This window comes from Sminthopsis crassicaudata, chromosome 4 (assembly GCF_048593235.1).
Source record: "Sminthopsis crassicaudata isolate SCR6 chromosome 4, ASM4859323v1, whole genome shotgun sequence".
Taxonomy (NCBI): domain Eukaryota; kingdom Metazoa; phylum Chordata; class Mammalia; order Dasyuromorphia; family Dasyuridae; genus Sminthopsis; species Sminthopsis crassicaudata.
This window is the reverse complement of record NC_133620.1, coordinates 457,957,475-458,101,653: the sequence shown is the minus strand read 5'-3', so window position 1 is coordinate 458,101,653 and position 144,179 is coordinate 457,957,475. Positions and strand designations below refer to the sequence as shown.

Sequence of the window (144,179 nt, the reverse complement as noted above, 5' to 3'; positions counted from 1 at the left end):
CAGGGAGTTGGGTGGCTGATACGGTAATGCTGGAGAAGGACGGATAGGGAGGGAGCAGGGGAGAGGCAGTCACATGTGCTTGGAGAAAAGCCAGAATAGGTGACTGCATAGCACTGAGGATGGTCCTTGAGTCATGTATGACCCTAGGCATGTCATTTTATACTTGCCTTAATTTCCTCATCTGTAAAATGGAGATATTAATAGCATCTATCTCCCAGGATTGTTGTGAAAATCAATTTGTAAAATGTTTTGCAAACCCCAGAACACTATGTAATTATCTGTTATTATTATTAATTATCATTATTTTTGTTATATTATAATAGTAACAAATATATTATTATAATAAATTATAAAACATTATTTCATTATAAATAATAATAATATTATTATTATTAATAAGAAAACAGGCCTTATCTGGAGCAGAGATGGGAAGACTTAGGGCAAGCATTACTAGCACTCACCTGGGCTCTTAACAAGATCATTGAGCCACTGAGTGGGCCCTTTGCAAAAGTGAGGAGCTATGGATGGCAAATGTTGCATATACCTTCAGAAATAATAGACACATTGATTGACGTTTCCAGAATTGCTTTTTTTCTTTTAAAAATATTTGTTACGTGGGATAGTGACAGATGGGGTAGGGAAGTGTATATTCAGAAATGACCCTGATGTAAAAACAAAAGACATGAACAAAAATAAGATTTTTTAATTAAAAAGGAAATTATATGTTCTTATCTATGTATAGGTTGTAAAATGCAAGCTCATCGAGGGGAGGGATTGGTTTTTTTTTTTTTTTGTTTTTTTTTTTTTGTTTGTTTGTTTGTTGCTTAATAAAATCTTAATAAATCCTTAATTAATTAATAAATTAATAAATGCAGGCCGAGATGCTAATACTGAGCTCTCCTCCCTTTCCCCTCAGTGCCTAGCACAGTGCTGTGCCACATGGTAAGTGCTCAGGAAGTTGTTTATGATGAGTCAGACAGACCCAGTTAGGGCTGCAGCCAGTGACCAGGACAGAAAGAGCCAACTGGCCCTGGTTGAAAATGACCTGGAGAACTCAGTCATTTGTAACTGGCCTCTGACCTAGCTGGGGACTTGGTCATTGGGTGATAAATGGGTTTGTCAGACCTCTGATTTTCTCGAGAAAAGAAGTACACAAAGGTGGGCCCTGCTACGTTTTTGGTGTTCTGGGATGGGTCCAAAGCCCGATCACATCCTGCCTCTGAAACTGCAGCTGGGCTCACTGGCCTCCAAACAGGGAAAGAAAGGGCTGGCCAAGAAACACTTGGCTGCTTTTCTGCCCCCGTTATCTCCCCCCTCCGGAAGAACTCCAAGAGGCTTTTCCTTTGGGGGGTACCATGGCACCTCAGGATGACCACCCTAACCAGGGCAGGCTCTGCTCCCTTGGGGGTGCCCAGATTTGCTCCAGGACTGCTGATGGGCAAGAAGGGGTGGAAAGAACGAAGACAGAGATACTTCTTGGAAAGCATCTCGGCCTGCATTTTTTTGTGAGCCGGAGAGTTAATGATTAAAATATATCCACATGTGGCTAATCCCCCAAAGGGCAGCAAACTCTGAGGATCTTTTAACTCATCCATTAAGCCCGCTTCAAGTCACTGTCCTCAGCTTTCATTTTTGAACCCCCTTTTTTTCCTCCCAGGGCCCTCTCTAGGAGAACGGCCAAGCACTCAGAAGACCCTTGTCAAGTCCTATTAGAATCCTAGGCTTGCAGATTTCCAGCTCTTAAAAGTCATAGGATAATACACTGAAAACTGCAAGGGACTTTATAGGTCAGCCCAGCCCATCCAATGCCCTTGTTTTACAGATGGGAAGACTGAGGCTCAGTAAGTTATCCAGGGTCATGTAGTATCAGAGGATGGAACCTTTTTCCTCATAGTCTTCTACACTAAACTCTTCTGCCTTTTACAGAGAAGCGATGACTCTCCTAAGGTCACAGGATTAGTAGATGACCAGAGGAAGGTCTTTGGCAGGTCCTCTGTCGGCAAATCCAGCCGACCATTTGCTACGCGGATTTCTGCTTAGATCAATTAATTAGAGATGGATCTCAGACTTGCTCATTCAATAACCCAGGGATCTCCTATATCCAGAACGTAGCTGAAGGGGGTGGGATGGGGGGAACCAACCACATTAGGGACCTGGGGAGGGAGCACAAAGTTAACACCATAAAACCCAGCAGTCCCTCTCATCCACACATTACCTCTTATTCTATTGACAATGAACCAGACCAGCTTAATGCTCCCTTTTTGCCCAAGTGGTCTCATGCCCAGAATGCTCTTTCACTTACTCCCCTCTCCTACTTCCTTCAACACTTCCTTTTTTTGGTGAGAAACATTTCATCATTCCCCTAGTTGTTGAGCTGTCCAGTCATTTCAGACTTTTGTCTGAAAAAACCCATTTAGATTTTTCTTGGTAAAAAATACTATAGTCATTTCCTCCTTCAGTTTTTTGACAGATGAGGAAACTGAGGCAAACAGAGTGAAGTGACTTGCCCAGAGTCACACCGTTATTAAGTGTCTGATAGACCTTCCTAACTCCGGGTCCTGCACTAACTGGCCCCTGTAGGAGGTTTTTAGCCTGGGGTCCATCAACTTGTTTAAAAAATATTTTTTGTAATAACATTTCAGTGTAATTGGTTTCCTTTGCAATCCTGAATATTTTATTTTGTTTGTTTAAATCCATGATTTCTAGCGTAAATTTCGCTAGATTGCTAAAGGGGCCCATGACACACATGAGTGAGTCACACCATTAGCAGTTGACTTGGTAGTTAATGCTCTTTGGCTCCTCTAGTAAACTCACCAACACTTGACTATTTCAAGGAGGTAATCCTTAGTAGGAGGCAAGCTCCTCCAGGGCAGAGACCATTTTTTATTTGTTTTCATTATATTTTCTAGACTTAGTCCCAAACACAGAACCTTGCACACAGTAGGTATTTAATAAATGTTTGTGGAATTGAATCAAATTGTTGGCTTCTGATCTCTGCCGAAGCAACAAATTAAAAGAGAGGAAAGGAGTTGCTGTACATACACTAGCAAGGGTAGAGAGGAGGGGAGGAGAAAGGGAAAGAAAAGGAGGAGAGAAATAGGAAAACATTTTAAAGGGACTAAAAAGTTTAAAAGGGTGCTTGGAATTGTTTAATATAGGGGTAAACAAACTCAAGGTCATCCCTCTCTAAAAGTCTAGTATAGAAACTAAAGCTCATATGGACAGTCCTAAATTATCAAGAAAAGATGAAATTATGTTCAATTTACTGTTCTTAAGAAGGCAGGGAAGTGATTTGTTTTTTTTTGTTTTGTTTTTTTTTTGTTTGTTTGTTTTTTTTGTTTTTTCATTCAAAAGGGTTAACAAATTAAACAACAAAGTTTTGATGGCAAATTCTCAGCTATCTGCAAATCTAAGCTCCTCTGAGCAACTTGTGGAAAGTTAAGATTTTACTGGATGGGATGATGGGGCAAGACAAAGAGGCGGTGGGGAGGTTGTTCCTGCTTTGGGAATTTCCCAGACTGATGGAAACCGAATCGGCTGATGGAATAGGCGTGAAGCATCCACCAGAACCCAGCGGCCTGGTAGTAACTGACTGCAGCTGTAGGGAACTACAGGGCCTGAGTGACCACCCAGCTGGGGATGTTCTCCGGCGGGATGCACACGGCTGAGCTTCCTGTTTCTCCTGGAGAGCTCTTTCCCCCATATGTTTGAACAGGAAAGCTTTCCTCCTTCTTCAGCTGTTTCAAAAATCTCTACACAGGCAGCCTCTGGAAAGGCAGTATGGTCTAATGGAAAGGGCCCTGAACTGTCAGTTCACAAACACTTCATAAGATCATAGATTTAAAACTAAAAGGATCTTAAAGGAAACCAATTCATTTGCTAGATGGAGGTGCTGCCGGCTTTGGTGGAGAGAATCGCCTCACTTGGGTACGTCCCTATTCATCTCCATATATGGCGGCACCCTGGGAGGTGCCCGGGATGCAGGAGTTAAAGGAGAGCCTGGAACCCTAAGAAGTTTCCATTTAACCAGGAGAGCCACCCACAAATACATACAGATACTTGCAAGGTGATTTCAGGAGACGGGTATGGGATTATGGGGAAAGGCGCCATGTGAAAGCACATTGGAGAGGTCCCCAGTGGGCTCCGTTCAGAGGATGACCCTGTTCCCGTGAGCTCTGGGGGTCTGAGAAGGTTGATGGAGGAGCCGGTGGTGAAACTGCACTGGCTTAAAAGGAGAGCTAAGATTGAATGGGCAGGGCTGGCAGAAAGAAGCCTCCCGGTGGGAGGTAGAGGATGGTCAAAGATGTAGGGGTGAGCGCCATGTTTAGGGAATTCGGGATCTCAAAGGATGCTACAGGAAGGGGAGAAGTGAGAAAGTTCAAAGGGCAGAACAGGCTTCAGGTCACAAAGGGCCTTGAATGCCAGGTCAAGCAATGTGGGCTTTATTTAGCATAAGGAGTCAAAGAATCTGAGTGCCGGGTGGACAGGATGAGAGCTGTGAAGGTGAAAGGGGAAGTGAAGGCCAGGAGACCAGCCCAAGAGATTATTGTTTAGGAGAGTGGTGCCCAGAGTTTGAGCCCTGGCTGTGACACGGTGAGATTTTGGACTGATTTTGGACTAAAGCGACAGGGTCATAAATAGTTTGTTTTGTAAAGACTGAGCATTTAGGGCGTAGGTTCAGGTCCAAGTCTATTCAACAAACACTAATTAGACACTCACTCTGGGTAGACCCTGAACAAGGCATTCATCCTGCTTGCCTCAGTTTCCTCAGCTGTAAAATGAGCCAAAGAGGGAAATGCAAACTGCTCTCGGATCTTTGCCAAGAAAGCCCCAAACAGGGAGTCAGTGACGATGTGTTCTGTGTTCCAAGTTTAGAGAAGATAAAGAGTTCTTGCTCTCGTGGAGTTTACTGTCCAGGAAGAGAAAAGCTATTAGTGCAAATGCAGTTACAAAGTAGCACTGGGAAAGCCTAGGGAAGTGGGGACCCGAGGACTTGGGATTAATCCCAGCCCTAAGCACTCTTGTTACTTTTGGAACCCTTTAACTTCCTGGGCCTCAGTTTCCCCATCTGCACGATGAGTGGGATGGCTTCTGAGACCCTTCCAGCCTGAGGCCCCTCTGCTCCTCTGATTTGGGGCTTCCTGAGGAGGACGTTCTTGAGTTGGATGTAAAGGTACTTAGCAGGACATGGTGGGGGGGAAATCCCCAGGATGGAAAATGCGGAGCCTGCAGGGAAGCAGGCTCTAGGAAGTGAAGTGATTTATTCAGCGGCCATGGGCAGGAGAGAGGGGACTGGAACCTTAGTGGATTCCTACAAAAGGGTTCTGACCCAATTGTGTTTCTCTGAGGGGGTGTGTTATCTGGAGGCAGAATTTTTTTTTTTTTTTTTTTTTGGCTGAGACAATTGGGGTTAAGTGACTTGCCCAGGGTCACACAGCCAGGAAGTGTTAAGTGTCTGAGGTAAGATTCGAACTCTGGTCCTCCTGACTTCAGGGCTGGTGCTCTGTCCACCGCGCCACCTGGCCGCCCCGGCCCGCTTCATATGTTTGTCCATGACTTGCATTTCTGCATGTACCAATGACGGCGCACATCTGTGCGTTTAGATGCCCCCGTCTCCGTCCGCGGCCCTGCCTCTGCACGTGGGTGTGTGAGGCTTCCGCAGGTTTGAGGTTTTCCGCGGACGGGCCGGACCCCTCTGGGAGTTTTGCGGAGCTTTTTCTGGAGGGGCTGCGGGGAGGGAGCGGGTCAGGTACGTTCCAGGCGGGGGAGGGGAAGGGGGAGCGCGTCTGTGCACCCGGGCGGGCGCGGGCGCTGCCACGTTTGTCTCCTGGCAGCCGCCGGAGGAATTCACATGATCCCCTTTTTCCCCTGACTCGGCAGCAGTCGCAGGATCCGCGAGGACGCGCGCGGCCCAGGAGGGGGGCGGGGGCGGGGACAGCGCGGAGAGGAAGCAGCTGCGGCCCGCGAGGCCTCCCCCCTCTCTGAGCGCGGGCCTGGGGCCGGGCCTGCCGGAAAAGGCCCTTCAAAGCCACGTGGTTCAGAGCGGCCCTCCCGTTACCCACCAAGCCGGGCCGAGAACTAGGACGGAACCGTCGGGCGGGACCCGGCTTCAGCCCGCGCCCGACAGGGGCCGCAGCCCGCGCCCGAAGTTAGCTAGCGTGGGCGCCCGCTGCCCCCCTCCCCCCTCTGACGTTCCTTTAAAGGGTCGGCAGTTATTTCTGATGGGAGTTTGAATTTGAACTCAGGATTTCCCGAGTCCAGGCCCTTATAACAATTGCTTGGGGGCACTGGGGGGGGACGGGTGGGGAGGGGAGCAGCTAGGTGGCGAAGTGGATAAAGCACCAGCCCGAAAGTCAGGAGGACCTGAATTCAAATCTTACCTCAGACACTTAACACTTCCTGGCTGTGTGACCCTGGACAAGTCACTTAATTGCCTCAGGGGAAAAAAAAGCAAAAAACAGAGTTGCTTCCAAGAATAGATGTGAGAGAGGGATTGGACAAGACTTGAACGCTGCTTGGTGCTGGGGGGTGAGTGAGAGTCAGTGTTGAGGACTACTTCTAGCTGCAAACCTGGGGACTGTTAAGGATGGCAGAGCCTTTGTGTGAAGTAAGGAAATTGAAAGGGCAGGTAGCTCTTCTTTCTTTCTTTCTTTCTTTTTTATTTTTTATTTTTTTTATTTTAGATACTATTTCCCCTCCCAAATACATGTAAAGAAAGTTTTCAACATTCATATTTGTAAGACTTTATTTTTCAAAAATTTCTCCCTCCCTTCCTTATCTCTCCCTCCCCCAGACAGCAAGTAATCTGATAGAGGTTAAACATGTACAATTCTTTTTTAAAAAATTATTTATTTATTTTAATACATTTTAATAATTATTTTATTAATAATTAAATTTTATTTTAATTTTATTTAATTTTATTTTAATAATCATGTTGAGAAAGAAAAATCAGAACAGAAGGAAAAAAAACATGGGAGAGGGAAAAAAAGACAGAAAAAAAGAAGTGAACACAGCATGTGTTTCATTCTTTCTCTGGATGCAGATGGCATTTTCCGTCCAAAGTCTATTGGGATTGCTTTGGATCATTCAACCCTGAGAAGAACCAAGCCTTTCATAGATGGTCATCACACCCTCTTGTTATAGTGTACAATGTGTTCCTGGTTCTGCTTATTTCACTCAGCATCAGTTTATGTAAATCTTTCCAGACTTTTCTAAAATCAGCTTGTTTATCTTTTTTTCCCCCCTCAGGCAATTGGTAACCCCAATCACTTAACCAGTGATTTGCCCAAGATCACACCCCCAGGAAGTGTTAAGATTTGAACTCAGGTCCTCCTGACTTTGGGGCTGGTACTCTAGTCATGCACCACCCAGCTGCTCCTTGTTCATCATTTTTTATAGAACAGTAATATTCCATTACCTTCATGTACCACAACTTGTTCAGCCATTCCCCAGTTGATGGGCATCTACTCATTTTCCAGTTCTTTGCTACCACAAAAAGAGCTGCTACAAACATGTGCAATCCTTTTAAACATATTTCCATTTTTTTTATACTGTACAAGAAAAATCAGAACAAAAAGGAAAAGACCAAAGAAAGAAAAAAGAACAAATAAATGAAAAAGGTGAAAATACTATGATTCAATCTACATTTGATCCACATTTGGCTGCAATTGCCATTTTCCATTGCAAGTCTATTGGAATTGCCTTGAATCATCACATTGTTGAGAAAAGCCAAGTCCACCATCATCACAAAATCTTGTTGCCATGGACAACGCTCTCCCGGTTCTGTTCATTCACTCAGTATCAGTTCATGTAAGTCTCTCCAGGGTTTTCTGAAATCAGCTTGCTCATCATTTCTTATAGAACAATCATACTTCATTATATTTAGTTTCTTCTTTCTATCCCCAGGCTTTCACAATGTCTAGACTTCGATAGTTACTTCATAAATTATTTGCTTGGTGGATGAATATTAAATGAAAGCATTGTAGTCATGAGTCTTTTTTACTGACCCATCATCAGTAGGATTTATTATAGTTCTTGTAACTAGATCATCAGAGAAATTTGTACTTTATTTTAGAGGCAATTAAGTGCCATTCAAACTTCATAAGTAAGGAGTGACCTGGTCAGATGTGTACTTTAAGAATATTTGAGATGTGGAGGAAAGATTGGAGAAGGGGGGAGGTTATTGCAAGAGTCCAGATAAGAAGTGATTAGTATCTGGACTAGGGAGCAACCTTGCTCATCTGTAAAATGGAGACAATAATAATACTCACCTCCCAAGATAGTTGTGAGGATTAAATGAAATGATCTGTATAAGGTGCTTTACAAAGCTTAAATCATTCTATAAATGCAATAACAATAAGTAATTGTTAGTATTTTAAATACTTTGGCATCTGATCAATTTCTTCATCCCCTTGTTAATGTTTATTCCTTGAGCTCTCATCCCTTGATTTTCTTGTTTCCTACCCTCTCTATATGAACTCACACTCTTTGAATCTCTGCTCCCTTCCCACTAAATCCCATAAGCTAAGAAAGTCTCTTGGAGTCTTAGAATGTGTGAGGAAGAAAGTGGTAGTCCCACTGGTTCTACTTTGGTCAGCTTACACCCAGAGCACATAGTTCAGTTCTGGGTGATGTATTTTAGGATGGACATTGAACAATCAATCAATCAATACTGTCAGCATATCTTTTAAAAAACTCTTTTGTGTTATTCCGAATTTGACAAATATCAACAATAGGAAGATTTCCATCTGCAAAGAAAAAAGATTGCACATGAAATGAAAATCTCACCCATGTACCTACAGTTTGTTGAAGCATGTATTTAATTCAATATCTTAGTTCCAAAGCTATCTATATTGCCTTCTAAATCTCCTTCCAATTATTTTTTTGAATTTTTCTTTAAATGCTTTAATGATGCTTTATTCTTAAATTCTTTTTCATTTTTTCCCTCTCTTCACAAGACTCCTCTCACCTATGCTTCCCCCTCAACCCACCCTCCAACTATTTCTCTTTCTCATTCCTATCCTTTCCCACCCCTTGTGAAGGCAAGAAATGTGATATCAGTTATACATATGAAATCATAAAAAATATATTTCCATATTAGCCATGTTGCAAAAATCCAAGAAAAACAAAGTGAAAAAATTATGCTTCCGTCTGCATTTAGACTCCATTAGATCTAGAAGTATATAGCATTCTTCATCATAAATCCTTTGGAATTGTCTTAGATTATTTAAGTGTTTTTCTTGTGAATGAATATTCTTGAACTTTGCTTTCTAATCCAATCTGCTACCCTTCTCCATTTTATCATTGAATTAATCCCATTCACCTTTACAGTTATAATCATCAGTTGTGTGTTTCCCTCTATCACAGACTCTTATACTTTTCCCTCCCCCCTTTCTTTGGCCCATGTCCCACTTTACAAAGAAGGAAAGGAGGGTGAAAGAAAAGGAATGCATTTAATGGTCATGATCTGTAAAGTGATTTGATTCTACTTCATTGTTCTTCCTCTTTTCCTCTTACCTAAATGCCAATTACTATCTAATACACTTTCTTTCTTTTTATCACTTCCTTTGTGATTTACCCTCTTAAATTCAAGTTTATTTTGTTTATGAGTATTTCATCCCATTCTCTATCTTTCCTTTAAAATCCTTCTCTTTTCTCCACCTCCATTCCTCCTTGTTTCTCTATTAAGTTTAATGTGTTACTACACCAAACTCTTTGGGTGTATATGTATGTATATATGTTCAACGCTTCTTTGTCTAGTTCAGATAAAAATGAAGCTCATATGATGCCCATTCCCCCACAAACCATTCTTCCATATATATATGTCTTTATTAAATACCATAATTGTGAAACATTGTAATTCTACCCCCTTCTTCCTCACTTCTTCCCAAGTGTATGCTTTTCCCCCTCTTTTTCCTCTCTTATGAACATCAAAATCAAACCAGACCACCCTAGCCTCTTTTCTTCCTTCTAAAAACATAAGGAATTTGAAGTGTTATTTATCTCTTCCCCCTCTATTAGAAGGTAAATTCTTCATCACTGTTAAGCCCCTTCTAATCGCTCTAATGTATTTACTTTTCTAGGTTTCTCTTCATTCCTGTGTTTGCCACTGATTCAGTCACCTGAGAGCCTGTTCATGGTTTGTTGGGGCCAAAGCTATGCTGGAACTGCCTGCACTGGACTGCATGCAACTCTCATGCTGGTATGACAGACTTTTCCTGCTGACCCTCCAAGCTGTTCTGGGCTTGAAAATTGTTTTTCTCCATCTTTTTGTAGGTGCTGCTGCCCTAGAATTTGTTTAGAATCTTTCTTTAAAGATATTTGGAGGGGTTTGGGGGAAAAGCTCAGGCAAATCCCTGCCTTTACGCCACCATCTTAACCCTATTTGACTCCTGTATTTGCAATTCTCCTCAATTTTGGTCTTTTCATGAAGAATATTTGAAAGTCTTCTTTTTCTTTAAGGATCCAGTCATACCTCGATAGGATTATTCTCAGCCTTGCAGGGTGAATTACTGTTTGTTGTAAACCTTTCTTTTGTTTTTTTGGAAGATCATATTTCAAAATTTTCATTCTTTTAATTCATGAGATCATAGATTTGGAGATCTCAAAGACCTTACAGGAATCTGGTCCAAGCTCCTCATTTTATAGATGAGGAAATGAGGAATTAGCCAGATGAGGATTAGAGAGATTAAAAAAAAAATCTGCCTAAAGACGCACAGGTCATAAACAGCAAAGGTAGAATTTGAACCCAAGTCCTCTATTCCAAATCCAGAATACTTTCTATTATACCATGGCAAAGGCTTGTGTGATAGTGATTGTGTGTCCTTGGCAGTTGAATTCGTTCTTTCTGGCTGCTAGTAATCTTCATAAAAAAATAATAATAATTTATTTTATTTGAAAAACAGAATGAGAAAAAACACACAGAAAAGGAATATAAAACAAAATAAAGCCAAACAAAAGAGAACATTGTCATGTGCTCAAAAGAACATCAGGAAGGATTCAAAATATCTAACAACAAATTACCACATCAAGAAAGTATATATATTAGTAGAAGTGCTGGTAATAATCTTTGTTTGACCTAGAAGTTCTAGATGTTTCCCTCCTGAAGATTTTCAGTTGGGTATTTTGTTTTTATTTTATTTAGAAGGTAATCAGTGGATTCTTTTTTATATTCATTTGACTTTCTAGCACTAGTAGAACTGGATAATTTTCATTCACTAGTTCTTCAAAAATAATACTCAATTTTTAAAATTTTGGAAATTATTTGTAGAGGGTCTGATGATTATTGAATTGTCTCTCCTTGACCTATTGGTTATTTTTAATACTAGGTAATTTACGTTTTCTTCTATTTTTCAATCTTTTAATTTTGACCTAATATTTCTTGATGTCTCAATAAGCCATTAAGGGCTCTTCGGTCTATTCTAACTTTCAGGGAGTCTTTATTTGAGGAAGATTCTCTAACTTCTGGTCTAAATTATTTATTTACCATGTAGTTTCTTCCTTTAGCACTCATTTCATTTATAATTCCATTTAAAAAATCTCTTGATTTATATTTTCCAGTTATTCTTGTAGTCTTTATATAGGTAACCTATTTCCCCCCCTCATTTGTTCTGGTTTGGACTTAAGTTATTCTTGATTTATATTGTTTCTTCATACCTTTCATTATCTTCTTCTGTTTATTCCTATATCCAGCCTCAGTTCCTGATTTGAATTCTTCTGACAAAGCCAGGTTCTTCTCTTTCTTACACTCTAGTATGATGATAATGATCAAGCCCTATTGGTCTAACCTTGATTTCCTAGGTTTCTGCCACTGGCTTCTGATGCACTTATGCTTTTTTGTTGTTTAGTTAAATTCCCGTTCCATCTGACTTTTTGTGACCTCCATTTGGGATTACCTTCTTTAAAAATTATTATTTATTTTTTTTATTAAAACTTATTTTCAAAATATATGCATGGCTAATTCTTAACATTAACCTTATGTCCAATTTTCCCTCCTCTTCACTCCACCCTCTCCCCTACATGGCAAGTAATCCAATATATGTTAAACATGGTAGAAATATATGTTAAATCCAATATATGCATACATATTTATATAATTATCTTGCTGCATCAGAAAAATCAAATCAAACCAGAAAAATGAGAAAGAAAACAAAATATAAATAAACAACAAAATGAGTGAAAATGCTGTGTTGTGATCCACCCTCAGTTCCCACAGTCCTCTCTTTCTGGGTATATATGGCTCTCTCCATCAGAAGACCATTGGAACTACCCTGAATCATCTCATTGTTGAAAAGCTCTATGTCCATCAGAATTGATTGTCGTAGAGTCCTGTTAATTGTTGTGTACAGTGATCTCCTGGTCCTGCTCATTTCAGTCAGCATCAGTTCCTGTAAGTCTCTTCAGGTCTCTGCAATCATCCTGCTGATTATTTCTTACAGAACAATAATATTCCATAACATTCATACATCATAATATATTCAGCCATTCTCCAATTGACGGGCAACCACTCAGTTTCCAGTTTCTGGCTACTACAAAAAAGGCTACCTCAAACATTTTTGCACATATGGGTCCTTTCTCTCCTTTAAGATCTCTTTGGGATATAAGCCCAGTAGAAACACTGCTGTATCAAAGCATTTGGGATTATTTTAGCAAAGCTACTGAAGTGGTTTGTGATTTCCTTCTCCAGACCATTTTACATATGAGGAAACTGAGGCAAACAGAGTTAAGTGACTTGCTTATGGTCTCACAGCTAATAAGTGTGAAATTCAGGTTCTACTAACTTCAGAACTGGCTCTCTATTCATTGTGTTGCTTAGCTACCACTATATTTATACTTAGAGAGCTGGCAGTTCCCCAGTAAGCATCTTTGGGCTTCTATTTCCCCTACATATCCCATGGGGACCTTCCTTGTCCTGGTACTGCTCTATCCAGGTAGCTGAACTCCTGGTGGCTTTCCTGGTGGGCTGCTCCATCCAATTTTGGGTGATTTTTTTGTGCAAACTTGGCTTGGATAAAGAATCCTACCACTTTTTCCTTTTGGACTACTTGATCATTATTTGATTTGATGACTTTTGTAGATTATTGCTGGAGTATATGTGGGAGAGCCAAGCCTCTCGGTGACCTTCCACATCACCATCTTAATTAAAAATCTTTCAACAATTGTTTTATTAAATGCCTACTCTGTGTCAGATACAGTGCAGGGTGATGGGGCCAGAAACAAAAGAGAAACAAGAGGACGCTGCGCTCAGGTTATTCACATTCTATTTAAGGAAGAAAACATCTACATTAACAGTTACACATGAGAGATATAAGCCAATGAGACAGGGGGAGCATTATCGTCTGGGACGATCATGTATAAAGTTGTACCTGACCTGAGTCTTGAAGGAAACTGGGAATTCTAAGAGGTGGAAGTGAGAAAGGAGTGTGTTCTAGGATTGTAGAGTATACAAAGTCTAGTGTGTGGTCAGACTGGAGAAGGTCAAGGTCAGATTGTGAAGACCTTTAAATGTCTATATTGTATCCCAAGAGTCATAGGGAGCCCCTGGAACTTACTGAGCAGGGGAGCAGCTTGGTCAAAGTGTTTTAGAAAAAAATCACTTCAGCAGCTGTAATATTATTGTTTTTATTGCCGATCAAGTTCCTTTCCTCTTGAGCTGGAGAAAAGCCCGTGTTCCTAAGAGCCCCCAACATGAGGGGGGGGGTCATGCTGGAGAGAGCAGTGACTGACCTTATTGCAGTAGGGATTAGTCTGGAGCTCTCTGCAGGGCAGGCAGGTGGCAGTCAGTGCCCAGGTCTCGGGGAAGCCGCTCCGTGGCAGTCTAGCCTGGGCTCACGGCCCTGCCTGGCAGGAGCAGCACTTAGATAGGTATTTTTAGAAGGTGCAGGAATTCTGCAACCCTGCTGGAAAATGCCCTCTCCCTTGCCGGGGCTGGATTCTCATTTAAAGGGATGACGTGGCTGAGGGGCCTCAGCCTAGCCAGGTCTTGAGATCCAGGGGTGGAGAGGGTGGAGATGTAACTCATTTTTTTTTCCTTTCTTAAAACTGAGTCATCTTTTTCCTCCTTTTTCTTTCCTCAAAAGCGCCTTCAGTCCAACATGCTCCAAGAGAGCTGCAAGGTGTCTCTTCCAGCCTTCTCTGCCCCATCTGGAGTTTGCAGGTAAGTGAGCCTTGTGATGCTCTGCTGGGAGCTGGGCCCCTTGGGCTCCTCAGAGTGACCTGCAGGTGTTTCCCAAGCACTGGAGAAAGTAGTTCGATGTAGATGGCGCTTCTTGGACCAAAACTTGAGGGACAAGGATGGGGGCTCCCTTCTATTCCCCACCCTGCCCACTTCCATCACTTTCCTTACTCAGTCATAGCTTGGGAGGGACAGAGAGGCAGGAGGGAATGTAAGGAGAGACACTTGAGGCATCTGGGAGTCAGCATGGGGGCTGGAGAGGCAGAGGTCCTTAATTCAAATTCTGCCTCTAACAAGTTCTCACTGTTGCCGAACCTGTGAATCTCAGTTTCTTCCTCTATAAAAAAAGGTGGGAGGAAATGATCCTGGGAGGGCAGCCATGACCAGCAGCTCAACTCTAGAGAGAGGGAGCTTATTTTTTGGTTCCCTGGGGGAATTGAAACCAAAGTTCCTCCTGGCATATTTCATGATCCAGGTGAGCAGTTAAAGGATCCTGTGTCCAAATCCTCTTTCTAATATTTGACTAATGGGGGTTTTATGTGAATATGTGTCAGTCTGTCTATTCTTGGTAAGTCACCTCACCTCTCTGAGATTGTTCCTTCTCCTGTAATGTGAAAATGAAAGGGAGTGTAGTACAATGCTTAGAGAATTTTTAGCATCAGGAAGACTAGTTTTGCCTCTGAGCCATACTGGCTGTGTGACCCTGGGTAAGTCACTTAACCCCTCACTGCCTCTGGCAAGTTTTTCAGATTACAAGATGGAAAGTGGGTATTTATTTTTGTATTCATTCTTTTTATATTAATTCTGTGTGTACTCCTAGATGTACTTGTCTCCCTGATTAGAGTTTCTCCTTGAGAGTAGACATCAATTCATTCTGTTTGGACTCCTGGATCTTAGCATTGTGCCTGGCACATAGTAGGGCTTTAAATGATTGTTCTGCGTTAGTAGAGAAAATTTCCTCATTGGGAATTTTCCACACTACCACACTGATGAAATCATGTGTCTAGTCTCTCCAAAAGCATAAGGAAATAAGCAGTTGGGAAGTGCCTACTATGTGCCAGATACTGTGCTAGGCACTTTTTAAAAAACAAATATTATCTCATTTGAACCTCACAACCCCACAAGGTATTATTATTATTCCTATTTTACAGGTAAAGAAACCAAGTCAGAGATTAACTGACTTGCTCAGGGTCTCACAGCCAGTAAATGTCTGAGGCTGGATTTGAACTCAGATTTTCCTGACTCGAGGCTTAAAGTCATTGGATGCCACCAGGAGATAAAGGGAATATTAAATATACCAGTATTACTGACTTCTGGGAGTTGTTTGGAAATGAGATAAGGGGATGAAGATAAAGTGCTTTGAGTCAGTTCTTTTTCTGATGATCCTGTTGCCCCTTTACTTTCTTGGGGAGGAAGCTGAGAAGTGTATGGTGACCATGCAGTTTTTCTCTTGTCCTTCTGACTCCGGAGGAAACCTCTAGAATGTGCCCTGGGAAACATGCAAGACCAGTATTCTGGTCTAGTGTTTCTGGGACCTACCTTCTGGACTTAAAATGCTCTACTAGCCCAACCTCCTGCAATCTCCTCTCCCCCTCTCCAAAATAATCTTTTATTTTAATTTATTGACGTGTTCAATAGAAACACAAGTAAATAGAATATGCCATGAACACAGGATTCTGCAAAGAACCCAGGACTTGTTCCTCTATTTAGGACCAACAACCTTTCTTCCCTCTTTGACTTTCACTGAACTTGGCACATAGTAGGCATTTAAGAAATGCTTGTTGAATGTCTACTACGGGTCTATTTTTGATAGCATCATCAATCAATCATTTAACAAGCTTTTATTCTTCACCTACTATGTGTCAGGCATTGTGCTAAGCACTGGAGGATACAAAAACAAAAATAAAATAATACTTGCCTTCAAGGAGCTTACATTCTAAGGGACATACGTAAGCCATTTTACTAGCTAAGGAAGAATATTACCTGATATTTATGGAGAATTCAGAGCTTCATTTAATCTGTATTCTACCATCCAGTTCTTCCACAGATCTAACCAAATTCTCAATAGCTATTGTTTTCCCACCATCACTCCTTACTTCTCATTAAATTCTTTGAAGAAATGGGCAACAATCTGTTAGTGTAAAGAGATAACCTTTCACACACCAACTTCTCCAGATGTCTGTCTCTCTCTTCCCCTACGAGGGCCTTCTGGGCCTTTGGACAAATGACAGCTTTGTAAGGCTGGATCAGGGATCATATCTAACTCTCTTATTTTATAGATGAAGGAATTGAGCCAAGGGAAATCAAAGTTGGAAGGTGCCTTTGGAACACAGAATATCAGATGTAGGAGGAGTTTTTGAACATAGAAAGTCAGAGCTGAGCAAAGCTTTTGAACCTAGAATGTCAGACCAAAGGAGTACCCAGGAAATTCCCTCCCTCATTTTTCATCGGAGGATGGCAAAAGACTTTGGTTTTCTTTACAGTTGTTGATTTTTTTATAACCTCATTTAATTTAATAGAAATTTATTAAATAATCATTAATTGATGGCTTATCCCTATTAACTAATCATTGATTGATGGATGACTCCTATTAAATAATCATTGATTGATAGATGATCCTTGCCTGGAGGCATTGAACTGGACCAGATAACCTTTATGAATCCTTTCTAGATTTTGAATTATAAATTTTATCCTCAGTATGAATGGGCAAAAGTGTGAGACAGAGTGAGAGAGATGGGTGCAAGTGGGATCTGTCAAAATCCTGGACTTCCAGGGCAGGATCACGTCATCACAGAGGTGGGAGCCAGAATCCTCTGTGTCCAGAGAATGTCATAATGTTTAATTAGGAAACACAGCCCCATTCTCACTCAGGCTGATCACTGAGGAAAGGGGAAGGGCCAGCTTCATGTGGGCTCAAACTTGGTTTCCTTCCTTTTCTTCAGGTATACATCCCCCCCCCCCCTTAGTCTACCTCCTCCACCAAAAGTGAGTACATTATTGGCTGTCCTAAGAAGGAAGCTGTTTTGCTAAGGAGGTTAAAGCTAAAGTGAGTCTAAAGATAGGAATCTGGATGTTAGTTATTCAAGAACCATAAGGAACTCCCATCAGCCAAAGAACAATCTCTAGCTGGAGCTGGACTCTGAGAACCAGAGCCCTTCAGAAGCAGCCTCTAGTGTAATTAAAATATTCTTTCTGAACTCCCTTCCTTGTCTAGGCCCTGACCTTAGCTTAGGCCTGCTTGGAGAAGCCTCCAGGGACCCCACAAGGCATCCAGCTGCAAGTTGTAAAACTTCTCCCCTGGGAGGGTTGAGTATGTTTGGAAGAGGAAAGGTTCAGTTCAGGGAGAGTCTGCAGCCCCCTGGGTCCAATATATGGGTCCCCTAGCATTCTGTAACAGACTGAACTTACATCTTCCTGAGGTTTTTGGCAAAAGATTTGGAGCCTGGGATTGGGAGGAGGAAGGTAATAGAAGAGCTCATTTCAGTTGTGACCTAGAGATTTGACAAATCCAGGGTACCTTGGATTTGTCTGAGATGATGATAGATTTAAAATATTCCCTGTAACATCTTTGCTACTTTTTATTCTTCCTGAGATTTCCCAAATGTCCTGCTTTGGGGTGGGGGGAGCTTATAGTATTAAATCAATCAATCAGCATTTATTAAGCATTTGCTATGAACCAAGCACTGTACTAGATACTGGGGATACTAGACAAGAATTAAGCAGTCCCTGACTTCAAGGAGCTTAAATCATACTGGAGAGACATAACCATACATCAAAAGTAAATACAAAATGAATACATCATAGGTATAAGATAATTTCTTGCAGTGGATGGGAGGGAAAAGCACTAGCTAAGAGGTATATCAGTTAAAGCTTCATTCATATAGTGATATTTGGAGGTAATGAGGTAGTGCAAGATCATGGACTCAGCAGATGAAGTCTTGTGCGAGGAATGAATGAATTAAAAAAGCATGTTTTAAGGCCTTGTTGCATGCAAGACATGGTGCTAGGGATAAGTAGGTTGGTTTGGCTGGAACATAAAGTATAGGAAGGGGAGTAAAGTATAATGGGCCAAAAAAGGTAGATTTGAGCTAGATCATGAAGGGTCTTCAAAGCCCAAATAGAGGAGTTTGTATTAGAACCTTTTTGACTGAGGAGTGAGATGGACAGGCGATGATATGGAGAACAGATGAACAAGATGTGAGGTGGGACAACAAGTTAGAAGTCTAAGGAATAAGCTACGACAGCCTAGAGGATTAGAATAAGTGAGACTTGGCAACTGATTGGCTATGAGAGCGAGGGATGAAGGTGATGAAACTGAGTAATTAGAAAAATAGTCCTTTACAGCAAAAGAGAACTTAAGGAGAAGGGTGAGAATACCATGAGTCCTTTTTTGGGCTGAGTTTGAGATGCTTTTAGGACATCCGAATAGGCTGGTACGATGCTTGAGCTCAGCAATGGGACTAGGGCAGAATATTAAGTTCCAGGATTTATCTGCCTAGAGATGATACTTGATCCCATGAGAATTAATGAGGTTAGTAAAAATGAAGAGAAAGAAGGAAATCCTTAACTAAGGGAGAAGGAGACATGGAGAATAGTCACAGAGACTGAGAAGGAGCAGTTATTGTTTATACTTTATTTTTGAAGGGGTCCATGACATTAGGGAGCTAATGCCATGATATGTGAGTGCATTGGATTTAAATGAGGGTGGCCTGTGCAAAATCACCAGCCTCACTTTCCCCTCTAGAGCCATCTGGGTCCAATGGTCAGATATAGACTGGAGATGGCCCTGGATGCCTGGGAGATCTTGGTCTTATTTAGCTAAGGTCTTCAGCAGGTCTTAATTTGACTGAGGCAACTCCCAATTGGTGACTAAGGCTAGGTAAGAAATAAGTCAGAGAATGGCTTCTTTTAGCTAATTAAAAATATATATAATGTGTGTATGTGTGTAATACATATATATTTATAACATATATGTAGATATAAAACTTCAAATATATACGCACATATATTTACAAAAGTATAATTATATATGTAATACACACACACACACACACACACACACACACATATAGAAGGTTAAGGTCCTCAGGTTTCCTACCAAAACAAAAACAATTCCAAATTCTGGCATTTCTGGATTCAGAAGACATAAGGTGCTGGAGGCTGATTAGAGTGAATAATCTTGGGGATCTCCTTGGAGGGCAGGTGAAAGCTTTTAGAGTCCAAGCTGTTAACCATCCTTATAGTTCTCAATTTGGTGATTCTGTAAACTTGATTTCAATTCCTAGGAAGATTCTTGAACACCAGAGAACCTCAGTGTTGTCAGAATCCATAGCCACCCTCTTGTCTAACCCATATCTTGAAAAATTTACAACTTTACAACATAACAAAAATGGTCATCCAGTCATCCAACATGTGTTTGAAGATGGACGGTGAAGGGAACCTCTTAGCAGACCTCAGAACATATTAATCCAAGCTGCACATTTTACAGATGAGAAACTGAGGCCTCAGTAATGTTAAGTGACTTAGAATCCTAGATTCAGTTAGCGAAGGGACCTCAGAATCCATTTAGTCCAGTTTCCTTCTTTTACAAATGAAATCAGAGCCTACTAGAAACTAAATAGCTTGCCCAAAGTCACAGAGATTGGACATGATTCAAATCCAAATTCTTTTGGATTTTTCTTTTTCTAAATATATACCATATTTTCAACATTCATAACTGGGTCTCTTTTCCCTGGGTCATACTGTTTCTTGGAAGCTCAGAGGGTTTAGATCCCTATCTAACATTTACTGCCTTTGTGATTTTGAGAAAGTCACTTAATTTCTGTAATCCCAAATTTCTTTATTTGTAAAATGGGTAGAGGTTGATCTAGGTGATAAAACAGTTGAAAGAACATAAGCTTTGATGTTAGAGCACAGGGGATCAAATCTTATCTTGTATACTTATTGCTTGGGTGACTTTCAGCAAATCACTTGCTGAGTCTCAATTTCCTTATCTATAAAAGGATGAGATTGAGCTAAATGGATTTTGGGGTCCCTTCTCTATCTAAATCTATGATCAGATGTTCCCAAGTCACTTCTTTTTTTTTCCCCCTGAGGCTGGGGTTAAGTGACTTGCCCAGGGTCACACAGCTAGGAAGTGTTAAGTGTCTGAGACTAGATTTGAACTCGGGTCCTTCTGAATTCAGGGCTGGTGCTCTATCCATTGTGCCACCTAGCTGCCCCCCAAGTCACTTCTTAAGCCTCGGTTTCCTTATTTGTAAAATGAGAAATTTCAGTGGATGGTGGGTTCTTTGTACAAAAACTTTTTAAACTTCATATAATCAAAATTATCCATTTTGTATTCAATAATATACTCTAGGTCTTCTTTGGCCACAGATTCTTCTTCACACATCCAAGAGGTAGACTATCCCTTGTTCTTCTAATTTGCTTATAGTATTACTCTTTATTTATGTCTAAATCATGAGCTCATTTTGACCTTATCTTGGTATAGGATGTTAGATGTGGGTCAATACCTAGTTTCTGCCATACTAGTTTCCAATCTTTCCAGCAATTTTTGTCAAACAGTGAATTCTTATCCAAGAAACTGGGGTCTTTGATTATATCAAACACTAGATTACCATAGTCATTAACTAGTGTGTCTTGTGAACCTAATCTATTCAATTGATCGACTTTTATGTCTTAGCCAGAACCAAATGGTTTTGATGACTGCTGCTTTTTAAAATATAGCTTTAAGTCTGATACAGCTAGGCCACCTTAATTTGCATTTTTTTTCATTAATTCTATCAGGGGCTCTTAACATTTTTATATCATGGATCCCTTTGGTGATCTGGCAAAGTCTATAGATTATTCTCAGATTAATATTTTTAAATAATTGAAGGAAATGTTAAATTCAGCTAGAGATTTGTGAAAATAAAGATACACACATATATATTTTCCCTCTGAAAGATATACTTCCCCCTCCCCCTCTAGCCATATACCCAGGAGTATGTTGGAATCAGCTTAAAATGCATTGATACCTTTGAAATCAGCAAAAGCCATTAGTCAGAGCTTGATTTATTGCTTTGTTGACTGTCTAGACTTAAGAAAGTCATGGGGGAAATGTAGAATGCATTTTAAGCTCAAAAATGCATTGAGGATACAATTTATTTTGGGGGGAGAGTCAGTTACACACTTACCAGCAACCCCCTTGCTCCAACTCCCTTGGGGGGTGTGAGAACCCTTGTATTAGATGGATTCTGGGGTCCCTTCATCTTGAAATTTATAATCTATGATTCCCCAAATCACTTTATTTTGCTGTGTTTCCTTTTGCTTATTTGTGAAGTGAAGGGTTTGGACTAATGGATCCTGAGGTCCCTTCTCTTTCTTAATTCTAAAGCCTTTTCTCTGTTGATTATCTCATTTTCTCCAGACTCCAATTTATCTGGAGTCCTTTGCATGTTGTCTCTTTCATTAGACTGTGAGCTATTTTAAAAATTTTAAAATAAAATTTAAATTTGAGAACAGAGATGTTCATTTCCCTTTCCTTATATTCCCAGGGCTTAGCAAAAAGCTTAATGACATTTGTTGACTAATGAAATCTATGAGTCTGTGATTTTAAGTTATTTAACCTCCTTGGGCCTCAGTTTCCTTAGCTGTATTCAATTTAATAAGGAGTTGGACTAGATGGATTTGTGATGATTCTTGGAACCAATCCCATCTTTCTTTTTTCTTCCAAGTACAAAAAGTGTTTAAATCTATGTTGGAAGGATGCCAGTCTTTCAGAGAACTAAGAAAGTGTTCTTTCTTTGCTATTTCTCTCTCTCTCTCTCTCTCTCTCTCTCTCTCTCTCTCTCTCTCTCTCTCTCTCTCTCTCTCTCTCTCTCTCTCTGTCTCTCTCTCTCTCTCTCTCTCTCTCCTTCTCTCTCTCTCTCTCTCCTCTTTTCTCTCTCTCTATTTCTCTGTCTCTCTCTCCTTTTTTTCTCTCTTCTCTCCTCTTTTCTCTCTCTCTCGCTCTTCTCTTCTCTTTTCTTCTCTCTCCCCTTCTTTTCTCTTCTCTTCTCTTCCTCTCTCTTACTCTCTGTCTCTCTCCTCTTTTCTCTCTCTCTCCCTCTTTTCTTCTCTTCTCTCTTTTCTCTTCTCTCTCTGTCTCTCTGTCTCTCTCTGTCTCTCTCTCTGTCTCTCTCTGTCTCTCTCTCTGTCTCTCTGTCTCTCTCTCTGTCTCTCTCTGTCTCTCTCTTTCTCTCTCTCTCTCTCTCTCTCTCTCTCTCTCTCTCTCTCTCTCTCTCTCTCTCTCTCTCTCTCTCTCTCTCTCTCTCTCTCTCTCTCTCTCTCTCTCCACTATTCCCTTTTCCTTTCTTTTGTCTCCTCCTCCCTCTCTTTCTTTTGCTTTCTCTCCTTTCTCTTCTCATTCTTTCTTTCTCTCCTTTGCCCTTGCCTTCTCTGTCTTTCTCTCCCCTTTCTCTCTCTCTTCTTCTCTGTCATTGTCTCCCTGTCTCTATCTCTCTCCTCTCTTTCTGTGTCTCTGTTTCTATCTGTCATATATACACACACAAACAGACATTGTCTTTTCTTTCTTTTTTGGAAAAAAAAAAGCACACTCAATTAATTACTCTGGAATGATTTATAAGAAATATTTCTTTGGACGTGTGTGCGTGTGTGCGTGTATGTGTATGTGTGCGTATGCGCATATGCATGTGTATGTGTGTGAATTAATAGATTATAATAATTTATAATAATTTATAACATTTTTTTACCGCTAGCCCCCCCTACCCCCCTTACTAAATTTTATCGCTTCCGTCAAATCCCAAAACTGGATGATAGGCCTCTAGTATGGTACAAAATACCGTGGAGAAATAGGTTTAAATCCATATATAATAGTAGCTACTTACCCTAAACCCATTTAAACTACTATTAGATACTACTAGTATAAATTATTACAGAACATTACAGAACATTACAGAATGTTAAAGCATCATAAAATATTAAAAAGTACTACAAAATATGAATACACTAAAAATATAAGTTTACTATTACAAATATTATTTTACTACACAAACTATATTAAATAAGCTATATTTCACTTTAAAAGCAAAACCTTGGTTTCCTTTTTTTTTTTTTAGGTTTTTCAAATGTATTAAAAAAATTAATACTGACATAGCATACAAATTTAAATTTTTGTAAAAAAAAATTTTTTTTTCTTTTTATTAGTTTGTGTAGCTTAACCAAAGCATAGCACTGAAAATGCTCAGATGGACTTTAATCAGTTCCACAAGCACAAAGGTTTGGTCCTGGCCTTACTGTTAATTTTTATTAGACCTACACATGCAAGTCTCCACAATCCGGTGAGTATGCCCTTAAAGTGTACCTTTTTCCTAACCCAAAGCCAAAGGAAGAGCACCTTTAGAGCATCCCTTTCAAAGGCAAAATGGGACTGAGCCAGCCTACTGCACTTGGCTTCTGAAGACCTGGAATGGAGTTCTAGTTGCATCTTTTTCTGGCTGGATTACCCAGGGCAGCTCAATTGCTTTGGAACTCAGTTTACACAACTGCTGAATGAGAATTTCAGTATCTACCCTGCCTGCCTGCTTTCCGGGGGGTGTGGATTCCAAAGAAAACTTCCTGCCCCCCCATATATGAAAGCACTTTTTAGACACTGAAGAGTTATGTTAATTCAAGGTGGAACTATCCTTTGTTTGGCCCAGATCTGTTTTCATCCAGCAGGGAGTTCCCCCTGACTGGACCTCCTTTACTAAAGCTGTGGGGACCTCCTTTACAATGTAGAGTCTTACCAAAGTTTCTGGCCACCAAAAGGACAGAGGTGCCTAAGATCACAGAGCCAGTTTATGTCAGAGTAAAGACTTGAATCTGGATCTTTTTGCTCCTAAGGCCATCTGTCCACCCAGTATAACACACTGCCTCTCTTGAAACCTAGAACACAAGTCAAGATGGACCTAGAACAAAAAACTGGGAGTGATTTAGAACACAAAGGCAGGGAAACCTAGAACACAGAACTGGGGGTGATCCAGAGTTAAACAGTGGACCTAGAACACAGCACCAGCAGACCTGGAATGCAAAGACAGGGAAAAACAGCAAACCTACAATAAAAGAAAGGGAATGCAGAGCCAGGGTTAATCTAGAACACAAAGACAATCCAGAATGCAAAGACAGAGAACACAAAGACAGGAAAACAGCTGATCTAGAATACAAAGACAGGAACATAGAGTCAGGGTCGATCTAGAACGCAAAGACAGGGAATGTGGATGATCTACAAAATAAATACAGGAAAAATAGCTGATCTAGAATACAAAGACAGGGAACATGAAGCCAGACAGGATCTGGGATGATCTAGAATGCAAAGAAGGGAACATGGAACACAAGTGATCTGAAACACCAAGACAGGGGATTTAGGTGAGCTAGAATGCAAAGACAAAGACAAGGAAAACAGCTAATCCAGAATGCAAAAAAAACAGGGAACAGGATGATCTAGAACACGGTAATGCAGGTCCTGGCTGATCTAGAACACAAAGACAGGGGGAAAGTTGATCTAGAATGCAAAGACAGAGAAAAGTCTCTCCCAAGCTGGGCCCTATGTTGTTCTAGGTCACCCTCCTCTATGTGCTAGGTCACCCACCTCCGTGTTTTAGACTTTCTTGTCTTCGTGTTCTAGGTCCTTCTAAGCTTGGTCTCCTATGTCTCTCCCAGCTTTGTGCTCCCTGTCCTTCCTAGATCTTTGTTCTAGGTCCCTCCCAGTTCTATGTAAGTAATTTTTTCTTCTCGGGCCTCAGTTTCCCTCTCTGTAAAAGACCAGGTTGGTCACTAAAGGGTTCCTAGGGTCCCTTTGTACTCTAAGGCTATGCTCTTAAGATCTCTAAACTATGACACTCCGACTTGAGATGGGGACTGTGCCCGGGGAGAGCATCCACAGCGGAAGACTCGTAGCCCTCTCCCCCCCTCCCGCCCCCAGCTGTTGGTTTAGCCCTCCCCGCCTTATCCCTCAGCATCTCTTCACCCCCCTCCCTCCTCTTGTCCCACTTGGTCCAGTTAGACTCCGGGCTGGGCTGCCTGAGGCCACGCCCCCTCCGGCGGGGCCAGCCAACCGGCGCCCGCGAATCAGCGCGGCCGAGACATCTCGGGGGCGGGGCGCAGCCAATCAGGGCGCGCCTGTGATTTCCATGGCAGCCGGGGCGGGCGGTAGCGGCGGCGGCGCGAGCTGCGGGCCGGAGTCGCTGCTGAGGCGGCGGCGAACGCGGAAGGGCTTGTGTGCGCTGCGGCGGGCGGGCGGGCCGGGCTCGACTGCGCTGAGCGGTGTCGGGCCGGGCCGGCGGCGGCGGTGGCGGGCCGGGGGCCCCGAGTGCGGCGGCCGCTCGGCGGGCGGAGAGGAGGCGAGCGCGAAGCGCACGATGCAGATGCCGGCGCCAGGGGGCGGCCGCTCCGCGTCCAGCCCAGGTGAGGGGGCGGCGGCCCGCTCTGTCCGCGTCCGGCCCCCCGGCCCCAGCTTGTTCTCCCTCTTCCGTGCTCCGGGGTCCCGGCCCCCCTGCGCAGCCCTGCCTCCGTTTGCGTCCTTGCACCCCGCCCCCAGCCTTGTCTCTCCCCCCCCCCCAATTCATCTGTGCTCCGGGATCCCCCGTCTCTGTGCCTGTTTCCCCCCAGCCTTCTCCGTCTCCCCCATTCATCTGTGTTTCGAGGTCCCCATTTCGGTCTCTGCGCCCCTGGACCTCACCCCCAGCCTTGTTTTCCAGCATATCTGTGCTCCGGGGTCCCCCTGCCCCTCTTCCCCAGCCCTGTCTCTGTTTGCGTCCCTGCACCCCGCCCCCAGCCTTGTCTTCCTCATCTGTGCTCCGGGGTCCCCCTGCCCCTCTTCCCCACCCGCATCTCAGTCGCTGCGCCCAGTCTCAGCCTTTTCCTGCCTGTCTCTCGTCCCCAATAGTCTGTGCTCCGGAATCCCCCTGTTGCGTCCCTACACCCCGCCCCCAGCCTCGTCCACGGACTTCTCCCTTCACTCCCTCTGTGCCCCCCCCCCCGCCTGTCACCCCTGCTTCTGCTAGTGCCCCTGCACTTTCCACCAGCCTGGTCCCCCCATCTCCTCCTCTTCTCCGCCCCCTACTCTGTGCTACGGAGTTCCTCGTTCTCGGTTTGGGGTCTCCTTGCAGCCCCTGTATTCTCGCCCTCCTTCCCCCAGGTCTGTGCTCCGGGGTTCCCCTGCCTTCATCCAGTCCCCAGGCCTGTTCCTTATTTCCTCCCCTGTCAGCGCCTGTGGGGCTCTCTGCTCAGGGCAGATTTGGGGAGGGTTGAGTTCTGCCATCCCCTTCTCGGAGCCATGTTGCCCCCAAGCCTGCCCACTTTCTGAACGTCCCCTTTCTCCCCTCACCTCCTTATCCACTAGGACCCTTGGGATGGGAAGCGCATCCCCAGTCCAGTCCCGGACCTACTCCTTCCTGAGCTGCTCCCCAGGTTCTTTTCCCCCTTCCCCTTCAGGCCGGGCTTTCATTACATCTGTGCCCTGTTACCCTCCCTGGTTCTTTCCAGCTTCCCCACCAGTGTCCTCCAAGCCATCCTCCAAACCAGCCTCCATCTGGTAGGCTCCTCTACCCCCTTGCCCCATCCTTGAACGTGCCAGGGATATGCCCGTTATCCATTTCTATCCCTTGTTCCTCTTCCCTGCCTCTGTCTCTGGTGCCTTGTCACCTTCCATCTTCTATCCTGGCCTGTGCCCTGCGCCCTTCCCCTTCCACCCCTGAACATGCCATAGTGCCATCCTCACACCTCTGGGGCCTCAGGCCTTGCTCCAAGATTCCTTTCCTGTTCTGAGATCCAATCCCCACTCCCCTCTCTAGCTCTGTCCAAGATCCCCTTGTCCTTTATCTCCCAGCTCTGGCCCTCATTTCTCTCTGGTCCCCCACTTATTGGTTCCTGAACCCCTTGGATCTCTCCTTTGCCCTGCCCTGTATCACAGGCTCTTCCCCAGGTCATACCCCTTCCATCCTAGTTTGTGCCTGGCATCCCTTCTGACCTCTGGCTCAGTTCTTATCCCCAGATCTCTTTCCACCCTAGCAGGTTTCCTTTCAGGCACTAGGTCCTGACCCCTGTCTCCCTACTATAATTCTACTCCCCCACCTCTGCTCAGTATTCCTGTCCCCTCCTGCCCTCACAGCTGGGCCTGGTTTCAACCCCTGGTGCAGGTGGTACCTTCTATTTCCTCCCCTCCCACTCTGTACCCTCCTTCCCAGGCTCTGTCCATCCCTCACTCTCTTCCTCCACAGTCGGTAGCCCTTCTCCAATTCAGGCTTCTCTTTCTCAGACATTTCTGCCCCTTGACACCTTTATAGCATATCCCATTCTGCCTGCCAGGCTTTGCCCTCCATCCTCCCTCCCATCTGGCCTGGAGTTATATAAAACCATCCTTCTTTCACATATCCTTGTTTCTATCTCTTCCCTTTCTCAAGTTTTAGTTCCCATTTCCCTTCCTCTGCCTAACATCCCTTTCCTTCCTTCCCAAGGCTGTGTTCTCTTTTATTGTCCCTCTGACCCCTGCCCTCCTTCTGGTATTGGCTCCATAATTCTATCCATGATTCTAATTTGTGCCTACCTTTCCTTTCTCTGGGCCCTAGCAGCCCCTTTTCTCCCTCTATCCCAGGGTCTGCCTTCCGTTTTCCTGGCTTCAAGGCTCTATCTAGCATCTTCTTCATCCTAGGCTATAACCTAGATCCCACTTCCCCTTACACATTATTCCTCTTCCATTCTAGACTCTATCCCAAATCCTTTTCCCCTCTCCTGAGTTCTGTATCTGCCCTCCCTATCCTGACTGTTTATAATCCTGCCCATCCCCTAGCCCTGCTTGTCTTCTTGCCCTTTCTTCCTTATTGTGTTGGGCATTCCATCCCCTTCATATGGGAATATGCTTCTAATCCTCTTAAGTTTCCTTCCTTCCTGAGTTCTGCTTCCATTCTCCCTCCCACTATAAGCTCTGGCCTGTATCTCTCCCTCTCCCAGTTTTGTTCTTCACTCCTGGGCAGATATTTCATCTCTTTCCCACTGTTGGCTGATCTCTTTCCTTGCCTCTGAATGTTTGCCTTTTCCCATAAACTCTGAATCTTCCCTTTTCTTCCCCACCCCCTCCCCATCCCAGAATAGAGCCATCATTTTCTGATAACTGCCCCATCTTCCCATCTTCTCCATCCCTTTAGCTTCCCCTAAATAGGGTTTTTTTTTCTCCCTCCAGAGCTGATCTCTAGTATTCTTTGTCCAGAGGAGCTCCTCTCTTATTCCCATCTGCCTCTCATTGACTTCTCTGTTGCTGTTATTCTTCCATCCTTTCTCCAACCTTTTCTATTTGAAATCAGGGTTTCTTTTTCCGTCTAGTAATCTTAGTTCTTTTCCTCAGATACGCCTCTAACCTTCTCATCCCATCACATTTGCCTCTTATAAGGTCTAGGCTGCTTTGCCTCCAGACTCCTTCCATTTCATCAGCTTCCTTTGGCATGGATTGATTTGAGATATTTCCTATTTGCAGCTCAGATTGATGGTGGATAAAACTGACCATTAAATGTTTTAATAAATGAATGACACTAAAATAGGCAAGAGGATTTGATGATGATCAAAGAGTTAATTTCGAACTGTGTTGGAGGAGAGTTTGTGCTGAGGTCTTTGACATTGCTACATGTACTGTCTCATGCTTGTTGCTCTTCCAGTGCTTGCTACTTTGTAAAGGACCATGGGATACTGTTACTGCTTTCAGGAAAGTTGGTGTTGTAACCACCATGTTCATTTCATTTGCCCAGAGTATTCATTGAATTTTGGGAAAGAAAATTCCCATGAAACCCCCTTATCCCTCAGATGAGCTATCTAGTTAAGATACCACTAAATGTATGAAGTACCTTTTAGACTTTTTACCTAGACAGAAAAGAGAGCATAAGGCTCCGCTCACACCTCTGGGCCCCCAGAAATCAAGAGCAGCTAAGTCTGGAGGCATTCTATAACAGTTGTTGGCAAAAGCATTAAGCCTGCTTAATGGCCATGCTTTGGAGGTACTAACATTTCCTCCTCTAAGCCAATGGTCATAGTGACGGAAGAATAGTGTTTGCCATCTCCCATCTCTCTCCACTCCTGGCATCTCCCATTCTTTCCTAGAAGGTGGAAAACAGATACGGTATTGGATTAGTTAAAGTTAGTTGGGAAAAATCCAAGCTAAACGGTCTGTAAGTTTGCTTTCCAGCATTCTAGAAATTTAATATTTATAAAGAGTGTGTTATCATTTAGTAAATATTGTAAAACATCTCTTGAATTCACAGCTCTGGAGGCTGATCAGCTGCTCCTTTCTGGGCTGCTTTGCAGGTCAGTATTCATACTTGTTACTGTCAGTCTTGTTTTTAAAACCTGCTCAAACATTTTATGAAACAGCAAAGACTTTTAAAAAATTAAGATTATTTGGCACAGTACAAGTGCTGATTGATTTAAGGTTAAGGCTCTTACAATTCTAGGATTGACTTTATTTAGGCCTTTTCTTGTTAAAAATAAGTTGTTCTTTGATTTTCGACATTTGGGATTGGATACTGTTTCCTTTTGCCTGTTAAAAGAATGAGCTCTTATGTTAGATTGTTAGGATTAGAAATTTAAATATGGTGTCTGTAACCAGTTGAAAAGTTCATTGCAAAAAAAAAATAAGAGTTGGCAAATATTGTAAACGAAGAGAGAGGCATGATGTAATTATTTCTTCCAAACCAGGAGATAAGTTGAAAAAGTGTTCATGAAATATGAACAAAGCAATAGAATTTCATCCATCTCACCAGAGCAGGCTGGTGGTGATTCAGGGACACTAGTTCTGAAATTCTATTATTATCATCTCAAAGAATATGTATAATTTCTCTTGCTCTTGTTGTCATTGATGTAAAAACTTCTTAATCTCCCAAGGCTTTGATAGAAAAGATATTTTCTGTGGGGGTTCTCTTTCTTCCTGTCTGCCTTTCTCAGCGTGATCTCATAAGCTATTTCTCCCTTCAGTGGAGAAAAAAAGGCAGCTATAAGCATCTCAGGCTTTTGGGGTGCTGGAAGAGTAAAGGTGTAAGAAACACTGCCAAATATTTGGTGTGACCGTTGGGTGCCTTTAATTTTAACCAGTAAATATTTATGAGCATCTGCTTTGGGCTTGGCACTTCACTAGGCACTGTGGGATATGGATGTAAAGAAGACTTTCCAAAGATTGAAATACTGTACAAATGGAAAATATGGTAATTTGCTTCAGTCAAGTCAAAGTGATGTTTATCAGATATGATTTTCCCATAAAAACAATTTTATAGCAGGAGGTTATATTGCTCACCAAGGATTTGATGCCCAACTTTTTATAGGAATGATTGTCAGCAAACATCAGTAAACTCAACATGTCCAAAAGAGAATTCATTATCACCCCCTCCCTCTAAGCCTTTCCCTCTTCTGCACTTTCCTATTCAGTCAAAGATCCCACAATCCTTCTGGCATCCCAGGTCCATGACTTCAGCATTATCTTTGACACTTCAATTTCTTTTACCCCTTTATCCATTCAGTGACCAAATCTTTTCCTTTCTCCCTCCACAGTATTCATTGTATTTGTCTTCTCTCCAATCCTTCAGCTACCATCTTAGATCAGACTTAGATTTCTGTAATAACTATCTAATTGGTTTTTCAGCCTTGGGTCTCTCCACTCCAATCCATCTTCTGCTCAGTGATTTTCCTAAGCATGTAGTCTGACTATTTACTCCCCTACTCAGTTGATTTATATGACTTATTAATTTTAGGATAGACTGGAATAGCATTTATTAAGCCTTTACTGTGTGCTAAGCATTGTGGATAAAAATAGAAAAACAAGATGGTTTCTTCTCTTAAGGTGTTCACAATTTAATTGGAGAGGTAATACATAAGAAGTACTCCATAGCAGATGAACAGGTTATACTTAAGGTCCTCTTAAGGTTCAGAGGTCAAAGCAACAGAGAAGCTGGAAAAACTCCATGGACTTTGGGGATCAATAGACAGGCAGCTGGTTTCTGATCAGTGATGGTTAGGAAGGGGATAATGAGCCCAAGGAAAAGAGTAGAGTGCATCTCTGGCCCACTTTAGGCTAAGGTAAAGAAGGGTGGTTCAGCATCCAGCCAAGAGTGAACGTACCTGAGCAAACCAGCCAGTGCTATTTGGGATGGGGAAGGGGAAGCCCATTCCTGCTGCTTTGTTGGGCACCTGTTGGTGGGTGTGGATGGCAGGATCTGGAAAGGAAAGGAAGCTCCCTGGCACCTGTGGAATCAGCTACCTCCTGGCAGAATCAAGTATATTTTTTCTGTGTGGCCTTTAAAGGTCTTCCCAGCCTGGCCCAGGCTTTTCCTGCTTGGTTATACATATTCCTCTTCTCACATTCTCTGGTAGTCAAATTTAACCTTCTTCCTAGACTTTTGTACTGGATGCCTCCATTTCTGGAATATCCTTCATCCTCACTTAGCATCCCTTGTTTACTTCTACACTCAACTCAACCACAATTGTTTAGGTAAGCCTTTTTTGACCTCCCCTGCCCAACTAATACCATCCTCCAATTACTCTGTGTGTGTGTGTGTGTGTGTGTGTGTGTGTGTGTGTGTGTTGCATATTCTTACAAGTACATGTTGTTTTCTCTCATTAGAAGATAAGCACTTTGAGGGTTGAGACTTCTACTTTGTCTCTCCAACCCTTACCATATTGTTTGACTCAATTATAAGTGTTTAATAAATGCTTATAGAATGCCTGGCCAACTGTTCTGCAGCTGTAAGATGTATGTTGACATGCTGTACGAGATACTAGTTTCTATGGTGTTTCTAAACAGGGTAAAGCAGTAATGTCCCATTGTACTTAATACGATAGCCCTTTTCTCACTTCTGCCTTGGGGATGTTCTATTTATTGTTATTATTGCAACAGAAGGTGAATCAGCACTTCCATCTATTCAGAAAGAGTTCTCGGAGGAGATTTTGACAAGCATAATTAAAGAGACTTTGGGGGAAAACTAGGGTTCCATGATCAATAGTTGAAGTGTTGGATCTGGAGTCAGGAAGGCCTTAATTCAACTCCTGCCTCAGAAATCTACTAGCTGGATAGCCCTCAGCAAGTCATTTAACTTCTCATCCTCAGCTTCCTTATCTGTAAAATAACTCACAAGAGTTGTGAGAATCAAAGGAGATGACATGTAAAATGCTTTGTGAACCTTAGAAGTACCATACTAATGTTATCTCTTATTTTTTGGCTTTTTAAGAAACAGATCCAGGGATGTCTGTCTAGTCTTCTTTTTCTTTTCCTTGAAGTAAGCACAAGCATTTATGATGCAAGTTGTTGGTTTTTCTGCAATTTGAAGGCAGGAATTTGTTCTGCTTTTTTGAATTGCTCTTTCAGAAACTCTGCTAACTTTACTTTTTCTCTAAGGTCCCCCATATTGTTTCATCAAAATAAGAAGCCTGAAAACTTTCTCTGAATAGGGCCAGATGTGGAAGCATACCTAGAGTTGAATCTTATTATAGTTCATGACCCAGTGATGATTTATTGAGGGTCTATTTTGATCCTGAAGCCACCTGATGAACCATTGTCTTTCCTGGTCAGCCACAAATCCTGAGTAGCAATTTCTAACACTGGACCGAAGCCATCACTCAACTAGGGTGCTGATTGTTTCTTCTGTCAGTTATATATTCTGTAAGACCTTATTTGAATCCAAGGCAAGATAGCATAAAGAAGGGAAAGGGAAAGGAAGGGAACAGGAATCTATTAAGCACATAAATGTGTCAGGCACTGTACTCAGCACTGTATAAATATTATTTTATTTGGTCCTTGCAACAACCTTGGGAAGTAGGTGCTATTTTTATTCCCATTTTACTGTTAGGTGGAAACACAGGCTGATTTAATGTCTGATTTAAACATAAACAATAACAACAACAACAACAAAAATAGATCATAATTTTTATAAATATGTGTCATTTCCCTTGAAGTTTTTCTAACAGGAGGCCATCTAGTTTTAGAATTTAGGCTTCTTTGGGGTATTGCCTTCAGCATCCTAGGTTAGGAACTAGATGAGGAAGTCAGTCTCCATCTTTGTAGACACAGGATGCTCTCTTTGGTCCATTGGCTTTGCCCATCTCCCTTCCTTTTCCATCTGCCCCTATTCCCTTTGCATAGAATGACTCTGCCCCTTTTGACCTCCTTCCACACAACTCCAGGGATCCTGAATAAGATTGTTCAGGTGAGAGCAGGCTGAGGTGTGACTTGCTAGTTTGCTCCAAGTTTTGCCAGTTGTGTTGTCAACTATTAGGAGCCTCCCCTGACAATCACATATATGTGTCAATCTCCTTATTCTTTCTGCTAGAGTTGTCATTACTTTATTATGGACAAAGACTTGTGAGAATCAAGAGACTAGACTGAGGATAGGAGTAGGAAGGAGGGAGTTTTTTTAAATTTTTTTTAACAATAGCTTTTTATTTTCAAAATACATGTAAAGATAAGTTTTCAACATTCACACTTGCAAAACCTTAGGTTCCAATTTTTTCTCCCTTCCTTTCTCCCATTCCCCTCCCCTAAACAGCAAGTAATCCAGTATAGATTAAACATGTGCAATTATTCTGAACACATTTCCACATTTATCATGCTGCACAAGAAAAATCAGACCAAAAAGGAAAAATAATAAGAAAAAAGCAAGCAAATAACAAAAAGGTGAAAATACTATGTTGTGATTCACATTCAGTCCCTACATCCTTTATTGAAACTTCCCTGAATCTCCTTATGGTTGAAAAGAACCAAGTCCTTCACAGTTGATCATCACATAATCTTGTTGCTGCGTACAATGTTCTCTTGGTTCTACTCACTTCATGTAGAATCAGTTCCTGTAAGTCTCTCCAGGCCTCTCTGAAATCTTCCTGCAGAATGTTTCTTATAGAACAATAATATTCCATAACATTCATATATCTTAACTTATTCAGCCATTTTCCAACTGATGGGCATCCACTCAGTTTCCAGCTCCTTGTCACTACAAAAAGGGCTGCCACAAATATTTTTGCACATGTTGTCCATTTACCTTTTTTTAAAAAATCATCTCTTTGGGATATAGGCCCGGTAGAGACACTGCAGGGTCAAAGGGTATGGCACAGTTTGATAGCCCTTTGAGCATAGTTCTAAATTGCTCTCCAGAGTGGTCGGATCCCATTCACAACTCCACCAACAAGGTATTCGTGAGCCAGTTTTCCCACATCTCCTCCAACATTCTTCATTATCTTTTCCTGCCATCTTAGCCAATCTGAGAGGTGTGTAGTGGTGCCTCAGATTTGTCTTAATTTACGTTTGTCTAATCAATGATGATTCAGAGCATTTTTTTTTCATACGATTAGAAATGGCTTTAAATTCTTTGTCTGAAAACTTTCTGCTTATATCCTTTGATCATTTATCAATTGGAAAATGGCTTCTATTTGAGTCAATTCTCTACATATTTTAGAAATGAGGCCTTTTCAGAACCCTTGTCAAAATTTCCTCCCAGTTTTCTGCTTCCCTTCCAACCTTGGCTGCATTGGTTTTGTTTGTACAAAATCTTTTTAATTTAATTAATTTAATCTAATCAATTTAATGTAATCTAATCAAAATTATCCATTTTGCATTTCATAATGTTCTCTAGTCTTCTTTGGCCACAAATTCTTTTCTTCTCCATAGATCTGAGAGATGTATTATCCTTCTTTCTCCTAATTTACTTATAGGATCACCCTTTATTTCTAAACCGTGAACCCATTTTGATCTTATCTTAGTATATATAGGGTGTTAGGTGTTGGTCAGTGCCTAATTTCTGCCAGCAGTTTTTGTCAAAGAATAAGTTATCAGAAAGGGAGAGTCTTGAGAAGTAGACTAGCTGGATTTGGACATTATTATCAGTTCTGCTTCTTTGCTTTCTATCATATAGTTGTGATCCCAAGTGAAAATGACTAGAAGTTGAATGAGGCAAGTAGAAGAATATCTCTATGATTCATAATATTCAATTTCACAAGCATATATTAAGCACCTACTATGTGTAAGGCAACAGTTGTATGGTGTAGTACATGGAAAGCTATTTTTTGAATCAAAATTCAAGTACTTCCTAATACTAACCAGCTTCTTAGCACCCTAGGACAACCTTGGTTCACAGAACAGTTACAAATCTGTTTTGTTAGAGGACATTTTCTCTCTAGTAGTTCCTAACATCACTGAAATCACAGATTCTATTTTAAAAAAATATGTAAGACATTACATTAGGTCCCAGAGATAGGACAGAAATTAAATAATTTCCGTGCTCAATGAACTTAGATTCCTCTACAACACACAACGTGGATAAACATAAAGCATGTGTAATAATTTGAAAGAGTGAGAAAATGCCAATAACGGGGAGGAGGGAAGGAGAGAAAGACCCTTTGTTTGAACTGTGCTTTGCAGGAAGCTGGGGATGGTCAAGATGAGAAGAGAGTACAAAAATGGAGGCCATTTCTGCAAAGGCCCAGAGAGGAGGTGGGATTCCTTGTACAAGGAATATCTAACAGTTTGGCTAGATTGGTGTGTGAAGATAGGAAGTGTGTCTAGAGAAGTAGGAGGAGGCCACATTTTGGAGGGTTTTAAATGTCAGGCAGAGGATTTTATATTTTATTCTAGATACAAGTGAGAGCCATTGGTGATTTCTTTGACAAGGTCAGATCTCTCTTTTAAGAATATTTATTTGGGAGCTGTGTGGAGAATTGGTTGGGGAGAGAAAAAATTAGAGGCAAAGCCACAGGTTAATAGATTATTGCAGTAATCAAGGCAACAGCTGATGAGGTTTTTTGATCCAGAGCCAGGTTGTGGGAATAGAAAGAAATAGATGCATATGAAATGTTATGGAAGAAGGCTTGACAGAACTAGGAAACAATGGATATTAAAGTTGAGTGAAAGGGATGAATCATGGTTGACCAAAATTATGAATCTGAATAACCCAGGGGTTAGGTGTTGCTGTGAGACAGAAATATGGGAAAGAAATGGGATTGAAAAAAACATTTTCATTTTGCTATGTAGAGGACATCCAGTTGGATGTACCTCTGGAGTTCAAGATTGAGATTAGGTTCCCAGTAGATCATATAGATCATAAAATTATGGGAGTTCAGAAGAAGAAGTAATCTGAAATTGAATTAAGCCTTGAATGATGAATAAGTCCTAAGAGGGGAGATGGCTTTCCAACCAATTAGCAAAGTTTTGCAATTGAGTGGCATATACTTGCAGAGAACTATACTAGGTAAATAAAGAGCATTAAAAATAAGTCACTCAGACCATTCTATTAAATCTCAAATATTCTGTAAACTGGAAGGTACCAGAGAATAATTACAGAGTAAAATATGTCAAATAATACAGTATAAGAACAGAAATATTGGAGGATACAGACAAAATTCTGATTTGAATTGGGATAACTGAAGTAGATGAACATTACCTAGTCTGGAAGGGGAAGGGGAAGGAATGTATGTTCCAGGTGAAAGGATTTCCTGAAAAAAAGCCACTGGGATATATGAATTTGTAATGATTATGAAAACCACTGGGAGTATGGAAAATGAATTTCAAATTGTCACATAAGTAACATATCAATACATGGTTATTGAATTGAGCTGAATATGGATTTTGAGTTTAAGTTATGAAATTATAGCCATTTCCAACTTAATTGGAAAGGTAGGGAAAACTTAATACCTCTTCTCACTTGATTCCTTAAATTTCCTGCACACAAATAAAAGATGTGCATGTTTATATGCTTTTTGTAAATCCCTGAAAAATTCGCCCTAAAATTGTGATCCCATTTGCGTTTTTTTGGCCAAAAATAATGGTTTGCCATTCCCTTCTCCAGTTCATTTTATAGATGAGGAAACTGAGGCAGACAGGGTTAAGTGACTTTCCCACAATCAGTTTGTAACTGTCTAAAGCCAGATTTGAACTCATGAAGATGTTTTTCTGAGTTCAGAGTGCTATTCATTGAGCCACTTCACTGCCTATGGGCAAATAATTATACACAATAACCCATGTCTTTTTTTTTTTTCCACTGCAAAAGTTTTGAAAACATTTCTTTCAATTAAAACATAGATGTTTTATTCATTTTATTGTTTCCTTTTTGCTTTCATTTTCATTTGTTTTGCTAGCAACAGGATATTGGATTCTTATTTGATGAAAGCCAAATTTGGGAGTGAAATGTTATTTGGACCAATATAGTGAAAGACAGCATTAAGTGCCATTCTGCTTTTTTTAGTCATTACCACCCACTAAGTCATTAACTGGCATTATGAAAACAATATCAAGTGAAAGACAATATTTCTATAAAATTGGGAGTCCCTGTGCTCGGAGATCATTATTCAGATGCAGAGCTGCTCTGTTGAGATCAAAACTCCCCTTGATTCCTGAACATCACCAGCAGAATTGTGAGAACTGGAGAGAAGCTCTATCCACTTCCTGTTTTAGTATTGGCCAAGGTGAAAGTTTAAGAAAATGTTGGTCACTTGGACATTTCAATGTCTTAGGGAAATGAGAAGCTCTGTTGGGACTGGGCTCATGGACCTGTGGGAATCTGGCGACTTGTCCAAAGTTACTCTGAGCTGAGCAGTGATTCTGCTTAGGGAGGAATGGGGTGTGTGTGTGTGTGTGAATTCAGGACAAGGATGCAAGAAGACATGGTTTGTGTATGGAGATTCCTGATGATCCAACTCAGTTGACATTTGAAGATAAGAATAGCATTCATGTAACAGGAAACCTGTGTGTGTGTGTGTGTGTGTGTGTGTGTGTGTGTGTGTGTGTGTGTGTGAGAGAGAGAGAGACAGAAGAAAGACTCAAACAGAGGCAGAGAGATTGAGTGCTGAAGCTTAACAAGGATGTATACAGAGGGAATAGAGAAATATATGATTCTCAAAAAAGTTACAATCTAGAAATTTATATAGTGAACTCGTAGCACTTATTGTCACAGTGAATCAGAAACTACTTTTAAGTCAACACATTTTTTGTAGTTTAAGGTATTGTAAGACTGAGGTTATAAAGGCCAAATGAAACAACCCCTGTCCTACAGGAGCTTATACAATCTCTGCCCTCAAGAACCTTATGTTCTAGACAGGTAACTATAATACAGAGTTGGGTGTTAAGAGCACAAGGAGAGATCTCTGCAGCACTCCAGGAAAATTTGGGGGAAACTCTTCTGGAAGAATTACAGAAATTGTTTTGAATGTAACTGGGGCGAAAAATTAAATAAATAGATAAACTTTAAAAAAAGAATTAGGGAAATTTTCACAAAAGGGTTCAGCCACTGCATTATCTCGGACAAATTATTTAAGCCAGTTTCTCCTCCCAGAGTGCCATTCCATTTAATAAATACTTTTTGATTTTAAGAGAAAAAAAGCTGGATCAACACATTAAAATCCAAAAATACATGCAATGTATCTTATCCATGGACTTCTAGTCTCTGTAAAGGAATGGTGTGGTGATATCCTCTATGTCTTTTCTTTGGAGCCTTGCTTCTTTTTTGCTAAATACACAACATTCATTATTAATTATCTTGTATTTGTTGTTTTGATTCACACTATTGGAGTCACTGTGTATATTTTTTTTTGGCTCTTTATTCCCTGTTTATTGTGACTAATCTTTTCATTTTTTTTTTTTTTTTGTATTTACATTTGTCATTTTTAAAAGCACAGTGATATTCCACTGCATTCATGTACCACATTGTGTTTATATCCGAATTGTTGGCATCTGCTTTTTTCCCCCCAATTCTTTGCTATTGCAACATGTGATGCTAGAAAAATTTTGGTGTATATATAGGAACTTTCTTCTTATCAATGACTTCCTTGAGATATAAGCCCAGTATCAAAGAGTAGGGACATTTTATTTCTTTATTTTTTGCTCAGGCAATTGGGTGTTAAGTGACTTGCCTGGGTTCACACAGCTAGGAATTAAGTACCTGAGGATAAATTTGAACTCAGGTCCTCCTGATTCCAGGGCTGGTGCACTATCTAGTTATGCCAAGAGAGGCATTTTAGACACTTTAATTGCCTACTTTTAAATTGCCTTCCAGAATGGTTATAGTAAATTAGAACTCTACCAACAATGCACTAGTGTACTGATCTTCTCAGTACTCCTTCCCCCCAAACACTGACTCTTCCCTCTCTTTTTTCTTCTTTGAAAATTGACAGGGCACAAGGTGAAATCTCAGGGTTGGTTTGATTCGCTACCCATTTATCTATATGTATGCAAATATATACATGTACAAATATATGTATGTAGAAAGCTACATATACATCAAAGGCCACATATCTAACCTATATCTATTTGTATGCACATACACTGATGATCATTGTTTATATGTCTTCTATGTCTAGCCCTTATCAGAGAAATTAGATAGCAAGACTTTTTTTCTTTTATCACCTGACTATTTTTCTTCTCATCCTAGGTGCATTAATTTTGTTTTTCAAGAAGCCTTTTAGATACATGTAATCAATTTTCCTATTATATTTCATAATTGCTTCTGTCTCTTGTTTGGTTAAGTATACATATAAGCTGTGAAAAGTATATCTATCTATATATAATCTGCTTTTATTTTTTTAATGTTAAGATCTTTAGTCATATCCATTTAGAACTTCTTATAGTTGAGTATAAGATATGGTTCTAATCTTGATTTCTGCTAGACTGTTTTCCAGTTTTCATAGCAGTTTTTTTTTTTTTTAAAAGGGAATTATATCCAAAGGAAGTTGTGTTTGCCATTAAAAAACAAAACAAAACAGTGGATCATTTAGTTCCATTGTTTCTGACTTTCCCTTGTCTAGTCTGCTCTACTGAGATACTTATTTTTTTTTTTTATTTTGATGACTGCTACATTAGAATATAGATTACATTTGTTTCTCCAAATGAATTTTGCATTATTCTGAATTCTTTATGTATTTTTTATAGTTTGATTGTTATAGAATTAAATTTGTAAATTAATTTTTATAGTATTAGAATTTTTATTATATTGCTTTGACTCAGCCATGAGCACTGAATGTTCTATTAGCTGTTTAGTTTAGGTTTAAAAATATATATATATTTATATGTGTGTATATATATATTTATATATATATATATATACACACACATATATTTTTCCTTAATTACACATTAAAATAATTTAAAGACTTTTTAAAAAGTTTTTATTTTCAAATTCTATACCTCCATTCCTCCCCCCACCTGCCCCTGAGATGGTAAGCAATCAGATATAGGTTATACATGCATAATTCTGGAAATCATTTCCATATTAGTAATTTTCTAGAAGACTCAAATAAAAGAAAAAAGAATGAAAGTGAAAAATAGTATGTTTCAGTCTTTATTCAAATAATATCAGTTCTTTCTCTAGAAGTGGATAATATGCTTCATTACTGGTCCTTTGAGATTGTCTTAGGTCATTGCTTTACTGAGAGTAGCTAAATCATTCACAATTCTTCATTGAACAACATTTTTGTTACTGAGTACAATGTTCTCCTGGTTCTTTTCACTTCACTATGCATCAGTTCATGTAAGTCTTTCCAAGTTTTTATGAAAGTATCCTGCTTGTTATTTCTTATAAAACAATAATATTCCATTACAATCATATACCACACTTGTTTAGCCATTTCCCAATTGATGGGCATCCCTTTGATTTCCAGTTCTTAGCCACTAGAAAAATATCTGCTCTAAATATTTTTATACAAATTGGTGTCTTCCATTTTTTTGGATGTCTTTGAGATATACATCCAGCAATTGTATTGCTGTATTAAAGAGTACATAGTTTTATAACCTGTTGCTCATAGTTTCAAATTGTTCTCCAGAATGGTTGGATAAGTTTGGATCAGTTCACAATTCCACCAACAGTGCATTAGTGTCCCAGTTTTCTCACATTCTTTCCAATATCCAACTTATCCCTTTTTTTTTTTTTTTTTGGTCACATTAGCTAGTTTGATAAGTGTGAGGTAGTACCTCAGAGTTGTTTTAATTTGCACTAGCTAATCAATAGTGATTTAGAACATTTTGATATAATTATAAATAGCTCAAATTTTGTTGAAAATTGCCTGTTTGTATTCTTTGTCTTTTGAAGAATGATTTGTATTTTTATAAATTGATTCAGTTCTATATATAGTTGAGAAATGAAGCTGTATGATTTACATGGACTGATGCTGAGCAAGACCAAGTAGAACCAAGAATACTTTGTACAATCAACTATAAATAATTGGTTCTTCTCAGTGGTTCAGTGATTCAAAGCAATCCCAATAGATTTGGACAGAAAATACCATCTGCATCCAGAAGAAAACTAAGGAGACGGAATGTAAATCAACACATACTATGTTCACTTCTTTTTCTGGGTTTTTTTTTTTTGTTTGTTTTGTTTTTGTTTTTTTAATCTCTCCCATGGTTTTTCCCTTTTGCTCTGATTTTTCTTTCCCAGCATGATTTATAAAGCATTGTGTGTTAAATCAAACAAACAAAAGAAATGAGGCTCTATCAGAGATACTTGTTGCAGAATCTTCCCCCACCCCGTTTTCTGCTTTCCTTTTAATTTTAGTTGCATTGGTTTTGTTTGTGCAAAACCTTTTAAATGTTATCCAATTAAAATGATCTATTTTACATTTTGTTATGCTCTCTATATTTTCTTTAGTTCTAAATTCTTCTCTTGTCTATAAGTTTGAAAGATAAATTATTCTATGCTCTTTTAATTTGTTTATGATGCCACCCTTTATTTACCTTTATGTGTAAATCATATACTCATTGTGACATTACCTTGGTAAACTCTGTGAGATCTTGGTCTTCTCTACTTAGTTTCTCCCATACTGTGTTCAAATTTTCCCAGGAGTTTGTGTCACATAATGAGTTTTTGTTTAAAAAAAATCTTTGGCTTTATCGTATACTAGATCACTATAGTCATTTGCTATAATGCAATTTGTGCTTAATTGACTCCACTGATCCACATTCTGTTTCTTAGCCAGTATCAAGTTGTTTGGTTAATTACTGCTTTATAATACAGTTTGAGATCTGATATGGCTAGATCACCTCTTTTGCATTTTTTTTTTTTCATTGCTTCTCTTGATATCCTTGATCTTTTGATCTTCCAGAAGAATTTTGTTGCTGTTTTCCCTAGCTCTATAAAATATTTTTTGGTTGATATGGTACTGAATAGATTAATTTAGGTATGATTGTCATTTTTATTATCTTGGTTTACCATGAGAAATGTATATTTTTCCAGTTATTTAGATACTTTGTCTGAAAAATATTTTATGCTTGTGTTCTTAGCTTTGTAAGGAGATAGATTCCCATGTATTATGTATTGTCAAGTTTTTTTTTAAATGGAATTTCTCTTTCTTTTTCTTCCTGCTGGAGTTTGTTGGTTAATATACAGAAATGCTGATGATTTATGTGGATTTATTTTGTATACTGCGACTTTGCTAAAGTTGTTAACATTTTCAATTAGTTTAGTTGATTCTCTAGGATTTTCTAATTATAACATTATCATCTGCAGAGAGTGATAGTTTTGTTTCTTCATTGCCTATTTTAATTCCTTTAATTTTGTTTTCTTCTCTTATTGCTATAGCTAACATTTCTAGTACAATATTAAATAATAGAAGTAACAACAGGCATGTTTGCTTCACCTTTGATTGTACTGAGATTACTTTTAACTTATCTGTATTACCTATAATGTTTGCTAATAATGGCTTTAGCTAAATATTACTTATTATTTTAAGGTAAGCTCCATTTATTTCTGTGCTCTCTAATGTTTTTAATAGGATTGGGTACTATATGTTGTCAAAAGCTTTTTCTGCGTCTATTGAGATATGATTTCTGTTAATTTTGTTATTTATATCAGTTATGCTGATTGATAGTTTTTCTAATATAATATTGAGCCAGTTCTGCATTCCTGGTATAAATTTCACCTGATTATGGCATATAAACATTGTGATATATTGCTATAATCTCTTTGCTAGTATTTAATTTTTTTGCATCAATATTCAATAAGGAAATTGGTCTATAATTTTCTTTCTCCCTTTTGACTCTTTCTGGTTTGGATATCAGCATCATTTTTGTGTCACAAAAAGAATTTGATTGGACTTTTTTGCCTCTTTTTTCAAACAAATTATATAATGTTGAAATTAATTGTTCTTTAAATGTTTGATGGCTGTGGATTCATTTGGCTCTGGGGATTTATTCTTAGGAAGTTCATTGATGGCTTGTTCAATTTATTTTTCTAAGGTTGGGTTATTAAGTATTTTATTTCTTCTTTTAATCTAGGTAATTTATATTTTTATTTAGATTGCCAAATTTATAGACATATGATTGTGCAAAAGAGCTCCTAACAAGTACCTTAATTTCCTTTTCATTGATGGTGAATTCAACTCTTTCATTTTTGATAGTAATTTGATTTTCTTCTTTTCTATTTTTAAGTCAAATTAACCAATAGTTTATCTTTTTTATTGTTCCCTCCCATAAAATTAGCTTTTAGTTTTATTTTTATTCAGTAGTTTTCTTTCAATTTTATTAATTTCTCCTTTGATTTTCAGGATTTTCAATTTGGTGTTTAATTGGGAATTTTTAATTTCTTCTTTTTCTATGTTTTTGTATTGTATGCTCAATTGTTAATCTGCCATTTCTCTATTTTATTGATGTAAGCAATTAGAGATAGAAAATTTCCCCTAAGAATTGCTTTGGCTGCATCTCATAAATTTTGATATGCCATCTTATTATTGTTATGTTCTTTAATGAAATTATAATTCTATGATTTATTCTTTGACCCACTTATTTTATGATTAGATTATTTAATTTCTAATTTTTTTTTATTCTCTTTTTCCATTGTCCATTATTGAATGTAATTTTTCTTGCATTTTGATCTTAAAAGAATACATTTACCATTTCTGCTTTTCTGCATCTGGTTGGAAGGTTTTTATGTTCTAATACATAAGTCAGTTTTTGTGTAGTATATGAAACCATATACTGCTCAGAAAAAGGTATATCCCTTTCTATTCCCATTCAGTTTTCTCTAGAGATCTATCATAGCTAACTTTTCCAGAATTTTATTCACTTCATTTTCTTTCTTATTTATTTTTAGTTAGATGATCTATCTCTGAGAGGGGAAAAGTTGAGGTGCCCCTTACTAATATAAGTTTATTATCTCTTTCCTTCTCTAACTCATTCAACTACTCCTTCAAGAATGTAGATAGTATACCATTGGATGCATATATTTTTAGCATTAATATGACTTCATTGTCTGTTTTACCTTTTAGGAAGATATAGTTTTCATTCCTTATCTTTTTAAAATTAGATCTATTTTTGCTTTTGCTTTATCTGAGAACATGTTTGCTACCTCTGCTTTCTTTGCTTCAGCTGAAGCATAATATCTGCTTCAGCCCTCTACTTTTACCCTGTGTGTATTTCTCTGTTTCAAGTGTGTTTAATGTAAACAACATAATGTAGGATTCTGGTTTTTAATACATTCTGCTATCTAGTTCTGTTTTATGGGGTCAGTTTATCTCATTCATATTTCTAGTTATGATAACTCACCATATTTCCCTCCATGCTAAAACTTACCTCCTCAACCCTTTCCCTCCTCAGAAGTGTTTTATTTCTTCTCCAGTTTACCTCCCATTTGTTATTCTTACCTCCCCCTTCTATTATCTTTGCCCCTTTTTATGTCCTTATAGGACATAAAAGATAGATTTCTCCATCCAATTGAATGTCCATGTTATTCCCTTTGCCAGTCATCCTCCCCCACTTTCCCTTTTATTATAATAGTTCGTTCATCCCTCTTTTATATGAGATAATTTATTCCATTCATTCATTACCCTCTCTTTCTTCTTCCAGTATAATTTTCTTTCTCATCCCTTTTTAAATTAAATTAAAATTTTTTGCTATCATCCCAGCAATCATCCTATATCTACCTCTTCTATCTATCTATATATATAGAGAGAGACTGCTACATTAGAATATAGATTACATTTGTTTCTCCAAATGAATTTTGCATTATTCTGAGTTCAAGTATTTTTGATAGTTTGTTATAGAATTAAATTTGTAAATTAATTTTGATAGTATTAGAATTTTTATTATATTGCTATGATTCACCCATGAACATTGAATATTCTACTACCTGTTTAGTTTGGGTGTAAATACATACATACATACATACATATATATATACATACATATATATATATATATATATAATTTCTCTTAAGTCTTGTATTTGGAAATCAAATTGTTTTTACTCAATTTTGGCCTTTTAATCAGGAATGCTTGAAAGTCTTTTATTTCTTTAAACGTTCATTCCCCCCCCCCAAAAAAAAGAATATCTTCAATTTTGCTAGGTAAGTGGTTCCTTGGTTATAATCCAAACTCCTTTTGCCTTTCAGTATATCATATTCTAGGTCCTCTGGTTCTTTAATTGGAAACTGTGTAATCCTGCATAATCTTGACTTTAGCTCCACAATCTTTGAATTATTTCTTTTTGTCTTCTTGAAGTACTTTCTCCTTGATTTGTGAGCTTTGGAATTTGAGTATGATGTTCTTTGGAGTTTTCATTTTGGATCTCTTTCAGTCAGTGATTAGCTCTTTCCAATTTCTGTTTTGTCCTTTGGTTCTAGTATATCAGGGCAGTTTTCTTTGGTAATTTCTTGAAAGATGTTGCCTAGACTTTAATTTTCTTTTTTATTATGACTTTCATGTAGACTGACAATTCTATTATCTCTTCTGAATCTATTTTCTAGGGCAATTATTTTTCCAATGAAAAATTTCACATTTTCTTCTATTTTGTACTTTTAAAATTTTGTTTTATCATATCTTGATGTCTATTCATAGAGTCATTAGCTTCCACTTGCTCAATTCTAATTTTTAAGGAATGATTTTCCATTTGGCCAATTCTATTTTTCTAGGAATTATTTTCTTTGGTAGATTTTTGTATATCTTTTCCCATGCTATTGACTCTTTTTTCATGATTCTCTTGCATTACTCTAATTTATTTTCCCAATTTTTCTTTTACTTCTCTGATTTGTTTTTTTAAAATCCCTTTTAAGTTTTTCCAGGAATTCTTTTGGGGCCTGAGAACAAATTACATTTTTTTTTGGAGACTTCACATGTAGCCATTTTGACACCGTCCTCTTCTGAATTTATGCCTTGATCCTCTCTGTCACCATAGTAATTTTCTATAGACAAGTTCCTTTTTTTTTTTTTTTTTTTTTTTGCTCAATTTTCTGCCTTTTTTGGTGACTTTATGTTAGAATTGGGCTCTGGCCCTGCATTGTCCCAAGGTTTTTGTGCTGGGGCTCAGATTCTTACTGCTAACTTTTACTAGGCTTCAGGTTTCCTTGCTTACTTTCACTAGAGAATAGGCTTCCCATCCTACTTGTTCTGGGGGGTTGTGAGAAACTACTGTTGGTCTCACCTGGATGTGAGGTTTAGCTGCTCACCTGGATGTGAGGTTTCTTTAGCTGGCTGTCATTGCTACTGGGTTGCTATGGAAACAAGGCCTCTTTGCTGGAAGGCCCCAAGGTTGGGTCTTGCTGTTGGCCAGCTCTGGAGTGAAGTTTCAGTCCTGGTCAGCAATGGAGTCAAGACTTCTCTGATGGTTTGTACTAGGGATGGGGTTGCTGGGGAGGAGCCTTGCTGCTCTGCCCTGCCTGCTCACTTGGGGTGTGTTGGTTTGTAAGTGTGTGTGTGTGTGTGTGTGTGTGTGTGTGTGTGTGTGTGTGTGTTCAGATTTCCCTATAGTTGTGGCGTTTTGGATGCCTTTGTGGTTAACATGACTAATTATATTGATGATTTTTTTAATGTTTAGCCATTTCTACATTCTTGATATGGTTCCAATTTGGCCATAATAAAGATTTCTTAAGTGAATAATTGTAGTCTGTTTGACAGAATTTTATCTAAGATATTCTCTATATAATCCTTCTTTGGTTTAGAAATCAGGAACTTTGTTAAAATACTTTCTATTAAAATTTTTATAATAATCTCTATTGTATTGATAATAATTCTTCTTTAACAGATTAATAAAATTCTCCTATGAATCCAAATTTTTGTGTGTGTGATTGTTAGATTGGATTACTCAAGATTTCTATTTGGTCTTTGTTCATTTGGATGATTTTCATATGCTTAAGAGTAGTGCTTTTCATTTATCCCCTTTTACTTCACCTCTTTACTCACCACTGTAGCCAAATCAGTTGCCACATCGTAATGATTTACTTCCCCAGCATCCCTCAAATGTGTCTCTTCTCCACTTAGACCATTTGCACTCTAGTTCTAGCCCTTAATATTTTTTGCTCGTGTTGCCACAGTAGCCTTGTATCTGGTTTCTCCCCTCTAGCCTATCCTCCAGGTAGCTACCAAATTGCTATTTCCAAAGTTCAACTCTGATCTGTTACTGCTCTGCTCAAGAAACCTTAGTGGCTCCCCATTGCCTTTAGCCCAAAGTACAAACTCCTCTGGCATTGAACATCTTTCTCAATCTGGCTCCTGCCCGACTTTCCAGGTTGATATTCCTCCTCCCGCCTCTTTGTGCAAAACCTGTGCATGCCTGAAATGTTCTCTCTTGTCCCCTTGCCTCTTAAGATCCCTCACTCCCTTCAAAGCTCATCTCACCTGCTCCTTTCAAGAATTGACGATCAGTTGCTGTTAGTCAACAGAAATTCCTAATGAATGGCCCGAGTGAGTATGAGATTGTGATTTCCTCCCTTCTGTTCAGCAGTACATGAGTAGCAATGAAGGAGATGAGAGTGGGAGTAGTCCATATGGACCTCAAGGGAAGGGAAGTAGTTTGACAAGGAGAGGTGAGGCCCTTATAATTCTGGGAGCAAGAGGTGAAATTGGTTGTGATAGAAGCATCCAGGTGGGGACCATAATTCTGGCCTGGTCTCAGGAAGCCCTGAACTCAGTACTAATTGGGTAACCCTGGGAAAATCACTTCATCTCTGCTTGCCTCAGTTTCCTCAACTATAAAATGAGATAACATTTACCTCACAGATTTGCTGTGAGTCTCAGATGACATGATATTTGAAAAGCAAAGTACCTGGCACACAGTAGGGCTTATATAAATACTTATTCCCTTTTCTTCTCCCCATTCCCCTACATATAATACTTTTTGCTTTATGTTTAAGAATTTAATTTTGTCCTGTATTTTTCTCTTATTTCTTTTAATTAGATAAACTTTTAAAAGCAAGACCTTTATTTCATATTTATGCATTCGGTATAGCAAGCTCTTTCACAGATATTATTGATTTTCAAACAGTACTCTGCTGATTTTGTTATTTGCTGTATTGTTACTATTAACTTTTGGGTAGTGGAGGTGGAGGAAGAAGCCAGTGATGTGGCAGTAGTGATTGCCACATCCTGGGAGTTATTAACCCTGGTTATTTCCCAATCCCAGCTCTCCTGTAGTCAGATCAAAGATTGCAATTCTCTGCTAAAATCTGCTCCGCTGTCTTCATTTTCAGAGTGACGGCTTCCTGTGACTGGGGTTGAAACTGAGAATTGGAGGGAGGTAGAAGCTGAGATGGGAGAAATGGGACACAGGTTGGTGAAGAGAAAAAAAGGACTTTTTTGTTAATCAATGTTTGTCTCAGATTGGTGGCTAGGAGATTCTCATTAAGCCCTCATTCTAGTCTGGTGGGGAGTTTTCAGGGGCATTTCCTCTTTGTTCAGTTACCCTTCCAGCCCAGTCCCCTGCTCAGGCTCCTGCCTCCAGAAAGCCCTGGATTGAAAATAGTTTTGAAAGCAATGATTTCATTGCTTCTAGGAATTCCAGGGGTGAGGTGGGGCAATGACTAGAAGGTCTTAGACAATCTGAGCATTATCAGTTTAATTCTTAGGGCATCAGGTCCTTCTTCTTTTAAGTACATTCCTTATGGCATTTCAGTGGATTTCAGAGTGGAAAGAAACAAAAATCCCACAGTTCTTTAAAGGCCAATGGAAGAAAACCCCAGTGTTTTGTCAGTTTAAACACGTGTACTATACCCAGAAATAAAAGGTAGAGCCAAGGACAGATGCTGAGCATGTACCCTTAGGAAGCCAGGCTTTTATCCTTTAAACAAATGTGGGGGCGAGGAGGAGGACAGTGCTATTTAACTGACCCAGGAGCTAACCTATGCAACTTTAAAGAGAGAACCCTGCTAAAGAGTTATGAGGGGAGGAGTCAAATTTTCTCTTTGAAAAAAAGAATATAAGGAATAGAAAATACTTTTGTTATTTGAATGAAAAGTAAAAATGATAATTTCTTAAGATTAGAAAGACTACATCGAAAGAGGCTATTTTAAGCCCTGTTCCTCACATCATTCCTTGTATTAGGTTGTTCTTTCTAGATTTGCTTGTATCTTTTACTAAGTAAAACAATCTAAAGTTCCTGAGGCAGGCCAGCTTTGACTGATTGGCTATATAAATAAGAGTAATTCATTTCCAGCCCATTTCTAGGAAGGTTGCTGGAAGCTCATTCTTCTATATACTTATCATATTTTTTTCTTTGGTATTAATAAATATTTATTTGAAAAAAGGAACCAGTAGGATTTGCTTCATGGTCTTTAACCAGTCAAATTACTTTTTGAGAATAAAGGTTTTGGATTCTCACCATGAGCTACAGTTGGCAAGTCTGTTTTATCCACAAACTCACCTCTATCCTTGACCTTTTAGATGAATAATCCTTGTCACTTTCTTTGACACCAGTGATATTTTTGGCCAAGAGAAGAGGTGACCATACTTCTTGTTCCCTACTTCTTCTTTCAAACGATTTGTCCTTCTCCTTACCTCTTCCTCTTTGAGGTTCATGCAGTCCATTTATGTGGCCGTCTCCGTCCTGGAGTTACTTAGCTTCCAGCCTGCAGGTATCTAACTTTCCTAATGACTGGCTCATGCTCTTTCTCCCAATTTCTCTCTTTCCTCCGTCACCAATACTTAGGAGCTGTGATGTTCATATTTGTGACACCTCTACCAACCAAACAAAAGTTTGAGTTTCTCAAACAAAGGAGTATCTGCTTTTTCTATCCTGCTTTATTCACATGCTGCCTAGGTCACATTTTAGGTTGCAATGTCTTATCTCATAGATAAGACATTAGAGGCTATCTCTTGAAACTTTGAAATGCTGCTCTCTGACTATAGCCTTTTCTTCTCTGACCTCTCCTTTTGGCTCTGTAAATCTACTCTTTGCTTCTAGTGTGAACTCTAGCTTTTTGATCCATCCCTTTCCTCCTGTCTATTTGCTTTTTGCCCATGAACTGCTCCTTTAGTGTTTCATTAGCTTCTCCCCTGGGACCTTTTGTCCCTTTTTGATCCTTGCTGACCTGCAAATTCTTACCTGTGAGCTCTTATCCTCTTGTTCCAGGATTCCCAGACATGGCTTATGGATCACGGCTTGTGATGTTCTGTTCTCTAAATTGTAATCATTCTCTGTGAGCAGGCTTCTTGGGGAGCTTCTGGAAGCAGCCTTAGTTTCAGTTCAGTTCAATAGTCCCAAATGCAGCCAGGAGTTAAAGTCCAAATCTTTATTGTTTCTTATAAAAATCTTATCTCCTTCACTTGGGGCTCGGCTAGTTTTCTGGAGGCCTTCCTCTTCCTTGGTTCCTGAGAGCTCTTGTCCACATGTCTCTAGCCAGCACAACATGGAAGTGGTAATGAAACTTGACTCTGAATCTCCTCAAGCTTCCGTGGCCCACTCCCAAAGTTCTCTGAAGTTCTCTCTTGAAGTTCTGAGAGCTCCTCCCTTATATGTCCCACACTGAGTGCACACCCATCATTATATCAGGAGGAAACCATTATTTGTTGTAGGATTAAATCAGTGCTAAATTAGATTTAACTATTGTCTCCTCAATTCCACTCAGTACCTTGTTTCAAGTTCTGGCCCATAACATCTCCTTGTAGGATCAGACATTGTTTTATTATCATATTACTTCTCTGGAGACCTGCTCATTTTGACTTCACTTCTGTTATGGTACTACTATTAACATAATGTCAAAGAAAAAAAAAAAACAATGTTTTGAATGTAATCTTTCTTCTCTTTCTTCTTTTTTTCTCCTTTCCTTTCCTTTTTTCCCTGAAGTTATCTTTCTCCCTTACTTCTTATTCAATTAATCATAGCCTCTTGTGATTCCATCTTTTAAGATCCATATCTTTCACATTTGTTTTCTTCTTTATTCCCACTGCAACCATACTATTATAGACATTCATTTCTACCTGCCCAGACTGTTACAATAACTTCCTAACAGGCCTTCCTGTCTCCATTTGGGGTCTTTTGGGTTGTTGTGTGTGTTGTTGAAGAAATCGATTTTGAGTGATGCAGAACCAGAAGCAAAAAAAGCCTAAAAAGCCAAGCTGAAAAAAAAAAAAAAACCCCTTTGGGCCTACTGGTGTGAAATGGTTAGGTAATTTGTAATTTGATAGCAGTACATGAAAATGTAATTTTTAATATATTATACCTAAATATAAGTGGCTTATTTTTCACTACCTTTGGACCAATGATGTTTTTGTCTAATAATCTTTTTCCTCTTAAAGATATAGTTGTAGCATTTAATAGAGTAATAAAAGCAAATTCTTCAGTGTTTTTTTTCTTGGCAATTGGTTTGATCTGGCTGGCTGGAAAGTCCTATTAATAGTGAAATTTTTGGCATGCCTTGCAGATATGTTTATCACAGTATACCAGTCCTCCCTTCCTCCACTCTTTTTTCCCCTTTTTTTGTTCCAAGGGTAAAAACAAAAGGTGACTGACTTGAACTCCCTAGAACTCTCTGTACTTTGACTCAGATCAGCAAAGGCCCAGCTTCAAACAGGTATTGGTACTCCTTGTTAGCACCTGCTATGAAAAGACAAAAAGAAAAGCCCCACTGTATTTAAAATGATAGAAAGTGATCCAGCTTTTGTTACATTGGAATCATAAAGTTGAGGACATAGTCATATTGAGCCTTTCTCTGTTTGTCGATATGGGGAACACAAAAACATTAGCTATGTCTCTGCTCTTGGGGAGCTTTCAGTCATCACAGGGAGGAAGAGGCCTAGAATTACAAGCCTCATCTTATTGCATTCAAATATGGTCTCAGACATTTACTAGCTGTATGAATTTGGGCAAATCACTTAGCCCTGTTGGCCTCAGTTTCCCCATCTGTAAAATGATCTGGAGAAGGTAATGGCAAGAAAATCCCAAATGGGGTCACAGAGTGTTAGACAGAGTGAAATGACTGAACCACCACCACAGCAAAAAAAAAAAGTCATACAAGACAAAGTAGAAGAGATGCTATAGGGCAACATATGATTAAATAATAAATGAGAGATACAGACAAAGAAGAGTTATAGGAGTTCTGAGAGAGGAGACATTGCTGTAAGTGGGCTCATTGAAGGAATTGGGAAAGATAGAATGAAGAAGCAGGCTACTGGGGAAGAAATTAGAAGTAAATTTAAGAAATGTCCTCAGATAACTTAAAGTAGGCTCCCCAAACTGAAGCAAAAGTGGCTAAGACCTCTGGAGGAGCGCAAGTTCCTTGCTGATTCTTGTGCTCTTCTTTGTGAGGTGCTTGATTTCTCTCCTACTTCTCTTGTTCTCAAAGCATCCAGAATATATAAAGTGTCTGTCAAGATTTCCCCGCATCCCTGTGTGAACCTGAGCATCTTCCAGCCCCCTTGCATCCTACCTGACTTGATTCCTGAGAGCCAGACCAGGAATTTACTTCCCTTTCCCTCTTCCATTCTATGAAGATGTATGGAAACCCAGATCACTAAGTAGTTGAACTAAAGGCACTTTAAAAAAAAACATGGATAATTTTCAACATTCACCCTTACAAAACCTTGTGTTTCAAAATTTCCCCCCACTTTTCCCTCACCCCTTCTCCTACTTTGCAAATAACCTAATGTATGTTAAACATGTGCAATTCTTCTGTATATATTTCCATAAACATCATGCTGCATAAGAAAAATCAGATCAAAAAGGGAAAAAATGAGAAAGAAAAGAAAATGCAAGCAAATAACAGAAAGAGTGAAAATACTATGCTATGATCCATATTCAGTTCCCACAGTCCTCTCTCTGGGTGCAGATGTCTCTTTTCATCACAAGATCATTGGAACTGGCATGAATCATCTCATTATGGAAAAGAGCCACATCCATCAGAATAGATCATCATATAATCTTGTTGGTGTGTATAATGATATCCTGGTTCTGCTCATTTCACTTAGCATCAGTTCATGTAAGTCTTAGAGAGACATTGTTTGCAATAAAAAAGGGGATACAACCAACAGACACAAGTATGAAGAACAACTCAATGTTGGTGTGAGGGTCTAAAATTTAAATTCCCCACTCACCATTACCTAGGTCTGTCCTCTTGGGCAAGTTAGAGCCAATGTGATATCATTAGAACATTGATTTGGGAATACAGCTTTGTATTAACTTGAGCAAGTCTTTTAACATATCTGGGCTCATTTTCTTTATTGGTGAAATAAGGGGACTGGACTGGATCTTCTTTAATGTTTCCCACCTTGCCATCTAAAGTTGCCATGAATGTATCTTGTATATATCCATGTGTCCTTGTCTCTGCTATTAGTGTTAGCTCCCTGAGGACAGGGACTTTGTTTTCACTTTTGTATCTCCATTGATTAGCATAGGCCTTCGCACAGGTAAGTGCTTCCTAATTTCTTATTGGTAGCAAGTGCTTAATAAATGCTTGATGATGTCAGAATTCATGATGGTTTACTTTTCAAGAACACATATTATAAAATTGCAGCATTTCTACCTGAGTAACTATGTACCACAGAAGTAGGTGCCATAAGCCCTTAGACCATTTAGTAACTGTACAGAAATCATAAATTTAAGGATGTTGATTTCTTGACCTGACACTTCTGTCTGTAGTAGAGGAATCTCTGAACCATTACAACTGGACCAGTGAGTCATGTCTACTTTTGATGTCTATTTATACCATGGGCTTTTGTAGGAAAATTACCAGAAGAAACCAATGGTACACATTTCTTTTCACAGCCGTTGCCCTGAGAGTCAGGACATCAGGGTTCCGGTCCAGTTCCTGCCTCTCCCTTAGCTGTGCAACATTGGACATGTCTCTCTTCTCTCTGGCCATTAAGTTTCCTTCTCTCCAAAATGAGATGATTGTACCAAATGGTGCCAGAAGTCCTGTCCAGCATTAACAGTCTGTAATTCTTGATTTCATCACTGTTGGCTTAGTCTTAGCAGTTGGCTACACTTGATAGTTGGGGTGGACAGGGTTTGGATCATGACAGAAAGTGAAAATGACAAGTTACCATGAGAGTCAACTGAGTCCCTACAGCTGGGCCAGTGAATAAGACTTTTCTTAATCGTATTTTTACCAAATGCTGACCAAAAGGCAGGACAGGATAGGCTATTGCCTTTTATAGCTGCAGCCAAAAATGTGACAAGAGAGTCATGGTGCTCGCATTCGTTATTCACTCCAGACGAACCATTAATCCAAAGCATCTAGAACGCTCATTACCCCTTTGTCATTAGCTCTAGCTCAGGGAACATTTTTGTCGCTTGAGCTCTGTGCATAAGGAAGATTTCAAAGAAGTAATTCCTTTGTTTTTGTGACATGGGTCTTCAAATGACTCTTTGTTCCTAAGGTGGTTATTAGTCTTGTTAAGAGTGGGTTAATTTGTCATCTGGGAAATGAGCATTTAAAATGAACATTTTACCAGAAATGGTGTCATTTATGTAGGATGTTAAAATTTTATTCTGAATATGGAGAGAACCAAATTCCTGCAAAAAGCTTTTGTGTTTTGGGGTGATTTCTCTATGTGTGGATGTTAGTGATTATTCCCATTCCTCCTAGAACATGTATTATGCAACCTCAAACACAAATGGTACATGCTGACGGAATCATCACCATGTAATTATCTAAAATGAAATCAGATCTTACTTGGAGCAAGTGAATTCCAAATGCATTTTTCTTTTCTAAGCTTAAGTAATTTTGTTTGGCTAGCTTCTATACTAAAGGCTTTTAATTGTCTTATTTCTTTATAAAAAAAGAGGGGAGGAGGGAAGACTAGTTTGCTTTTAAGAAATACATTATGTTTCCTAGCTCTTTGCCATCTACCACTAAATGGATCATCAACCAACCTCAATCGATACTTCCACTGCCCCAGAACCCCTCACTGCTGAGCTTTTTTGATAAACTCCCTCTTCTAGGAAATTCAGTTTTCTGAATTTCACTTGTTCTGCCTTCCCCAACTCTTGCAGTTCTTTCCATGGTGCTCCTCTCAGGATATTATTACATCGAGTTGCTTGTCTTTCTGAGAAAGGGATTTCCAGCTGTAGATCTTGAAGCCTTTCCCTGGTTGAAACATGACCCAAAGCCACCCGGATCCTTTTATACTCTCAGCAACCCTCCCCCCTTACTGTTTTCAGAATATCAACTCAGAGAAGCCTTAGCCTGTATTTCTTTCTCTCTTCACTTTGAATGACTTTTTCTGCCCCCCTTCTATTAAAATTAGAGTTCCTGTTTCCTTGTTCTATCATGTGCCTATTCCCTACCTTTCCCACAAGACTTTGTTAAAACAACTTCCCACTAACCTTCTAACCCAATCTCATCACTAACAGCTCCAATTGTTCTCATCTTTGAAATGCTGCCCTTGAGAGCATTTGACCACAAGTAGAATGTATGACATTGTAGGAAAGCTACACTTGGACTTTTAAGGGTTTGTAAACTGCTTCCTATGCTTAAGGAGCTCTCAAAACAAAGCATTTTAATTCTTCTAATTGGAGATTATTTGTTTTTGAGTAGCAGATTGGCTAGTAGATAAAGGGACTTAGCGTTGGGCCTGGGAAGAGCTGGAGTCCAGGTCTGCCTCTGACACATACTGATTGGGCATTGAACCTTTCTAAGACCATAGGGCAGTGCTCTAAGACAATACGTTGCTGATAAATTGCTCTCATCTACATCAGTGGAAGGAATTTCCACATTGGGGGATTCTCATAGCAATGAAATCACAAGTTCAGATTTCCCTCCCCACTCTTTAATAAAAATTCATTGATTGATGTGTGTGTGTGTGTGTGTGTGTGTGTGTGTGTGTGTGTGTGTGTGTGTACTTTTATATGCATAGTAAGGGAAATATCACTGGTAAAGGGCAAAAAGTATTATACTTTAGAATCAAAGAATGTCCTTTAAACATTCTTTCCCCTTTGCAAGGGCAGCCAAAGTTAGCATTCCAGATTGGGCTGTTGTCTTAACGAGTGCTCTGAAAGGAGGAAAAAAAATCCTATCTTATTTTGAATTCCTGAAGTCTCTGACTCTCCAGCATGATTTATTAGTTTTCCCACGTGCTACTACCTACAGAACAGCAGGCATGCAAGGTAGAGGGTAGAGATTCTGGGTATCAGCTTAAGTTTCCTTCTCTCTTTGTCTCTGTCTCTCTGTCTCCTCCTCCTCCTCCTCCTTTTTCTCTCTCTGTTCCCTCTCCTGTCCCCTTTCTCTTCTTCTTCTTCTCTCTCTCTCTCTCTCTCTCTCTCTGTCTCTCTCTGTCTCTCTCTTTCTCTGTCTCTGTCTCTCTCTCTCTGTCTCTCTGTCTCTCTGTCTGTCTCTCTCTCCTCTCTCATTCTGTATCTCCTTTCTATCTCTTTCTCTTTTCCTTTCTTCTTTCTTCCCTCCCTCCCTTTCTCCCCAGCTTTGTTACAAAAAAGTAAAATAATTCACCAGTACTGTTTTCTTTAAGTTTTAAATAAAAAAATTTGGTGTTCATGGTCTGGGGACCCAAATTTGAAAAGTTCTTTAGTCATAGAAAGATAGAATAAGCTGCTGCTGGGTTATTTCAAAAATCATCCTTTGCAGAATAATTATTCAGCACTGTCACTTTTAGCCTCTCCAGTGCTGGCTCTGTCTTCCATTTTGCAATTTAATATCTTGGCTTGTGGAGAAGAGATTTAGATTTGAGAGCTGCCAGAGAAGGGGTCTTAATTTATTGTGGGTTGCTCTGTGACTTTGAGAAAGGAAAAAGTTGGTTTTGGTAGAAGTTAAAAACAGAATAGTTGAATCAAAAGGAGATTTGATACTTGGTAATTTGTCAGTGGAGAAGAGCTTTCACACTTGGTAATGTTAAGGGTTAGTGAGAGTAAGTAGAATTGCTCAATGTCATGTAGGTATATTAGGTGTGGGATTTCAAGGCCTCATAGACAAAGCCAGACCTGCCTTGAGCTTATAAAAGGGTTTATTGAATAGTGTACAAACCATGTAGTTGTATACATCGAAGAAGACATGTATACCTCATATTCCGGCCTCCTTGGGCCTACATGGCCTCATTCGGGGAAGTGAAGCTAAATATATATGTGATTAAATCTCAGGCAGCCAGGTTGACTTAAGTTCTCTGTGGGTCCAGAAATATCAGGGGGCTGTAAGATTTTATAATGAGAAAACTGAATGCTCCCAATGTCAGATGAGCAAATCCTCATCCTTTTGGGAGCACTCTGATTATGGGTAGTTCAAATAAATCTAAAACCAGGGGTTAGAATTCTTTTGGGCCTGTCCTCATGGATATTCATCAATCACTCTAGTGACCATTCCCTTCTTCTTTCTGGGCGAAGAGGCCTGCATCCACATGCATCCACAACAGAAACAACAAAGCATTTATTAAGTAACTATATGATAGCTGCTTCAAATTAAAAAAAACCCAAAACTAAAACCCCACAAAATCCAAATTTTTTCTGTCATTTCCAAAATTAGGAAGGAAAATTAAACACAAAATGCATACAAAGTAGATATAAAGCAATTTTTGAAGATACCAAACTAGCAACTGAAAAGGAGGTTTCCTGTAGGCGGTGGCAAATTCACTCAGATTTGTGAGTGTTGTTAGGGAAGATTTTCTTTTAAATGAGCAAATATTAGTGAATGAAAAAAAACAACATTTATACTCCCATAGCACTTTTTAGTTGTTTTAAGTGTTCTCTCAACCACAAATCTCCTCTACATTTGCTTCTTAATGCCTATATGAATATGATCAAATCCTTTCACCTCTCTGGGTTCCAGGTTCCAGATGAGGGAATTAGACTAGATACCCTGGATCTGGAGGCAGAAAAGCAAGACTCAGATTTCAGTTCTGCTCTTTACTAACTATGTGCTACAAGCATCTGTTTTCACCTCTCTATGCTTGTTTCCTCATCTGTAAAATGAGAATAATGAAGCTTGTACTACTCACCACACAGAGTCATTATGAGGCAAAAAAACACTCTGTAAACTTCAAAACAACCTTCATTACAATGGATACTGTTACTCGAAGCTTTCTGTACAACAAAGCTAAAAACTATTCTCATGTCTCCAGATACTCTGTGGGAAAACTTCTTTGTCATTGCTTTATTATTAAATTTTATACATTAAACAATCCTGTATGACTATGCTTTCTCTGGCCTTTGTTTGAGTGCTTAATAGTTAACTCTACACAGTGAAAAAAACTTTATTTTTTAATCTGCCAATTAGCATTTATTAAGCATTTACTGTGTGCCTGGTGTGGTATTAAGCTCTGGAGTTACAAAGAAAGGCCAAAAAAGAAAAGAAAAGAAATGAAACTCAGTTTGTTCTCTCAAGGAGCCCACATTGTACTGGGAGAGACATCATGCCTTTGCTTGGTAAAAGGGAGAGAGGCAGTTGCTCTGTGCTACAGCTGAATTATTTATTCTCCTTTTGTCATATTTCCAAGAAGCAATTACCATCGAATTCCCTTTCCCTTTTTTCTTTAACACTCTGGCCACTGAAATCTCATGCTCCCCAAAAAGGCAGTACCTGACTTGTAAGAAAGCATGAGTTCATGTCATGGTTCTGCCAGCTGTGTGACTGCAAAGAAATTCATCTCTCTGGAACTTGTTTTTCTTACGCATGAAATGAGGGGACTGATGATTTCTAAGATCCTTCTCACTATGAGTCTGAGCTCAAAATATGGTGGTCAAGCAAGAGAAGCAGAAGGCTGGCTATCAGCATTGTTTCTGGCTGCATGCTATAGGCTAAGAATATGATTTCTGTCAAAAAATTTAAACAAAATTCTGGCGAAATAATTACCACATCCTATAGAGTTCATTTTTAAGGAATTTTGACTAGATTTAATTTTTAAAATATTGATGAGTCCTTTGTTTTTTTATATTCCCTTTCATTTCCTAAAATATCCATTCCCCCAAACCTAGAAATTATTCCTTTTAACAAAGAATAAAAAAGGAAGAGGGGGAAAAAGACAATTTAGCAAAACAAACCAATCCATCACCAAATCTAATAATATATTCAGCATTCCTCACCCATTGTCCCTCACTCTGCATAGAGAGGGGAATATGTTCTCATATCTCTTTTTTTGGAGTCAACCTCAATAATTTTTATATCAATAATTGATAGAACAATTGACTCCATATAGCGGTTCTTTCCACTTATTTATGTTGTTGTAGTCCTTTAGGATGTTGTTTTCCTGATTCTTAACTTTGCATCAGTTCATATAAAACTTTGCATGCTTCTTTTAGAATTTGTTTCAGTGTCTTTAGAAAAAAGAGGCTTATAGTGATATGATTCTTATTTATCTTTGACTGTGGCTATATTGAGGATGTTTTAGTGTGGAAGGAAGTGTGCTATTTTATAATTAAAACCTTTCCTGGCCTCTTTAGTTCCATTCCAAGGAAGAATTGTGCTTTAAGCTAGCGATAGTATCTGGCACACAATAGGTAGTTATTCAGTGTTGGAATGGGTAAGTGAGCACTATTTAGTTCAGAGCTTGGGAAGGGTTGTATATTTCAGGTTGGTTTTTTTTATCTGCATATAGAAAATTGTTCTGTTAGGGGAGGAGAGCCTCAGGAAATGACTCTTTGGAACTTGAATTAGTTACAGTATTTAACAGTAAAATCCTTGGAGCAACTTAAGAAAAAGAAAAGTACAATTGCTTTAGGGCTAAGAGAAAAACTTCAGAAAAAGAATTCCAAAGACTGGATTCTGTACCTCCCTTCCAAAACAACCTTCCCTACTGTTTTCTGCACTCTCCTGTCTCTACATAGGGTTGGGAGGGAAATGAATTATAAATGTAGTTTATTGCTAAAAGAAAAATGGAGGAATAAGGAGAAAAGCATGAGAAGAAAGCTAATTACCCTCTTCTTCCAAATGGACAACAGGTACCTGGTGAAACATACCCTCATTGATGTTCTTTCCAAGGCTTTCTTGCATTAAAGTACTTCATTTTTTGTTATTTCTTTTTAGAGGAAACAAAACTATGGTGCAGTAAATTGTTGAATCATAAAAAAATTTTTAAATTAATTTTATTTTTACTATTCAGAATTTGACAAACAGCATTTAACAATAAAGAAAAATAGAAATGTGAGGGACCTTAGACATCATGGAGTCTGGGAAAGAAGAATGAGCAGAAGAACTTAAGCTGAAGAAGAAAATGGAATTGTGAAGGAGGCTGGGAAGGTTTGGGATTTGTGAAGGAAGGGAAAAACTGACTCTGGTTAAAGGAAATGTTGAAGGATTTGAGAAGCTGAAGAAAGAAGAGAAAGAGAAGGGGAGAAGAAGAAAAAGAGGAAGATTGAGTTAAAAAGGGGATGGTTTGAGATAGAGGAAAAAGATTCTAGCTGAAGAGAGGAATATACTGATATTACAAGGCAAGTGGGAAGCTAGTTAAACAAGGGAAGAGTGAGGACAAGGGACAGAAGTCCCATACTTGAAAATCTCCAGAAGATAAATTTTTGTATTGGATTTTATTTTATTTTTTTATTTTCTCAATGGGAAATGGAAAGGGAGAAGGGAGGGAGAGAATTTGGAACTAAAAAGAAATTTAGATTAAAAATTTTAAAAGAAAAAAAAAGGAAAATTTTCATAGGAAATTTGTGATAAAATTTCTCCTGGGAATCTGCTAATAAGGACCACACTTTCAGGGAGAGTGGTGAATTTTGCAGCAATCCACATAGAGTAGGTAATGTTTATATTTCTTCCATGACCAAATGACCTCTCAAATGGAGGATAATCTCCCTCTTAGAGAAGAAAAGGTAAAGGGACTCAGGGAATCCTTCTCTACTTTCCAAGTTTCCAGGGAACATAAAGAGTTTTTGAAGTACACACTTAAACAAACCAGGAGGGTCTCAGTGCTAAAACAAAGAAGGATCAGAAGAGGCAAAGTGGAGTCCTGACCTTGATTAGGAGATGAGGTGATAGCAAAATACAACCAAGAGCCACTGAACATTTGGAGCCACGAGACAGATAGGAGACTCTTCTCATTGGGGTTGGAGGGAGGGCAATGGGGAAAATCTGTGCCCTTGGAGGAAAAAAAATTCTCCAAGGAATGCTGATGGGGATCGTTCCAAAGATCCTCCAAAGTGAAAAGTCCTCCAGTGGTGGTTGGAGATTGAAAGAAATTCAGGGCAGTGGTTGGTGAGTCCCTGCTGAGAGGTTCTGGAACAGTTTTTTTGTTGATAATAATACTAGAGAGATCTGCTAGCTTCCCAGGATGTTTGTGTGCCCTCTCAGGAATTGCCAAACTAGTTAACTTACCATTCTCTATTTCTGGTTATTTGTGTGGGCACAAAAGATACTGCTACAAAGCATTGTTAAAGATCACCAAGTCTTGGGCAGGAAACTTCAGACCACAATCACTGTTGGTGATCAAGGCAAGGGCTTCAGAAGAGAGACTAGAAGATGATATTTGAGAACAAGGTTTAGGTTTCTGAATTGTAGCTTAAATGGAACAAATGGGTGAAAGCTCACGTGTGCTAGGAATTGTGCCAGGTATGGGAATGAGAACAAAAAGTGAAACACTTCCTCCTCTCAAGGAACTTCTATCCTGAAAGGAAAAGACAGCACATATTGGGGGAGGCTACCAGGAAGGGAGTTTGTCCAGGGGAGTTTCAGAGATTCTGAGTGGATGTGTAAGATGGGGTCAATTCCCATACCTTCTCTAGAAGCAATAGATGGTTCAGTGGCTGGAGCACTGGACATGGACTCAGGAAGAGCTGATTTCAGATCCAGCCTCAAGAACTGACTAGTTGTGTGATCTTGGGCAAGTCTGCTTCACTTTTCTCATCTTTAAAATGGATGTAATACCACTTACTTCCCAAGGTTGTTGTGAAGGTCAAGTGAGATAATATTTGTGAAATGCTTAGCACAGTGCTGGGCATGTAGAAGGTGCTTAATGTTTGTTTCTTTTATTCTTTCCTGTTGATTTGATTGTGTCCAGAGCAAGATGTAGAAAATCTAGTGTTTAGAATGGGAATATGAAGAATGGCCTGGGATTAAGCTAAATCTAGTAGGCTAAGTAGGCTTGTTGTATTCAATCCAATCAAGATGGCAGGACCCAAATTTTGTTTAGGAGCAGAGTATACTTAATAAAGACTGGTAAGAATGTAATTTGCCTGGAGTATCTGAAATCTGAACAAAGGGGCTCTAAACTAAAAAAGATAGGAAAGAGAGAAAACTGCCTACATATATCTCCCAAACTAGATATGACATAGAAAAATTACAGCATTTGAAGAACACTAGTAGAAACATCCACAGATTCATGGGAGAAATAATTCCATGGAAAGAGCTAGCAGCACAACCCATGGCTTCACACATCTGCACACACATGGTACAAAGTGTGGGTTTTAAGCAAGATGTGCTAGATAAACCTAATGCACAGAGCAAACTGGACCATGTAGATATTCAAGAGACATGAGGTGATGAGATTCATATGGAAATATAACTCTGAAAAGAATATATGTTGTTTAAAAGGAGTAAAATAGATGAGAATTGTGTGTTTTAAGGGCAGGACGGTTTGAAGGGAACAGGGTAACATTGTTAAGAAGATGGGTTCATGTAAGGAAATCCAAGGATTAGAGAAGAGAAACATAGTTTAAAGTATTTGGATGAAGAGGAATGTAGGGAGAAACAGAAGCAATATTTTCATTGGAGTCTACTGCAGACTTCTTGGATGGAGAGAACTATGGGATTTGAAAACAGATCACATGCCTGAACACGGAGGTGTGCTATGGTAGTGATGGGGAATTTCAAATGCCTTGACATCTACCAGAGTTGTTTTTCTATCCCAAGTGGAGCAATAAAAAATTTCTTTATTAGCTTAATAAGTTCATCCTTTTAAAAAATGGAGTAGACAGCAAAGGAAACTTCCTTCTGTAGCCAATTTTCATCAGCAAAAGAGAATTGGAAAGTAGAGAGGTAATGGTGGGAAATGTGAGGATAAAGTAGAAATTCCCTCTTAAGATTTGTTATTGAGAAAATGAAAGCCAGATATAACCTTAAATATAGCTCAGATATCAGGATAGCAGATTTTATATGGTTCTTAGAAAGGATAAATTGGATTCCTTGGACAAAAATTCTGCTGGAGAAATCAGCTTAGGAGCAATATTCTTTTTTTTTTTTTAATTATAGCTTTTTATTTACAAGTTATATCCATGGGTAATTTTACAGCATTGACAATTGCCTTCTTCTATAGGCACTCCTTCCTCCCACCCCCTCCCCCAGATGGCAGGTTGACCAATACACTTTAAATATGTTAAAGTATAACTTAAATACAATACATGTATACATGTCCAAACAGTTATTTTGCTGTTCAAAAAGTCGGACTTTGAAATAGTGTACAATTAGCCTGTGAAGGAAATCAGAAATGCAGGTGGACAAAAATAGAGGGATTGGGAATTCTATGTAGTGGTTCATAGTCATTTCCCAGAATTCTTTTGCTGAGTGTAGCTGGTTCAGTTCATTACTGCTCCAATAGAATATTCTTAAGAGGGAAATTTGAAGATAGAAAGGAAGATAACTCTCTTGAGGAAGAAAAAGGAGTATCATCTAAGGAGACTTCTGTGGACGAATAGGGTACTTATCAACCAATACAGATTGTAAAAGAAACAAAAACACACCACACACACACACACACACATACACACACACACAATGTACAACAAGAAAGCAAGGACTTTTTCATTAATAAATTTATGATATCTTTCCATTGTCCACTCTAATATTAAGCACCTGCTATATGCCAGGCAAATTACAAGTGATAAAAAGACAGTTCTTGCTCTGAAGGATTTCTCCCTTCCTTCCTTCCTTCCTTCCTTCCTTCCTTCCTTCCTTCCTTCCTTCCTTCCTTCCTTCCTTCCTTCCTTCCTTCCTTCCTTCCTTCCTTCCTTCCTTCCTTCCTTCCTTCCTTCCTTCCTTCCTTCCTTCCTTCCTTCCCTCCCTCCCTCCCTCCCTCCCCTCTCTTTCTTTCTTTCTATGTATATATATATATATATATGTATATATACACATATATGTATATATATACATATATATATATATATATATAATTTTTTTCCTCAAGGAATTTATAATCTAAAGAGGAAATAATGCACAGGAAGGCAGGGGGAGATGATACAAGGATGTTCCCAGAGCATGGGCATCTTGTGCTGTGGAGTTAAAACCAGACTGAGCTGCAAATGCAAAGAAGAGTAAGCTGAGTCTAGGAAGGCTATGAGAGAAGTTTGGTATTCCACCCTCCAGATCTCTAATGAGAAGGCAGAGCTCTGAGGTAGGTAGGAGGCGGGAATCAATCAAGGCTTGAGTTAGCATCTTGTTATTAGCTTTCTAAATGATGATTGTCCTGTCTGGGAAGGGACATCATCTTATTCCGTGGAATTAGAACCAGGCAGGTCAGCATATGCAAAGTTAATTAACTTGAGGCTGTACCACACTCCAATTCATTAAATATTAATTAATGAACTAGAGAAATTCTCTTTTCGCATTGGTGATTATTCTTCTCTTTAATTAAATATTAAAATTTTTGGATATATAATAAAACATAATTGATAATCAACATAAAGATATTTATAGTGTTTTGGCTAGGACCAATGTCACTGCCAGCTACCTCACATCCTCAAAATGTCAGTAGATGATTGACTTGCTATAGATAATGGTTAGATTCTCTTAAAGTCTCTATTTGTCTATAATATTAGCCCTTTCTTTTAGTCTTTTCTTCAATAAACACAAAAAACAATCTTTCCCCAAATATTCTGTACTACTGAGTTCCTCAAAAAGTGACATTTACGATAGTTCTCCTAAGAAAGAAGTCCATCCTCACCAGCTTTCCATTTTGTAAAGGCTTTTAAATGGCTCAACAGTTATCTGTGATCAATAGTTCTCCCTTTGCCTCTGTAAGAGAGCATTTCTTCACACTAAGTGATATCTCAGTTTTCATTTCCACTGAAAAAACACTGAAAAAATTGTCCTATATGAAAGCAAAGATAGGCTCTGCCCAGGGGCCTCTTCCCACCAACTTTGTCTTTCTTTCTTAATTAAATTTCATTTTTCCAATTATCAAGCATTTTTTCCCCTCCCACTCCCCAGCTGACATGAAATTGTGTTGTTAAGCTCCTGGATGGTGATTGAGAGGGTTAACATTCTGTTCTTGTGATAGTTCCCTTGTTAGACCACATTTAGAGTGTCATGTTGTCTCATGGAAAAGGAATTAAACTTGTTTGGTTTGGCCCCACATAACAGAAATAGAATCAACGGATGGAAGTTGTGAAAAAGCAAATTTGACATAAAGGAAAAATTGCTACCTATAAGAATTCCAAAGTGGAACAAGATAACTTGGCAGGTCAAGGCTTTCACTCTGGAACCCTTTAAATAAAGGTTCAGTGACTATGTGCTGGGCAGTCAAGGGGATTCCTGTTTGTATTTAGGTTTGACTAACCCCTTCCTAGCTCTGAGATTCTGTGATTCTGTGAGTTTACCTCAACATCATCTTTTGCTTTTTTGAATTACACTCTGCATGTATTCAATATTGAGTTTTTGGTTTGAGTCAGTCATTTGTATATTTAATAAGACATCTCTTTCACAGCAGGAGTACAAAGAGAAACAAGATTATCTTCTCCAAATGTCAGAAGTGGGCTGTTATAATTTTGATAGAAATAGCAGCTTCCCATATCAGTGGTTTTCATTTTCTCATAAATTTTTAAAAAAAGAAAAGAATGCTACATTGTTAACAAATGCCATGAAAAATATCAAGAAACAAATTTAGAAGGCTCTTCTTCTTTATTCTGTGCTTATAACAAAGAGTCTATGTGTACAGAGCTGGTACCCACATCATCAGCATCCAGGATTAACAGGAGATATATATATATATATATATTTTTCATATATATTGTATATACACATATACACAACCTCCAGAAGTTCTTTTCATAGGATATTATGTGAGTCACTTCTTTGAGATTCACAAGTGAAAAATACCAAAAGAGAAACCTAGTTACTAAGAGCCAAATGCACAGAGTTCTTAAGGTATATTTATTAGGAGTTTGTGGGGGGTATAGTGATTGTAGCCCAATGCTTTGTACATCACATTTATTGTCGTTTCAGTCATGTCCAAATCTTGGTGACCTCACTGAGTGTTTTCTTGGCAGAGATACTAGAGTGGTTGGCTATTTCCTTCTCCAGCTCATTTTACAGGTGAGGAACCCAAGGCAAACAGAGTGAAATGACTTGCCTAAAGTCACATAACTAGTAAATGTCTGAGGCTAGATTTGGGTCTTCCTTATTCTAGATCTGGAGCTCTTATCTGCTGAGCCACGTAGACCCTCAGTATTTGTGAATTTGATTGGATGTTGCCCTAATTCATTAATATCACAGTTTTCCTATTTTTCATTAAATTGATCTCATGTATATGTATAGTGCTTTATGCCTTATAAAATGTTTTTTTCTCATAACAAACAACACCATGATGATGATGATGATGATGATGATGATGATGGCAGCAGCCACATATGTTTTATTTATTTTTTTTTCTTGCTTATTTTTTTATTTTAATAATTTTTTATTATTATATATATTTTTATAATATTATCCCTTGTATTCATTTTTCCAAATTATCCCCCCCCTCCCTCTACTCCCTCCCCCCGATGAAGGCAATCCCATACATTTTACTTGTGTTACAATATAACCTAGATACAATACAAGCCACATATGTTTTAAAAACAAGAGACATATCCACATATGGATTCAGTTTAAGTGGATATACTCTGGTTATTTCAGAATTGGTTTATAGAACTAGGTGATCCAGAGTTTAAGAAAATCGAGTTGACATTATTATTCCAAGTTTTCAGAATGAGATTTTATGAATAGCTGCTTCATAATAGTAAGCTAACACAAAGGTATAAATGTTATGTTCTCTATTTAAAGTGTTTGTAATTGTATCCACCTATTTAACATGGGATGGGAAGATGGTTTCTTAGACATGGCAACTCATCTTGGTCAATACATCACTTCAAGCAATTTCATAAATGAAATCATATTTCTTGTGACTTTCAAATCTGTCATTGCTTGTCATCACATGAGTGAAGAATTCCACTGAACAGTAAAATCATCATATTGCTGTATTTGTCGTTATCCATTGAGCTGAACCACTGCCTCATCCCACTATGTTCTCTCATTTCAGCACTGAGTGCCCCATGAGATCCAATTTATTAATTGGATGGTCATTCTTGATCACCTCTCAGTCATCTTGCTACATGAATTGGCTTAGTGGTCATCCCCAACTTGTAATGCCATGTGAGTGTACTGTGTGTATCACATGTGGTATTCGTTTTATGTACGCTTTAGTTGAGGTTCATCTCTAAGCCACTTAGGTCAGTAATCTCCAAAGTAGAATAGTGAAGTCATTGGCGGTGGTGGATAAGATTTTTACTCCAGGAAGTTATGTGGTCACTCTTTTTGGAGGATGGGAAGATAGAGCACATTCCCCCCATGTAGAGATATCCAGTTGTAACTATACCTACCCTTATCCTCCACTACTATACTATTCCACTCCCTCCCTCTGATGTGTAATCTTCCAACCCCCTCCCAATTTGAGCTAGCCTTCATTCTTTAAGTTCAAATTACTACTTAAACTAACCACTGGGAAAATGTCATCCCAACTCCACATCATCTTATAGCATCCCCTGGAGGAGTACCCGCTTTGCTTTGAGATGTTAACAAAGAGTTAAGAGTCCTGCCTGTCTCCCTTTCTCTCCTTTTGGGAGGGAGGTAGAACAGAGTAAATCACAAAGGATGACTAGTATGACTGGATTGTGATGTGGATCTCAGATATCCTTAGATCATATTTTTCTTTTTTAATTAAAGTTTTTTGAATTTTCAAAACATATGCATGGATAATTTTTCAACATTAACCTTTGCAAAACCTTGTGTTCCAATTTTTCTCCCTTTTCCCCATCCCTTCCCTAGATAGCAAGTAATCCACTCTATGGTAAAACATGGTAAAAAAATATGTTAAATCCAATATATGCATACATGTTTATACAATTATCTTGCTGCACAAGAAAAATCAAATCAAACCAGAAAAAAAGAGAAAATAAAATGCAATCGAACAACAACAAAAAGAGTGAAAATGCTATGTTGTGATCCATACTCAGTTCCCACAGTCTTCTCTCTGGGTGTAGATGGCTCTCTCCATTCAAAGAGCATTGGAAATGGCCTGAATCTTCTCATTGTTGAAAAGAGCACATCCATCAGTGGCTTCTTGTTGTAATCTTGTTTGCCATGCATAATGATCTCCTGGTTCTGCTCATTTCACTCAGCATCAGTTCAGTTCTCTCTGAAATATTCCTGCTGGTCATTTCTTACAGAATAATAATATTTCATAACATTCATATCCCATAACTTATCCAGCCATTCTCCAATTGATGGGCATCCACTCAGTTTCCAGTTTCTTGCTACCACAGAAAGGGCTGCCAGAAACATTTCTGCAAATGTGGGTCCTTTTCCCTCCTTTAAGATCTCTTTGGGATATAAGCCCAGTAGAAGCACTACTGGATCAAAGAGTATGTACATTTTGATAGTCCTTTGGGCATAATTCCAAATTGCTCTCCAGAATGGTTGGATCTGTCCACAATTCCACCAACAATGTATTGGTATACACCAATAATGTATTCGTCATTATCTTTTCCTGTCATCTTAGCCAATCTGAGAGGTGTGTAGTGATAACTCAGAGTTGTCTTACTTTGTATTTCTCTGATCAATAGTAATTTAGAGCACCCTTTCATATGACTAGAAATGATTTTATTCTCTTCATCTGAAAATTGTCTGATCATTTGTCAATTGGAGAATGGCTTGAATTCTTATAAATTTGAGTCAATTCTCTATATATTTTAGAAATGAGGTCTTTATCAGGACCTTTGAACGTAAAAAATGTTTTCCCAGTTTATTGCTTCTCTTCTAACTTGTCTGCAGTAGTTTTGTTTGTACAAAAACATATTAACTTAATATAATCAAAATTATCTATTTTGTGTTCAGTGATGAGCTCCAGCTCTTCTTTGGCCACAATATCTTCCTCCTCCACAGATCTGAGAGGTAAACTATCCTACATTCTTCTAATTTGCTTATAATATCACTCTTTATGTCTTTGATCATCTTTTTTTCCAACTCTTTCTCTCAATCCCATTTTCTAATGCTCCCTCCTTGTTATTGTCTAGGGTACCACCACTCCTCCAGCTGCCCAGATTTTCCTAACCTCTTGGGCCATTTCTTCTTATTGTGCCTTGCACCCCACATCCAATCACTTACCAAACTTGGTCCATTTTGCCCCTTCCACATCTAGTCTCTTCTCTCTACTCATCCAGTCCCTACCCTACTTCAGTTCTTCATCAATCCTTTTCCCTGGACCATCGTAATAAACATCCAGTTGGTCTCTCTAATTTGTGCCTTTGCTTTCTCCACTATACCCTCCATACAACGGCCAAAATGATTTTTCCTTTCCTAAAACATAGGTTTAGACATTTCCCTCCTCTTCCCAGTGACTTCTTATTGATCCTAACATTATTTCATGTTTATCTCATCCTTTAAAAATGTCTACTTTTATGTTTTATAATGGCTATCATTGTTCATATAGTAGTATATGTATATGTAACTTATAAATTCATAATTATGCACATATTGGAAGTGCTTACCCAATTTTATTTTTAGCGATAGAGGCAAAATCAAAAAAAGTCTGAAGGTCAAATGAGTTAGTTGCTTGCCAGCCATTGTCACTCAGTTTTTCCTGAATAGGGGCAGAAGGTGCCTCCAAGGTAACCAGGACTTGTTTGGGGAGATTGTGTCTTCTTATCAAACACCTTTGTGGATATTGATTTACTCTGGCTTCACTAACAATTTGATTCCATTTCTGCATCTGGTGTTTGCCTATTCAGTGATGTAAATGTACCCTAGCTTCAGTCCCTCATCCTGCAAGGGGGGGTTCAAGTCTCCTCTGATTTTTCTTGAGTCACTTACTTTTCTTCTAGTCCACAGATGCATAGCATGTGAGACCTCGATAGGTCTTATATTTTTTCTTGAAGTTATCAGCTCCATGTTTATGATCTGTAGTTGCAAGAGAATCTGACTGTCTTTACTGGTCAAAGTCTCTAAGTCCCTTCAATTGTGAGAAGAATAAGATTCATGTGAAAAGCGTATACCTTTACCAAAGAAGAAAAATAGAGCTAATTTTCAGGATTTATTTTTCAGAAATAATTCTGGTTATTTTCTATGGAGTCTCAGAATCCCAAGATCAGAAGAGATTTCAGTGGTTGGGGAGTCCAACCTGTGGTGGTCTGAGAATGCCCTCTGTAGCATTTCTATGTTTGTCCAGACTCCTCTTGACTCCCGAGGGGTGAGAGCAGGTGTGGAAAGGAAGTCAGTTACCTTCTGAGATCACCCATACCTGAGGGAGACGGCCACTTTTGAGATACAGACCTGGCACTTCTCTGGGTACCAGATGAAGACTGTTTGAGAGCTGGTCAGTCTTCAGAAAGCATTGATCCCACATCATATTTTATAGCAGTTTATTTTTGGTTCTTTGATTACAAGATGTCCAGTCAAAGAATTCACAATCTATAAAACTTCTAAAAGAGATCCCATTTAAAGGTCCCAAAGATGAATCCTATTTTAAATCCAGGATCCTTCTGTAATAATTACTCACTAATTATCAGGTATAGTTGAAGCTTTTAAGATATTTAAGATTATCTTTAGGAGGAACACATCTGTTTAACTCATTTTAAAAGCATAAAGACCCTCATCCTCCACTCAGTCCTGTTATGATGCCTCATGGAAGTGAGCTTTGCTTCTCCAGGGTGTGATAGCAGAATATGTATGCTGGCAAGGTCCTGCTGTATAGGAAAAGCTTAGGTTTGGATACAGCCATTGCCTGTATGTCTGCCACCAATCTGCCAGTACAGGTAAGTTTTATAGAGGCATATCATCAGGTTGTCCACTGGCTGGTAAATTTTTCAGTTATAGTAACTCTTGAGGAAAGTCTACTAAGTCAGTGGTCTTCAAACATTCTTAATCAGGCATTCCTAACTACAGTTTTTTCTTTGTGGGTAAGCTGATGTATGCGTGTGCGTGTGTGTGTGTGTGTGTGTGTGTGTGTGTGTGTGTGAGTTAGGAAAAGTGAGTTTTTTCCCTAATGGCATGTGTGCAATTGATGCAACAAAAGTTATTTTGCAACTGCCTTGACAAATCAGTGCCTTAAGTCAGAAGAAGGAACTTTCATGCTGCTGGGTCAGAGAATATTGATTTGAATGGTCAAAGTGTGAGTGTATTGGAGAGAAGCCCAGATGATTGAGTATAGTGACTCATCTCCCCTGTCCTCTGATTGGTCATGTACCCATTGGGATCATGCCTTGGCTCTCCAGGGAGTCAAGGACTCCACTCCCGAGGCCATTGCACTTACACACAGTGTACCTTGGCAAGGTTGTACCCCCACAGATAAATTCACAGGCCCTTGAAAGTTGAAGGGCAATTATTATCTTAGAATAGAGTTTTATGAAATCAGTCTATAAATATTTAAGTTCTGTCAGACTTGCTTTCCAAAGTGACAGTGACTTACAAAGCTCAGACTCAAAATCTGACCTTCTCTTTACAATTTCAGGGCTCTTTCCACTTCAGAATAGGAGAATGAGACAGGATCATTTGCCCAAAAGACTTAGCATCCAGGTAGAGAAACACAAGAGCTGCATCTAACCCAAGATTGCACAGTGCAAGCATAATGCGTCACATAGTGCTCAGTTACAAGGTCTGTAAGCTGTAGGAATCAAAGGGAAAGTGATCCCCTCTCTTGTACACAGAGTAAAGCCAGGTTTTCTGTTGCCAGCCTGGTGATGATCTTTGTCACATGCAAAATATGTGAGATCACCCACTTTTTCAGAACAATGGACAACAGCAATTCTCTTTCTCCATCCTAACACCCAGGGGCAGAAAAATAAATCCAGACCAGCTCTTAAGCTTCTTCTACTTAATGCAGTATGCACATGGGACTCACTTTTACTTTATACTATTCCTTATGCTCCTTCTTAAAGAAAGGGTGGTTAGATGAGCAATGAGCTTCTGTTTACTTGGCCACAAGGGAGGATCTATGGGGAAGGCAGTAAAAGGGGAAGTTAATTGGTAAGTGACAGCAATATAAAAAAAAAATCAATAAAGCATTTTAAAAAGAGAAGGAAATGGCCTGCAATCTGTGAATGGAAAGCCCTGCTTCTGAATGCCCTTTACCTCAGTGCACAAATAGACTGAACCGTAATGGAGTGCACTGCCACAGACATGTCTTCCTGTCATGTATGTCCAGTGGAGATTAGTGATAGAGCTAAAACTGATGTCTTGTTACTCAAAAGCTTCCTTGTCTAAATTTATTGTGGAAGGAGTGTGAATGGTGCCCAGCCATTTTCCCTTAGGTGTTCTGAATGGAATGTAAAAGTGACCCTTTCAGGTTAAGATATAGTCTGAAAATGATAAAGTGACACGACGTTTATTGTTACATTGATTACTTCAAGTAATGGCAGACTAGGTTTGTTGAGATGAAGAGAACTGTTTTTAACACAGTAGTGTCACCTCATTGTCCACAAGAGTAGATTTAAATCTGTGGATGTCAGTTGGTCAGCAAGCATTTATTAAGCACTTACTGTGTGTTAAGAACCGTGTCCTTGACCTCTCTTGCTTCTCAGTTTAGCAAGTTTCTCAGTCACACACAGGGATGTTCATCTCTTTTATCTCATTTCCTCTCTACCATCAGAATGTAATTCTGACATTTCTTCATCTAACTTTCATCTCCTGGTCTTCCCCTCCCCAGGGTTTATCCCTCCTTAACCTGTTCTCACACCTCCCCAGGCCATCAACCCTGCTGTGGCCTCCCTTACTTTCAGAATTTTGACCTTTTAGTTTATCAGTTCAGTTGGACACTGCCCTCCCCCTAATCAAGATGGTGCACAATATATCTGCATGGGTCATTGTCAGTAGTCAGACAACCCCACTCCTTGGTTATTCCCCCATCTGGTCTCACTGCTTTCGCTCTAGAACTGCGGAACACTAATAGATCAAGTACTGCAGTCATTCCTACTGGGCTTACAGAAACTTTGTTCCTTAATCTCAGCTGGCCCTTCCTACTTCGAGCCAATTCTATTACTCTGCACTGGTTGCCTCTCAATCATGTTCCCATAGATTCTGTTCCAAACCTTCTTTCCCCTTCATGCCATACATACCCACCCTCTTCCCCTTCCTTTCAGCAAAGGGCTTAGACTCATACTTCCCTGAAAACAAATAGGCCGCCCAGGGCAGCTCCCTCTCTTCTGTTTCCACATTTGGAATTATTCCAGCTTCCGTATCTTTTGTCTCCTGTCTTGGACAAGTTACCCCTTCTCCTTGTGCCCGTGGCCCCAGCCCCTCCTGGCTATTCTCCTCTAGGAGCTTGCTCCTTCTACTATCCCCTCTCCTCCTCTGTTTTTTAACTGTTTCTTTTCCCTATTGCTTTCAAACATGCCCTGATCTTTTTCATCCTTAAAAGTTCTTCACTTTTCAGGAATTTGAAATTCAGGAAGACTTGAATTTGAATCCAGCCCCAGACTACCTATGTGATCCCGATCAAATCACTGGACATTTCTCAGCCTCAGTTTCCTCATCTATTAAAAAAAATGCATGTTTTGAAAATTTTAAAGTACCTTATGGATCTCAGAGAGAGAGAGAGAGTGAGAGAGAGCTGGGAGTTAGCTGTTGATCTCCTGAAATTGTTATCCTAACAATACAGCTCCTCTACTTGTCACCTTCACTTTTTCACCTTCTACTGATTTTTCAACCTATTTCAGTCTGGTGTCCATTCTTTCTGCTCGTCTGAAAGTGCTCTCTCTCCAAGAGCTTCAGTGATCTTTTTGTGGCTACATCCAATGGTCTCCCCTTAGTCCTCATCCTTTTTGACCAAACATAGCTTTTGCCACAATTCAGAGCTCCTTCTCCTGGATACTCTCTCCTTTCTGTTCTATCCTATTTGATTTCCCACTTGTCAGACTGATCCTTCTTGATGGTTCATCATTTGTGCTCTTTCTCTTTCTCTGTACTCTCTCAGTGATCTCATCAGCTCTTAAGGATTTAACTGTAATATCTATGTGGATGACTTCCAGATGTCCTCATCCAGACCTCACATGAGCTCTCTCCTAAACTCCCAATATGTATCTCCAGCTATTTGTTGGGCATTTCTACCTGGATCTCCTATAGGAATGTCAAATGCAATCTATCTGAAACAAAACTCATTAATTTTTGTCCCTTCTTAATTTACCTATTTCTTTAGGAGTATCACCCTTCTTTTAGTCTACTAGGTTTCACTTCCTATCTTTATTCACCTGTCAAGTCTTATAGATCCTATTTTTGCCTATGTCTGAAATCCTTTCCCTGATTTTTACTCATGATTCACGTCTCCCAAGAAGACCAGGCCTTCATTATGTGTCTCTTTCATTATGCCTCATCATTGGTTTCCCAGAAGGCAGTCTTTTTCTCTTTCCCATCTTCCACAGAGTCAGCAAATCAATATTCTCAGAATTTGGGTCTAACTATATAACTCTTCTGCTCAAGATGGTTCTTATGTCCTTGTGGGACTGCCTGTAGGATAAATTACAAATTTCTTTGTTTGACATTTAAATCCTTTCCCACCCTGGTTCCAGGCCATGTTTCTAGGCTGCTTCCATGTTATTCCCCTTCATAAACACTTGATATTACAGCCAGATTGCTCTCTCCATTACCTCTACACACTTTTCCACATCTTTCCAGCCATGTCTTTGTAGAGATGGTCCTGCCGTATCTCCTTGGTCCCCTTTTCCTCTTGGAACTCGGAGATCCTTTCAAGGCTCAGTTCAAGTGCCACTTCCTCCAACAGACCAGCCCTGATCCCCCAAGTTGTTAATGTGTCCTCTTTATACATAACTATATTTTTTTACTTCTAAACTTCTTGAGCCTCCATCCTTCTCCCCCACCTTTGCTAAGTGGAGAATTGGTTCTCTGTCCTAGTATGCTTAGATTAGTTCCTGGCACTAATAAGTTCTCCCAAATTCTGGTTGACAATTGAGTAAAGGTTCTATGTTGCTTTTGAGCAAATCTCCCAACATTGCCAGCTATCGGTTTCTTGGCTGTAAAAGGAATTGGTGGAATGAGAAGATTTCTAAGATCCCCTGGAGGCCTAAGAGGTATTATTCTCTGTTGTACATTTTCAGGATGATTTTTTTCAAGTTATGGAGAATTGTCAGATAGATACTGTTTAAAGTGATATTTTTAGATTATATTCTGTGCAGGAAATCTTAACTTCTTTGTTCTTCCATTACCTGCAGGATCAATAGAAAATCCTTGTTTAGGCTTAGAAAGCCTTTCCCACAGAGGGCCCTTTCTACCTTCTTAGAATCATTTCCTTCCCCTTGCCATATGGCCCTGTGACCCTGGTCGCTGTTCTTTTCAAAAGAAAAAAGAATCTTCACGTCCTGATTCTAGGCATTTTTACTGGACATCTGGTGAAAAGCTCGCCATCTCTTCTTCTTTGTTTCCCTTAAGTCCCAGCTAAAATCTCACTTCTGCAAGAATCTGAAATCAGGAAAAATTAAGTTCAAATCCAGCTTTGGACACTTACTAGCTATGTCACCCGGACAAGTCTCTTTTTGCCTCAGTTGCCATATCTGTAAAATGGGGCTAACGACAGCCCCTCCTTCTCAGAGTTGTTGTGAAGATCAGATGAGATAATATTTATAAAGTGCTTAACATAGACCAGAAACATAGTGGGAGCTTTTTAAACATTAGTTATTGTTCCTCTTTGTGTTGTAAACCACAAGGGCCAGTAACTAGATAGAAAATATTTTCTCCCGCCCCTAGTTTAGAGATATAGAAGCTTAGATATTTTTCTTTGTATTTTTCAAAAGTAATAAAAGTGATTTTTCCTTGGTATAATTGGAAAAAAAAGACAAATTAGGAGTCAGCAGATGTGTTATATAGTGCTATATGACCCTGGGCAAATCAAATCTACCTCTGAACCTCAGTTTTCTCATCTCTGAAATAATGATACCAGACTTGATAGCCCTTCAAGGCCTTTCCAACTTGAATACTCAGTTCTGTTTCCTCAGGACATTAGATAGCTACTTATGTCATAATGTCCACAGCGTTTGGTGAAGAATCTGTGTTTCCTCATTTGTATTTAATTCATCTTGTTGTGCACTTTAGGTGATTAGCTGAGCTTTTACAAGGCCATTGATATGTCTGTGCATCTCTATGTGTATATTTACATGCATGTTATGGTTCCGTGTTATGTATACACAGATACACAACATACATACACGTATATGTCTGTGTGTATCTAATCTGTCATACTAAAACAGCTTCTGATTATGGCAAGTCACTCCATTTTTACAAACGTTTGTCTTGGTGCACTTGTATGCAGAGCAAGAATATCACAACATTCACCACTGTCTCAGTCCTTCTCTACCTGAAGTCCCACTTGGGATAAATGTACCAGTAATTGGCTTAGTATTTGGCACACTGTTGGTGCTTAATAAGTGCTTAATTATGATTCTTTGATGCATGCTCATTCTTAACTGGGTGGGTAAAACTGATTTTTTTTTCTCTGTTTCTTTCCTAACAGATGTTAATCATCTTCACAAATTAGAGTCTCCATGGCCCGGACGTTATCTAAAAATCATTTTGAGTGAAAGATCCATCGAGTAACACGATCATAGCATCAAGATGGTGGGAAAACTAAAGCAGAATTTGTTATTGGCGTGTCTGGTGATCAGCTCGGTGACTGTGTTTTACCTGGGGCAGCACGCCATGGAGTGCCATCACCGAATAGAGGAACGCAGCCAGCCCGTCAGAGTGGAGAGCGTCAGGGCTACCTCCAGAAGTGGCCTTCAGGCCAACAAGACCGTCACCTACCACAAGGACATGCCCTTAATCTTTATCGGGGGTGTCCCTCGGAGCGGAACCACCCTCATGCGGGCCATGCTGGACGCCCACCCTGACATCCGCTGTGGAGAGGAGACCAGGGTCATCCCCCGAATCCTGGCCCTCAAGCAGATGTGGTCCCGGTCCAGCAAAGAGAAGATCCGGCTGGACGAGGCTGGTGTCACAGACGAGGTGTTGGACTCGGCCATGCAGGCCTTCTTACTGGAGATCATTGTGAAGCACGGGGAGCCAGCCCCTTATCTGTGCAACAAAGACCCTTTTGCCCTCAAATCATTAACTTACCTGGCCAGGCTGTTCCCCAACGCCAAATTTCTTCTCATGGTTCGAGATGGGCGTGCATCAGTGCATTCCATGATTTCCCGAAAAGTCACCATCGCCGGCTTTGACCTTAACAGCTACCGGGACTGTTTAACCAAGTGGAACCGGGCCATAGAGACCATGTATAACCAGTGTATGGAAGTCGGCTACAAACGATGCATGTTAGTCCACTATGAACAGCTGGTCCTGCATCCGGAGCGCTGGATGAGAACGCTCTTAAAGTTCCTCCACATCCCGTGGAACTACTCAGTCCTGCACCATGAAGAGATGATCGGGAAGGCAGGGGGCGTGTCCCTGTCTAAGTGAGTGGGATGCAGTGCTGGGCCCCAGGGGTGGGAGGGAATCTGATAACCCCCCACCAGAAAACAAAGGGAACCAGATTATGAACCTTCCTCCCCCAGCCCAAACACACTTCACAGCTCTGCTCTCTCCAGCCAGTCTCTTTGGACCTCAATTACCTCATCTCTAGTAGTTAGGCAAATAATATCTATAGGGCACATCCCCTTCACCCAGTTGGGGTGAGGATCCAGTGAGATTATGTAGGTAAAGAACTTTGTGTGAAATGATAGCACAGTTCTGGGGCTGCTTATTGTTATTCTCACTGCTCATGGTGGACACTGTTAATTATTCCCTTATGTTTATGGCAGGGACTATTGTTAAAAGGCCCAGCTGTCATTTTCCTAATAATAGTAACAACAGCAATAATAATTTAAACTGACATTTATTCAGCACCTTTGCCTTACATACATAATCTTCTTTGGTCCTCATTATAGCAGAGTGAGAAAGGTAGGGTAATTTAATTATTTTATTAATGAGACCAGCATGTTTATTAATAAAAGATGGTCATTTAGCCATCTTTCTTCGATCAAAGACAGGTTCACCAAATGCTTTAAGTACATTTTTTTATTTGGTCCTCATGATAGCAGAGTGAAGTTGTAGGGTAATTTAATTATTTTATTAATGACACCAGCACTTATTAATAAAGAATGGTCATTTAGCCATCTCTCTTAGATTAAAGACAGTCTTGGCCTATGACCTTATAATTTACAGGACTTTAGAAAAAGGGGGCAACTCTGAATCTCCCTAAATCATTGGTTATTAGCAGTCATTTCTCTTCCTGGGGAGAAAGAAGTCCAGTCACACATTTTGGCCAAGTAATCCCTAGAATCCTGGTATCTTGTCTTCCAGTCCTGTTCTTTCCTCCATACCCATACCATGAAGTGTCTTTGGAAGGATCGCTGCAAAGATCTAGTATCCTCTGGTGCTGATTTTTTGAAAAGCTCGAGATTCCTTTTTAAAGAAGACAGCCCAGATTTCAGAAGTCTTTTCTCTACTGGAAAAAGCTGCTTAGACTTTAAATCCTCTTAGAATCGTTGACATTTTGCTTCTTTTCTCAATGAAGTGGTCACCATCAAAGGGTTCTTGGCTGCCTCACATAATCATTTATAATGACTTAAGCTTCCCTAGGTCAAGTCCACAAGAATAGAAGCAATTTTAAAAATGGAAATTGTGTCTCTAACCATTTTCAGTGTCTTTTGGGGAAATGGTTGGCAGTTGCTAAATTTCAGTTTTTAAATGTCTGGAAAACATTTCTAAGGTTGATCATCTCAAAGGAACATTTCAAAGACTGCTTACTACTAGTTTTGAGTTACTGATTATGACTAGAAATTATCAGTTGAGTGGATATATAGGTCTTAATTGTCAGGCCAAGGAGATTTCCCTCTCTGGAGTCCCTACCTTTAGGGCAAATCCAAGCATTTGGTATTTTTCTAGCAAAGTAGAAGTTTGATTTGCTGTCTGGTTTTCAGCCCAGGGTACCCAGCTCAAGTTTTCTCCATGGAGGAGATGTAAAATCATCTTTATGTAAAATCTAGATGTAGAATCTGTGCTTCTACTGCAGAAGTAAGAAACATGCTCCAGTTGAAATTCAGAAAGCAGAAGGAAAATGCCTTGGCCTTCAGTTTGAGTCATTTTATTCAGTGAGCATCTACAATGCTCCTTTGTGAGCTGGGGAGAAGAGGAACTCTACTAAGGAAAGACAGCATCGCAGAATCTCAGTTAGGAAAGATGGAGGTTTTTTATTTTTTTTTGAACCTGAACAGAGAGTCCCCTTTACATCAGTGAATAAGTGCCCACTTAGCTTCCTCTTAAAGACCATACCACATTCTACTTTCAGCCAATAATGATTAGATTTTCTGTGACTTTGGGTTCCCTGTTATACCACCCGCCACCAGATAGAAAAGAAAATATCAACTATTCATCTAAGGATAGTTGGATAGGGCTAATATAATATATGAATCCAAGATGTCAGTGCATCTAGGTTCTCCTTGATGGGGGCTTTCTCTCCAGGAGCACAGGTTGCAGTCTATCCATACTTTTTCATTCTGTATGTGTGACTTGTGTCCTTGTCCTCCCATAGTTCTCTATATGGGGACCCTCACCTTCTGGGGGCCTCCCTTGGATACCAGTGTCACAAGTGGGCTACTCATCTGTATTTCTTGCTCTTGTTCCATGACCAATCATCCATAGCTCGATGCTGTTACTTTTTTTCTGAATATAACTTGCCATCATTGGTAAGTCCACCACACGTCTCCCTTGTCCTTTGGCTGACTCTCAGTTTTGATTCCTTGAAAATCACAGTATTCCATCATTTGACTTTTTGAATGGTATGATATTAAATTCCAAGGATTGGTGGAAATAAAAGCTATCAGCTTTCCGATTCTTCTTTTCTCCTGACCTCATCTTTTCCCTTTCTTCTCCAAAGGGTTCTGCCTCTGATTCCATTAGGGAGAGCATATTTTCTAGCCATTTGTTCTTGGCCTAGACGTGAGCTTGATCAGCCAACACTCAATTGATTAAAATATTGAAGGGATGTAAAGGTTATTGAAAAGGCTAGTGAGTCACCAAGAATATGGAGTTTACAGAGCACTAACCCAACCCAAGAGCATTGCTTAGCGAGTACATATCTATTATTATCTGGAAGGTTTCCAGAGGAAGGTAATAAAGTTGATTTAAGGCTTGCTGGCCTAGAGCAGTAATTCTGACTGTTTACTGGATTCATTGTTTGATTCTGTTTTCCTTTACCACTCCACTCTCACCAAGATACTATATTCTATTTTCAATACTTTAAAAATGGTTTACTTTGAGAATTAAAAAAATTTCAACATCCATGAAATAATCAGAAGCACCCCGAATCCCTCAAAGTCCATGTTCGAAAATTGTCAAAGCTGAGTTATGTACAGTATGGAATGTGTATCTATGAACTTTTTTTTATCCATAAATGGTCCCCCAGCTGTGATATGAATAGAGAAAGTAGAGCAGAGTCATAGAACAGGAAGGAACTGGAGCTTTCGTTGAATTCAGCTTGCTCATTTGATAGATCACAGGATAGGATAATTTAGAGGTTAAGGAAATAAGCTCATGCAATCTCCTTAACTCACAGAGGTAAGAACTTTCCCCAGAGGTACCGGGACTTGCCCAGCATCTCACAGGGAGGAAGTAATAGAGGCAGGTTTGGAATCCAGGTCATCTGGCGCCAAATCCACACTGTCCAAAAGCCTGTCTGGATACACAGCTGGAGAAATCAGCAAAAAGTATGGATGGGGGGGGGAATGTCATAACTGTTTCTATTACATTGAAAAGAGGGAGAAGTGGTTTTGAAGACTTAGGGCTTTCATTGGTGCAGCAGCATCCTAAGATTTATGGTGGGAAGGTGAATTGAGATCATCTGGGCTAACCCCCCTCTTTGCTAGATCAGGTCAAAGCTTTCACAAGACCACACACAGTGAGTGCTGATGACGAAAGCTTTTGATCCCTCTTCTTTGAAAGCTTAATGTATGGTCTTTTTGTAGGGCAGCAGGGAGATTTCTCCTTTGCTGAATCCATCCCTTTATCTCTTTGTCCCTCTGCCATATTCCCTCGGCCTGTCCCTCTTTTCCCTATTATCTCTATGTACCAACGGTATCATCACATGCATGTTCAGCTGATGCTTGCTGTTAACGTATATCTTCTGTCGCGCAGATTAATTGAGCTCCCTTCTCGTTTCATCCTGTGATCAGTGTCTCCCTACCCCAGAGCCAACGTTTCCGGGGCTGACCACTCCAGCCCGCCTTTCTGTTTGTTAAAGTAAACAGTCATACCTCATGAAAAAACCATCAGTCTTGGCTTTGGAAGTATTCCCGTGACTCTCTGGCCTCAGATGATTCAGCAGACCTAGGTGATTTGATGGTTTTTAGGAGCCCAGGCCTCTGAAGAGCTATGCAGATCCTATTTTGATTGTTATATTGGAGCTTTTTTTTTTTTTTTTTTTTTTTAATCCTGTTATCATTTTTGAGCCTTTCCTAAACTGTTTCCATTTTAGCAACTGAAGCCATCATGAATCATAACCAGTATCTCCATGACTTGATAAGAAATGAGTCAAGCACATGCAGGCACTTCCTTTCTTATCTGGGTAATTGGTTTTCAGAGTGTCCCTTTGCACCAAGGCTGAATTTGTGCTCCAAGAATTGATTTTTCCTCCTGAGCTGACTTTGTAATGAATGTAGGGAGGCTAGTGCTGCAGTGAATAGCATCTCAGCCCTTAATCCTGTCAGCCTAGCCCTGGAGATTTGGGTCTAAATCACTGACAATCAGACTCTTATTTAATTTGCCCCCAAAGACCCAATACCTCCTAGGTTGAGGTCGTCTCTAAGTCAGAGGGCATATTCTGAGGCAACTCACTAGCACTGGGGAAAGGTGGGATCCAGCTGAGTCACAAACTCCCAGTTTATGCTGAAAGGGATCTGAACTTCTGAGATGACCTTGAAACCACTCAGATTTCCCAGGGACTTCTCAAATCAATATTGCCAAGAATGAAGATGGAACTAAATCTTATGGGTCAGAGAATGCATCCCTTGCTCTGTCTCCTTACCACCAACCTTTTAATTTGAACTTTGCTGCAGTGCCCAGCAGGGCAGCCTGGTGGTATAGTGGGTAGAACCCTGGCCCTGGAGGAAGGAGGACCTGATTTCGAATTCAGCCTCCAACATTTAACTGTGTGACTGTGGACATGTCACTTCTCTCTGTTTGCCTCAGTTTCCTCATCCATGATCTAGAGATAGAAATGACCGACCACTCCAGTATTTTTGCCAAGATAACCCCAAATGGGATCACGAAGGGTCAGGCCAGTCTGAAATGACTGCACAACAATACAGTGGCTATTGGCAGTAGATGATGTTCTCCCAATCCACAATTAGTTATTAAGGGGCATAAAAATCAGCAAATTAGGATGATGTAGCTTCTTTGAGTTACTGGTTACCAGATAAGCTCATTCTCATGCTTTCTACATGTTATTTCAGTCTGCATCACAATGCTAAAATCCTCCCATTTCAGCAAATCGGGGCAGGTTTTGAAGTCTGCATGAAATTTCTATTGATTTTTGTTCCTGATGCTTCATATCAGTCACTTTTCCAATGAAGCATTTCTGATTGTCATGATGCCCAGATGTTTGGAATAGCATTTTAAGATGATTCCAGCATCTTATGTTTCAGTTCATTTAGAAGTGAAACATGGCCAGGGCCAAAAACATGAGACTGTGGAGGAGGCCTTGAGCCCTTAGCCCTTAGGCCTTGTTCTTGGGGCTTTTATTTTTAATTTGTTTGTTTGACTTTGCGACATAAAGTTGACCTTACTTCTTTCTCCTGTAAAGTGAAAGAATTGTACCAGATGAAGGGTTCTTAACTTGGAGATCGATGGACAGATTTCAGGGAGTCCATGAATTTGGATGGAGAAAAAAAAAAGGCCTCTATTTTAACCAGCCTCCAACTGAAGTTCCACGATTCCTTCAATTATTTAAAACCATGCCTTTAGCAGGGATCTAGAGGCTTCTCCAGTCTGCTTAGGAAATCTAGGACACAGAATGTGTAAAAACCTCTAGTGTGTGTGATATCTGAAGATTCTTTGGCTCTAAATCTGTGACTAGATCATTGCTAAAGGCCTCTGCCACTCCAGAACCTTGTAGATGAAATGGAAGTTTTTGGAGGCTTGCTCCAAAGTGTTCCCCCATTTGGTTTTGTTCTCTAAATCTGAAGATAATGCCTTGAATTTCAGCCAGTAAATGTATGGGAGTAGTTTATCCACAGATTGAGGAAAGTCTTGGATGTCTGATAATAAGCACAAGAATAATAATCTCATTTATGTGGCACCTGCTAGGTGTCAGGAGCTGTGTGCTAAGTACTTTACAAATATTATCTCATTTGGTCCTCACAACAATCCAGAGAGGTCGGTGCTATTCTTATCATCTCCACTTTACAGCAGAGGAAACTGAGATGAAATGAAAGTTAAGCGAGTTGTGCAAGCTTATAAGGCTAGTAAATCTCCGAGGCTGGTTTGGATGCAGATTAGATACTATATAAAACTGATCTCTGAACTAGAATGGGCCTGATGCTTGAAGGACTTTTACAAGGCAGGATGTTAGACTTCCCTTCCTTGTTCTGGAGGGCAGAATTAGAACCAGTGTCTAGAATAGGATATTATTGCACTGGAAAGAGGGCAGCCTGGGTGACTGCAAAATATCACCCTTACTGAGATTCTGCAGAGAGAATACAGGTTGGAGAATTGACTGATTAAACTTAGTGTGCAGATTTGCTAATATCTGCTTATTCATTGATTCAACAAGTACATCTGCTGTGAGCGAAATGTTGCCCTCGTGGGGTCTATCATTTGCCATGACTGAATATTCCTTTTAAAAACATAGTCAAATTTCTGTCTAGTACTTATGATTTTTATATGAATTTTCCTTGTTATAAATCTTATTTCATGTCTGACATGTCAGATTGACCTGAAAATATAATATCAACTAGAAAGGTTGTAAAATGATACTGTTTTAGAAAGAGGAGTTTCTAAGAGGTACAATTCATTACTATTCCAGGGAGTTTCATGGTCAGGACTTAGAAAATAAAATTGACCTGGCATTTGTCAAGTGTGGCTAGCCTTTTATAAAAGATGTTATCTCTATTGGACTATTAATCCTAATGATCTTTTGATGAAGAATAAAAAGCCAGGGGAACGTGCCAATCCAGCAAAGTGCTTAGTTTCAATTCTCTTTTTCCCTCACTTCTGCGTCCCAGCTAGAATTTCTTCTTATGACAGGAGTTGTCATGAAAATTTCCCTAAAAGGCACCATACGCCAGGAGCCAAACAGTGCTCTAATCTGGGGTCATCTAATGGTACTAAAGAAGTCAGTTTTACAAGTTTGGCAGTGATGCTCTTGTTCATATAGAATATCAGCTACATGTACATACTAGTGCATGGAGTTAAAGTGAAGGCAGTATGGTTTGATTCGGGCATCTAAGTGACCCGTAGTTCACAGAGCACCAGGCCTGCAGTCTGGAAGACCTGAGTTCAAATATAGCCTCAGACATTAGCTATGTGGTCTTAGACAAGTCACTTTACCCAGTTTGCCTTAATCCCCTAGAGAAGAAAATAGCAAACCATTCCATTATCTTTGCCAAGAAAACCCCATGGATATTGTGGTCCATAGGGTCGGACATGATGGAACAATTGAACAACAAAGCCTAGTTTGGAGGATACAACAGCAATAACGATAGCTGACATTTACATAACACTTTCTGGCTTTGAAAGCACTTTACATATATCACCTCATTCGATAAGAGAGTGGGCTTGGGAGTCTGGAGAGCCTGAATTCAAATCCTGCCCCTGACACATCCTTGTTATACCAATGTGGACAAATCACTTCATTTTTAGGGCTTTCAGGCAGCCCTCCAACCTCTAAGTTAGAGAAGAGTTGAATGGCTGCATTGGTGCAGAGTTTCCCTTCTGGGAGTTTCCATACTGGTAAATGATTACAAGTCTGGATTTTAAATTTAAAAAAAAAAATTAAAGTTCCCAGTCCCTTCAGCCCTCCAAATAATTGAAGTAGATTCAGAGCACCACATAGTAAATAAGCAGGATGGAACCCCCCTCCCAAATCCAATAAACAAAAATAAAGAGCAGTTCATAGATTTAGAGGTCTGATACAAGGGCTTAGGATTCCTCTAATTCAGTCCTCTCATTTTTAAGATCAGGAAGCTGAGACCCAGAGAGGTTAAATGACTCATCCAAAATGTCCCCATTTCTTAGTCTGGATTTGTAGGTGGGCACTGGGCAAAAGATTGTAATGACCTGATCCTGAGGGCCCTAGTGGGGCAGATTGAGTGAGCATTCCCCATTGAATTGAGATCTGTTTGAGTGAGCTTGTGCCTGTGCTTCTATAAACTTCCCTATTGCATTCCTTCAGGGGCTACACTTAGATTTTCCTCTGCTGGTGTTCCAGATTGACTATTTTAGGTAATCAATTTCCATTTTAATTCTGTACTTGAATCTTTTGTACCCACTATTTGGGTACTTCAGTCTGTATACCTAGAAATAGACTATCCAATGTCTACCTTTTGTGGGAAGCTTTTCATAGCCCAACTTAATCGCTCATTAGTCCTTTCCTCTGCTAGTATTTCATTCATTACTATCTCCTCGTTTATAGTCAGATTTTATATCTGGCACTATCCATCCTCCGATTCTAAACACTGTAGATTTTGATGCTTTCTTCATCTACTGTGGAGAAAAATCATAACTATTTATTACAAAAATATTGTCTCCCCCAAACATGTAGATTGTGGAATCCTGTCTGGCTGCCACCAAAGTGATATATAGTACTTGTGTGGGTTTAAAATGTTAATATTATAAAGAAGGAAATGGTATGGAGATATCCAGGAGCAACCTAGATTCATTGAGGGATATGTATGACACCTGAGGATTCCTGATTGGTAGAGGGAGAAGTAGATGCCTAGGGTAGGGCTGGGTTGAGGGAGACCAGAAGAGCTATGAGGGAAGTGGCACTCTTGGGTTTAGAAAGTGGGAGAACAGAGACTGCTTACTATCAGCTTTCTGGGTGGCCAGTCAAGGAAAAGAGAAAGTTGATAAGAGGTGAAAAAAGGAAAAGAGGAAGTTGATAAGAGGTGGTGGCTGAGCAGAATGCCGGGTGCCCAGCCCAGAAGCAAATCTAAGGAATTTCTGGGACTAGAGTTCAGAGCAGGAATCTGGGGGTCTTTAGGGAAAGCATTTTTGAATTAGGACCCAGTCCAAATTATAAACTTGGAGACTGGTCAGAAAAGAGTCTTGTTCCTTTCTATCACTTTCTTTCTTTCTTTCTTTCTTTCTTTCTTTCTTTCTTTCTTTCTTTCTTTCTTTCTTTCTTTCTTTCTTTCTTTCTTTCTTTCCTTCCTTCCTTCCTTCCTTCCTTCCTTCCTTCCTTCCTTCCTTCCTTCCTTCCTTCCTTCCTTCCTTCCTTCCTTCCTTCCTTCCTTCCTTCCTTCCTTCCTTCCTTCCTTCCTTCCTTCCTTCCTTCCTTCCTTCCTTCCTTCCTTCCTTCCTTCCTTCCTTCCTTCCTTCCTTCCTTCCTTCCTTCCTTCCTTCCTTCCTTCCTTCCTTCCTTCCTTCTTTCTTTCTTTCTTTCTTTCTTTCTTTCTTTCTTTCTTTCTTTTCTTTTCTTTTTAATAATTTTTATTTACCAGATATGTGCATGGATAAATTTTACAACATTGACAATTGCCAAACCCCTTGTTCCAATTTTTCCCCTCCCCCCCAGATGGCAGGTCGACCAATACATGTCAAATATGCTAGAGTATAAATTAAATACAATATATGTATACATGTCCAACAGTTGTTTTGCTATATGAAAAAAAATCAGACTTTGAAATAGTGTACAATTAGCCTGTGAAGGGAATCCAAAATGCAGGTGGACAAAATTAGAGGGATTGGGAATTCTATGTAGTGGTTCATAATCATCTCCTAGAGTTCTTTTGCCTGGGGGGTAGCTGGTTCAGTTCATTACTGAAGAGTCTTGTTTCTTAACTGGTCACAGGAGCTGAGAGAAAAGAGAACCCAGACCTTGGACCATCCACTTAAGATTCCCCTCCATCTCCTCTCCTTCTTTGAGGTACACAGTTTGAGCATCCTTAATCAGAGTACAGGCTCCTTGAGGCCAGGGACTGGTTTAGTTTTGGGTTTGGTTTGCCTTTCCTTATCTCCCCTGTACTTAGCATGGGGTCTGCGGGAAAGGCTTAACAAGAGCTTACTGGCTGAGAAAAAGAAAAATGTAGTTGAGCCAATAGGAAAAGATCACTTCACAGGAGCTGTGACAGAAGAGGACTGGACTGGGAGCAAAGAAGCTCAAGTGCTGCTCCTGGCTCCTGCAGCTTCTCTTACCCTAGCCAGTCCCTTCAGTGTATGTAAGTGTGTGTGTGTGTGTGTGTGTGTGTGTATGTGTGTGTGTCTTTCTTTGTCTCTTTATGTCTCTCTGTGTCTTTTTTTCTCTTTCATTGTCTCTCTGACTCATTTTTTCTCTGCCTCTTTTTCTCACTGTCTCTGTCTCTCTGTCTTTCTTCAGTTTTCTTGGAAATATTGTTACACTATCTTATAACTATTTATTATAAGTATATATATAGTTATTAAGTACACAGTATTTATGAAATATGTTTCCTTCTCCCTAAAATAAGGGAAATGACCTGGGTAATCATTGAGTTCCTTCTCTGATCCAATGTTCTGTGCATGCTAGAGTCTGCCTCAGTATTGGGATTAGAGGAGTATGGACAGGATTTGGGGGTGAAGAGATCAAATAATGCTTCACTCTTCCTCAGATTAATAGAGCAATTGAAAGTCTGTAAGTATCAGCATGATGAGTAAAAAGAGAACTGCAAGTGGAGATAGAAGACCAGTGTTCTACCACTTAATAGCTAAAAATGATCATTTAAAGTTAAAGAAGTTTATATGATGTATACAAGCCATTTGACTTGTTGAGCCTGCTTCTTTGGGGATAATAATATTCCTATCTACCTCTGGGTTGTTGTGAAAAATGTGCTTTATAAACTGCAATGTATTTCTATGTTATATATGTATATATAATTATATATATATGTATATAATTTGGAAGTTTTCATGTTTTATTTGAGGGCAGTTAGGTGGAACTGTGGAGAGCACTATCTCTGAAGTCAGGAAGACCTGAAGCCTCAGATACTAGCTGTGTGACTGTAGGTGAATCCCTTAACCCAGTTTCCTCATTTGTAAAGTGAGCTGAAAAGGAAATATCAAACTACTCTAGTATCTTTACCAAGAAAACCCTAAATGGAGCCATGAAAAGTTAGACATGACTGAAAAATGATTGAACAACAGTGTTTCATTGAGGTACAGGCAAAGATAGACTGTACAATAACGGGAAGATGGCAGTATGGGCCTGCAGCTTGGGTAGATATGGAGATCCCTGTTCCACAGCAGTTTGGTCACTTGATGATGGATTCTTTGACCTCTGACCATGAAACAAAAAAAAATGACTTTCTATTTCTATAGTAGCAGAGTTAGGGAAAAGAGAATAGAGGCTCCTCATGGGTGATGTCAGATACTGTCAGCTATGGAGAAGCACAAATAACTGGGTAACCCTGCATCACAAAGCATTGGAAACCGCTGTCCATCCAGTGAGGTACCCTTGGCTCTGAAGCAACTGACCTGTAACTAACTCGGGAACAAAGTTCTTTCTGTCTTTCTCTCTGTATTTTACACCTTTCTCTCTCTTTCCTCTCCCTCCTCTTTTCTCTCTCTGTCCTCTCTTTATTTCTGTCTTTCTCTGTGATGTCAGTCAAAAATTTATTAATTGTATAATGTGTGAAGGGTAATGTGCTAGGGCTGATAATACCAAGGCCATGACAAAGCAACCCATTGTATTCCAATTTGGAGTGTAGCTGCATGTGCAGCCATATCCTGGGGAGAGAAGGAGCGATATAAGAGAAGGCTAAAAACAGAGTGGAGCCACGTCATTAAGCCTAAGCGTGGGACACTGGAAAAGAAACTACAGATTCTGGAGAAAGCGAACCTGGGTTCAAGCCTGCCTTCTTTATTTATATTTATGTTACCTTGGGTCTATCATTTGATTTCACTGTATCTCAGTATCCTATTCAATAAAATGAGGAGGATGGACTATATGACTTCTAAAACCCTCCCCCACTAGTTCTATGGTCCCATGTTTCCATCCCTGACTGCCCCCCAATCTCCTGAAGGTTTTCACAAAATCTGGCATTTATTAAGTCCTTACGATGTGACAAGAACTGTACAGAGCAATGGAAATGCAAACATGAGCCAACAGAGAGAGCCTGGAGCTTCCATTCTAATGGGGACAGATGGCACAAGAAGGCAAGAGAAAGCCCCAAAAGGAGTGAAGATGTAGAGGATCTGAGGGGACCAGCCAGTGAGAGAGAGTGGAAGGGGAGTGACATGTGCCAATTTGTGTCGCAGCATGAGTATTTTGGCAGTTAGCATGCAGGGTGGATTCAGGAGAAAAGAGCCCAGAGGTGGCTGGTTCGGGTGATAGATGGGAAGGGGCCGCAAAAGAAAAAGGAGACCGAGGTGGCTGGTGTTTTGGAGACAGACTTGACATGTGTTAGAAACTGATTGCTTTTTACTACAAATTGCATTTATAACCAATACCAACAATCTATCTCCTAATCATATAGATCAAATGTCACATATATTTTAACATTTAACATTTTAATTCTGAATTTAAAAATTCATAACAACATACTCTTTGTCTCCGTCTGAAGCTCTTTGTGTGTGAGCTCTGGAGCCTTCTGGGCTTTTTGTTTAGTTTAGTATGTTACAGCCAATGTATATGTTATTAGGTTTCGTTTACTTTTTTGTATCACTTTATAAATAAGTCATTTCCTATTTTCCTACATTTTCTACATTTGTCATACACACACATATGTATGTGTATATATAGTGCTCTGTGTCTGTCCTTTTCTCATGGAGTAGATCCTCTTAGCAATAATAATTTCTTATAAATTCTCAATGTCAGCATTTTATCTGATATACTTGTGACATGTCTTTTCTTTTAGAGATAGTACTTTTATCATGCCAGATCTATCTTTGTTGAATAAAATCTATTGCTTTTAGTGTCCAATACTTTTTTATTTTTTAACATTTTTTTCCTCTCCACAGTTGAGAAAAATGCCTCTGCCTTTTCTTCTAGTTTCATATTTTTTTTCATTTTAAGTAGTTATTTTTTATTTTTAAAATTATATATATATATATGTATATATGTATACATATATATATATATATATATATATATATATATATATATATTTTTTTTTTTTTTTCCCTCCTGAGGCTGGGGATAAGTGACTTGCCCAGGGTCACACAGCTAGGAAGTGTTAAGTGTCTGAGATCACATTTGAACTCGGGTCCTCCTGACTTCAGGGCTGGTGCTCTATCCACTGGGCCACCTAGCTACCCCTCATTTTAAGTATTTAAATCAATTATCTAAATACAGTTAGAGCTTTTTTTTAAGATAAAGGATATGAGCTATTAACCATCGCCCTGCTTTTTGCCATCACCTATCCAGTTTGACTAGTGGTTTGATGGATTTTTCTTTTTACCTAGTTATTTGAAAAAAATCTCTTTAAGCCTTATCTTTAACTTTTTTTTTAACAAAAAATTTTAGAGCTCATGTTACTCCTGGAAGAAAAGGAAAATTAAAAATAAATAAGAATCTATTTTCTTAACTCTTCACATTTATGAAGGAACAGAAACCTAATGATTCTGGTTCTACTGTCAAATCAGAAAGAAAATCAGGACCATTAAGAATTCATGTGAATAATTTCACACATGGTTACTTCTGTTTTAGAGGAAAGCTGGATTAAATTTGATATGTCATAACTCCTCCTTTTTCTCACACTAGGGAAATATTTTTTGGTAACAGTGAATTTTCTGAATAACTGAAGCATTCCCCTTTAAATACTAAAATTTCCAGTGAATTTTCTGGATAGCTGAAATATTTCCTTTAAATACCAAAACGTCTTATTTGTTCCATTTTTGGTAGAAAAGTTGAAAAGGTAGATTGATTACATACTTCCCTCCCTAAAAAGAAGATTCTGTTTCTAATTTAAAACATTTACTCAATACCATTATTGTTATTAACTTTTCTATTATGAACTCAAGTATCTACACACATGAGCATTTCAATCTACAAAGACAGGAAAACAAAAATATTATATGTAACTGTGAACTATTATATGCAGTTTTTAAAAAGTGCACATTACATTTAACATGTTATATCCCGCCTGTCCTATTTATCTGTGACATCTTCTGAACTTTTTCTGCTCTCTAATATAATTTTTCTTAATGCTTCATTGATACTATCTTTCTTAATTTTGCATCACTCAGCTATTCCTCCAGTTCCCCCCACAAATAAAAGTCCTCCATTGTAACAAATATAATTAAACAGAGCAAATTCACAGGTAACTATGTCTGAGATTGATTGCCTGACCTGAATTTTAGTCAGTCATCTCTCTATAAGAGGTGGGATCCATGCTTCAACATCACTTCTTATATTACTGTGATTTGTCATCTGATTAGTCAGAGTTATTACGTCTTTCAGAGTTGTTTTCCTTTATATTTTCATCATTGTCATTGTATAAATTCTTCTTCTGGTTCTGATAATTTTACTCTGAAACAGTTCAAACAAGTCTTCCGAGGTTTTCCAAAGCCCATCTCATTCATCATTTCAGTAAAATTTATTACATTCATATTCCAAAAGTTGTTCAGCTATCACCTAAGAAATGAGCACCTATTTTTTCCTGTTCTTTGCTGCAATAAAAACTGGTCCTCCAAATCTTTTTGTACAAATGAGTCCTTTCCTTCTGCTTTTGATCTCTATAGGATCATTATTATTCATAGAATCATAGCTCTGGAACTGAATGGGGTGCCAAAGGCCCACTAGTTCAGCCTCTCTTATAGGTGAGAAAAGTGAATCTCAGGGAATTTAAGGGGTTGGGTGACCTTTGAGCAAACTTCCCAGGATCCAAGATCTCATCTGGTGATACCCTCCCTCCAGTGCAGATCATAGCCCACTTGAGGGGACAATTTCACAAGCCATTGTTTGGAGTTTATATTGAAGCATCTTGTGGAGTTTGGACACCAGATCCTAAGTTTATTAGACTTGCATGAGAAGAAGCCATCTCGAAGGCTCTGAAGTGGAATCGAGTCAGTGAGCTTTTGTCAAGCACCTACTACATGCCAGATGCTAAGCTCCAGCCATTCAAACAGCCAGAAGCCAGGTCCTGCTCTCAGGGAGCCCACAGCCTAATGGGGGGAATGAACTTTTGTGTATGAATTCCATGATCTGTTTTTACTGCTCTGGGACCTGCTGCATTTGTTTTTAAATTCTCTACTGTGTGCTAGGCCCCTGAGATTGGCAGATGTGTTAACTATATCATGTGGCTGCCTTGTTGCAGCTTAAAAGGGCAGTGGAATAAAGTGGCTTCCACTGGAGAATGAGCTGCATCAGGCTCAGGCTTGGGTTCATGTTTCATCTGGGAAGTAGTTGTCTCTTTGATGGTAGCCATGTTGTGTTGACATTTCCCCTCAGTGAACATTGCACCCTTCTGCAGCACTCCCTCCTGGCCTGGACATCAGCCCTCCAGGAGCCTCTGCCCGACCTCCCAGATACCCTCCTCCAGCTCTTTTCTCCTTAGAAGGCCATCTTCCTGTTACCCTTCCCTTTGCTCTGCGCCACTCCAGATGGGGCTTTGCTCCCTGTTCATGTGTCTTGATGATATACATATATATTCTCAATGCCCATCTCCATGTGTATGCACCATTTCCGTTGAGGCAGAGATTCTATTTTTTCTTTGTCTTTTGGGTTGCTCACACTCTGAGACTGTGACGAGCCATGATCCACTCTCCCCAGCGGAATTTTAGATGGGCAGGGAGCAGCCTGAGGTCACCAACAGCACTGGGGACTTTTCCCAGGTGAGATCCAGCCCCATCTCCTCCTCCTCTTGCTTCATTGTGACCCAACTCACTCTCAGGGTGTCTGAGCACCTTCAGTGGAGCCGGCATGATCCTGTCTGTGGCTCCTTGAGAGCAGGGCCGGGTATCGGTATATCTCTGCACTTAGAACAGTGCCTGAGCTAGTTGGGCAGCAAGGTGGTCCAGAATAGATCTGGAGTCAGGAAGACTGAGCAAATCTGGCCTCGGACAGTTACAAGCAGTGTGATCCTGGGCAAGTCACTTACCTTCTGCTTGCCTCAGTTTCCTCAACTGTAAAATGGGATAATCATAACACCTATTTTCCAAGGTTATTGTAAGGATCAAATGAGATAATGTATTCAAAGCATCTAACAATACTTTCTAAAACATAGTTGGCGCTTGATAAATATTAGCTTTTACTATTATTAAATATTAAATATTTCCTGATTTCTCAGCCCTTGTGTCCTGCTAAAAAAAAAAATCAAAATTTTCTGTTTGTATCACAGGATACCTTCCATGTGTCCATCAGCCATATTTATAAAGATTTGATGGAGAGGGGCAGCTAGGTGGCGCAGTGGATAGAGCACCAGCCTTGAATTCAGAAGGACCCAAGTTCAAATCTAATCTCAGACACTTAACACTTCCTAGCTGTGTGACCCTGGGCAAGTCACTTAATCCCAGCCTCAGGGAAAAAAAAAAAAAAAAAAAAAAGATTTGATGGAGATGAGAAACTAGGCAAATGGGTCAATATTGGTTTCAACTTTAACGGAGCTTTCAACTGTTTTTGGTAAAAGTGTTATTCATTTTCTGTTTTCTGTTTTGTTCTTCTGAAAATGTCTACTCTTTCAGAGTGAATCGTGACAATACCCAAATGCTTTAAAAAATGCATCACCTGCAGCACAGATTCCTTCTCATCTATCTATCTCAAGGTCCAAACACCTGCTTTTCCTGGCTTCATGTTGTGAGTTCTAATTGTCCCTACCTCCCATGATGTGTCAGAGTCCAAATATGGCAGCTTCATGCTCATCAATAATCAGAATAGAATGAGTATGGAAATGTAAATAGATCCCTTTCGTTTTCATCTGTTGTCCTTTCAGCTTCATCATTAGCTGGCTGTCAAATTAAGCCTTTTACAGGATTTTTTTTTTCCCCTCCAACTGTGTTTCATGGTTTTGAAAAGTAATTATACCTCATAATCTTCTGTCATCTTCCCGAGTGTTTTGCATGATATTAAAGACAATGTTCTTAAACACTTTTTAAAATGGTTCCAACAAATCCTTTGGTATGTTTGCCGTTTAATGTCTACTCCATATGCGGCTAATTCTTCCAGTAGCCAGTCTGATCTATTGGGTGAATTTTTAAGTCACAGGCTCTCGCGCTTTGGTTTTAGCTCTTCGGGATTTGGTTTCTTCTGGCAGTTTCTTCCTATCATAACTCAGTCCTGTGGTCTGGCAATATGACTGACTTTAGCATTTAGTGAAGATGCATGGGAGATCTGTAAGAATAATGAATGATTTAGAGGAATAGATTGGTCCAAACTGCCCCTCTGGGCTATTCACTAAAACAGTTTGTTTCCCTGATGAGTCCTTAAGAGATTGACCTGCCACTTTGAAGGTTGAGAAGAAAGGAGAGGGAAATTTTGTTGACTGGAAGTTCTGCAGAGGGATTGGCTCACTTAATAGTAAGGCATGATGTCATGTGGATGCTGCTTCTATATCCTTCTCAATTAGAGATCTGCTCGCCAACTAGATTGTGAGCTCCTTGAGGTTAGGAACTGTGGTCAGATTTCTTTCACAACTACCATAACCTCAAGCACAGGGTCCAGTGGACATGATCCTGGCAATTCATAATTTTGAAGGGGAGAGTCTCTCTCTCTCTCTCTCTCTCTCTCTCTCTCTCTCTCTCTCTCTCTCTCTCTCTCTCTCTCTCTCCTCCCTCTCTCTCTCTCTCTCTGTCTCTCTCTCTCTCTCTGTCTCTCTCTCTCTCTCTCTGTCTCTCTGTCTCTCTCTCTCTCTGTCTCTCTCTCTCTCTCTCTCTCTCCTCCCTCTCTCTCTCTCTCTGTCTCTCTCTCTCTCTCTCTCTCTCTCTCTCTCTCTCTCTCTCTCTCTCTCTCTCACTCACACACACACACACACACACACACACACACACACACACACACACATACACACACATATACACACACACGACTAAAATAAAAATCATTGGGGGGCTAGGGAAAGCTTCATTTGACCTGCATATCTCAGGCGGAAATAAGGGAGGCACATTGAATGATGTATGCAAAGACACAGAGATGGAAGAATAATGATACATAAAGAGGACTGCCACAAGTCTGGTGTGGTTGGATTGTGGAAAATGTGGAAAATCGATGAGATTAATGTTAAGGATGACTAGAATTAGAGTTGCCTAGAAGTCTTCTGCCAGGCTGTAGCCAGGTTAAGCAAATTAAATTTTGTTTATTAGTCAGTGAGAAGCCATTGAAGGAGTAACTCGATTACGCCTCTGCATAAGCAGTATTAGTATGGGATAGACTGCCGGGAGAAGAGCAGTTAAAAAGCTATTGCAGTAGTCCAGGAGAAAATAAAGTGGGCCTATACAAGGCGGTAGCAGTAAGACTGTGAGATGTGGTGAAAAGAGGAGCAGAAGAATTTCACTATGTACTTCTTGATGAATTAGTGTGAAGTTTCATCTCAATTAACCTCAACAATAGAGGCCTTTAGAGATGATCAGCTCCCCTTTAGTCTTTCTTTTCAAACAAATTAAACTGCTATTAAGTGCATCCCTTAGTAGCACTGAAGATACAAAGATAGATATGGCACAGACAGACCCTATTGTCAAAGAGGCCCCCTTCTAAAGAGGAAAAGGCATGTCTATAAATCAAGAAGGAGCAGATGCTCCCAGTGCTGGCAGAAAATCTGAGAACAGCCATCGTTTTCAAAGGTTCAGGGAAAATATTGTGGAGGAAGAGATGATGGCACGAAGCCTTGAAGAAAAGGGCAATTCTCTGCAGAGACAGAGAATAGAGGGGGTGGAAATAAAATTTGAGAGTCTCCGGCATAAAAGATGATAATTTTACCCAAGAGAGTAATTGAGACCCCTAAGGGAAAAAGGCTAGAAAGGGAAAGCCACGATCAAAACATTGAGGATGGGCAAGAGAAGGAGTTATCGGGGAGCAGAAAGATGTACACTTGGAGATTTGGAGAATTCAGTTTTCATCATAATTGCAGATCTGCTTCTCAGGCCACAAGTGTTTACTTGGTCAATGACAGAGTAGTCCCAATCACCGTTCCAGAGTGAGTGCTCAGTGAGATATCACTCATTCAACAAGTTACCAAACAGTGATCTCTGAACTGCCACATCCTGCTGACTTTCCTCAGTCCTCATCCTTCTCCACTGCACTTGGCGCTTCTCATCACCTGCTTTTCCTAGAGATTCTCTCCTCCCTGAGTTGCCTGGTTCTTCATCTTTCTGTGGGATCACTCCTCAATCTCTATTCTGGATCACCATCTCTATCACACCCTTTAACTGGGTGTGCACTCCCAAAGTTCTTTCTGGGCTATCTTCTTTTCCTCCTTCTCCCTCTGTCTCTCTTTCTCTCTCCTCTCTTTCTTCCTCTGTCTCTTTGTTTCCCTCTGTCGCTCTCTCTGTCTCTGTCTCTCTGTTTCTGTCCATCTCTGTCTCTATGTTTTTTTCTTGTCTCTCTCTGTGTCTCTGTGTCTCCCTCTGTTTCTCTGTGTCTCCTTGTTTCTCTCTTGTCTGTCTCTCCCATCATTGTCTATGTTTCTCTCTCTGTGTGTGTATCTCTCTTTCTCTTTCCTTCTCTGTCTCTCTCTCTGTCTCTCTGTTTCTGTCCATCTCTGTCTCTCTGTTTCTCTCTTGTCTGTCTGTCTCTGTCTCTGTCTTTCTCTTTCTCTTCCCCTTTTCCTCTCTCTCTTCCTCTCTCTAATTTAATCAGTTGACATGGATTTAATTATCATTTCTATGCAGATGATTCATCCATCTATATATGTAGCTTCATCACCAACCAACTACCTATTAGATGTTTCATTCAGGATGTTCTGGAGACATTTCCAATTAAATATGTCTAAAACAGCTCATTTTCATCCTGTCAATCTCCCAAACCTTCCACCCTGAGCTGCTGCCTTCTTCAAAGTATCAACATTTCCCTAGCTTGCCTATTTTATAGCCTCAGTGTAATTCACTGAGCCAGACAGTTGCCAAATTTTCTGTTTCTACCGTCACACTTCTTTCTACTTACACAGCTCCCACTAATAAGGTCTTCATCCTTGTTGCCTGAATGTTTACTGCAGACACTTAGGAACCATGTAAAGCATGCTGCCATCCTTAAAATGGTGTCAAGAATAAATACGCCTTTCAAGGGAAGGAATCTTCTCATTTGATCTCCATCCCCAGCTGTTGTACATAGCAAGAATCTAATAAATGTTTATTTAATTGAGTTGGTATATAGTAGAACTAGGTGCATTTTTTTTTTCTTTCAAGAAAACACTTAGCAATCAGAATTGTCCCAAATTGGACTGAATTGCCTTGGGAGATATTAGATGGCCCCTCACTAGAGATGCTAGAGGATTGGATGCCTGACAGCTGGGATGTTATAAAGGGTATTCTTGGTTCAGGCATGAAAGGTTAGAATCCAGGGGTTCTCAAACTATGGCCCTCAGGCCAGATGTGGCCCACTGAGGATGTTTATGCAGCCCGCCCGGTTATGGCAAATGGGCTGAGGGGCGGAGACAGAGTGTGAGCTTTTGTTTTTACTACAGTCCGGCCCTCCAATAGTCTGAGGGACAGTGAACTGGCCCCCTATTTAAAAAGTGTGAGGACTCTCTGGTCTCTGGGGTCCTTCCCTGCTCTGATTCTGAGAAGCTGCCTGGGAGACCTCTGACAATCCAAAGATTCAGGCTTCCAAGGAAGCATGATGGGGATAATTCCTCCTTTTTTTGCTGCAGGATCTTTTTCTTGTGGTGTTCAGTCCTTTGATGTGATTATAGGGCATGACATGACATCCCATATACTGAATTCTCTTGTCTCTGACCTGCTGTTGCTTTTATTGCTTTCACCATTCATTATATGCTATTTTAAAATAAATTTTATTGATATATTTTGTTTTTATATTGCCTACATTTCCTACTTTACCCTCTCCCAGAGAACCATCCCTTACAAGAATATTCATCTTTTAAAAGTTCAGAAAGAATAATCAACATATCATAAATGTATGATGTTATGTATGTGTTCCATGCCCAGAATTCTCTTCCTTTGCCAAGAAGGGAGGGAAAAACATTATATTTCTTCTTTGGGACCAATTGAGGTCATTCTAATTTTGCAGCATTTAGTTTTGTCACTAAATTGCCTTTCCATTAGAATTGTTGTCATTGTGTAAATTGTTTTCCTGGTTTTGATTACTCAGCTCGATTCATTTGCCTTCCTTTCCTATGCTGTTCTGTATCCATCATAGTCATCGTGATTGTTCAGAGTCATACTCATCATCCTTATCCCCAAATGTTTTTTTCTTCCCTACTTCCCTACTCCTATAGAGGACATGACCATCCTCTTAGTGATAGAGATTAGCAGCCCCAATGTCATCCTTGACTCTTTACTCTTAAATGGGATTTCTCATTCCATCTCTTGCTGATGGTCTTTGTTGATAACATATAGAAATGCTAATGATTTATGTGGGTTTATTTTACCTACTGCAACTTTGCTGAAGTTAATTATTTCAAGAAATTTTTTAGTTGATTCAACTAATTCATTCTTAGCCCACATATCCAATCTGTTGGCAAATCTTATTTATTCTTGATTCACAACATCTCTTGTGTGTATGTCCCCTTCGTTTCATCATATAGTTACCATCCATATTTAGGCCTTCTGTCTTCTAAAATTGGGCTCCCTGCCTCTCAAGATCTCTCCCCTTCAGTCTATTCCTCACTCAAAGGAGCTGCCAAATTGATTTGATGTGACCATGTCATTCTGTGGTACTGACCATGTCAGTACATTCTAGTATCTCCCTATTCCTTTAAGAATAAATTAGGAATCTCTCTTCCAATCTTTTTAGTCATCTCTGGTCTAGTCATTTATTCCCTTCCCGGCGCTCTAAAATCCAACTACACTGGCCTCCAGAAGGCTCTTTATAATGGCAATCCATATCTATGTGGACCCTTTACTGACTGCGAAGTCAAGGAACCTTAGACATAGGATTATGTAATTTTGTAAACACATAAAGATATGTAAAGTCAGAGAGTCAGTCAGCAGAAGCAACTGGTTCAGTACGTTTTGTTCAATGGTATAATCATGTGTGTTAATCTCCCCATTTAGATTGTGAACTTCTAAGGCATAGGCCATATCCTTTATATCAAGGGTTCTTAGCCTGGGATCCATGAACTTTGTAAAATTTTTTATTAATTTTATAATTGTAACTTTTTTGACAGTACATATGCATAGGTAATTTTTTACAACATTATCCCTTGTACTCCCTTCTGTTCCGAATTTTTCTCTTCCTTCCCTCCACCCCTCCCCTAGATGGCAGGCATTCCCATACATATTAAATATGTTATAGTATATCCTAGGTACAATATGTATGTGCAGAACCGAATTTTTTTGTTGTTGTTGCAAAGGAAGAATTGGATTCGGAAGGTAAAAATAACCTGGGGAGAAAAACAGGGGATCCATGAACTTAAAATATATATATGTAAAATATATATGAGCATAAATTGTTATTAGTTAATACCAATTAAGTATTTATTTCATTATTATTAAATGTATTTCGTTACTTTATTTCAAAATAATTGCATTCTTTTATAATCCTATGCATTTCATTTAGTGTTTTTAAAAACATTATTCTGAGAAGAGACCAGTGGGCTCATAGATCAGACAATCTGCCAAAGCAAGGGGATGTAGGTAGGAGGCCCAGGACTCAGAGGAGGTTAAGATCCCTTGCATTCTACTAGAATTAGCCTTGGAATTAGGAAGTTCTGGATTCAAATCCTGCTTCTGGCTGTATGAACCAGACCCATCATTTAGCCTCTCAATCCCCCAGACAACTCTCTAAGTCTTGAAGCCTGGAAGTTGCTGAGCAATTGGTAAAAGGGTTTTCCCTGCTGGGAGTTGCCCACACTAATGAAATCACAAGTCTGGGAGAAGAAATCCCACAGTGGGCTTACAGTCCAGTGATACAGTGAGGACCAGAAAATATTCATGGCCTGACATGTTAGCTTATTTCCACAGGCATTGAAATGACCCCCCTGAAGACCAGGTGGTTTTACAAAGTGTTCATTGTCCTTTGTGGGATACTTCCTGCCCCATTTTTTTCCATTAAATCTTTGTGTGTATGTGTCCTTTATGGGTAGGGGTACACCTGCTAATTTTATAGAGTTGGTTTTTTTCCCTCTACCAGTTCTTAGGCATCTTCTTTTTTATCACTCAGTTTTTATGAAATTCTATCTTAAAAGAGGCCTTGTAAGTTAATGATTAGAAGGACATAGGCCAAATCAAAATCTCATTACCTCTTAACAGAACATGACTTTGGCATGAGTTTCCCTGTAGGAGGATGGGATGAAGCTCTTGTTAGCAGCCTCTGTATGTTCCCTGTGCCAGAGGCGCGCTCTCTCTCTCTCAGAACTCTTCTCTGCCCCTTCAGCTTTTCCTTCCCACAGGTGATCCCCCAACTCAGCATTTTTCTACTTAGCTTACTAAGAGACTTGATACAGTTCCAGCTCCTCTGTCGATGGGAAGGGGAGTCATTGTATTAGCCAGTGGCAGGCCGGAAGCCTTGAATTAGCTTCTGTTAATTCTGCTAAGCCCTCGTTGAACCTTCTAATTGCTTCTGACTTTTCTACCTTAGGTAATGATTACCCGAAGAAATATATCTACAGAAATCTAGCCGAAGGAAGGGAATCTGCTGTTTGACATTTGCAGCAGAATAACCTGGTGTTATCATTAGCAACCTTATCTATCCAGCTTTGATTTGCTGGATAAAATGTAAATGTCAACACGTTTTGTGCAGATGTTTTCACTTGTTATGTTTTCCTTGTTTCTAGAAGTATGAGATTGCCAACAGCTTCAGTCAACTCATTTCGTTTTTTTTGACAGGCCATATGATTTCATCAATGTATGGAGCTTCTGGGAGAAAGGTTTCTATCAATACAGATGGGCCCTTTCACTACAACTAGGAATCTTAATGGAGGTTCCCGGAACATTGAGAGGTTAAGTGACTTGTCTAGAATCACCAGTCCGTATGTGTTCAATCCAGAAGCTCCAATTTGTTGGTCTCAGGACCCCAGAGGGCTTTTGTTTATGTGGATTGTGTCTATGAACAATGACCATATTAGAAATTAAAATGGATGCATTTTAATTCATTTTATTTTTCACAAATTTTTCATTTTCATTCATTTTTCATCATCATTTATTCATTTTAAAAAGAATAATACTAAACCCATTCTATAATAACACAAAGTAATAAAATGTATTTTCCAAAACAAAAATTTAGTGTCATTGCAAATCTCTTTAGCTTATGGCTTCACAGAAGGCAGTTAGATTCTCACATCTGTTCTGCATTCAGTCTGTTGAGATACGCTGTTTTGATTGAAGTATTTGAAGAAAATCCGGCCTCACACAGATATGTGGTTGGAAGAGAGAAGGGATTTTAACAGGTAAATAACAGCTTAGTATGAAAACAGCTTTAACCAAGAGAACTCTTTGAGAAGGGCTTGGGGAACCATCATTTTTTCAGAGCCCTTTCCGTCTGAACACTGTGTTGCCTATTAGCAGGCCTTAGGACATTTTTTTTTTTTCTTTTCTGAGGCTGGGGTTAAGTGACTTGCCCAGGGTCTCACAGCTAGGAAGTGTTAAGTGTCTGAGACCAGATTTGAACTCGGGGCCTCCTGAATTCAGGGCTGGTGTTCTATCCACTGCTTCACCTAGCTGACCCACAGCCGACCGGTTCAGGGCCTTCTTTCTCCATAACTTGGTAACTAACTAGCTATTTTATCTTGGGTTTTTAATATTTCAGACAAATATTCATCCATGTTCTGTTGTTTTCAGGGTAGAGAGATCGACAGACCAAGTCATCAAACCAGTCAACGTGGCAGCACTATCAAAATGGGTTGGAAAGATCCCCCCCGATGTCTTACAGGACATGGCAGTGATTGCTCCCATGCTTGCCAAGCTCGGCTATGACCCACACGCCAATCCACCTAGTTACGGAAAACCTGACCCCAAAATTCTTGAAAACACAAGAAGGGTAAGTGAGACCTGAAGAGTTTTCTGAGAAGTTCTGTCTTGATGTGGGCCTTGGAATTTCTTCTTCTGTTTTGTTTTATAAAACTTAAGCTCATCTTGACTAGAAAATTATATTGGTAGAATGACATATTACAGGAGAGCTCTCATTTCACTTGGAGGATAATCCTGCTGGCTTGCTGAACCCTTAAGAACTTTCCCAAGTGCCTGCTTTCCATCACTCCATGGCTGCCTCTTGTCAGAAATCTGGAGGGGCCATGTGCCCTAAGAAGTTTACTAAAGAAAGAACCTGGAGTGACCTTTGCCCAGCTTTCAGCAGGGGGCTCACGCTGAAGGCAGTGCGCTTAGTGTCACGTCTGATGATCCTCGCTTTGCATAAACACCCAGCATGTGAGTGACAGCATGCTGCCTTCATTTCAGCAAGCTACTTAGCTTATTGTTCATCTCCTTAGCTGAAACAAGATTTCCTAGTAGGCAAAGAATTGGTGATTGAGGGAATATTAAAAAAAAAAAAAAAAAGGAACACTCATATCAACACCTGGAGAGAGAGGGAGGCTGATAAACTGAAATCCCAGTCCCCGTTCTCCAAGTCTTTCCAAAAAAAGTACTTTCATCTTTTTTTTTTTTTTTTCTAGGTAGCAGGTGTTACAGTAGTTAGAGTGCTGGGAGTGCAGTAGACTTGAGTTCAGATGCAGGCTCAGACTGTAACTAGTTGTGTGTGACCGGGGAAGGTCTGTTTGCCTCAGTTTCCTCATCTGTAAAATGGAGATAACAATAGCACCGACCTCCCTAGGGTGGTTATGAGAATCAAAAGAGATGATATTTATAAAGTGCTTAGCACAGTGCCTGACACACAGTAGGCCCTATATAAATATTGGCTACCATTAGCTTCCATTACAAATGGCTACCAGTGGTTAGCTGCCATGTTCTACTTTAGGAAAGAGCCGTCTTGGTTCCAGGGGATGAGCAGTGAGTGTGATTTAGCTGTTCACTCCAGAGGTTGATTTTCAGATCCTTTTTTTTTTTTTTTTTTGGTGATAGAATTTCAAATTAAAAAAAAAAAAGCTAAACTAAACATATAGGTTTGCTGAAGTTCTGCTTGATTAAGACATGCCCTGTCTTCCCATGGCATATTGGAAATGAAATCCATGTTTTTTCCTGAGAAAGACTCTTGATGTTGACATTATGTTTTCTCCCTTCTGCATATTACATGTTACTTTTGTCCCGCTTCTCATTTCTCTTTGTTCCCCTTCCTTTGATTGCTTCCTTTTTAACCAGCAAATACATTTATATTCTGAGAGGTTAATGCTAGGGCTTGGCAGTGCTGCCTTTTCCAGACTTGTGCTGATTTTGCTTTCTCATGGTATCCGTGGCACTGATGGGGACGTTCCGAGTCCTTTTTTCTCTTTCATGGCGTCTCCTTTGTAATAGAGGAAGACCTCCCATTCAGCCTCTCCATGTACCTGAGTCAGCCCTCATCTGCCAGTGGGAGAGGGTGAATGGATGGCGGTGAAAGCCCCAGTATGCTAATTTATTGCCACCGTCTAGTTCCTAAGCCTTGTGAATGTCAGGAAAATTGGTAATTTGTAGTTTTCTCCTTTGCACAATAACCAAGTTAGCATTTTGTAAACCTAGATTCATACGCAAATGGTATTTTGAGGTTCCCCACGCAGTCAACATTTCATTTCTCCTACATTCCCTTGAACAAAGTAGAGCAAGTCCCAGTGTTCTTGGCTTCCTTGGGAACAAGCCTGTGGTCTGACTCCATGTGATGGTGGCATTTGTTCCAGTCGTGCCTTGTGGTTTTGGAAAGGACTTCAGAATGCAGCAGAGTAGTGCAAACACGGCTGGACATGACAGATATGTCATAAAATATTCCAGGGAAAGAAACAAGAAGCAGCGTGTGAACCGTCCTCCCAGTCTCGGAGCTGGCGAGCTCTTTCTTGTCCCTGGGTGGGGCTTCTTTGGTTCTCCCAAGTCCGAGCTCCCCTTATTAAGGAACTGGGAGACACCCCCAGAAGTTGCTGCAAGGACTCACACAGCCACATGTGAAGGCGAGGTAGCTGAGGAGTGCAGCCCTCAAACGGGGCCGAAGCAGCTGTTCTGGTCCTTTATGGGGGGGTGGGACGTGCTATCGCCCCAAGACATGGGGGCAGCAGGCTTTAAGACGAGCCCTTTGCATGGTGAGCCTGCAAGTGCAGCCATTTGAGTCAGTGCATTGTTTTTGAAAACCTCGGCTGCCTTGGACCAGAGCTCACTAATTGGGATATACCACCATGCGCTTCGTGGCTGCCCTGTCTTCCATGGCATATTGGAAATGAAATCCTTGTTCTCTCCTGAGGATTCTAGAATCTTACAGTTGTGGCACATTAGAAATAAACAGCCCTCACATGCAGCGATTGGAAAATATCCCCACATTCTGCTTATTGCTTAATCATTATACCCTGCTACAAGATCGTGACAGCAGTAGTTACTTCCATTAAACATGACTCATCTCTTTGTTGGATGTACTGAAAATGTGGTGAGTCTTGGGTTAACCCCTCATTTTCTCAAGGGTTTTTGGTTTTTAAGAGCTTTCAAATTCAAATTCAAAGTTTGAAGAGGATATGAACTGTTCCCTGAATTGTGAACTCTTTCCCAGGTGCACTAAGCAAGGGCAAAGAGCAGTTTACAGAGAACAAACAGTGGTTGTTTCAGGAGCATGGGCCCCACCAGCTGTGGGAGTCTCAGGGTTTAACTGTCCAGGATGTTCTGGCGGAAAGCACGGACCCATCAGAAGAATCCCGAACAATAGGTTGTGTTTGTTTTTGACAGAGATGGAATCGGTGGGAAATGCTAGAATGGAGAAGCTGCCTATTTCTTGGTAAATCTTACCTCCTCTTTGACATCAGCCCATCGGATCTTTAGTGACTCAGAACGACTGACTTCCAGTCACTTGGCAGATATGTGCTGAGTGGATAGCACCGTTCTGGCGCTGGTGATGTTTCAGAGAGGTAGAAGGAAGAGCTTCCCTGTTACTTCAGGGAATTCAGCTTGGTTGAGGACCATAAAATACACACGAGAACTTAACAAATCATACAAGGAAAGCGAGTGATTGAATTATTGCACTTGATTCTTCTTTTGTAAGTCAAGGAGGTTTCAAGCACAGAAATAGTATTATCGGGGCAGACCCATGATCTACGATCAAGCCGGGACCCTCTTGCCAACAGAGACTCCCAAGGAAGTGTTTGCTGTCAGGTAACATTAACTTCTCGAGCATTCACCTTTCTTTGGTTTCGGCCTGGGTCCAGGAGTGGATGCTTCTGGGGAACTGCCAGAGTGTAAGCTCCCTGTACCGGTGTGGGGCTCTAAGTCTTAGAGACGAGTTCTACAGCTAAGGATGTGAAAAAGGTGGCACTTGAACTCACGCCAGCCAGCTCTTCCCACAATGGCAGTTGCTGGCTCTTCCAGACCACTTACAGGATATCTCAAAAATCTTAGCACAGCTTGAAGCTTTACTAGCTTTAGTAGCTTAAAACTGCCTCAAGGCTTTTGGGGGCACATGGTACATCCCAGCTTCTATCTGGAGCTGCTAATGAGGCTTCCTCTTTCTTAAATTTGGCCAGATGCTTAAATGTCATTATGTTTCCTACCATTAATGCCTAGTTCATAGGATTATAGAGCTTGTGAGGGGGCCTTAGAAATCCTTCCATCCAGTCTCTCCATTTTACAGAGAAGGAAATGGAGGCTGTAAGAGGCTACTGACTTTGCCCAGAGCCCCCGGAAACTGCAGACCGGCTTCTGTGACTCGAGGGCCCTTGAAGCTCAGTGCACCCTGGAGGGCTTACCAACGGGGCCCTCTGTCCTCATGTTTCAGGCTTTGGCAGACAAATGGATGCTCCTTTTTAATAGCTTTCCATCATTTCCTTCCTCCACCCCCATTAGATTCAGGAAACATAACTGCTGTTGTCCCTTGTGTAGGCCCAGGAGGTCTCTCACCCTTCTGATTCAGGCGAGCCTAGCTGCAGAAAGGCCAGTTGCAGCAGGTGTTCAGCTCCATCATCGTTATCCTGTAGGATGCTAATTCTATATGGGATGCTTTTTGAGGGCAAGCAAGTGATGGATGTGGCTGAGTTCCAGTTTGGCGGTTCAAAGGAGAATCTCTTTAGTCGAATTTGTGAGTCACTCTTTTTATTCATTCAAACAGGATCCCAGAGGTCCTGATAAGTGAGCATCATGACACCCCAAGCAGATTCAGCCCAATGTGGTTCTTCATCTTACTCAAAGAGGCTGCTTTAAAGGGACCAGCTGATCTCAGGTTCCTTTAGAAAAGTTTCCTCTAATATATTTAAAAGACAGCTTTTCCAAAAACACCTCTATTGTGCAAATAAAGTGACTGCTAAGTCCTGGGACAAGTTTATTTATTCTAGGATTCAGGATTCCATGGAGGCATCAGTATAGTCCTTCTGCTGGGTGCAAAATGGAGAAGACATTCATGGGTTTATTTAGTTTAGATCCTTGCCCGGAAGCTGTGATTTAATCCTAGACAGTCTTTGCTTTCATTTAACCTCAGCAAACACCATTAGTCAGGACTTGGCTTCTCTATTAGTGTAGGTCACTTGGGCTCTGGTGGATGAAAACTGAAAATTGCTAAATGATTATAGAATAAAACCCACCACTGTGGTGAAGTCCACGAGTGTGCATGGGCCATGCCTTCACAGCGGGCCAGCGCCACTTTAAGGGGCAGTATGAGCAGGGCCGGCTCTTGGTTTACAAAATCAGTAGGAATTTGTGTGACTGGGCTTCTTTATTTTATTTTTGCAGAACTATGGACTGGAACAGCAGGCAGACCTGGGTGTAAGGTTTTCTGAACAATTATTTAATGATTATGAGCTGTTAGCAGATGGAGAGGATGAATTTATCCAAATGCCCCAGTCCCACTTCATCTTTAGGGCAAGAAAGGAAGTTTCTTGGTAGCTTGGGTCTCTGCTGTTTACTTTGCATCAGCAGTATGTGTGTGCTGGAGCAAGCCCCACTGCGTGGTGCCCCATCTATAAAAGTATCCCTAGGATTTTCTTTGGTACCTACTCAGGATGGAATGAATTAAAGAACAAGGTCTTATTTTCTCATTTTGCTTCTTTTGGCTTCCATTTATTGAAGGAAGAACATTCTCTGTGGAGATTCTGACTGGAGATTTTGGAACAGAAGGGATGTGGAAAAATACTGAAATTGGAAGTTCCCCCCCAACTTTTTTACTGGTGGATCTTGCATGGTTGGCCAACAACTCCCTCCTTTGAGGGTCTAAATTTTATTGGTCGAAACAAGAGAGAAAATGATGAAAGTGTCCTGTGTTAATGCTTCCAGGCTTAAATTTACCACCAGGTGATCAGAGAAAAATCTTCCTTATCTTCCTCATGGGATCTAAGTATTTTTTATATATAGCACATTATGAAAAGATTTTACTCTTTCAGTCAACATCCTGGTCTTTGAGATCATTAGTAGAGTTGTGGGGGATGATGGGAATACTTGGAGCCAGTGTGGATTATGTCAGTGTAAATAGTGAGTTCAGTCAAGTGATTTTTAAACACCCTAATTGTCAGTGTTTACCTTTGACAAACAGGAAGATGTGTGATTTCAGCTCTGGAGGGCCCTTAAGCAGTGGCCCCAGCTGGACCCAACTGACCCTCCTCCAGAAGTCAGGGATGGAGAACAAAGCCCTATGCTCCCTTGAGTGATTGGGAGCGCCAAAGACTGAAAAGTTTTTGCATGGTAGGCCCCTCAAGTGTCCCCTTCACTAGGCTTAGGGTGTGATGCCACTGAGGCTGGCACGTGACACAGGTCCTGTGGGTGCTGTTTAGGCCAGCTTGCTTCCCTCTGTGGTCTGGGCCCTGACTAGCTACATCCCCTGTCATCAGCCTCATCAGGGCAGTTCATCCTCATTTAAAAAGCAGTTGGGAACATCTTCCCTGTTCGCTATGGATCAGACAATGTCACTTTCAAGTGAGAAGCACATTTGCTTACTTTGCTTTTCAGAACTAAGTTTTGGTAGAGATTGCTCTTTTTCTAGTAGGCTTTAAAAAGTTTGCCAAAAGCCCGAAGTCCTGTGTTGGCCAACTACATCCTAGTTTGGCTTCTTGTGGCAGACCCTGGGCAAGGGTCGTCCTCCCTCACTGAGGACATGGAAGTTTTCTGTTTTGGATTCAGCAGATGAGATCCTCTTGTCTGCACTTTAAATAAGAGCAACCTCAGCTGACAACTGTTTTTCTTTCTTAAAAATCAATAGATAAATGGGCTTGCTTTTTTATTCATTTATTTCTTTTGCAGTGTACTATAAGAGATTATTGGACCTAAAATGAGGACACTCTTCAACTTGGATCACTTTGAATATAGCATTTTGACTTCTTGAGTCTATTTCCCTACACATAAATTGGTCCCAATCCTGGGCACGTGAAGAAGGCTTATCACTGGTTATCTTCATATTTACCCATGTCATCCTCCAGGGCATAGCCAGTGCCCTGGCGCTCCTGACTCCATCTGCTCTCAGCAAAGTATCTAGTATGAGTCATTTATAACTTAATGAGACAGAGTATCATGGTGTTCTTTCTTTCAGTAGAATTTGCATCTTTGATCTGTCATTACAGAAAATGGCTTTGATCTTCTATCCAAACTTTTTTTTTTTTTAAAGAATATTGGAATGATGTTAGAATGCTAGTCCATAGAGTCACCTAATCCCAGCACTGCCATTTTTCAGATGGGAAAAAGAGGTACAGAACTGAAAGTGATTTATTCGGTCTGTGACAGAAAAGAGACTTGAACTCAGACCAGCAGTTTCCTAGTTCAGTTCTCTTTCTCTAATAACAAACCACAACATATGCCTTTGAATTAAGCTAGCCTCGATTAGACATGATACCAGCTGCTTCTGCAAGGGCGCTCCGGCTACAATCCTGAAAATGCTTTGCTTTCAAGACACTGAGTTACCACAGGAAGGTTTCTTATTTGTGTAATTTTAATTACTTTCTCACCTTCATCTCCAGAAGAAAAACACAAAAAGCAAACACAGACTACCTTAGAATCCACAGTTTTGGAAGTCAGAATTTAAGAGCATTTTCCAGGAAACTGTATGACAGAGTGGAAAGCCATTGCCTTAAACTTGCTGATCCAGCGCCTGGAATTAGGTGCTTGTTTGGGTTTTGCATAAATGAACAATCACTCAGCTTGTGGATTCATAAAGGTTTTAGAAAAGGCTAAGAAGGGTCCGACTGAAAGGTCACAGCCTGAAGAAAATACTGTGTTGTGACAGCTTCATTTCTGTAAGTTTCCATTGTGGGAAAGCAAATGATCTGTTCACCATAGTGAGAGAGTCCCCAGCAGTTGGGACCATCCCCCGACGCAGCTGTCAGGCCAGTGTTCCTGCAGTCCAGCACTCTGACTGACTCAGGCAGCACTTCTGGGTCCTCTGTAGAGCTGACAGGGTGGACCTTTGAGAGCATCATGTCCAGCCTCCCCACTTTACAGCTGTCCTTAGGAAGGTGCATTTGGTCAGCTGGCTCTGCCAAGTCAGTGAACTTCTTTGGGCCTCAGTTTCCTAATCTGTAAAATGGAGAGATTGGATTTGATTGTCTCTCTTCCAGTCTCTTTCTTCCCTTACAGCCTAGACCCATGTGTCAAATTCAACTCAAAACAAAACTGTATGTAAAGATCCTTGGGGGCCACATTGTAAAAGAAAATCACATTTCTATATTTGTTTTTTGTATTAATACATTAACACATTAAAATCTGACAGGAGCTACATTTTCATCTGCTTTGGGACCATACCTAGGGCCACATGTAGCCTGCTGGTTTCATGTTGGACCCTTTTGATCTGAGCTGTGCAGATTTTTGTGGAAAAGCTGGGTGAATGAAGGAAGAAAATTCTTATAATTCAACGTTTCTCTTACATTAGTAACTACTATTCCAGAAGGGATGACAATGTCAATGAAACTACCCCCTTTTACAATGTAAAATAATATACACTGCCATTCCTACCATAATTACCTCATTAACTTGAACTGGTGGCTAAGTGGTCTCATAATCTGTCAATTACACCTAATTAGAATTTCCCATTTGCATGCTCATGTGATCACCCATGCTTGTTGTAGACCGTTTGGGACACTTTTTGACCTCTGGCGCTTTTTCTAGATTTTTCCCCCCAACAGATTCCATATGTTTATGTTTCTTTTAACTATCCATTTAATTTAAAAACACTTCTGAGTGAATAAAAAGGGACATGTAGCTGTAGTTCTGTGCTGTTCCTTATCCTCCCAAGAGTAACTTTTGTGTCTGGAAAATGGTTCTCTAATTGGACAGGAAAAAGAGGGAATGATAAGGAAAGAAATGTGATAATCTGCCGCATTGTAAGCAGGGGTGGAGGCAGTAATTCCAAGCCCTGATGCTTTTTCATCCTATAGATTATGGAGGAAATCTAGGCTATGGCAGCAGCAGATGCCAGTTTCTAAGTTAGTCACTGCATCTCTAGAGATGTTTCCAGGCAAGATAAGTGCAGTTTTCCTAGGAGAAAAGTCAATAATTACTGAGCAATCACGGGGTGTATACAATAGATAATTTATGTCTCCAGTGAGTAAGTTTGTCTTTTTCTTCCATCTGGGGCCTACTTTGCTTATCCTTTGATAAAAGCTAGCCCTTTGGAGAACATTCTGGAGATGAACATTCTGTTTCCACAAGAGAACCATTTTCCTAGTAGGTAGTCACAAAGGAGATCAGGTACCTGTGACATTGGCCATCACAGTCGAGCAACTCTAGAGCTGGAGAGAATCCCAGTGATAACGGAATCCCCAGAGATCTTCACCTCTTTTGTGGCAGATTAGAAAAACCTGTAGATTCTTTCTCCAAATAATGTGTTAAATGCATAAAATAAAATACATAGGATTACAAAGGAAATTAATTATGCCAGAATAAAGTTGTCAAAATATATATTTCTTAAAAACATGGTCATGTGCCACCATGTTAAGGTTAAGACCCTGATCTAGTCCAAATTCTTCATTTTATAGAGGAGGAAGCTGGGGCCCAGAGAGAGTGGCTTCCCACTGTGCTGTCCTGCCTCACTCATCAAGGAATGATCAGAAGATGGAAGTCTTGGCCCTGCTGTTGACGGTCATGTGACCGTGGGAGAATTCCTTAACTTTACCGAGCTTCCATTGCCTTATCCCCTAAAGTGGGGATAGTATTCCTACCTTTGCCACAGGATTGCTGTGAGTCAGAAATGAGATGACATGTGTAAAGTGTTTTCCAACTTTAACTACCTTATAACTGGAGCATAGGTGATGGGTATAATAGAAAAAATGCCAGATATTGAGTCAGGAAATTTGAGTTCTAGTGCAGACTCTGCCACTGACGGTTATATATACTCTGGTAATCTCCTGTGGTTATTCTATTGTCGCTGTTATATCCTATTGTTATTGTTGTGCGGCTGGCTGATTATTTTTTCCCAGACATTATACTTTCAATTCATTTAGCTGCTTTTGTGAGAACCAAAATACCTTGAATTTGATTATTTAAGTTAACCTTTCTTTAGGTACAGACAACAGAGAGTAGACAAGTTAGCAAATAACCAAACCAGTTCTTCATCTAAAAATAGTTCTTAAGTACTACAACAGCCCACTTTATCTGTGTTTAGGTGCAGTGCAGACATACCAGACAGTGGTCACTGGCTACACTCTTCCTTTCGCTCTTACTAGGATGTAACCGATGTAACCGGAGTGATATGCATGGCTAGTGATAACTGCCAGGACTGACTAGCTGGCTGAATATGACATGAATCTGATTCACAAAAGGGCTAAAATAGCCTCAGGCCATGGACTGTCTTGTAAAAGAGCTTGGGCCGCTCTCCCCAAAAGGAAGAGACTCCATAGGAGTTGTGGTTGGTTCAGCAAAGAACCAGAAGGTAACTATAGGGCAGGGAAAACAGCCCAGCCTTCCCCTTGGTTCAGATAGCTCCAGACCAATGTTACTTCAACATCCGCAGCCTCTCAGGGAAGCAGCAAAGAAATGGTCAACCCCAAATGAGATCTAGGACTGTGAGTTGGCTAGACTACTTCCCTCCAAGGAATCTGTGGGAGTCTGTCAGTCAGAAAATCTTGAATACCTACTGTGTGTCAGGCACTGTGCCAAACACTGGGAATGCAATGATGGTCCAAAGGTTCTCAAAGAGCTCCCACTCCAATGGGGAAGAAAACAGTAAACAACCACATACAAGCTAGATAGAGGATTACTTGGAGGTAATCAGCAGAGGGAAGGCCCCAGCACGGAGAGGACTGGGGAAGACTTCATACAGAAGTCAGAGTCTTAGCTGAGAAAGGAAGGAGGCCAGGAGGCCGAGATGAGGAGGAGATCACAGGCTTGGGAGATAGCCAGTCAATGTCTGGAGTCAGGAGGTGGAGACTCTGATGCCACAACAGCAATGAGACCAATGTTGCTGGATCAGAGTCCTTGGGGAAGAACAGGGCGTGAGATCCAAGAAGACTGGAAGGGTAGGAAAGGGCCATTTTGTGGAGGGCATTGAAAACCAAATAGAGCATTTTATATTTGATGTTGGGGCAATCAGTTTAGCTGATTGAAGAGGTGAAAGGCAACAGGCTTAGGCTTTCCCATTTCTCTGTGTGTGTGAGAGGCATTTTCTTTGCTATTTACCCTACTATTCTATTTTAATTAAATGTCTAGCTTTGAATTGACTTGCCATCTGATTCTGTCTGGTAAAAGGAAAATGCTGGTGAAAGCTTGAACACTGTGACTTTGCATAGATGCTGACCCTATATCCTGAGTATAGTTTTCAGTGACTCATGTTTGAGAGAAAACATGGATAACATTTACCTCTAAGAGATAAAGAGAAAGAAGGGATATAGAGATTAGAACAAAATGTAAAGACATACATCTATCTAGACATAGATGGGTAACTTTCTCATTATTAACTCTATTGGTCACTATTTAATTCTTTTTCTGTTTTAAAAAAATGTCTAGTTTTCTCTTATATAATTAGAGGCAACATGCCCTAAAAGATAGAGGGCTAGTCTTGAAGTCAAGAAGAGCCAGTTGTATGCCAGCTAGCTGAGTAACCCTGAATCAGTTCTTAACCATCAGTTCCCCAATTCTCTGAGGCCACAAAACGCAGAATAGTTGCCAGTCTCCAGTGGTACAGGAAATTTCCTCTGTGGGAGCTCTTCATACTATGAAATCACAAACCAAAAAAAGCGTTACTATCTTAAGACTTATTTACTTCTCTAGGCCACTTAATACTTGTTTTATTCCAGGGTTTGGCAACCCAGCCTATCCTCTGGGCCAGTAGATATCTAAATTTATTTCCAGATTTATGGGTTTATAAAAGGAAGGACATTTAATAATAAAAGGTTTTGTGGACACTTGGACCACTTATCAGAGTGATGGCATGAAGTGGCTCTCTGCCTCTCCAGAGATCATTTTGCTTAACTCTAGCTCTCAATCTTATTTTCTCTTTAAGGAAGAACAGAAAGAAAATGGAGGCGTGTCTTTAGAATGACTTATCTATAAATCAATCAATCAACAAGCATTTATTAAGTGCTTGCTTTGTGCTAGACACTCTGTTGATGGTGATATATAAACACACAAAAACGGGGTGAAAATAGGGCCTGTTGTCAGGGAGTTTACATTCTAGTAGGGGAAGACAGCATGTACATAAATACAAGTCACAGAGTAGATAGAAAGTAACCCTAGAGAGAAAGACAGGACTAGCTGGGCGCACTGGGAAAGCCTTCATAAGAAAAATGGCAGTGTTTAGTTAATTCAGTCGGTATACTTTAGTATGTTGCTTATCTGCCAGTTTCACATTCATTCACATACTCCCACTGGTGTTCATGATAATCACACATTCACATATTCCAGCTGCTTTTGTTGTGCCCATTTTTTTCATGTGGAAAACTCGTTCTTTTATTTGCACTAGGAGACTTCCCAAATATTTTTCATCTGTGATGCTATAATATCGTATCATGGTCTCCTTTCTCCACAATATCCAGAGCTATTATCACTCCTAACTAACACCCCCTTATCCTGATTTATGCCATGTTCCCATTATAAAGCAGGCTTTCGATCAATTTTTATAAGCTGCTCCAGATAACTGGTGAAATATTTGTTTGTTCTTAAATATCACATTCTTTTTTATTTCTGCAATTTAAAAACACAACTGAACAAGAAAGACTATCCATTTTTAGGGTAACATAATGGCTTCCTTATAGGACTAATAAAGAAATCTTGGGTTTCAGTTGTCAAAGGATAGGATTATAGGCAGAAAAACATGAAGCTACCTTAATATATAACAAAAGCAAGTGTGATGGTCCCTGCCCTTAAGGACCTTACATGTTATAATATAGAAATAAAAGAGGGGCAAAGTGGTTCCCAAGGGGTGTGATGTTAATGTATGGAGAGCAGAACCAGAACTAGAGCCAGAGGCCAAGGCAGGTTGGTCAGCCTGAACCCTCTCCAAAATGCAGGCTTCCTCCTGCCCAATTCACCATCGAGATAAGGGGATTAGCATGCATAGGGCCTGAAAGGCCGAGGAGCTAAGAGAGAAGTTCCAATGTGAAACTGTGGCTGAGATTTGATGGCAAAGCCTGGAAAGTCAGAAGCCGAGCCAAGAGGGCACCTTACCGTGTCTTCTTTGATGACATGCTTAGTCATTAAAATTTCCCAGCATTCAGTCTTAATTTTGTTCTTCTTTCAGTTTACATTGTTAGGTTCTGTTCACTTCACAAAATTGCATCAATTCATAGAAGTCGTTTCATACTTCTCTATATTCTTCATTTTCATAGTTTAAAGAACAGGAACATTAGTCACAAACCACAATTTGGCCATTCTGCAATTGATTTGCATGAATTTAGTTTCCAGTTCTTTGAGTCCATATAGGGTGCAGCTAGGTGGCCGCAGTGGATAGAACACCAGCCCTGAATTCAGGAGGTCCCCAGTTCAAATCTGATCTCAGACACTTAACACTTCCTAGCTGTGTGACCCTGGGCAAGTCACTTAACCCCAGCCTCAAAAAGAAAAAAAAAATTCTGCTATATATAAGACCTTTCCATCTTTAACTGCCTTGAGGTATATGTCTCTCAAAGGGATCTCAGGGTGAAAAGGTGCAGACATTTTAGTTACTTTCTTAGCAATATGCTTTTTATTAGGGTTGAACCAATTCACAGTTCTACTGTGTATTAAAAATTGCATTAAATGGTCAAAGGCTATGAATAGGCAGTTTCCAAAGAAAGAAGCCAAAGTTATTAACAGTCATATGAAAATGCTCTAAATCAGTAATAATTAGAGAAATGCAAATCAAAGCAGCCTTGAAGTTTTGCCTCCCACCCATCAGACAGGCAGAGCCAACAGCCCCTCCTACCACAAACATGAGGTTGTAGGATATTACTCTTGGTGGAGCCATGAATTGGTGCAACTCTTTTGGAAAACAATTTGAAACTACCCCAAAAGTTACTCATCTGGGTATATCTACTCTCTTATCTATCTGTACCATTACTAAGCTCATATACAATCCCCAAGAAATTTTTAAAAAGAGAGAAAGAAGGGATCCGTATATAAACAACAATATTTATAGCATCTGCTGTGATAGTAGCCAAAAACTGTAAAGAAGCTGAACTCCTAATGGCTAATTAGGAGTTCTGATGAGAGAATGGCTAAGCCTGTTATAGGATATGAATATAAGGAAATATTGTTGTTCTAGAAGAAATAAATGAAATGGACAGCTTCATAGGAATCCGAGAAGACCTCTATGAACTGATGCAGAGTAAAGTGGAAGAAGTAGGAGAACAATTTATACAATGACAACAACATCGTAAAGACAAGTTTGCAAGATATTAGATTCTGTCAGTACAGTGATTAACGGTGAGTGGCAGGTCAAAATGATGAACTTAAAATGCAGAAAGAGCCATGCATTTCCAGGTATGGCCAATGTGGGACTTTGTTGTACTGGACTATATATATATTCATGCCTATGATGGCAGTTTTAGGTAGAGGAAATTAGAGGTTCATTTAGCAAGGGAGGGGCATATTATAAATCCATGTAAGATAAATAAAACAAAATGATTTTTTTTTTCGTATGCTCATAGGAATGGATGCCTTAGCACTCTTTTTAGATGCTACATGCTCTGTGTTTACAGGAAGAGATTTCTTTGTCATAGCCCTCACAAGGTATTTTTTAAAGAAAAATCTCCCTGGCCTTTTTGTTTTTCATGTTTGCCTTCCAATAACTATGTGATCCACAAGTTGGTGAGGGGGGCAGAGATTCCTTTTAAGAGTTAAAGACTAAATTCTTAAATTTGGATTGGGAATTCACATTCCAACATACCATTGTCTAAACCTCAACCAAGGGCCAGGACATGAAAGATTTCTAATTTTTTTTTTTTTTTTCTTAGAGAACACTGCTGAAATAGGCCATTCTGTTGCTGAGCTGTTTGTTCTGGTATTAGATGTTATCACTACCCTTCCTTTGGGGAATATTAATAATAGAGGCAGGGCTGCAGTTGGAAGAGAGTCTGCATTTGGAATTTGAGAAGATGAAGAGTTTGAATCCCAGCTCTGACACTTACTGTGTTTCTCAAGGCAATTTACTTAGTTTTCTAAAATGGGAATAATCTTTGTTCTATCTACTTCACAAGGTTGTTGATGGGAAGCAGTAAATCTTAAAGTGCCGTAGAAATGTAGGATGTTATTACTATTCTAATAGTAATAATATTAGAATAATTAGAACAGATTAGTACATACTGCGTGGTGCCTTGTTTTCCTACAACCCCTCCCATGTTTGTGATGGGAGGGGCTGTTGCTTCTGCTGATCCGATGGGTGTGAGGCAAAACTTCAAGACTGTTTTGATTTACATTTCTCTAATTATTACTGATCAGTACTAAAATACTGATTTTAGCATTTTCATGTGACTGTTGATAGTTTTGATTTCTTCCTTTGGAAACTGCCCATTCATATCTTTTGACCATTTAATGCAATAATAGAAATGTAAGGCATTATTACTATTCTAATAGCAATAATATTAGAATAATAAACTTCTAATAGTAATTATTATTACTAATATTATTGTTAATTCATGAGCCAGCACCCAAGCTCTAGGCTCAGCACTAATGGCAGTAAAAGTAAAACTGTAGCTCTCTTATTGGTACTTCCCTCAACAGTGCGGATCAGGGACTCCCCAGCCTGTATTTCACTCTACAGAAAATGGCAGATATCACACAGGATTCAAAGTAGCCCATAAGTCTCTGGACTTTGAGCACTGTCCTAAAGGCTTGGACTCTTTTTGGAAGAAAACAATCCTGGCATTCTGGAGAGCCACTTCTTCACCCTAGAGTGCCTTCCAGGCCTCCAACCTTAGATACTATCCAAGGGCTCCCTGAACAGGTCACCTGACATCCCCTTGCCCATTAAAGCTGCCCAGGAGTAGCAGTAGGAAAAATCCAGCATTCGTTTCTTCCATGTGTTAATGTGGTCCCTTCCTTCTCCAGTTGGGAGGGGGGCTAAATGCTAGATTCTCAGTCCAGAAATTCTAGGAATTCCTCCAGAAGGCGGCGATTCAGGCTGCCACGTTTCCCTTTCCTGGGGCTGTGGGGCTGTGAGAGCATGTGCTGCAGTGACCCTGTGCCCCAAGAAGCCATCAGCCCCCAGAAGAACGTGGGCAGTTCCACTGGCCCTCCCTCTCCTTTCCCCCTTCTCACTTCCCCTCCTCATTCCAGTGCAGGCATCCTGATTTCTGTTCTGCAGATCCTGGATCCCTCCTGAAAGAGCAGGCTCAGAGACTGAGCCCCTAAGTTTAGCTCCAGAACAAAGGAATGGCCCCCATCCCTAACAGCTGGACCCAGAAAATTCATCCTTGACTGCTAATCCTCAATTGCATTTCCTCAATGAGGTGTGAATGAGTGTACAAGCTCGGTAGGCCCAAGAGCCCTATTAAATTCTCTTAAAGAAGTGTCCCTGATTCTGTCCACACCTTCCCTTAGGGAGCTAGGCCTCCTGTAAACTCATCCACTTGATCAGGGGACTTTATAACACCAAGTAAAGTGGAATCGTACCATTTTGTGTCTCTCCTCAAGCAGCATAGTAAGTCTCAAACTCTTGAGTGAAGCTGGCAAAGCAACCAAAACAATGGCAGGGCCAGAGAGGTTATGTAAGAGAACATATTATCAGTGGATATGGTCATGTTTGTATCTTGGAGATGGTGAGTCACTGCAGGCCTCTTGGGATCCATAACGGACTGAAAGTTTCAAAATCTGGATTCCTTCCTGCATCCTGAAGCCTGATTGGACATGTTTTCTCAGCGTGTAAAACTACCAACTCATCCAAACCTTGACAAGAAATCCTAGGAAGGATGCTAGCACGGCCGGGCTTTAAAATTAGGAGGTTTTCTCTTTATTTTGCTTAAAATACTTAGTGAAAGGCTTGTTTTTATGCTCATCTCGGGGAGATGATGTCATGACATGTGAGGGAGTTGGATTTCAGTGAGGGAAGGTTGGACAAAGTCACCAGCCTCACTTTCTCAGCAGAGCCATCTGAGTCCAGTAAAAGGCAGCAGGGAGTGGAAAGAATACTGAACGTCCTGGGTTCAAATTCCAGCTCACCCACTGAGTGGTTACCTCTTGCTTCCTCGGTGTAAAAGAGAGAATTTTATCAGAAGACTTCTACAATCCCTTCTAACTCGACATGTGTGATCCTTTAGCTCCCAAGACTTGTGTTCAAATCCCAGGTTTTCCACCTACTGGTCAGGTGAGTCCTGGGCAAGTCACTGGATCCTGTCAGTCCCACTTTCCTCAGTCATATTTAAAATAATTCTGTGAGAGTCAAGTAAAATAATAATGAAAAAAACATTTTGTAACCATAGAATATAATATAAATGTGAACCTGTTGTTATTGAGCACATACATTGTGAAGGAGACATCCAAGGCCCCTGCCTTTCTTCCAATCCAGTTGCAGATGGCCGTGAGGTTCCAATGTCAATCAAACTCAAGACTATCAGGTTCAAATTCCTGCATTTTTAACCCCCGTAACTTTATATATTAAATATAATTTTGGGGGTTTGGGGAAATCTCAGAACCTTTTATATTTTATATTACTTGGAAGGATTAAAAGCTCTAGTTTCAATTTATTCACAGATGACATGATTGCTTTTTATGTGGCCAGTCTCCTGCACTTAGCTTTGGGAAAGGTTGGCGCATTTATCATGTGGCAATTGGAGAGTTGTCTGGGGTGTTTTATTTTTTGCTTTATTTTTTTTTTAAATATGAGCAGTATGACCGCCTTTAATCCCTGTTTTGTTTCTAGAGCTCAGAGATTTTGTGGTTCATGTTGTGTATTCAAGGAAGCTCAGCCAGTCCTTGGGGGCTGGTGACATTGCTCCTTAACCATCAGAATCATGACAGTGATTTTCTCCTTTAGACCAAAAGTACTTTCCTCGTCTCTAAAATAAAGAGATTAGACCAGATAAGCTCCATGGTTCTGAAATCTTGGGATCCTGTGGTTGAATCAGTAATGTTTCTGTCAGTTGCTCCTGTCACCTATAACTAGTAAAAGCTCGGCTATTTCTAATCTCCGGGAATGAGTCATTCTGGAGAGGTTCGTTTTCCAAATTGCTTTATACTTCGAGACATTTAAAAAAATAAATTTATCTGTCCTTTTTATAAAGATTTCTAAACAGGACAGTTACATTTATTTTAAAATTTATTTATAAGACCCATTGTACAATTCCTTGCCCGCATGGATGCATGCATACTGTGGTGGGAGGACCCGGGATTGAATACTACCTCTGGTATCATCTAGGGCCCATCACAACCCTTTTTGGGCCTTATTAGTGAAGTAAAGGTGTGTCCTATTTAATGGCAATAACAGCTGACATTTATATAGCAATTATGGTGCCTATCACGGTGCTAAGTGGTTTACAGTCATTATCTCATTTGGTCCTCACAATAACCTCACAATAATAGAGCTAAGTGGTGCTGTCCCCATTTAACAGCTGAGGAAACAGAGGCAAACAGGGAATAAATGACTTGTCCAGGATCAAACAGTTATTAAGTGTCTGAGGCTGGATTTGAACTCAAGCCTTTCTGAATAGCTGCTCCTGTTATTGTTTAGATACTGCCTGTCAGAAGGAACAAAAACATTGAAATGGAAAAAAGCTTAAAGGGAAATATGACACACCTAAGAAAGGATCAATTGAATATGAAAAATGTGTCAGGGACTATGAACTTGCTCCAGACCTCTGACCCCAGCCACTCACCTGCACAGAACTCGAGGGGAGCCTGGGAAGTGTAAGTAAAGGTAAAGTCTGTCTCCAAAGGATGCTTCCTCTAAGCTGGGAAGAATAATAGAACTGGAAAAGCTGGACCTCTCTGACATCCTACCTGGATGTGGTGAACCTCAGAGCTTTACCAAGGGTTGGTTCCCATTGTAGGGGAAACAGTGAAGGCTTCTCTTTTCGAGAAAACCCTCCCCAATCCACTAGATTGGCCTGTTCAGCAGAAACACCTCCCCTGGGGAAGAAGCCACCAGCAGAGCAAACTCCTGGTCCACCCAGCAGCGGAGGGAACCAACCCAGCTGAGCAGTAGAGCATTTGTGAACTCACCACCACAGATGCCATATCCCTCTGAGAAAAGAAAGGGCATCGTTGCCTAGGAGTTGAGAGTTGTCCTTTCTGTGCTTTTGTGGGAGAGTCCACCACAGGTTTAGGAGAAAGGAAATGCTTCGTAACTATTGTTAATACCGCAAAATTTGAGTAAATGTTCTTGCTAAGGAATAACTAAGTGTACTGGCTCTTTGTTAAGAAGGTGCACACTTAAACTACAGGAAATGGATGAGTTATTTGATTACATGAATACCTTACAGGATTGCCTCTTAGAACTCTGAGAGTTCTTCCTTCTGAGCATTATTAGTGCTAGTAGTACAAGTTAGAGTGGGGTCTGAGGGAAAGTTACAGAAAATGATGGGACTGGATGAAATGGTTTTCGAGCTCGTTTCTATCTCCAGCTCTATGATCCTATGAACCTAGAATATAAACTTGTTAAAATGATTTAGGGTCAACTTGCCATCTGGGGGAAAGGGTGGGGGAAGGAGGGGAAAAGTTGGAACAAAAGGTTTTGCAGTTGTCAATGCTGAAAAGTTACCCATGCATATATCTTATAAATAAAAAGCTATAATAAAAATAAATAACTAAATGAAATGAAATGATTTAGAGTCATCATTAGCCCCTCAGTATACTACCATGAAGTGTATTAATGCTCCCAGGGCTTTCATTGGAGCATGTAATGAAGGCCTTTGTCTCGGCACTCAGTGGCTCCATCCTGATGTGCTTTTGGAGTCAGCTTTATATATTGTCTGCTTCTTCCTTTATTGTCAACCGACACCTCTCTCTGCTGTCATCATGTCAGCCTTAGCAGCATTTCTTTCCTCTTGTCTTCCAGAAACTAGTTTGTTAGAATTATACAAACAACTACAGATTGAGTTGATGGAGAAGATGATAAACGTACATATGTGCATGTTGTGAATTGAGTTGTTTGGCGTTTGGGGTTTTGTTTGTTCTGTTTTGGGGTTTTGTTTTGTTTTTGGTCCTTGACCAAGAGGACTTGGATTTCAAACCTGGCTCCATCCCTTATTAGCTTTGTGATCTTGACCACATTACTGGCAGGCTTACTTTTAGAAACCTTTCCTCAAACGACTAAGGCTCCTTAAACAAAATTAGAATGGCTCTTGATCTAGTTGCCTGGGCAGTCCCAGGCTTTCAGGCTATGGCTGTCATTAATGGCCTTGGAGTCCAGGAATTCCAGACTGATTTCTGCTGCCAAGCTTAAGGGCATAGAGTAACCTGATTTGTCTATCAGCCTTTCTTTCCAAATATCATCTGCTGCCAGCTGTAGCTTCTTAGATGGAAACGTGTGGTCTGTGCCACATAACAAAAGCTTCCAGAGGGGGCCTTTTTCCTGTGGCCTTTTCTTTCATGATGCTGTTCACTGTGGACTCCTGTTCCTTGGGAGAATCCAAAGCAGCCCTGTAATCTCTTTCTGCCCTCATTAGACAAAAGCCCAGAAAGCCTGTTAGAAGAGGAGGGCAGCCTGGAGAAAGTGCCCCTCCTGATGCTCAGGCCCGGAGGTTTCTCCCTCTCCCTGCCTCCCGCCGCTGCTTTCAGCAAAGCCGATTGATGGAAGACCGGCCTTTATGGGTTTTATTGTATTTCATATAAAGCCTGGACTAACCCTTCTGAATGCAGTGTCTGTCTCTCATCAGCAGTGCCTTTGTGGCCTAGTCACGTAGTCTTCTCCAGGGGTCTCAGGAGCCAGCGCACAAGAAGGACTTGCAGTGTTCTTGAAACATGCTTCCTAACCCCTCAGCATCATCCCTCAGCTCTCCCTTCTTAGAGCCAGTGTGTAGATGAATAGAGTGGGCTCAGGAAGGCTGGAATAGAATCCCACCCCCAGCACTTACTCTCTGTGGAGCCATGCTTGATTATGTGATTCATTCAGATGAGGATGACGGTGACGGTCCTTTCCTTCTCTGCCTCTTCCCTGGCTGTGGGACCAGGACCAGTGGAGACAGAGATTTAGCAGCATCTTGGACCCTGGGTACCACGGCTCACTGGACGAGTTTACCCTTGGAGCAGAGGGAACATGCAGTGTGATGCTTCCAGCTTTATCCCAGATGTGGTACCAGGCACTTTCCATCTGCCCAGAATATGCTTTTTTTGTTCTGTTTTGTTTCCTCCCTTCTTTCCACTATCTAGAGAAAGCAGTTTTGACTTCTCCCCTTTCAGGAATGAGGAAAAGGAAGATCAGGAAAGCCGGGGCTTTGCTCAGTTCTTTAGGATTTAGAACTGGAAAGGGCTTTAGAGACCATCAGTCTACCTCCCATTGGAGAGGTGAGGTATAAATAGGTCCAAAGCAGGGAAATATTCTGTCTGTGCTCACACAAGGTTATAAATGGTAAAGCCAGAATTCAAACCTCCATCTTCTAACTCCAAATCTGTCTTTACTCCCACACATGAAAGCCTGTTGAGTGTTCTGTTATTTGAGGCCCACACCTTCCCCTTCCCGGAGGTAGCGGGCTTTCAGCTGCGGCACACCTAGTTCAGGGTGCTGACCCGCAGATGGAGAACCCACTTCCACAAACAATTGTGTCCAGCTGAGCTGTTCTCTTAACCAGAGGAAATACCATTCATGGCCTTCCTGTTTGTTGAAGGCCCGGATTTGATTTCTTGTGGTAACCACCAGTTTTGTCACTGGAATGCACCCCCATTCAGTGGGTAGAGCTGTCCTTGGCTTTCAAGACTGGTGTGCCCGTCTCCAGTTAAGGCTCTTTGGTTACCCACTGGACACCAAACATTTGTCTTATTCTCTTCGAGCCATGCCCTGCTGGAGCTGACATGAAGCAACCCACTGAAATCCAAAGGGGCTGAGGCCGTTTGATGTCCCAAGGGCATCCTCCTTATGCCCCTCTCATCTCCACTGGCTGGAAGTCCAGAGCCTCCCGGAGCAGCCCATTCAACAGCTACAATCTCTAGGAAATCATCTCTTCCAGAGAAACCGGCTTCTCAGCAAGATTTCTCAGCTTCTCATTCATCACTCAACTCTGCAGACCCTGGGGCCAAGCTGAAGAAATGTAATCTCCCTTCTCCATTGCCCTGTAAATGCTTCAGAGATCCAACAGGCCTGGCCGCACTCAAGCAAGCCTTCTCTCCTTTAGGAGGCTCGACAGAATGGCCCTCAAATCATAGCGTAAAGTGACCATTAAATATGATGCTCCACGATAAGTCATTTAAATTATTTTGCAGAACCCTGAGTGAGAGGAACAGCAAAGCTAGCCCTAGAGTTGTGGGAAAAGCTTTTCTGGCTCCCAAGATGTATATTTTTTTGTATACTGTATGGTCTTCCTCTCTCCCTTCTCAGACCAGCATTTAAGTAAGGCAGATGTTGAAATCTTAGGGTTTAACCAGAGTGCCATGTCTCCAGATATAATTACTTAGGCATTTTCCTTCCTCTCTACCCCTACTATCCTTTTGAATAGAATTATACATATTAACTGTTTTCTTAAATCAAGACTGTTTCTTTTCAAAGGCTCCTGATTACATAGGGATTAGAAGTAGACTTTAGCTCCAGGATGTTTTATCATAAATTCGCCTATTTTCATTCTGTTAGGTCTTTCATTTGTGACGGTCTTTTTCTTTTTAAATTCAATAACAACAGAAATAATGAAATGTAATTTAAACAGCTTTTAATGACATTGAAGAATAATACTTTTGTTCCTTGAACTAAAAAAAATCAAGAGATAAGCAGAGAAAGATTTTCTAATTAGAATGGAAGGTAGAAACCAAAAGGCAGAAAGAAGGCAGCACTTGTACATTGAACTGCCTCCAAGTCAGATCCTTGCAAGCTCCCTCTGCCTTAGTGGATTCGTTTGTCAAATGTTTGGGTTGACCTCCGAGGTCCCTTCCAGCCCGAGAGCTACAATCCGTTATGTAGAAGAAGTATTTTGATTTTTATTCTGGAGAACAGGAATTCATTCCTGGGGTTTTGGACAAGGCTGCCATTGTTTTCTTATTGCATATGGAGGCAGTTTGTCTAGAGACAAGAGCGAGGGCTTTGAAGACTAGGACCTTGTTTGACTTTGGGGTCTGCTATTTCCTACCAGTGGGATTTGGGACAAGTCATTTCACTTCCGCTGCTTCTATTTTTAAATCCAAAAATGAGTCAGATCATGTGACTGGCTTCCTTTCCAATCAAAATTTGCTGGAAAGCTGGGCCATTCTTGGAAGAACATCACTCATTCAATCAGCAAGCATTTACCCAGAGCTTATTACCTTGACCTTGGGAGGTGCTGTAGCAAGCAATCCCTGTGCCCAAAGAGCAAGGTCTCCTCAAAGTGTAGGGCAATGGAGGACAGATGGGCTGAATTTCAGCTAGGGAGACATCAATCATGACATCATGCTCTCTAACTTGTGGCCCAATTTGGGTTTCACCTGGGAATTTTTACTCATTTCTAGCTCTCATCTAAGTGCCTTCATTTATCTACTAGTACCACACTATTGAAGTTATTTACATAAAAGAATCCAAAAAGAGTTCATGTTGGAGTCCTGAAGAAAAGTGAAGAAAGCCTGATCATCTTGTGGACCTCCCTTTTCTCAGAGACCTCTCCCATGATTCCAGGCTTACCAGCATCTTCCAGGGGTTGAGGCCCTTTCCCCAAAGAAGAAGAACTCAGAGCTGGTAGAGGGTTCTGCTCGTGCCTGGCCGTGCTCCCTCCAGACCCTACCAGTGCACAGTGTTCATAATACCAGTAAAAGGAGTGGTCTGACTTGGTCCCTCATCCCGGACCTGCTTTTGAGGTGGAGGCTGGTGCTGCTGCGTGCCTTGTAATTGCTGCCATTCTTCTCCTAGACCAGGACTGGCTGGGCAGCCAAGGATTGTCAACACCATCACTCGGTTAACATCACAGGTTGGCCTATCAGAACCCAGGTAGGCCCAAACAGAACCACCCCAAGACCTGCAAGCTTGCCTTACTCAGGAAGCCGTGCTCATCCTGACATCTGGCCGAGTCACTGTGACTTAATTCTGTTTTTCTTTTCCTGATTTTGGGCGAAGGCCGTGTCCTCCTTTCCCACCTAGTGCTGTGAACAAACTCGGTCTCTGGACGTTGCCTTGAGGCTCCAGCATGTCTCCAGAAAGCACCAGGAGAGAAGTTCTTTCTTATCTTAGTGTCAGAGATACTTTTGATAGTCTGATGAAGCCCAAGGATCCTTCCCCTGCTTTTAAATATATAAAATAAAATACGTAAGATTACAAAAGAGGCTTATTATATTGAAATAAAGATTTTTTTTTTAACCTTTGCCTTCTCCATCCCAGAAAAGAACCCCTGGGAGGGGAGCAAAATCAGTCATTTCTGCCAGCATGCCTTCTGCCGCCAGCATGGCCTTCTGCCCCCAGACAAAGGCCTGGAGCCTCGTGTAGTAGTCCATTTGGGGAGAGAGAAAAAGAGACAGAGAGAGAGAAAGACAGAGAGACAGAGAGACAGACAGAGACAGAGAGAGAGAGACAGAGAGAGACACAGAGAGACAGAGACACACACAGAGAGAGAGAGAAAGAGAGAGAGAGAGAGAGAGAGAGCAGACATGCACAAGTGAAAAATTAACTAACTAACATTGAACAAGTTATAGTGAGATAAAAGCTCCTTAGTAGCAGGGACCCCGGCTCATCCTTTTTTGGATCCCCTCTCCTCCATCCATTCACTGCACTCAACAGACACTATTTGCTCACTAGTGTTCCCCAGGCAGTCAGTGACTAAATGACAAGTCATGAGTGAAGATGAGAAAGTTCAGGAAAATGAATGGGGTCTCCTTGAGCAGGGGCAGTCAGAGCCAGCTTCGTGTAAGAGAAAGTACTTGAGGTGCCTCAGAGTTTGAGTTTGAAACTGCAGAAGCTTTGAGCTAGCTTCTTCCACTTCTCTGGGCAGTTTTCCTTCCATTAGTCTGGCCCATGTCCAGCTTTCTAAGCTCCAATGAAAATAGCAAGGCCTCTGAGTTTTATTGGGCTGGAAAGCCGTATTTGATTTTAAATTGTAATTAATCCCTCAGAGATTTGGAACATTGTTTTGTGAATTATTTATGATATATTTCAGTAAATGTTGAAAAAGAGGGGTTTTAATTGCCAGATGAGGGAAAACTTTTTATTTGAGGAAACAGCCATCATGTAAGTTACATATTTTATTGTTTTCCTTCATCGTCCACCATCTCCTTTGGCCACCACACATGATGCGGAGGTATCCCTGCATCTCGAAGCACAAGCCATGGCAGGAAGGATCTCCGGTTTAGGCAGGTGTCGGGAGCCCATCTTGCTAAGGCTCCAGCATCTGGTAAATTTGATCATCCCCAGCAAGTCCTAAAGGTTGGCCCCTAAGGGGGGAGTTTTCCACCTGGTGAAGTAGACCCCCTCTGTGGGGAACACAAGGCCCTCTAATGAGTCTATGATGCCACAGCCCAAATTATTGGATATTTTCAAATGCAGCTAACTTTCCCCAACAATAAATCTACTTTTTTCAATGGAAAAAAATTGAGTCAATAAAAATGAAACTAATAAAGCAAATGGAGTCCAACTGAGTAATGTGGTACAAAAGAAAAAGCATTGAATCAGAGATCCTGAGTTCAAATCCTTTCTATCTCATTAATTTTCTGTGTGACTTTGGGCAAGATACTCTTTCTCGTCTGTCAAAAAAAGAGTCTTGAACTAGATGACCTCTAAGATCCTTTTTGATTCTAAATGTTTGAGTGTATGAGATCAGAGATTATTTAATACACTACAGGTGAAAGGTTACATTTGACCAGTGCTGAGAAGACTCAAGACACATGATTTGTCAGTTGTGTCATCTGCATTTAAACATGAAGTTTATAAACTTAGGCTCAGTTTTTTATGTGGAAGTACCATTTTTTATAATTGATTACACTTCTTTACATCATTTATTTTGGTAAGTACAGTATGATTGCATTGTTTCCCCAAACTTGGTTTTCAAAAATAATAACCAAAAATAATTGGTTTTAAAATTAAATCATAGTTTTATTGTAAAAGATTTTTCCCATAAATACTTATTTGTCTTTTTTATCATATGGTTAGACTTTGTTCAAAAATTGTAAAAACTTTCTAATTTTAATTGAAGAAAATGCAAGATATGAATTATTTGTATAAGTTGTTTTATGAAAAGAAGCAAAGCATAACTTTTTTATAGAAAGGTGGGGCATTATTACATAAAATTTGGAAACCATTGTACTGAAATGTCCAAGAGTCACGAACTCTGTTGGGGTACAGAATGTCCACAACAATAAAGTCATAGATCATTAAAGTACTGACTTGTGTCCCCATAATTTTAGTAGACATAGGAGTGTTAGTTACATAAGCATTGAAAGAAAAAACCTCCTTGTCAGAAAGGTAAAGTTAAATTTAAATTGAACATCAAAAAAGCTGTTAGAAATCTGTCCTTGACTGTAGAAGATTTACTGTTGGCAAAGACTATTCGAGGCTGACTCTCTTCCTTGGCTGTCTCGATCGGAACTTGGGTTTGGGAGCGTGGGGTTTTCGGACACACTGGGAACTGTCCCAGCCAGAAATGGAGCCAAAAATGGCGTGGGAGGGAGTCAGAGCCGATGGGAAGAGAGCGCAGCCTTTTCTATCTGCTGCTCTAGGACTGACAAATTCCCCACGGGCCCCTAAGCACCAAACATGAACTTGGCAGGTCTTGGGAAACGAGAGGGGTCTGCTGCCATCCAGTACCAGCCCACGGTCCTTCTATGGCCAAAGTCCCACAAACAGCCTGCAGAGATGACGTGGTTTAAAGTGTCGCCCACTTTGTTTTTTCAGGTCTACAAAGGAGAATTTCAGCTCCCTGATTTCCTCAAAGACAAACCACAGGTACAGTATCTATTGTCCCTCTTTGGTGTGGGACAGATGGACACTGGGATTGCCCACCAGAAGTGATGCTGGATGGTGATGGTGGAATGACCTAGCCAACAGTGTCATTGGATTATTTCTGAGAGCTCATTCAGTGGAAGATTGATCTTATTTTGATTTAATTTATGGAAATATGACACTGCCGAGAGCAAGCCCATGTCCATCCTCCCTGTGGTGGGGAGAGAGATGGAAGCTGGTGTGCTTGTTATTATATAAGACCTCTTCGCCCCCTTTCTCCCTGCCTAAGGGGAGCGGTGATCTCATTTATGCCACACTCTTGGTGGAGGGGGAAAAGGAAAAGCTCAGGATTTAGAGTCCTGGGTTCAAATTTCCCTTCTGAGACTTCTTACCTTGGTAAGGCTGGACAAAGCTCTTCACTTCTCCAAGACTCGGTTTTCCAGTCTGTAAAATGGGAACAGTACTTCCCCTGCCTACCTCCCAGGGTGGTACAACGGCTTTGTAAATCACAGCTCCCTAGTGTGGTGAATGGCTGCTCCTGGGAGCTTCCCCAGCCACTGCCACAATCGTCCATCTCCACTCCCCAAACTGTTAGAGAAGATGCAGAGGGTCTGGGGCTTGCTTGTGTCCTGGCATGGGTCACTGCAGACTTCCCATCGTTCTAACTCGCGTGCTGGCCATGCATCCAGAACCCGGGTTGTGCTTCCAAGTTCCCCTCTCTGGGGTAGGCCAGCCCCATGCATGGGGACCACAAGGGGGGACCACTGCTCCATATGGAAGGTGGAGACACCGCACTGAGCTGGGCTGCTGTGCATGAGCCTTGGGGGCCATAAGACTGCTGGGATTAGTAGAACAAGGGGCAAAGCTTCAGGGACCCCACGGGAAAACAGCCTAACTAGAGTGAGGAATCACAGGTCATGGATTTAGAGCTGGACAGAAACTCAGCTCCAGTGGGCAAGCCACATACCCCTCATTTTACCCCCCCATTTTACCACTGAGGAAACCGGGGTCAAAGGAGGGAAGCGACAGAGCAGAAGCTTGTACCCAGCTCTCTTTGCTGGCAGACTCCACCCTCTGTGCCAGAGGAGCTGCCTCACCAGGGATAGTTAGCCAGGAGGAGGTTTGCCCTCTCTAAGCCAAGAAGAATGGCAAAGAGGTGCCCAGAAGGCCCGGGCTGGGGGCTCCAGTGGCCTCCAAGGCACTTTCTTGACTGGCACACTGTCTTTCCCTACCCCTTTCATCCTCCTCCATAGAAAATTTCAAAGCAATCTGAAGTATATTTAACTTATCTCTTTAAGTCTGAATGGGGATAGTATATTGTGGGAGCATTTGAAATGTTAAACTCATAGAAGAGGAAAAACTTCTGAGATTTAGTCCTTGAGCAGAAAAAAGCCGTGTTTCTGTCCTACTTCTTTCAGGTACCACTAATAATAACAACAGGGTACATCCCTAGACCTGGATAGAGGCCGGGATAGATACAGTAGCAGGCCTAGAGTCCAGAACACCTGAATACAGATTCAGCCTCAGACACTTACTAGCTGTGTGACTCTGGGCTGAAGTTCTGTTTGCCTCAGTTTCCTCATGTGTAAAATGGAGATAATCTAGCGTCCACCTCCAAGGGTGGTTGTAAGGACAAAATAAGATCATGGATACAAGGCACTTTATAAGCCTCGAAGCATTCTATCAATGTAAGCTATTATTTCTACGACTTCGTTTATTTTGTGCATTACTCGTATTTTCAAAAATCCTAAAATTCCTTTCTATCCCTTTCCCATACCCTCCCTGGCTCTAATCCCTTCAATCACCCAGAACCTTCCTGTTTTCTTCTTACCTCCCCGATAGAAACCTTTTCTCAGAAAAGCCTCTGATATCAGCCATTTACGCTTTAATATGAAATAAATCAAGGACTGCCTCACCTTAGCAATATTTATATTTTTTGCAGTAACAAGAAAGGTATGTAGAAGACAGTTCACTATCGGAGGAATTTCAGGCATTCTAAAGGCAGATTTTAAAAGTAGCCCGGCGATCTGCTCGGGACTACACCTAAAAAATACCTTCAGGTCAGTTTAGAATTTTATCAGCCATCACATTGCAAGGCACTGTTATTATTCCTCCTCCTCCTCCTCCTCCTCCTGCTCCTCCTCCTCTTTCTCCTCTTCCTTCTTTTCCTCCTCCTCCTCCTCTTTCTCTTTTTCTTCCTCCTCCTCTTTCTCTTTTTCCTCCTCCTAATAATGCCTCTTAGAATCTGATAAGAGAATGGAAAAGTGCAGTCTTTGTCCAAATTATCTCAAAGACCTGGATGGCTCCTGGACTTCCCCAATGAAAGGTTTGGGGATTTTGAGCGAGACAACCTGTAAAGTGGTGTTGCCATGTGACAAAGCCCATGCTGTGGTGCTAGATCTCATGCCTCACTTCAGCCTTCAGCTCCTGGTAGAATTTTTATTGTTTTGTTTTTCTTTTTCTGAGACAGTTAAGTGACTTGCCCAGGGTCACACAGCTAGGAAGGGTCTGAGGCAGCATTAGAACTCAGATCCTTCTGACTCTAGGGCCAGTGCTGTATCCACGGCGCCATCTCACTACCCCTAGTAGAATTTTGAAAAAGAAATTTGACATAAATCTTCACCAACCACATGATTGACTAATGAATGTCAGAGGGCCAGGGATTACCCTCTATTGAAGTTCTGACCCAGAATCTGTTGTCTGGGAGACAAAGGCTTGATTTGGCCTTGTCTTGTTTTAATTTCTTGTATTATGTAATTAACTGCAAACAATTCAGTCAAATATGCATCTATTTAATACTATTTTATACTTAAAAGAAACCTGTCAAACATGTCTGTAACAGCTCTCTAGTTATTCCTTTTGTTTCTGCTATTTTCTGTTCCCTTAGCTCTGTATTTGTATTTAGCAGTGATGTACTTCCTTTCATATCTTGGTAGTATTGTTTTGGTTCTGTTTTTGTTGCTTTGCATAACTTCATAATTTCTTTATAGTTCTCATATGCAGTATTTTAAGAGCCTGATAGTCTCCCATTACATCATTATACCAGCGCTTGTTCAACTGCTGAATATTTGGATTATTTGCCATTCTTTCTATAATCCATCTGTTACTTGGGCACAGTATTGTAGACCAGCTTCTTTTTTTAGGGGGTTTCCTCACATTAATCTTTACGACAACAATTCCCACTTAATTTTCTCTTGGGAATAGTGGAATTTCTCTCCCTTCTTTCTAAGGATCCTAAGTTTTTATGCGAGCATTTGGGCTAACAAAACATTGGCCACAGAACAGCTTCTTCAGCTGATCTCTCTGCAAGTGAGATTGGACATCTCTTTCTCTTCTCCCACATTTTCTCATAGAGACCATAAATTCCCTTTTCCTCTTTTGCCTAGAGTCTCTTTTCTCTCACCTTTCACCTCTGACTCTAGTTATTAGGGATGGCGAACTTGTTTCCTTGAGGCTCATGAATACAGAGGCTTTGGGGCTGGTCATTTTGTAGCTTTGGCTCATGCATCTCATCTCTCTGGAACTTATCCTCTTCCACAGAGGCTCTTTTCTTCCCCATGGTCTGGTCTGTCTTTACCTCCTGGGTCTCTTCTTCTTGAAGAAGATGCCCCTCCTCTAAGCAGCCACACTAAAGGCCCAGCTCAAGGGTATCAGCTTTGACATCAGTGTGCCATGAACCGGAAGCTATGACCGAAAACCTTGTGGGGCAGTGAGAACCTAGAATGAGGAGATTCGCACCTGAGACAGGAGGTGGAGAGAAAACTTACCCTACTCCCGTGCTATTAGTTTGTATTTAGGAATCATTTAATTTTTTTCCTTTTCTTGATGAAACTTTTTTTTTTCCTTTGTAATCTTATGTAATTTTTTTTAAACTTTTTTGTTTCTTATTTAATTTATTTAATACTTTTCCCAGTTACATTTAAAACCATTTTTTACTTTTTTTTTTAACTTTTGAGTTTCAGATTCTCTCTTGTTCCCACCTCTAGCCCCCAATTAAGAAACCACATGTGAAGTTATGCAAAAACATTTCCATATAAGTCATGTTGTGAAAGAAAACATAAATCTCCCTCCCCAACTGGGAAAAAAACAACCCTTGATGAAATTGCCACTATTGGAGTTATTGGGTGCCATGACTTGTTTTTGGCTGCATGTGTAATCACTCTCATGGAGTTTTTATTTGAAAAGGGGCAAAAACATGCCCAGTGTTTGATCCTGGCCCTCAGGTCAGGTCCATGACTGTGGAAAAGGAAGGGTGCCCTTATCCTCCTGACAAAAAAATTTAATCCTCCTCCTGAGCTTTTCCTGAAAGACTTTGTCTGACTCTCCCCTCTTTCCCCCCACCTTAGACTTGGCTGCGGCTGTGTCAGATGCCCGTCTGCCTTAGAATAAGGGCACTGACCACCGGCTCTCATCCATCAAAGGTACTTAAAAGTCTTTGTTGACCCAGATAGCAGGATGTGTAAATGCAGGTACTTGGGCTCCCTTAGAGTAGAACTTCCTTTTTGCAACAAGGAAGGCTGGATGGTTTCTGACCTTGCATTGAAAACTTCCCAGGGAAAATGTTCCCTCCTATTTGGGTGACTGCCGTTTAGGTTTATAGAGTTGAAAAGGACCTTAAAGGTCATTTAGTCTGATCTTTGCATCTTACAGATAAGAAGATTATGACCCAATGAGGAAAAATGACTTATCCAGGGTCATTCAGCCCAAGGAGGCTGACCCAAGGTCACTCAGGGAGCTCCCAGCAACAGATTCAGGGTTTGAGCCTGGCCCTTGATTCCACATCCATTGCTTCTACACCATGTTGCTTTTACACTATTCCACAAAAGAGTTGGTTGCTGTCCCTTCTTTCAGATCAGAGTTGATTTCAGAACCAGCTAGAGCCTGTGTCCCAGAAGGCCCTATTCCCTGATGCTCCCTCTTCCTGGGACTGGGCTCTGAAATATCTGATATAATATTGAAATTCAGAAGCGGGTCATGGTGCAGCCTCTGCCCACGGGCCTGCTGCCATTCTGCTTCTTGCCTATGTTTCCATTAAAATCCATTTCACTGTTGGCGAGGACCCAGCTCTGGAAATATTGGGTGGTCTCTAAGTGACTGATTCCCTTTTCCTTTCAGGGCAGGAGGGGTGATGGGGGAAAGGAGGCCTACACTGGCAGAAGGTTTCCTATGCCCTTTCTGATTTAATAGGTCACTCGCTTGTACTTCTTTGTTACAAGGCAACTGCAATGGGAAAATGAAGCAACTGGTTTTAAAAAAAATCTATAAAACATTAAGACAAAAGCCAGCAACAAAATGTCAGCAGGCCCAGGAAAGAGTAAAACCACTCATTAATATGAATCATCATTAAATAAACATGGCTTCAGGTCACTAATGATGGGAGAGGTGCCATCTCTCAGACACAGATTGCCAAAGGAGACGAAAGATAACAATAGGCAGGGTTTGGGGGGGCAGGCGGCGGGATTATAGAAGCCAGTGGAGCCATGAATTGGCCTGACCTTTATGTAAAGCAGTTTGGATTTGTGCTAAGAAAATGATTAAATGTTGGAGACCCAGTAACCCAGAGATCCCAGTGCTTGGCCCATATCCCAAGAGATCGTTGGAAAATGATCTTTGCAGTTGAATAGAGAGGTTCTGACACTCCAACACATTTTAAGCAGCATTTATTAGGAAAGCAGAGGCCCGGAAATGAAGGAGCCGCCCGCTCACTCCTTGGGAGCGGGGTCTGCATTCCGGTGGACTTTCTAGACTAGAAAAGCCGGAAGACACTGGCTGGGCAACACACAGCCGCTGACGTGGTAGTGGGGGTCTGGGATGGGGGCTAGTTCTACTGCTCCATCTCTCATCCCCTAAGGGCCCATATTTCTGGAATAATTTGTCTGCCCCCAGTGCTTTCACTGGCGCACCACCCACGATTTTTTGGCAGTCCTGATTCCACTTCCACCATTCCGCTGAAATTACCCTCCTGGAGGGCATCAGGGCTGTTCTAATCGCCACGTCCGGTGCCCTTCCAGAATCTTCATGGCCTCCTCCCGAGGGGTGCTCTCTCCTCCTTGGCTCTGGGTTTTCCTCCTACCTCTCTAACCTTAGCTTGCCAACCCCAAGGTCAGAGCCCCCTTCTCTTTCTAGATTTCTTTGATAATCTCGGCCATTCCTACATCTTCAGTTACTGCCTTTGTGCAAGTAACTCTCAAAACTATTGTTGCAAGCATCAACTATCTACACATATATACAGTATATATACATATCTATGCTGTATATAGTATATATATATATACTGTGCACATGTGTCTACTGTATATATAATTTGTGTATGTGTGTGTGTGTATATATATACACTCACACTGTGTACGTATATAAACTGTTATATATGTATTTATATATATACAGGTACCGCATACCTGGGGGCCTTGCTAGCACCACAAACTCACCATGTCCAAAATGTTTACTATATGAGGCCTGGACCTGTTCTTCTTCTGCCTCCATTTTATGTAACAATGGCTCCCCCCGGTCTCCCATGTTTGGAACTTGGCTCTTCCCTCTCTCTTGGATTTCCTAACAATCAAAGCCAGGACTGTTGATCATATCAACATCGTTTCTCTCCTTGATTTTTTTTGATTGCTCCTATTCTCCTCATCGCCCATCGGGCACCTTGCCTTAGCTTTCTCACGGACTTTTTTGCCCTGGTTCTCCCCTCTTGCTCGCTTTATGAGGGGTTCCTGGTTGTACCGCATCTCCTCCTAGGACTCATGAATGGCTCCTCTTCCCTCCTGGCTCAGAGCCTCCTTTAGCCGGCCCGCCACGATCTGGCTTCTGTCTGCAGACCAGCCTCATGCTCCTCCCCTCCACGCGCTGCAGTCCAGTCCCGCTGAACAACGGCTGTCACCGTCCAGGCCCTGAGTTTGCCCACCTCCACCCTCGGCTCTCGCCCTCTCTCTGCCTCTTGAATTCCTGAAGCTGCGTCTTCAGATCTCTGTGATCTCAGTTCTGATGATCCCCCCACGCTTGTGGCTTCTTGCTCTTTTGTGTCACAGATAGCTGCGTGTGTCGTGTCTCCATTAGTCAGTAGGCTCCAGGAGGGCTGGGACTGCCCCGTCTCAGTGGTGTCTCTGCCCTCCGAATGCTAAGTTATTAGCTGAACATTGATATTGGCCGGATATTGACTTTTATTATTAAATATTGGCTGAATTTGAGTTTTTTTGCTTCAGATCTTTAGCTTCTCACACACCAGTTGAGATTGGGTTAAGGTCCAGCTTAATACCTAGGTTTTCGACGGTGAGCTGTGCACCCAGCTGGTCCGGTGTCCATCCCTCCTCCCCTGGGCCTCTCACAGGCTCCGGCTTCCTTCCAGCCTCACCCGCTGTTCCACCTCCCCAGGGAAGCCTTCTGCATCCCCCTTGTTCTGAGTGTCCTCTTCCTCCTCCCCTCCACCTTATCTGTCGACTCCTTTCTGTCTCCCAGTAGGACAGCAACTCTGAGGACAAGGGCTGCTCCAGATTTGGGGTCTCAAGTGAGGAGACTTGGGAAGTGCTCCATGGATCAGGGTGCCTGCCGACTCCAGGCCCGGCCCAGCAGGCCTTGTGCTGCTCCTTGGAGCCTTCTCTGGGTTTGAACTCTGGCTCGGCCTTTCTTACCTGGGGAGCTTGGCAAAGTCCCGCAGGCCACGGTTCCCTCACCTGTTCCGATCAGTGGGCTGAAGTAGATGGATTCTGGGCCCTTCCAGCTCTAAATCTAGGGGCCCCGGGGCTGCATTTCCTGCAGGTCAGACGACCCCCAGGCTGCCCGGCTTCCATGGCTGCTGCTGCTGCTGCTTATTTGGGGTCCCAGTGGACTGAAATGTGTTTAAATTATTCTTTGCTTCCCTTAACAGAACGAACCGGGCGAGTAGAGAAGAGTGGAGACGTCTCCGTCACACCCAAGGTGATGGTCAGAAGCACTGGGCGTGCTTTTTGTTCCTCCAATTCGGCTTCTCTGTAACATGGCGATTGTCAGGAGGGAGCGTCCGTGTCGCCCACCTTCGCTTTGTGCGGGTGGCTCCCCGGGCCCAGATTAGACACTTAGATCTGGAAGGGCCTAGACAACATTCAGCCCGAGGGACAGCGGGGCGACTCCCAGGCTCAGATCTCACCTCCGGCACTTGGTAGCTGTGTGACCATGGGCAAGTCTGGAGAACCTCAGTTTCCTTCTCTGTATAATGGCTATCGTGATACTCCCTTTAAGACCTGTGTCCTCGGGTGATCGTCAGATACGGTCACCCAGTCAGGAAACTGAGGCCTCTAAGATTGCACAGGTATCAGGCCCCGGGGCTGGGGATCAAAACCAGGGGCCTTGGCTCCAGGGCGGCATCCTTTCCTCTGTTACTGCCCTGCTGGTGAGGTCAGTGAGGCGATGTTTGGGAAAGGCCAGCCTGAGAGAAGTCCAGAGAGCCATCTCGGAGTGGTCCTTTCAGGGCAGGAGGGAAGCTCCAAGGGAGCTCCCGAGGTCTCTGTCCTGAGGCTGAAGCTTTTTGGATTAACTTTGAAAAATCATCTTTTCTCCCCCTGGCTGTGAATCACACCTGGCCGATGGCCTGCTCCAGGATGGGGAGGCTCCTTTCATAGCAGAGCTCTAGCTAGTGCAGGTCTCCTAAGGCCCTGACTGAGTCCTGCCATGATGCCAGGGAGCCGCGCTAGACCTAGCCCTAAGTGGGCCGGGGGTTTCAGGTGGCTTTTTACAGTAGGGGGGTGCCAGCACTGAGAAGCCAAAAGTGAAAAGTAGCCCCCATCAGGATGGCCTCTCACTGCCCTGGAGCTCTGGGGCCAAGCTGAGGAAGAGCTCAGAGGACACGCTTCTAAATCCTGGGTGACCTGGAAGGAGTGACTTCCTCTGAGCTTCCCCTTCTGTAGGAGGAGGGGCCCAGACAAGACGATCCCCAAGCTCACTTGTGGCTGTCTGGTCCCCACCTCCTGAATGCCCTGGGGTGCCCAGCCAGGCCCTCTGAGAGGCAGGTGGACAGAGGAGGAGTCAGAGGGTCCAGCGGGCTCCTCCAAAGGCTTCCTTCTTGGCTCCTTGGGCATCCCCCAGGTTTGGAATGGTCTGAAGGGGAGGGGACCTAGGATGCGGCCGCTACCAGGACTTTCCTGTGAAGAGCCCTCAGCCCCTGCTCTGGGAGGCTCGTTCTCATGGAAGTGAATCCATAGCAGGGGAAATGGTCCCTTGGGTGAAGCAGCCGGAGGGGGGTGTAGGCAGGTGAGCAAGATGAGGAGCTCTCCATTCCTAACCCCCCTGCAGGGCATTGGGCACTGAGATAATCTTAAAGGGCCAGTGCTGTGAAATAGCCCCAGGAGGTACCGCCAACCCAGCCCCAAACTCTGGCCTTTTTAACCTTGGGTTATTGCTCCTTCCCAAAGTGTGGGCCCTTACCTAAGCAACCCTGCAGAAGGACAGAGCAGAGGGGCTGCGGGGCTTCCCCTTGGGGTGCCAGTATTTCTGGGCACCATTTGGACTCATTAGGTAGCCCCAACTGGGGTCCTCTGGGAGTTCTTCTAGAACATATGGCAACAGTGATCCATGGAAACGGCGCGGACAGTGGGCAGCCTGGCCCCAGAGTCCCTGCCGGCTCTCAGCTTCTGTAATAACCCCCCGTGGCTGTGTCTCGGGACTGCTACGGGACTGGAATGGTTCACGTCTGGGTCTGAGTCCAATCCAGTAAAGATTTCTTGAGCACCTACTGTATGCCAGGCGTTAGGCTGAGTTCTTCTTGTTGATGTGCAGGTATGTGTGTGTATGTGTGTGTTTGCACACATACATACGTGTGTTTATACACACCGTGCTTGTGCTGAGTAACTGTCAATTGGTCCCCTCCCTCCACTTCCCTGCCTCAGTGTGAGGGTGGAGGCTGGGTAGCTCAGTGGGAGATGAGGGCAGGCCTATAATCGTGTTCTGTCTCCTCCCCCTAGGAAGGAATTCTGCCTTTTCAAGGGATGGGCGATCTCTAGGAATGGCTGTCCATCCGTCCGTCCATCCGGGGGCTGGGACGTCGCCACCTGCGTCTTCAGCCTCTCTTTCTCGTCCGTCCCCTTCCTCTGTGTGGTTCCATCCGGCACACGTCAGCTGTCACAAGTGAATTGTTTCCCTGCCGGGACGCTCACGTACCTCAATGGTAACAGAGTAAGGTATTGCATGGACCTAGTAGGGGTAAAAGGTCAGGAAGGGGAAAGATGCCCCCCAGCCCAGGCCAGATCTCTGCTGCAGCTGCTCGGATCCACGACTTTCCTTAATCCGATTCTAAGACTTTGATTTGTAAAATGGAATTTCTAAAAAAAGAGGCAGGATCTGGATGGGGGGGGCTTTTGGAATGGGTGGTCTGTGCTCGTCCCAAATGTTTTGTAGAACAGTTGTTACTGTTGAAATCTTATTAATGTGGATGGTGTTAAATAGCTTAATTATTTAAAGAATTATGTGTTATTTCTGAGAGGGTGGAGAATCATGTACATTTACAATCCAATGACTTTTGTATTTTATTTTTCAAAATAAAAGCTTTAAATGTGAGACTTTCTAGTGCTGTCCACCTCTCTTTCCTCCCAGGACTGTGCATTTGATAATGCCCAAGCTGCTTTGAGCCGAGCCGAGCAGGACCACGAGCTCGCTCTCCGTCCCCCAGGTCTGTTTCTTTGGGACGCTTCCACAGGAAGCATGTTGTCCTGACCTTAACAAGTATTAATCCATTAAACAAATATCTTGGTTCACCATGTACTATTTTCCTATTCTCCAATTTCTGCAGACAATTCTGAGCCAGAGAAGTCTCTCTTTACCAGCTGCTATCAAGGAACAGTCTTCCTCAGCCAGATCATGGTCTGACAAATAAACTGAAAGACTAATTGTGACCAGTGTTATTTTTCTTTTGATCACTCGGACTCAGACTGTTCCCTTCACTCCATCCAGCTACTATTTCTAGAAGCATAATCTCCATCATGCTGGTACTCTGCTTAAAGGGGTCGTTGTTCACGTCTAAACTCTGGCATTCATAGCCCTTACCAATATGATCCCAAACTTCCTTTTTTTAAATTGTTTTATTTTTCTGGTTAAAACACGTTTCCTTATGAATTATGTTGGGAGAGAAAAATCAGAACAAAAGAGAAAAACTATGAGAGAAAAAAAAGAAGAAAAGTGAACATAGTATGTGTTGAGTTACATTCAGTCTCCATAGTTTTTCCTCTGGGTGCAGTTGACATTTTCGGTCCAAAGTCTTTTAGGATTGCTTTGGATCACTGAACCACTGAGAACAACCAAGTCTTTCATAGATGTTCATCGCACACTCTTGTTGTATACAGTGTATTCCTAGTTCTGCATGTTTTGCTCAGCACCAGTTCATGTAAATCTTTGCAGGCTTTCTATAATCAACTTGTTCATCATTTTTAATAGAATGCTAATATTCCATTACCTTCATGTACCACAACTTGTACAGCCATTCCCTAGTTGATGGAAATGCACTCATTTTCCAATTCTTTGCTACCCCAAAAAGAGCCGCTACAAGCACTGTTGCATTGTGGGTCCTTTGCCCTCCTTTATAATGTCCTTGGGATACACTTTGGGCATAGTTCCAAATTGCTCTCCAGAATGGCTGAATCCATTCACGATTCCACCAACATTGTATCCTAATTATATTTTAAAATGCATAAAACGGGGCAGCAAGGTGGCACCGTGGGCAGAACCCCAACCCTTGGCGTCAGGAGGACCTGAATTCAAATCTGGCACACCACTTTACCCCAAATGCCTCACTAAAAAATACACAAAACAAAACACATAGATTTCCAGAGAAAGTACATCATATGGAAAATTACATTTGTTATATTTTTAAAAAGTGAATTAAATTTTTTAAAGTTCATTTACGCCACGTTGAGAACTCCTGATGTAGTCCAATTGTCTCATTTTTCAGAGGTAGAACGTGGCCATGGAAAGGCTTGACTCAGTCACACAGCTGATTAGTGACAGCCAGGGTGCGATCTCCTGGCTTCCCGTCCAATCTCCTTCCTCCACTCTTCCCTGATAAACAACTGAACTCATGGGCCAGAAAGGAACTGCACTCAGGGGCTTCTAGAAGAGATAAACCCTGCCCCAAAGTCGAAGTAATCTTCTCGTCCATGTCTTCCCATTGATGGACCCCTGTGGGAAAAGCAGGGTGGGATCTCTGCCCTCCAGACTGTAGACCCTCTTGAAGTCATCACACGATGGCAGAGGAAATGGCAATAGTCAGGAAGCAATATACGGGCAATGACTTGCAGAGCTGAACAAGCTATCCATTCCTTTCCTACTGGGTGGGATAGAATGCCTGCAGAAAATGTTTAAAGAATTAAAGTCGGCGTGATTTCCTCATAAGAAATGATGCAGAAAGAATGGGCATAGTTATATACAAGGCTCATATAGTTTAATGGCAATTAAAATATAAATATATCCACACACACTAGGAAAGAGATTAAAGGATCTTTTTTAAAGCTATCTTTACTTTTTATTGATGCCATTTGTTTTTCCACATCACATTAATTTCTAAGTGTACCTCTTCTTCCATTCTCTGCTCAACAAACCAACCCTTGTAACAAGGAATAAAAAAGAGAAGAAAAAATAAAAGCAGCTCTGGCAAACCAACCCGTGGCTGTTTCTAATAGCACATACAATATTCCATTCCCTTTCTCTCTTTTTTTTAATTAAAGCTTTTTATTTATAAAACATATGCATGGGCAATTCTTCCTTGCAAAACCTTTTGTTCCAACTTTTTCCCTCCTTCCCCCCACCTCCTCTCCTAAATGGCAGGCAGTCCAATACATGTTAAATATGTTAAAGTACATGTTAAATACAATATATGTGTACATATTTATACAGTTATCTTGCTGCACAAGAAAAATCAGATTTACTCAAGGAGATCTTAAAGAAGGGAAAGGGACCTGTATGGTCAAGAATGTTTGTGACAGCCCTCTTTGTAGTGGCCAGAAACTGGAAACTGAGTGGACGCCCATCAATTGGAGAATGGCTGAATAAATTGTGGTCTATGAATGTTATGGAATATTATTGTTCTGTAAGAAATGACCAGCAGGATGATTTCAGAGAGGCCTGGAGAGACTGACAGGAACTGATGCTGAGTGAAATGAGCAGGATCAGGAGATTGTTGTATACTTCAACAATACTATATGAGGATCAATTCTGATGGACGAAGCCTCTCCAACAATGAGATGAACCAAATCAGTTCCAATTGAGCAGTAATGAACTGAATCAGCTACACCCAGCGGGAGAACTCTGGGAAATGACTGTGAACCACTACATAGAATTCCCAAGCCCTCTAATTTTGTCCGCCTGCATTTTGGATTTCCTTCACAGGTTATTTGTACATTGTTTCAAAGTCCGATTCTTTTTGTACAGCAAAACAACTGTTTGGACAAGTATACATATATTGTACTTAATTTATACTTTAACTGAATATATTCTCAAATGAGATAATTGTAAATTGCTTAGTACAGTACCTGGCACAAAATAAGTGCTAGCGAAATGTCAGTTATTGCGACCTAATATATATGAGAATATAGCAGCAATTTCAATCTACAAAATGAATACAAATATGTGGTCTTGTTTTGCTTGACTTGTGTTCATTAATTATAAGGAGAAAAAAAGGAGAAGGAAGAGGTCATTAAATTTTATCAATAACTTGGTACCACGCCAATGTATATCCAACCCTTCAGTGACTTCAAAATGAATGTAGGTAGAGGAAAAGAATGTCCCCCAAAATATGGAGGAAAATGTGATTCACTATTCAGAATCATGAGAAGCCTCAGGAATGCTCCAGCCCATATCTCCTGAATGTTTTCTTCCCCAGGAGTGGGAAGTTTTGGATGGGCCCAGAACCAAACCCAACAGCTAGTGAAATTCACAACTATTTATTTTAAGCAGGAAAGAATGGTTTAAATGAAACGATATTAAAAACCCAAACCAAACAATAGAAAAAGAGCTGGATATGAAACTGTGAACATCTGTTTCATAGAGTTTGGGGATTTTTTTTTTTTACAAAGTGTGTATTGTTTAACACAAGAGTAGCAAAAATTGTCCTTCTTGTCTGTGTCCCCTTCTGACCTTTCCTCTGCTCTCTTCTGGGTATTTTTAGTTGATATTCTTTTCCATCCTTTCTTCTTTACTTTTTGTATGACCATCACGTCTCACCAACTCTCTATCCCCAAATAGAAACCATCCCTTGAAATCAATAGCATAGTCAAGGAAAACAAAAAAGCACTTTGGCTACATTTTTGTATACCGAGGGTTTTGCACATAGTGAGCAATTAATGAATGCTTTTTAGTTAATCAATTTTCTGGGCCTCTCGTCTGGAGATTCTTAACCTGAGATCTGAGGGGGTTTTTAATTTTGAAAATGACATTTCAATCTAATTGGTTTCCTTTGTAACCCTCCATATTAGATTTAAACACATGATTCAGAGAAGGGATCCATAGGTTTCCTCAGACTGCCCAAGAGGTCTCTGAGACAAAGTTAAATCCATTAGCTCTCTGCTAAAAAGTGGAGAAAGACTAAAGACTCATGATTCCTCATTTTTTATTGTCATCGTCATGTAGATTGTTCTCCCATTGCCACTCAATTTACTTTGTATCAATACAGATTTTCCCAGGCTTCTCTGCATCTGTTCGTTTTGTCATCTCTTGCTGAGCAAAAATATCCCATCTTAGTCATAATAATAGCTAATATTTCTACCTACTATCAGGAACTAGATTCTTTCTAGCTATCTTATTTACCACCCTGGGAAGTGGGTGCTATTATTATCCCCATATTACAGATGAGGAAACTGAGACAAAAACAGATTAAATGACACGTCCAGGGTCACACATATAGCAAGTGTCTGAGGATGAATTTATTTTAAATGTTTATCTTTTTGACAAGGCAATTGCCCTGGATCACACAGCTAGGAAGTGTTAAGTGTCTGAGGTGGGATTTGAATTCAGGCCCTCCTAACTTCAGGATCACTGCACCATCTAGCTATCCCTCCGAGGCTGTGTTTAAAGTCAGGTTTTCCTGAGTCCAGGCCCTATCAT

At 40.7% G+C, this 144,179-nt stretch overlaps 1 protein-coding gene across 5 annotated transcripts; it reads left to right on the top strand.

The window, feature by feature from the left end:
• The first annotated feature begins 25,438 nt into the window (after nt 1–25,438).
• TPST1 (tyrosylprotein sulfotransferase 1) lies at nt 25,439–139,646 on the top strand. Of its 5 annotated transcripts, none has more exons than XM_074263964.1 (6): nt 25,439–25,597; nt 29,440–29,482; nt 76,974–77,913; nt 102,494–102,692; nt 129,072–129,122; nt 139,055–139,646. In XM_074263964.1, exons 3-6 carry the CDS (start codon nt 77,075–77,077, stop codon nt 139,091–139,093), a joined length of 1,128 nt encoding a protein of 375 aa, XP_074120065.1. In that variant the 5' UTR covers nt 25,439–25,597; nt 29,440–29,482; nt 76,974–77,074; the 3' UTR covers nt 139,094–139,646. The 5 variants fall into 5 exon arrangements, with proteins under 5 accessions (XP_074120065.1, XP_074120064.1, XP_074120067.1 ...); XM_074263966.1 differs by lacking the exon at nt 29,440–29,482 and adding an exon at nt 136,987–137,036 and having other exon boundaries at nt 25,443–25,597; XM_074263967.1 differs by lacking the exons at nt 25,439–25,597; nt 29,440–29,482 and adding exons at nt 48,541–48,668; nt 136,987–137,036.
• Nucleotides 139,647–144,179: the final 4,533 nt, after the last annotated feature.

Bases quoted from the DNA above. Each gene is read 5' to 3' on its own strand.
- TPST1 (XM_074263964.1), top strand. From the start codon at position 77,075: ATGGTGGGAAAACTAAAGCAGAATTTGTTATTGGCGTGTCTGGTGATC. The intron at 102,693-129,071 runs GTAAGTGAGACC...TTGTTTTTTCAG, and splicing joins TTCTTGAAAACACAAGAAGG to GTCTACAAAGGAGAATTTCA. The intron at 129,123-139,054 runs GTACAGTATCTA...TCCTCCCCCTAG, and splicing joins TCCTCAAAGACAAACCACAG to GAAGGAATTCTGCCTTTTCA.